The sequence below is a fragment of the Amblyomma maculatum genome, chromosome 10 (assembly GCF_055883805.1).
Source record: "Amblyomma maculatum isolate TAMU_Amacu chromosome 10, ASM5588380v1, whole genome shotgun sequence".
NCBI lineage: Eukaryota > Metazoa > Arthropoda > Arachnida > Ixodida > Ixodidae > Amblyomma > Amblyomma maculatum.
This window is the reverse complement of record NC_139353.1, coordinates 67,157,007-67,301,185: the sequence shown is the minus strand read 5'-3', so window position 1 is coordinate 67,301,185 and position 144,179 is coordinate 67,157,007. Positions and strand designations below refer to the sequence as shown.

At 43.8% G+C, this 144,179-nt stretch overlaps 1 protein-coding gene and 1 pseudogene across 1 annotated transcript; both read right to left on the bottom strand.

The window, feature by feature from the left end:
- Nucleotides 1-42,638: 42,638 nt before the first annotated feature.
- On the bottom strand, nt 42,639-97,061 carry LOC146176728 (uncharacterized; annotated as a pseudogene).
- Nucleotides 44,808-52,256, bottom strand: LOC146176729 (uncharacterized). Its single transcript, XM_084582938.1, has 5 exons — nt 51,946-52,256; nt 51,773-51,873; nt 50,551-50,629; nt 46,917-47,135; nt 44,808-44,932 (listed from the first exon to the last, which is right to left on the bottom strand). The coding sequence occupies exons 1-4, from the start codon at nt 52,136-52,138 to the stop codon at nt 46,984-46,986; spliced, it is 525 nt and encodes a 174-aa protein (XP_084439064.1). The 5' UTR covers nt 52,139-52,256; the 3' UTR covers nt 44,808-44,932; nt 46,917-46,983.
- Nucleotides 97,062-144,179: the final 47,118 nt, after the last annotated feature.

The window sequence follows — 144,179 nt, the reverse complement described above, 5'->3', positions numbered from 1 at the left end:
AAAGCTGCAGCAAGTCATCCGCCAACAAGTTGCGGAAGCACTCCCCACGCTTCCTGAAGCTCCTTCTGTTGCTCCTTTGACATACGTCGAAGCACCAGTCCAGTATAGTCAACCTGCTGTTCCAGCCCCTTTGACCTACGCGGCTGTGGCTGCGCGGCCACCGCCTGAGCCGTCACAACCCATGCAGTCTGTTCTACGCCCTGCACCGCTTCCTCAAACGGCCTCGCTTCATCCGCCCACTGCGCGCTATTACAACCCTTGGCGTACTTCGGACAATCGTCCTATTTGCTACTACTGTGGTTTCGCTGGACATGTGGCCCGCCGATGTCATCGTCGCATGGCCGAGCCTGCGTCTTCTGATTACTCGCCACCGCTGCTTCGTTCTGCCCACTCTCCGCCTGCGTATGCCCCAGAACAGCGTTCATATACAACGCGTCGTTCTCCTTCTCCGCGTCGCCGGTCACTGTCACCAATGCGCCGGCGACCACCACCTGCTGACGAGGGAAACTAAGCTCCGCGGTTCCTGAGGCAAGAACTGCGTACTCTGCGAAAAGCTCAAGGCCTCATATTCCGCCCACGAACATTATAATGATTTCTATCGATGGTCTGTCCGTATATGCGCTGGTCGATACGGGTGCTGCTGTGGCAGTGATTCATGAGCAACTCTGCCGACGATTACGAAAAGTTACGACGTCATTTAACGGTTTGTCGCTCCGCACTGCCAGTGAAGAGAGAATTGCACCTTTAGCAGCATGTACAGCGCGTGTCGTCATTGAAGGTATTTTGTACAGTGTCGAGTTCGTAGTTTTGTCATCTTGTTCTCACGACGTGATCCTCGGATGGGACTTCTTGTCTAAAAATAACGCCGTGATCGATTGCGCCCGAGCTGAAGTAGAATTTTCTGCACTGTGCGACGCACTGCCCGACGACAACCGTTCAGTGTGTCCTCAAAAGCTCACCATCGCTGAAGATGTCGACATAGCACCAGAGGCTTGTGCCCTTGTGCCTCTTTCGTGTCCTGCCGCGTCAGACGTTAGTGTTTTATTTACACCGTCTGCATCCTTCATCCACCGCAAGCACCTGCCGCTGCCATCTGCTGTTCTCGATGTTCACGGTGGCTTCACGAAGCTACTCATCTACAATCCGTCCCCACGCCCGATTACTCTGCTACGTGGGGAATCTCCCGGTTCCATTCAACCAGCCCACCTTCTCTCTGACCTGGATGCCTCTGAGACCTACCGCAGTAACTACATTGATGCTCTGCAGTCCGATCCGACGCCTGATACGTTGCCAGACGACTTCTTCCGAACCGCCATCGATGAAGCTCTTCCTTCCACCTACCGGACTCAGCTCGTGGCCCTTTTACAGACATTTCGCTTTGCTTTCGACGCCGCCCACACACCTCTCGGCCGCACTTCCACAGTCGCGCATTACATTCAGACCGGCTCTAACTCGCCTTTTCGACAGCGCCCCTATCGTGTGTCAGCGGCAGAGCGTCGCGTGATCAATGAACAAGTTGAGGACATGCTACAACGTGGTGTAATTCGTCCATCACAAAGCCCCTGGTCTTCACCAGTGGTGCTAGTGAAAAAGAAAGATGGCTCGTTTCGCTTTTGTATTGATTACCGGCGCCTCAACAAAATTACCCACAAGGACAATTACCCCCTTCCGCGTATAGACGACGCTCTTGATTGCATCCAAGGTGCCGAGTACTTTTCATCTCTTGATTTACGTTCAGGTTACTGGCAAGTACCAATGGCCGCCTGTGACAGAGAGAAGACCGCATTTGTGACGCCGGATGGCCTCTATGAATTTAATGTGATGCCCTTCGGTTTGTGCAATGCGCCCGCCACATTCGAGAGGATGATGGATAACATCTTGCGGAAGTTCAAGTGGCACATCTGCCTCTGCTACTTGGACGACATTGTTGTCTTTTCCGCCGACTTCGCTACGCACCTAGAGCGCTTGCGGCAAGTTTTGGTTTGCCTTACTGACGCCGGCCTGCAACTGAATCTCAAGAAGTGTCACTTCGGTGCCAGGGAGTTGACTATTTTGGGGCACATCGTCTCTAAGGAAGGTGTTCGTCCTGATCCGGCCAAGCTGCGCGCAGTGGCGGAGTTTCCTAAGCCGGTTTCTCTCAAGCAACTTCGAAGCTTCATAGGTCTATGCTCCTATTTTCGGCGCTTCGTGCAGAATTTTGCTTCGGTAATTGCACCCCTGACGAAACTACTCGGAGGAAACAGTGACTTAACTGCGTGGTCGGTCGAGTGCGACGAAGCGTTCAACGCATTGCGCCGTGTTTTGACTTCGCCACCAATCCTTCGCCACTACGACCCGACAGCACCCACCGAGGTCCATACTGATGCGAGTGGCGTTGGCCTCGGAGCTGTCTTGGCACAACGGAAAAACGGTTTTCACGAATACGTCGTCGCGTACGCGAGTCGTATCCTCTCTAAAGCTGAACGCAACTACTCAGTTACAGAAAAGGAGTGTTTGGCAATTGTGTGGGCATTAACAAAATTCCGACCCTACCTTTACGGTCGCCAGTTTGACGTCGTCACGGACCACCACGCGTTATGTTGGCTGTCCTCTCTTAAAGACCCGTCCGGCCGCCTCGCACGATGGGCTCTCCGCCTACAGGAATTTGACATCCACGTTATATATCGCTCTGGCCGTAAACACATGGACGCCGATGCACTATCTCGTTCTCCCGTTTCCAACGAACCTGATTGCTCTACGGCGGCTGATCCCGTCCTCTCCTCTCTAACCATCGCTGACATGCCCGCGGAGCAGCGAAAAGACCCGTGGCTCGCATCTCTTATCGAGATCGTGTCCACTTCTCCTAACGCTGCTGCGCCTTCTCGGGCTTTACGCCGTAAAGCACCACACTTTGCCCTACGAGACGGTCTTCTCTACCGCCGCAATTATATGACTGATGGTCGACGGTGGCTTCTCGTCATTCCCCGCCATTTACGACATGAAATTTGCACCTCTTTCCATGCCGACCCTCAGTGTGCCCATCCTGGTGTAGTGAAGACGTTTCAAAGGATCTCTCAACGCTACTATTGGCGCGGCATGTACGGGTATATTCGCAAATACGTCCGCTCCTGCATCGCCTGTCAACGCCGAAAGTCATCCACACCTCGTGCTTCTGGCCCCTTACAACCACTTCCATGCCCGGCCCGCCCTTTTGACCGCATTGGCGTTGACCTTTACGGGCCACTTCCCTGCACGGTTTCTGGGAACCGGTGGATTATCGTCGGCATCGACCACCTCACCCGGTATGCCGAGACCGCCGCTTTACCCGCCGCTACTGCCCGTGAAGTTGCCCTGTTCTTGCTACATCATTTTGTTCTTCGCCACGGCGCGCCGCGAGAGCTGCTGAGTGACCGAGGACGCGTCTTCCTTTCCAACGTCGTTGAATCTCTACTAGCCGAATGTCGCATCATACACCGGACCACAACAGCCTACCACCCTCAAACAAACGGGTTGACTGAGCGCTTCAATCGCACTCTCGGAAATATGCTGACTATGTATGTTGCCACCGATCAGACTAACTGGGACGCTGTCCTTCCTTTTGTGACATACGCTTATAACACCGCCACGCAGTCAACTACTGGATTTAGCCCTTTCTTCCTCCTTTATGGGCGTGAGGCGTCGTCCACGATGGACACTATTTTACCATATCGTCCCGACTCCTCCGAGTGTACTCTCCTTTCAGACGTTGCCAAACATGCGGAGGAATGTCGCCAGTTGGCCCGGTGTTTTACATCGGAATCTCAAGGCCGCAAAAAGCATCACCGCGACAAAGATCAGACGCCACACGTTTTTCCTGCAGGATCCCTTGTTTGGCTTTGGGTTCCCGGCACCCCACCGGGATTGTCATCAAAATTTCGAACCGAGTATCACGGCCCCTACCGCATTGTCCGTCAAACCTCCCCTGTGAATTACATCGTGGAGCCACTCACTACCTCTTCGGACATGCGTCATCGCGGCCGCGAAACTGTGCACGTGAGCCGCCTCAAAACCTACTACGATCCGCTCCTCTTGCCCTCACCATAGGTCGCCAGGATGGCTCCTCCTCGCTCCGGGGGAAATTGTAGTGAACTACACGAGGATATACGAAGACGAGGATTAAGTAGGTGAGAATATCACGAAGACGAGGATAAGGACGACGAAGTGCCGCTGCGCTGCTCGTGCTCGCTTGTGGAGACTGAGACTGGCTGTGTTCTTGTGTGGTTCGCCGTGAAACTTCGACAGGGCTATTATCCCTGTTAAAGCACAGTAAAAACCCCCTTTCAATATATATATATATATATATATATATATATATATATATATATATATATATATATATATAATTCTATATTATTTTTATAGTTATGATCATGTATGACTGCTGAACAACTCTGTACCACCCCCCCCCCCTTATGTAATGTCCCGAACGGGAGCTTTAAGGGTTAATAAATGATGATGATGATATGATTTATTGCATAATGGGACTTGCAAGGCTTTCGCGTTAAAATGCAAAATCAACCTGCTCTCAACATTTGAAAACCCGATAAAAGGAGGTAAGAAAACGAAGACCTCAATATTAGCATTTTCGCTTTCTTTGCCAGCTAGCTCTGAAAAATCTTTGGGGAAGATTAATTTTTTACTGCATTTATGCTTATGCTGTGGTGCAATTTTGAGCATTGTCTAGTTTCGAAAAGAGCATGGTACACATAGTTATACTTTGAGCGCATTTGAAGGATGCCGGCAATTCAAACCTTTGACATAATATTCGCATGCTTTCTTCTGGGGCCAAAATAGGAAATCTGTATATTACGGTTGCTTCGCAGGCATACTGTAACTGTAACTGACACATATTTTACTTTCATAATAAGCCTAGAGGACCAAATTTTTTTCTCTTTGTCAAAAATACATTTATTTGGTATGTACACTTAAATATATTAGTATATTGGGAAAAAGAGCTGTATAAAAATAAAGCATATCTAGTATATTTAAAGAAATGTTAGGTTGACTTATAGTGTATTTAGAACATAATCTTATTATTAAGGTAAAGGGCTAAAATAAAATCAAACTAGCATAGAATTATTACAATATACTTGAAATAAATATGTGCCTGCTTTGAATCAATGTTGTCAGCATTTTTTATGCGCTGTATTCAACCTTAGTAATAAAATGACTACATAAAACATACGGCGTTATATGCATCATTGTGACAAGAAAGATGAAGCAGGGGTGATAACCAGCTTAGGGAAGAAAAAAAACAAAATGCGAAAAAAGGTACGATTTGTTCAAAAAAGCTTTTTGTTTCTATTCATAACTACTGGTCCTAAAAGATATTCGTTCTCTCGTATGCGATGACCTCAAAAGTACTGATGCGCCATGTAACAATGCCACAACACCCAATAAAGGAACAAAGTGTGATACATCGCTGTCAAGCAATGGTCCCACTGACAAATTTTACAAATGGCACTGCTAGTTAGGGTTCATCATTGCATGGGCCAAGTAGTTGTACTGCCTATATTTGGGGAACAGTGACTACCCAGGCCAGCTCTAAGGCATGAAGTTGCAAAGTAATTTACAAGATTTATTGCCTTCTGCTTCTTAGACAATTATCCCTTACACTCAATAGCAAAACCATGCTGTCCCTACCTGGAGTGCGGATCCCCGCCCTGGATGAACCTAAAAAAAGTCATGCATTCTCCTTTTTGCATCAGCCATTTCCTCGCGGGTAGGCAATTCCCAGAAGTGACTGTGAATGGCGGAGCGCCTGCTTTCTTGAGGGTAGAAAACACATGCGCCTCTCCGCGTGCCCACTGGACAGCCCCTGAAATTATGGTCTACATGGCCTACACAAAACATCTGGAATGTAGTAGAGGTCACCCGTTGTGTCTCATACATCCGCGTAGGTCTACGAACCACGCCCGTGGGAGCGAAATTCCAATGAGCCACTTTTACTTCTGCTGTTTTATAAAGGAGTTGGTAGTAGGCCTGAAATCTATCATTACACAGTATGCTGACAAATGTGTCCTGTATCGTCCAATAAAAGGACCGTGGTACGTGTTTTGAAGAACGACTATAAAACTATCTATATCGGGTGCCACCGGTGGCAGGAGACGGAATACCAGAAAATGTTATGTGCAGTTCAGAAACCAAACCCCCCCAGTTAATATAACATAAATGACACTGCATTAAATATCGCAGAACAGGTCAGACATCTTGGAGTTAGCTTTCTGGAATTCTTTACTGGTCCTATCATGTTAACATTATTAACGCGACAGTGTACAGTCTTCTTATTCTTTTTTTTTTTTACGTTTTCTGGATTTTACTTATTCTTTTAAAGCTAAATTGTACCTCATTAGCGCGACACCGATTCTAGGATACGCATACGTAACATGGGATCCACGCTCAAAAAGCTTTTCAGATGAAATATACGGGCGCAGAACCTTGCTGCACACTTCGTAACAGTAAATTATCGTCACATTGTCAGACAGTGTGATATACGCGAAGGGATGGGCTTGAAAATTGTCTTCATGGAGAAAACTCCCAAGGCTGAAAGGTTTTCAAAATATACTTTAAAATGAAACCAGTATTGACCAGGCACTAAATTAGGGAGCTGCATTACGTGTCATCTACGAATCTAGGAGAAACTGCGGGAATAAAATTGGAGCTTGTTGCCGTAGTAATGTGTTTGGGTTTTAATGTCTTATAACGCGAATAACGATTGGAATGAGTCTCTTGTGAACTGATGACTGAATCAGTGAGCCCTGAAAATTGAATTCAGGGTTTTATTAATTTATTGTTAATTTATCGATTTCTGATTTTATTCTAGTCTGCAGTTCTTACGTCTGTTATTGTAAAAAATCACCCTGGCTTGTTTCTTTCAAAAATTCCTGTACACTCTATCAGTTTGTTTTTCCTCTATTTGGGGTTTTCTTCCTTGCAAGTTGTTCGATTTATTGATGTATTTCCTCCTGCCACCCCCCCCCCCCCAATAATGTTCTCCAGGCAATTTAGATATACCGAACAATTAAGTAAACATAAATAAATGTAGGAGAGCGGCTTAGGGCATTTTAATCACTGGCCACACGTTTGTTGTGTGAAGTGTTAAGGATAGGGAAATTGCTGAGCACTGCTTTTTTTTTTCAAGGGCCTCCTGGCACCTTTAGTGTCTGTTCTTTATATATTAGCTGCCAGCCCTTTATGGGCAAGGCTGTACTCAACCTCGTTACCAATAACACCTATGTGAGACGGGCATCGAACGGAAATGTAAAGAGAAGCATCTGCTGTGCCCGTTCAGCACAAATGATAAAGAGCTAACAGGCAAGGCATCGGTAGGGAAGATGAACTATAATTTTCAAAGGGCAGAGTTTGATGAATCCGTCAGACTAGAACAGCTTAAATCGGACAAGACCCTAGCTTTCGTGAAGCCGGCTGATTAGCAGCACCGTCTTTCATTCCGGAGGACACACTTCAGTAAAAGGTACTGACCATGCTGTGTTCAAAGGCCTTCCCGGTGAAGCATCCTCCAAACGCGACGGAGCATTTTTGTTTAGCGGCAAGACTGCTACCGCATCACTGCGAAACACGTAACGGAGGCATTCCCGATAGTGTGCGGAAAGCAGAGCTCTTGACAAACGTGGAAAAAACATCGTTCACAGTTCCGTATTAACTGACCGAAGACAACTATAGGGCGGATGTCCATAAGACGAAAATTAATGTGATCAGGACATTTTTCGGCAAATTTTTTTTTCATGCCTCTTCGATCATTAGCGCTTTCGGTTAACCCTACATTTTTTTCTTGCCCCTTGCAAGCATAATTATCAAGAGCTTACTGCATGCAGCAGTGATATGAAGGCTCCCATGTCTTCCTACGGAAATATTTGTAGTGCAATAAAATGGGGGAGGGGGGCATGTAGAATCCTGCATGAAAGTTATACTTCACTTCGGCGCTATTCTAGTGAATATCTCTGGCAAATAACATGTGTAATTCTAAAATAAGTAAGCTAAAAAGGGTTTTTATATTTTTTGTTTATTGTCACTATCAACATATATTCTTCTGAAAGCCATTTCTCTATATTTGTATATTATACATATTGGAAAATTTCGATATTCATACGCATAAATGAGAAGGGTTAGGGTGGTTATATATTTTTTGTTTTTCCAGCTACAGCGTTTCTGCCTTTCCTAAATGCAATTTTAGTCAAAACTCATGATGGCTGAGTGGCTTGTTACCAAGTTTTTAGGCTAAATATTGTGCTTTCAAAAAGGATTCTTGGGCTGTCAAATTTATACGAGATCAATGGCTGAATTGAGCATCTTTAATATAGCATAAGAAAAGTGTTTCCAGCTTTAAAATCATTTGGCCTAGAACATCTAAACTTTTGTAGCCTTTTATGAGGCTTTTTAAACATTTTATATGTTACATAATTATTAATTAGTGTGTTGAAAATCCAACATTTTAGATGCTATCTTTTTGTGTTTGCAGAGTGTTTTCCAATACTCGACACTAAGTGTTTGCCTTGACAAAAATATATTATGAAACCATATCCTATTACCATCAATTCTATTCATTTTATGCATTTTCACGTACCATAACTTCTGTGACAAAAAAGGGGCTGTCTGAGATTTATCAACAGCTTCCATTTTTCACGTGATGACGAAAGAGTGAAGGAAAATGACTTGCACTCAGAAATTTATGAAAGAAATTCATGTTAATAAATGAAATGCAAACAAAATAAAAAGAATGTAAGTGAATGCATACTGTTTAAAAAAAATATTCATTCATAAAACCGGCAATTATTCAAAGAAAAAAATAGCAGCTTTTCTGTACGCTGCTTGCGCATTCATCATGGAAAGACGGCGGTTATATTGCGATCACAATTCACAGTGATTGCATACAGTGAACAAAATTTGCACCAGAAACATCCTGAACTAATAAATAAAAACAGAAAAGTTAAAAGTACAATAACTCTACTTGAAAACATCAATGATGTTGTTAGCGAAACTATTGACAACATTGAAATTGCCTTAGCCTTATTTCTAGATATGTCCAGGGCCTTTAATTTTTCATAAGTATGCTGTGATAGAGTCTATCACAGCATACTTATGAAAAATCACGAATCAGTGGGGTTTGGAGGAGTATTTGCCCGCTTATTTAAATATTACTTTATAGACAGATATCAAAGAGTACGGATTGGAAACACAACAAGCGAGCCAATTGCAGTTAAATATGGAGTGCCCCAAGGCTCCACTACAGGTCTACTTCTTACTCCTGCCCGATCGTTTCTATACCGAATCAGACATTACCACGCACGCCCAAATTGTTCCGAACACTAAGCAAACTTAAAATATTGCATGGTTTCATGCCCTGTCGCAATTCAATCATCTCATGTTCCACGCCCTCCTCGTGGCGTGCTTGGATAGCATCTGATCAGCTAAAAGATCAGTTGGCCTCGGTGAGCTTGGCCCAGGACATTATTGACGCTTAGTAATGTGTTAAATAAAGTTGTTTTCTCCTCCCCCTCCTCTTCATGATTTACACAAACGACAAGTTCGGTCTCAGTATCATCGTGCTTGTGTCAGTATGCACATGACACAATATTAGTGTTTACAGAAAAAGCTCATGTACATGCCTAATCAAAAATACAATCTGGCCTAATTATTTTCGTTTCCTCAATGGCTAGAAACTGTATTTTTTATACAACAGCATAAAACCAAAGTTTGTGCATTAGAAGTCCACATAGGCAAGTTATTCTCGGCTGCAATCTCTTCCTTCATAGCAAATGCACAGAAAACTGCTCATGCCCGCCACTTGAGTATATATTATGAATTAAATACTTAGGATTGCTGGGTTGTACGGATGGGACGAGGTGAAGGGTGAGGATTTTATTATTGCAGACAAGAAAGCGTGATCTGTAAAGTTACGCAGGCGTGACATAAATACTCTCAATGTTAACTGCTGTAGCATTGTGAAGAAAATTGAGTATTTAGAAGCGTTGCTGGCCTGTCTCGATCCTGATCCAGTTGTAATAAACGGAAACATTTCTGACTGAAGCAGTTTTTGACGGTGAGTTCGTGCCAAAAAACTAGAAAACAATTAGGAAAGATTGTGACCGAAGAGGAGGGTGTGTAGCAGTTCTTTATAAATCCTCTTTGCACGTTATAGCAATGCCTAACGTAACTGGTATGTAAAACATATTTTGGAAATTTTACATAAATAAAGTTGCCACCTTCTGGGAGTAGTTTATAGGCCTCCGAAAGCATCTGTCATTGCAATAGAACTGTTGGATGAATATATGCATCGTCACGTAAGTTATGCGGATAGAGTCATTCTGGTAGGGGATGTCAACTTTCCCAGTCTGGACTAGAACAACGTTTTAATATCAGTTGCCAAGAGTGTCGAGAATGAAATTGTTAGATATTGTGTTTAATTATGTGTTTTTACTAGTTGTCAAAAAAGCAACCACAATTGAAAATGGTTCCGAGTCAATTCTTGATCTGTGTTTTGTAAGTGGTAGTGTTAGGACAAAGTTTTATGCAGCGTCATCTCAGGCATTTCAGATCACAAAGCAGTAGTCTTGAAGTTACAGGGCATTACTTTGGGGCTGCCAAATCAAGTCAAGGCGTTTCTTAATTTTTTTAAAGCAGATGACGAGTCCGCTACTGATGTGCTCAGTTTTAATTATGATTCCTTCAAAAACACCCTTGTACAGTGAATGACATATGGCTCTTCCTTAAAGGCCTAGTTCACAAATGTATAGAACGTTTTTTCCTAATAATAGCTAAAAAAGCTAACCTTTGAAGCCAATCGATAAGCCGGGAAATGATACACTTGCAACGAAAGTTAAAAGGCATAAAGAAAAGAGTAAGAACGACAAACACCTGTGGTTCCAAATAAACGATCGCGCACATAGCGGAGGAATTGAGGAACAAGATGGCATATGAAAAAGAAAGCTATGTATTACAACACTGCCATTTTGTTTTTGAACGTCCCTGGATAATGTTTTGAGGCTGGTGAGCCAAAATTCTAGTTCAACTGACGGATGTGTAGCCGATGGGGACTGTTTGCAGGATGATCAACAGAAATTTACTGCTTTTAATAACAATTTCAAAGACGTTTTCACGAAAGATGACAGCCGTCTTCCGTGTTTTGAAGCTTCCGTTCCTCTCATTCCCTATGTGGTGATAAATGAAAATGGTATCTTCAACCTGCCTTTGTACGTTGAAATAAAAAAATCTCCGGGGCCTCACAATATGCCAAACGTTTTCTTGAAGCGTTATGCATAGTGGTGTGCCAAATATTTGCATGTTCTCTACACTGGCTCTCCCTAAATGAAGCTTTGCTGCCTGATGACTGGCGGCATGCAAGAATCACGCCATTTCTAAATCTGGTGGAAAACGCTCAATACGAACTTCCGTCCAAATTCGCTAACCTCTACAGCCTGTAAAATATTGTAGCATATCACTCATAAACAAATAACTTTTTATTGAGGAGCATACACTACTACTTAACATCCAGCATGACGTTAGGCGGGGGTTTTCAACCGGTACACAATTTGTCGAAATAGTCCTGATTGCGCAGCAGCTATAAACAAGGGTAAACAAACAGACCTTATTTTCGTGGATTCCTTAAGGAATTCGATTAGGTATGACACAATAACTTGCTCTATAGATTTGGTTACGTTTTGCAAAATGACAAATTATTCGCCGGGATAGGGGGTTATTTCACTAGCCGTCGTCGACTTCTAGCACTAACCTCGGCTTGTTCAGATAAGGTGCACGTTGTTTCTGGCGTCCCCCAGGGATCGGGTCTTGGTCCTACATCATTTTGGTTTTTATGAAATATATTTTTCATCATACTTTGGTTGGTGTCAGGCTGTATTCTGACGATTGTGTGCTGTTTAAATCAATTTCTTCTGTTGACGATAAAGCTGGCTGAATAGTGACTTGCAAAAAGTAGTAGCATGGTGTAAAGAATGGAAAATATAACATCGATAAAGTAGTCTTCATAGAATATCATTAAAGAGGAATCCTTTATTGTACAACTACAATACTGACAACGCTGTTTTCTCAGACACAAGCGAATGCAAATACCTCGGCCTCTGGATTAATAACACACTCTAATGGAACAAACATGTCGATATTGTCACAGCTAACTGCCTCCGAAAACTATTCTCCCTAAGATGCTCTCTAGAATTTGTTACAACGGCTTCTTTTTTCCGGTCTATAATGCGATCCTTCGCCCAACATTAGAATATACGATGTCATATGGGATCTTTTTATGAAAAAAAATATTAATGAACTGGAAAAAGTCCAAAAGTGAGTACTGAGATTTATTTACTGCTTTTGTCATCGAGGTCCTCACGTGAAGTGGTTTGCCGTTTATAGCAGAAAGGAACAAAATATGCAGCATAAAAGTTTTCTTCGAGGTTGTAAAGGGACACTGTAACATTGACACGTCGCGCATCCTCACTTTTTTGGCTGGTTACGCGACGCGACAACGCCAGTCTGTGATTATAACACAATTTTGAAGGAGGACCGGATCAGTGCGGTGGGATGCATACGTGGGCCACCGCACCTTCTCGACTATGTGGATGGTGGTGATGAGGCGCAGCACGGTGACTGGGATTGCGTAGTCAGCTGCTCTTCTGTCTGGGGATTCATCAGTCCTTCCATCTGGTTTGATTTCTCCGGCATGGGCGCTGAAATCATTGGGAATACACCGCCGCGGCCTTACACGTTCCTTCCCATGTAGTGACAAAGACATTGCAATCTCAATCTGCACTACGGAAGAGCAGCATAGAGCCTATGTCTGAAACATGCTTCGAAGCATACGAGGCGAGAATGGTGGCTCCTGCATTTGTTCTTCTGTAGATAAAACAACAAATATAAAGGGAAGGTTTGTTAGCCACAATTGCCAGATATAAAACTTGAAGCTGATTAGAAGACAAGGCCTCTTGTATGCTCTGAGCATCTGGACAAGACAAACAGGGAAAGAAGCCCAATTTTTAACCAATTCCTTAAAATTCTATACCGATGTAACAAGGAAGGTAGCAACCTTTTGCTTCATTTACATGCATCCAGGAACCTATATGAAAAAAAAGCTCACTTCTGCTGAAGGCCTTCTACCCGCAGACGATCCATTCCTGCAGCCAACCTTCATCGTATTTGTTAAGAACTTGGAAACTATACCCTGGCTGCTAGCGAATTTGTTGCTTCAGTCGAGGGTCTGTTCTGAAAGCGAATTCTCCAGTATGCTCGTTCAAATAATTGTTGCCTGAAGGGCTTGTCCTTACTGGAGACTTATAAAATGTTATATAACATGGCTGGAAACTTCACAATGCTAAAACTGCCACCTTTCTGATTAAATGGTCATGATAGCCCCTGGGGCGATAATGGCCTTCAATACAATAGGCTCAAAATGCTTTTTCCCAGGACGACAGAATTGGAGCACTTGTGCGACGTCACATTTCTCCAGACTATTATAAGAAAACCAGAAAAAGGGCAGAGGAGAAGCGCCACGTAATCGTCATAACAGCATTATGATAATTGAGAACGTACAGCCAAGAATCGCTGCTCTTCGTAGTAGGAACCCAAGTAGCACACATAACGTGGCCCACCTGAGGCCCGTATGGGCAAGTTGGGCTTGGGCAGCCACAATAACACCCATGCGGGCCCCTTTAGGGATCAAGCGGGCAAGCCCAATTTGGGCTTGCCCCTGCTTTTTCCATCTGGGCGTAGGAAGGGCTAACTGAGTACATATTCCCACATCTGGCCCTCAAGGGTCCCGCTCGGGGAATTTTAGGGCTGATTCAAAGAAAATTTGGGCTTTGTGTAGAAAAAGCCTGGGCTAATCTAATTGAGGCTGCCCACTCAAAAGCGCAATAGGCCCCGCATGAGCCCTGACGGGTATGCCCGCGCATTGCCTACATGGGACCCTTGAGGGGTTCTCGAGGGAAGGTCAAACGGAAATGTAGGCTTCACGCAGAAAATTTCCAGGCAGCCCCAAATGTGGCTGCAAACCAAAAACCTAGATAATTTCCGCAATGGGGCTGCCCAACAAAAACCTAGATAATTTCCGCATGACCTAGAGCGGCGCAAGAAAGTGCTCCTTCCCGCTTCAGCCCGCATTGGTCTCTTGCGGGGCACTTTAGGGCACAACTGAAGCATATGTGGGCCTAAAGCGAATAGTAAACGGGCTAGCCCAAATGGGGTTGCCCACTCAAAAACTGAATAGGTCCCACGTGGTTTGCATCCGGGCTGAAAAGCGGGCATGCCTCCGCGCCGTCCACATGGTTATTTTTGGGTTAAATGCGGGCAAACGCAACATATATTCGTACTCTATGCGATAAAAATAAGATAAGCCCAATTGGGGCGGCCCATGAAGGGCCGCAGTGGGCCCCAAATTGGCCGTAGGCGGGCTTACCGCTCTGAAACGTCTTTACACTATATTTTAGGCACCCTTTTTTATGTAATTCATCTTAAACCGACCGCTAATTGCATCTTCTGAATTTTTCACATGATCATTTTATGCATATCTATGCCATGAATAAAGGCTATCTAATTTTACTCTAAAATCTACGTTAATTATGCAGTATTCGCAGAAAATATACAGCAGTACCTGTTCCGCTTTACGAGTATGCACTGAACTACCTCAAAACTTTTTCCGAAGCCATTATTATTCTACATACACCACCGAAATAAATATTCCGACCAACATCTGGGGGGAGATGTGGTCCAGCCCACAGAATTGTAGTGAATTGGGAATAAATTTATCTTATTTTACTGAGTGTCCAATACAAGGTAAAGGAATTGTGCTTGGTGTTTCACACTTGATGATTAATGGAACTTGGGCAGCACCGAAAATACCAGATTCAACCCTGAGGTCAGCACGTGGGCGAGCCCGAAACGGAATGGCCTCCGCAAAGCGCGCGCCGGTACAATTCAGGTATTAATAGGTATAATCGACATACAAATTAAAACCTTGACCAATGGGGCGGCACTGCCTTCATAAACGTAGGACCCAATAATGATTCTGGTATTCTGCCCATATGCAGCTATCTGGGCTGAATGCGGGGAGCCTTATTTGGGCTGCCCACACAGATACAGTTTGGGACCAATCACGGCAAAATTGGGCAGCCCACGCGGGCCTCTTCTGGGTACGTATTGCAAATCCCGCATGGGGCCCGTATGGGCTGCCCCCACGGTCCCAACGCGGGCCCCAATGAAATAGCCCATTTTTGCTACCTGGGAAGTTGCAAAAAAAATATTCACCAGATAGCAGTCTGCATTGGAAGCAAATGATGGCTATTCAGTGCTCGAGCAGAATCAAAGAGTAGTTGCTGGATAACATTCTAGGTTACTTATAAGTAAAGGCATGGGATGTTACGAATTGAAAACAGGCTGTTGAAACTTCGTTGATATGAAGTCTCTAGAATTGAGAGGTATTACTAGGTGGATGTTTTCGTAAGATTTGCTGTCGGAATAGCTGGTGCAGTACTTCAAACATCTTATAGTTGCGCGAACAAAGACACACACAACACGGTACAGGACGAGCACTCGTCCTGTACCCTGTCTTGCGTGTGTCTTTGTTCGCGCAATCATAAGACGTCTGAAATCTAGGTGGATGTCTTGTACTGATCACGCTCACTCAACGGTTGTATTCTACCTAGGCCCGAGCAGAAATGTTTAATTTTACTAGAATAATTTCAAGCAGTAATCCACGGCAACATTTTCTTGCCCCAGGAATTTCCAGGGTCCTGACTTTTCTCGCAAGCAGTAGTGAGAAAATGGTGTGGCCTAGCCTCTAAAAACCGCTATGTACAAAACAATATTTTGAGGCAGAAGGACGCAACAGCAAACTCACCTATAAATTTCAGATAAGCCGAAGCAGCAGCTACCGACTAGCCACAGCTCATCAACACTTCGTCTTTTTCCCACAACTCGATGACCAATGATGATTACGCTCAGGTGAAGATGTTCACTCACAGTGCTTACAATATTTACCTAAACTGCAAAGCATTTATTAACGTTGAAGCACCGTGTACATGCGCAATCAATATTCTTGTTTTTTTTTTTTTACGAGTGAAGAATATGAACGTATACAAGACTAAATTTAAATTCTACTTTTTTGTGTGCTCCTAAGAATACATCTATGGACCGAAAAATGGTAAGGGTGACATTAAGAGATAGGAAGCGTGCAGAGTGGGTCAGAGAAATAACTCCAGTTAGTGACCTTCTAGTGGAAATCAAGAAGTAGAAATGGGCATAAGCAGGACATGTAGTGCGAAGAGAGGATAACCGATGGTTGCTTAGGGTAACAAATTGGATTTCAAGAGAAGGAAAGCGTAGCAGGGGGCGGCAGAAAGTTAGGTGGGTGGATGAGGTTAAGAGGTTCGCGGGGGTCAAGTGGATGCAGCTAGCCCAGAACCGGGTGGAGAGATATGGGAGAGGCCTTCGGCCTGCAGTGTGCATAGTCAGGCTGATGATGATGATGATGAAGAGTATGGCCTGTTAAAGTTCCAGTGCTTGTTTTATTTTTGCAACAACACATGTCAATACGCAAAGTATAGAACTGTTCTTTTTTTATTGAGTGAATTAAAGGCTTCCATCAGTTACATTCGCACTTTATAGCTTGCTTCCAGGCGCGTAAAATGCGTAAAGGCTGCGCGTAAAGGCTGTACCGCTATTTCTGAAGCTTTCTCGCGACAGGCAGCGACTGCTCGCTTTGCCCCGCTGAAACATCAATTTCATGATATGTTGCAGGACATCTTTTAGAAAGCTGCTCTAAACGTTAGCACCTCTGCTGAAGTGCCATGTAAATGCGCCTGTTCTTTTTTCTCCTTTCACTTTTTCGGCTCACGTTGTGCGCTGACGTTCAAATATTATTAAATGTGCACTTTCGATAAAGTTTTACTGCCTAATTTTCTCACTTCAGTGTCTAAAACGAACGTTTGTCTGCCTATTTTGACAAATAAAGGGAGGACGAAGAATAGTAGGCACCAAGAAGGAGACTTTGATGAGGAAGTCTTGATAGCATACACCTTTCAGGCACTCGCAGATCATGACCAGCAGCTTAACGGTATCGCACTAGAGGCGAATTCGCCACCTAGCGGCATAGCGGCGAACCTTACTCAGTGTGGATGCGCGTTTTTGTCGCGTGCTAGCCAGCAGTGATTTACGTGCGCGCGTGCGGCATGTACAAGAGTGCTTTAATTGTTTGTTTTGCGGTTCCTGTGCGCTCTTGCTTACCTATCAGCCTCATGCAAAAGGATTATGAACAGGTTGTTACTCCTCATTTCATTAAAAAAGTTTCTTGTCCATATCGAGTATGTAACGCTAGAAAGGTCATCATCAATGGCAGTCTTCGGCGCTTGAGATTCTTTGACAAGCCATGTCTCAAACGAAGTGCTGCTGTCGTTGTAGCCGTGTCAAAGCAAAACAGGTTGCTACCGTAAATACAGCTTAATTAATGAAACGCTCAAAAATCGCTTCTGTTTGGAATATCGCAACTACTCAAACATGTGACCGCAGACTTTTGCATAGCGAAATTCAGTTTGAACAAGCCACCTTGTGGCTTCTGTATCCACAATAGAGTTGTCTGAGTACTTTTGTTTTTGGCTATTAATTTCTGTCGCGGTGTCAAAGTGGTAGGCGCTCGACTACTGTTTTTGAGAACGGGGGTTCGATCCCGGCCGTTCCGAAAGGCGCTCATCGGCTGTGGGATTTGACTGCACGTTAAACAATCCCACGTGGTCAACACCACCGAGGCCCACCCCTACATCCTCCGTCACATAGACGGAGTCGCATGGCGCCATAAACTCATATATGCATTTCTTTTTTTTCTGTTGAAGGTTTCTGCGCATCTGTAGCAATGGTGATGAGCACATTTCGCATTAGCGAAATGCTTCAACGTTTGAGAAACAAATCTTGCCAGCACCTATTACACTAAACATTACAAAATACACATAGGTGAATGCACAATGGTAGCCTATTAGAATCATTAAAACCCTTTTTCGTCTGTGCTGTCTTTCGAGCAAACTGGTTATTTCTGACAAGAAGAGTAAAATAGCTTCTTACGGGCTTAACCATCGGTGCTGCTCCACAATAACTACAATAATAAAGAAATATTCAGCCTTCAAAATGTTTTTCCAGAACATGAAAGCGACCAAGCACCGTTTTCACGATGTCTTTGCAGCTACAGATTCGTAGCTTGCACTTTACCCTTTCTGAACATACTTGCTATTAGTCATAAATTTTGTCAAGTGTGTAAAACTCCTGTCACATGGTGAAATTTATTGTGATTGAAAAAAAAATTGTTATACTACTAATTTATACTTCTCTCGGTTTAAGGAAATCATTTATAGTCATTTCACAGTGCAATGCCAGATTATCTGCCGCAAGAAGCATCCGCCCTGTTGTGAGCTCGGCAAACTGAATCCACACACCGCTCTACACGTGAGCAGTCAGCTGTCCTGTGCGGAGAGGTTCCCTGCACAGTGTCGGCGTAATCTCATTTTTGGGGAATACTTGTGCGTTGTTTAGCCAGAGGTGATGTCTACTCAGTCTACGGCAACAAACCGAGCAGTACGTTGTCAGTGCTCAGCTAACCTGCTTAATCCTGGAGTCGAGCACGATATAATAGACCAGGCTACCTTGATTCTTTTTAAAGTACTGCAGGTGAGAGCAACAACCATGTATTTCCGTGGGCTTGACACTCAATGTGCCTGTTTCACTCGTATAAGACATGCACTCTGTTGAAAAGGCGATATTGTTCAGGCCCAAGTATCAGGCCAGTGAGTGGCGTACAACGGAAAAAAGCGTGCAAAGCGGTGCCAGTAAATCAAAAAGACGGGTGGTTGCGTGCGTTGTTTTGCTAAAATCTACGTATCTTGTTTTGTTTTTTTTGTTTTTGTTTGCTGCATTAGCGAAATCCAAGGTTTATTTTTCTTCAATATTGGAACGCTATGCAGATATTGGAAGGCGCTGCAGATGAAGTTATGTGATGTTAGGAAGATAGTGAGAGACCGGAAAGCGTGGCGTGACATGGTCCATAGGGTCACGAAGAGTAGGACACGACTGAACGACTGAACTGAATGCATTGCTTAAGGCACGTTTTCCTGGTCAACAAACCCGCCTTACACTCGTAAACATACATAGGCGGCGCACGTGTCTGCGAGCGCCGCCGGCTGCAGATGCCGATCCCCACTGTCGGAGCGAAGATGGAGCCACCTCTAGGTCGATCACGAGGCGAATACAACAGTTGCATATTAAGTGTACGTACATATAGGTTATGTATACTTACGCAAAAAACGGGACACAAAAAGGCACATAAACGACATGTACGTACATGTCGTTTATGTGCCTTTTTGTGTCCCGTTTTTTGCGCAAGTATACATAACCTTTCAAAGATGAACCAACTCGCCCAAACAAGAGTATTACTTGTACATATAGGGCGTGGAGGCTAACAAAGAGGGTTCTACTTAAGTTGAGGGCAACGCAGAGGGCTGTGGAACGCAAAATGGCAGGGGTAACATTAAGGAATAGGAAACGTGCAGATTGGGATAGAGAAATGACTCAAGTTACTGATACTCTAGTGGAAATCGGGAAGAAGAAATGGGCATGGGTCGGACATATAGTGCGAAGAGAGGATAACCGATGGTCGCCTAGGGTAACAGAGTGGATGCCAAGGGAAGGAAATCGTAGTAGGGGGCGGTAGGAGGTTTGGTTGGCGGGTGATGTTAAGTAGTTCGAGTGGGTCAGTGGATGCAGCTAGCACAGGACCGAACGATTGGAAGGATATGGGAAATGCCTTCGCCCTTCAGAGGGTATTGTCAGGCCGATGATTATGATGACCTTTTTGTGGGACTCAACGTCCCAGATCAACTCTGGCTGTGGGAGACTGTATTAGAGGGCTCCGGAAAGTTCGACAACCAGATACTCTTTAAAGGGCGCTAACATCGCACAGAGCACAGACACCTTGCAGGCACCTTCCTTCTCGCCTCGAGCGAAGCATACACCTTTCTAAGTTCCCATTTATATGAATATATAAAGATTGAATCTATTTTTGTATTACAATCAGAGCAGTTTCTCCTCGGATCTCTAAGCGGTCTGAGCGATAAAAATAAAATCTCAACATTTCAAAATAGTTTTTTGCCTGTGATACGCACATAGCGCAGTTTTTCTCTTAAACGATTGTTTAGGCAAAAATTTTATTGTTCACGTGTGACAATTTGCCTCTGTTCACAGTGCTTCCGATAGTAAGAGTTACAGGTACTACAGATTATGAAAACAAAACATTTAAAGCAATGATCAGATTGCAAAGAATAATAATAATAACAATAATAATAATGATATCTTTCATAAACTTTGTTTCCTTTTTTCAACCATCTCGCATAAGCGTCGATTCGCTTGAATACAGTGTGGCCAGAAAGGCGGCAAGAATTGAAAATTTGTTGTTCATGCCGTGGTTGCACAGGTGCGTAATCACAATTTAATTTTAATTGTCTATTTACTCATTTTGATAACTTTCACTCTAGTTACAAAGTTGTCTTCATGTATTCTTGTGAATTTTATTTTATAACGTTGTTATTGCTTCATTTCTTCAACATCGTCTAGCGTCCTTATGCTGACAACGAGAATAATTTACATACTAGTGCGCTCATCTGGGACAAGTAAGGAGGATTGTTCGGTTCACGACACCGTCATGATGTTTTCTGAAGTGTCAGTTCATGGAGACTCTTCTGGCTACATGCCTCTGGACATGAAGTGATGACGCTGATGCCACCGAATAGGCAAAAGATGTGTTCGCTGTAAAATCTGGCCGCTACCTCTCTGGTAATACTAGAATGCGCTGACGCACAATCTTGTATATGTGGCAGCATAAAGGATGTATGTATAAGGTGCGCGCATAGTACGATATTCTTGACATTTCACAAATATGTTAGCGGAGCTAGTATAGGGACACGTCAGGTTGCATTTTGGCAATATTAATCAATGTTTTGCAGGCTGGACTGGCTGACGGGCAAAATTATTCAGATGTAGAAAAGGGGATTCGCTTTGAATGTTTTCGCACAAAGAAATCCTAAGCTATGGGTGCATTCCAGGGTATCGGATTAAATTCAATCATGGTATGCAGCCATAAATAACGAAATGAGCATAGATTTCGTCTACTGCCTGGTTTGTTTCAAATCAGAGGGGTAAAAATCAAGCTCTTCCGCGGCAACAGGTAGCCACAACCACAGCAAGTGCGTCAGATGCATAAATGTGACTGGTTCAGCATATACCCTTTCTTGAGTAGTGAAAATTTTGGATTCCATATTTTGCAGTATTTGTTTAACAGCCACAACAGCCGCTTCTAATTCAAGTTGAAATTTTATTTCAGCAGAGATAGTTCATGTACATCTGTTAGCATTTAGAATATTGACATGAACATGGACATGGACTTGAACCTCAGGTTGGTATTCAATTTGAGTCATGATTCTGAGCGTATAGTGGGTCGGCGAGTAATCGCGATTTGTCCTGAAAATAGTAACAGTGATATTATTCAAGCATGTTTCCTTCCAACACGGAAGGAGCAGCAAGCTGCGCTTACTAGGATTGTTGGTATTACATTGAAATTTGTTTCCGCACATGGTTTTAAAAGTGAAGAGCAATAAACACTTAATTCGTTACAAAACCTCTAATAGACAAGAATATGAAGGGGCACATGTCTACTAAGTAAACTTACTGTGCTGATTACAGCCACATGAAGACGCAGAAAGTCCATGCCCAAAATAAGGTCTTTGCAACAGTCAGGGGGAATAATGAAGCTGCCAACAACCACCAAGTTTCATATTGCTATCCGGCCAGTGCACTTCCCTGTCGGTGCCAGTAGCTGACCCCCAGCACTTCTAATTACTGGCCCAGTCTATGCGGCTTTTCTTTGCGCAGCGTATCAGCCAGTGTTTGGCTAATAATTGAAAAATCCGCCCTGGTATCCACCAGAGCATGTACCTTCAGCCAGGCAATAGAGACGGCGAGGTCAGCACTAACAACTTTATCTGGTTTGCTCGTCTCTTTTGGCATTTTGCGGCGGGAGTGTGGCAAAGTCGGCGCTGTCAGCTTCATCGCCGGGGCTGCTGATCTGGTGCGGCATTTTAGGCGGTAGTGCGGCAAGGTCAATGCTGACATCGGCGTCGGAAGCCCGGGTTGTCGGCAGTTGCGGTGGTGATGAGGGTTTTGACACTTTTCGACTGGTTGCAACATCCCCTCGCGAGGTCGCGGCTGTTAGCTTACCCGGCGAGGGTTGGGGGACCGCTGTCCGCTAACGTCAGCAATGCTACGACTCATCGGCGAAGAATAACGCTGTGCTGATGGGGAGGAGCGGCGGCGGAAGCCCGGAGATTTCGTTTCCCTGCAGGCTGGAGGGTCGTCGTCAATTTGGGCTTAGTCAGCGTTGAAGTGGTGGCGAGCAGAAACAGACGGAAAGGCCTGCCTTCTTCGCGGTAGCGTCAGTACCGATACACCTGGCCAGGTTGTCCGCAGTAGAAACAGAGTGGTCGGCGGTCATAACTGAGCCACCTGTCAGTTCGGAGTGGTTGACAGCGCCTGGAAGGCGCCCACTGAAGGTCCTGGAAAAATCGCGTCTCCTGACGGCTCGATGAGCTCGACGGGGCGTGGTCTGGAGGCGGGCGACGAAGGACTGCGGCATAGCTCTCGTGTTACGGCTGGTGGTAAGGTGCAGGAACGTCGGCCGTGATGCTGACCGGTTGTGGAGCGTGGTATGGTTCCGAAATGGCCGCCGCGTTGTCGACGTGGTGAGACTGGTTGCATGGTGCAGACGGTGATAAGGCATACCGAGTTTCATTCTTGACAGATTCCACGAGGGCCTCTGATGACTGAGCCTTCGTAGCCGTAATTCGCTACAGCTCGTCAAAGACAATTTCTCTAATGAGGTCTCGAAGAGTGGTCTTATCGGTTGCATTCAGCGCCGCCGCAGTCGTCGGAGCAAAGTTAACGGGTCGGCTGTACTGGCGGCATCGGTCTTGGAGGACTCGCCCTATATCCGTAGCGTCCTTAACGAACTCCCAGTTTTAGGTGGGTTGTGTACCAAGCCAGCAAACACCTTTTCTTTGACACCATGCATGAGATGCCGTAGCTCCTTGGCTTACTCATATCAGGGTCGGCACGGCGAAAAAGGTGAGCCATGTCTTCCGCAAACATAGCCACGCTCTCATTCGGCTTCTGGACGCGCACTTCATGCAGGCGCAGCGCTTTGTCTCGCCGGTCTGTTCTCGTATAAGTGTCTACCAGCTGGCGGCGGAAGTCATTCCATGTAGATAAGCTGGCCTCGTGGTTTTCAAGCCACGTTCTAGCTATATCCTGAAGGGCAAAATAAACACTGCAAAGCTTATGATCTGCGCTCCACTGATTGATCTTGGCCACTCGCTCAAACAGGTCGAGCCAGTCCTCCAAATCTTCAAACGCTTCCCCGCGAAAGCACTCTGGCATCTTGGTATTCTGAAGTCACCGGCGTAGGGTTGGGATGTGCCATGGCTTGGGAGATCTGAGGAACATGCATTTGAACAGTCGTTCGGCAGATGACTGTACTCCGGCGATCGGCCTAGATGGAGGCGGCTAGCGCAATGAACAGGCATGTCGATATCTGTGATCCTCTGTGAACTGCCGGAAGGAGTCATGCATACCCAGCGTGCTCGACCAATGTCACGTTTCGATAGAACGCCAAGGAGGGCCTAAAGATAGACGGTTTGAATGGTCGCCCACAACGAGTCTTGTGTTCAAGCTTCTTTCTCTTCCAGGCTCACGCTTGTCGTCCCAGATGTCAACTTCGTCGTCGTCTTCTATGCGTCAATATTGTATACGCTGCATGTTGTAGCTAATGTGAACTTCACTAAGCAGGAAACGCTGTGTCCTCCTTTTCTAGTGAAACCAATTAAGGCCTGTTAGAAAAAGAGGCCAGTGTCCCATTGTTTGCTTTGTCTAAATATTATGATCAGTAAGCACGCATATGATAGCTCTATTTTTTCTTCAGGAAAAAGTGTCAGTGCAGAAAGTGATAGCCTTGAAGCAGCTAATAAGGTTTTTGCAGCTAGCAAACGTTGGCGAACGCCATTTCGAGCTGGACCTAAATCCGCACCTACTTGTACATTTGCGTACATAAAAAACGTCCTATGTTGCAGAAAGGACCCCTTTTAAATCCCGAAATGCCTATCTGAGAAGAAGCAGTGTTTTTTTTTTTTTGTTTTCAAGCTCTCTCTCGGGGCATCGCCTTTTCTGCTGTACAGACAGGTCTCCCATGTTTTAAACAATGATGAACATCTGACAAGCTACCTATTTGCTGAGCCTCTCGTAGCACTCAATACGTGATGCTTCCCTGCCACCACCGCCTCAAGTCCTCTATTGACGATGCCGACTATCGGGCGTATGCTTCAGACCCCTTTGAGCATTTGACCTGAACCTCGTCTCCTGAGCCCTTCGACTCCGACCGCCATCTGTCTTTTGACGACGCTGTCCATTTTTGTTTCGGCGCTGTGTTTCTCCCGTGAAGCGTAGTCCTTGAACGCTTCAGGAAAACTAGAGATCGCAGTTCCGAAGGCAAGAACTACGTTTTGTCGAACCGTTTAGGAGTTCGTTCTCGCTGACGACTTTGATGGAGTTTCTTGGATGGCTGCTAGTTGCTGTCCTTTACGGCCCCACTTGGTTTTGTGGTGTTTAACGTCCCAAAGTGACTAAGGCTATGAGAGACGCCGTAGTGGAGGACTCCGGAAATTTCGACCACCTGGGGTTCTTTAATGAGCACTGACATCGCACAGCCCACGGACGCCACTCCGTTTCACCTCCATCGAAACGCAACCGCCGAGGTCGGGTTCGAACCCGGGTACGCCGGCCCAGTAGTCGGGCGTCTTGCAACTGCCCCACCCCGGCGGGGCTCTACGGCCCCACTTCTGCTATATCCGTTTTGGCAGAGAACTATTACTGCCAGGTGCGCATATTGACAATGTCACTTTATGGTTTCTCGCTTCCTGCTCCGTGTCCACAGCTTACTGAGGCTGTGCTAGCCTGTAATTCCATAGTGCATATAAAGGGTGCCCTACACCATTGATTTTTTCATCTTTCCTTGTGCCCTATCAAGACTGCATCTAAGCTGGTACTTCTTTCCATCAGGTCGTGCTCTTTCTCTTCAGTGACATTTTTCCCAACGCCATAGTACGTACGCCGTCCACAAACACTTCAGTTCGGTTCTTCAACATTGAAACGGGCAGAGGAAGAGGTAGGGTTGAATCATTTGCGACCTCAACTCTGTCGATCTCTGTGACTACTTTACCGGAAGTGGCGACCGTCTTCGGGGAGAATGGGAGTGTCGCAGGTGTTGAGATGGTTGTATCCGGCTGCCGTCAGAGGCTTGATGATTCGTTTCAGCTCAGCGCTGTTTTGTCCTCCTGTCGGCTAGTTGTTGCTGTGTGCTCATTGAGGCCACGTGGTCTTCTATAAAGATCATCATTGTGAGCAGGAAACCTTGTACGAGAGTGCACCCAGTGTCAGCAATACTGGTGGTACGGACGGCGATTGCGGCAAAAACGCAAAGTGGGGCCCATCATTCCACAAGCATAACCCACCTGGTCACGTTCACGCGAAGAATAAGGCTCATCACCACTTGGGTTAAATGCTTCATCCAGAATCGACGAGGAGGACGATAGTCCTCGCTGTTGTAGGCGTTTATATTGAAAGATTGAAAGATTGGGCGATGAGCAGCAGAGCATGGGATGACCCAAGGATATGTAACATAGGGTCGATAGCAGGCATAAGATGGACTATTGCCTGCCGAGGAAGTACCACTGTAGACGTGTTTGATGTGGCCCCCAATTTTTGATGTCTCCTAAGCTTTTCGCGGACGATCTGTCGAATTGTATTTGCCATGCTCGTAGCTTCAGGCACATCTACACAGGTGACAATTGTGACATTTGGCAACCGACCAAACTTTGGGATAATACAGAGCCGCTTCAAACTTTCAAATGGGCGGCAGTGTCGTGTTTCGGTGTTATTCAAATCGTCCTTCCAGATGAGAAAGTTGTGCATGCCTTGCGCTATTTCTTTGAGGAGGTGGTCCACTTTGTCTTCCTCAGTCATAGGAGAATTAACTATTCTGCACAACTTGAGGACTTCTATATCAGTTGTGCAGGTCTAGCCCGGCACTTGCGCTCGCTGAGCCACAGTCTGTTCTGCGCTTGTTTTCTAGCATCGGCATCACCAAATCCCGCTTTAATTCCTTCCTTAAAGTGACCCCGGGGGGTAAGGTATGTTTTATGATTGTCTTTATTTTTCTTTCCTTTTGAATGCCTCAACATAATATATGTCAAGCCATGCTAGCGCCGTTTCCTCAAGAAAGATTAGCAAATTCACCAGCTTGGCCTTCGCAACCGAGCAGTTGTATTTGATCACACAATTGTAGTGGGTGAGTCAGTCATCCACGTCTTCCCCAGGCTTGCCGTAAATGTGCCGGGGTTCCCGATAAAGCTGTGGGGTAGTCGGTTGAGCTGCTGGCATTGGCTGCGTTTGAATGTCTGCTTGTGTCATTGCCGTCAGTAGGGGGGTAGCCCAGCTATTCCTCTGCTTCGTCCGTGTAGGAGGGGTTCCGTGATGATCGACTCAGCAAGCTCCACCATAGTTGTTACGTGACTTATTTGCAGGTTTATGTCTGGATGTTAGCATACCACAGCGGATAGACTCAGTTTCCTCTTTCTCTTCTGCCTCTTCTCTTTTGCCTCTCCTCTTCTTCCTCCAATACAGTACCAAGGGAAGTGCGTGACAGTCGATGACAGTATTATTACACTCTACTAATCTTCATATTTGCTGCAATTCCGGCTAATCGTTTTCCGAACGGACGTCATGGTTGATGTAAAATTACACGCTGATGAAAACTGGTGTGTATTCAAAGGCAGTATAGCCATAGCTGTTTAGGATGTTTGTAGTGACACAGGTCTTCAGTGTTCGAATATTTAATTGAATCCCCAAAGTTTGAAGATTTGTAGGAGACAACTTACATACTGACTCCACCCAATAGAAGCCATATGGCTACAAGAGAATGCTATATAGCTTTTTCAGAAACTGTAGTTGAAAGCGACAACACCAGCAAGGCAGTGTTCCTGAATTCGAACCCTGGATCAGGACGAATTTTCTTTCACTGGAATGTTTCGGAAAACGCTGTATAGATTTCCTTTGTACCGTATGACTGCGCTTGGGTAAAATACGTCAGTAAATACTCTCTTATATGTCTTCAGAACATATGTGCATATCCTTTATTACATGGACAAAAGTACGCGTAAGTAATTTCTCCAATCAAGTAATACACTGCATTCATTGTGTATACCTCTTGAATTTGTGGCGAATGTTGAGCAATCACTTATTTTGATTAACCCCCTGCTATAGGAGGGTGGCATATGTTGACGGTATTTGCAATTAGTGGAAGTTTAGCGCCTTGGAAAAAAAGAGACTCCTTCTAGTCACTCATTCACAATCTTGAAAAGATGGTGTCATTAAAGTAGATATTATTAACGGAATGAAACCTAATCAACATCCTTAATTAGAGGCACCTTAAAGACAGGAGAAGCCCCATTTATTTCCAAATTCCAGTAAAAAGCTTCACCTTAGCCAGGAGAAAAGGCTCCAAATGATTCGAATGGTCCCTGCAAGCAATATATTTCTAGTAACCTTAACCTTAAAGTGAATGATACGTGAACCTTTTACTGTTTCTTTATAACATGTTTTTCCAAAACTAGACTCGTATATAAGTGTACAAGTGTATTGTAGAACATCACATGACTGGATTGCCATTTCCTGCATCAACAACATACCCAGATATGCTTTGTGATGGCAAATTGCTTCTTTCAAGCATCCTGCTAATCATTTTGCCTCCTACTTCTACTCTGTCCAAAACTGATATGCCGAAAATACTCTAAAACGCATTGATGTTAAATGTCATAAACTTACGGCTGAAGAAGTGCGTTAATTTAATCACGCCACATGATTCGTCCTCGCTCATGTACACCAACTTCTCGTAGACGGTTGTAACAGCACCTGATTCTAAAGAGCATAAGACGAAAAAGAAGCAAGTTTGTTTCGCGGTCAGTAACAAGCATTCCTTTCAAAACTATTGCCTCAAACTTACTGCTTCCCTAAGAATAATATTAATACTTACGTTGTCATACACGTATACGTACAGGCGATGGCTAACAACTGACTTGAATGTGAATGGAACGCTAAAGTGTTTGACTGGATTGCAACTTGTGAGCCAGCGGTAGTACGCGTCCTCCCTTTAACAACTCCTTCTATTAGTAGCTCTTTTTTCTTCTTTCTAGATGCAATACCGAGTCGCCCACTTTGGTGTACATCCCTCACATTTATTTGGAATATATTTTATCGTAAGTTTGAAGTGGTGCAAAATTGCTTTTTCACTTGTTAATTTGCCTAACTGCTCATCTGCATTCATTCGGCATTCACTGGGCAAGATTTGCGCGTTTTTTGTGCATTTCGGGTATGGTAGTATACAGGAATCAACAGTGAAGCCTTGCGTAAGTTAAAACTATGTTTTGTTTTCTTTTCAATCTGTGGTTCGCATATACCGGTTGTCCCAGCTACTTGAACCAAAGGTTAAAAACGAAAATATGTGTGGTGGGCAACGGAAACCATTTGCAAACAACTGCCAGCCACCTTGCGCTGAACAGACAATTTTTGCTTTGAAATTGCTTAAATAGCTTATTATGTATATGTTTTTTCTTTACTAAGTAATAAATGGTATTCTACAAATTCTTATTTATTTGTGTCGAATAATATAGGGCATCTGTCACAGCGGCACTGTTTTATCCAAACGATTGTTTGTTTATTTCATACCAGGTTCAAAATATTAGTGTTTTACAACCAGCTGCGCAGGAAAAACGTCTTTACCCTGCTCGATTTTTTAAATAATGCAGGACTCCTAGACGCGAAATACGAAATATTTTAACCTCAATGCCAATTCAGAGCGAAGAAGACCAGCCTATATGTTGCAGCAAGTACTCTTTCTCATAATTACTTTGCTGATGCTGAAATCGTCAATGCATGTACAGAAAGTGAAACAACTTTTTCACATTTTTTTCACTTAGCTTTAAATATTTCTTCTATGGAGCTAATACTGCATGACTAATGGAAACACAATAAATGCAAATCACTTGCAAATCACACCACACCAATTTGCGGCCCATTTAATGCGAATAATTACGGGGATAACAGAATAAATGTACACCTTACCAAAGAAATATTAAGAAGTGAAGATCCAGTAGGTGTGGTGCAGGCGAACGGGAAGGAGAAAGCAAGGATGCCTACCGCTAAAATTATTCTCAGTGCCATAATAAGCGGCTTAAGAAAAGCTTTGGTGTCTGTCCGGGAAACTCGATAGCTGCTCTTTTATACCTTTTCAACCAAATGAATAACCTTCCTATTGGGAGAATACTGCGTCATCCAATGAAAAATCTGGAATTTTTGTTCTCATAATGATATTCAGCTGATTTATGTTATCTTTATGTGTAGATAATGCCAGTTCGAAGTGGGAAGATTACAGGAGTGGCTGATGTACATAACTGGAATACCACCAGGCACACAATCGAAGAAAATAGAAGGAAAATCTCGCATCATTGCAGTCACAAACAAAAAAGTACAATGATACAATAGCAAGATCAACATTGCTCATTGATAGCACTGTTCTCTCAGCATGAAAGAAGCCAACAGTCGGCGAGGCCAAAGAAAGCATTGCAGATTGTACTTGGTCTTTATTAAATTATTACTTGGATAATCACAGAAATTAGTAATGTAAACTGTCTAGGGGAAAGAAAATTAAAAACAACGTGCCGATGGTGGGAACCGAACCAATGACCTCCAAATATCGCGTCCGGTGCTCTTCCAACCGAGCTACATCGGCCGCTGTCCCCTCTGCTACTTTCTCAAGTATTAATGTTATCTGTATACGAAACTTGAGTGTTCACCAGCGCCACCCTCAACCATAGTGGCGGACGTGGAACGTCCTGTGTTACCGCCAGCGTCACATAGAACGTGATCAAGAGCGAGGGAGAAAGCTATGCTAGAACCCTCTTACGCAACCTATGACTTCAAGACTGCCAGAACCGAGACCCCCGTAAGCTACAAGCAGATAAATGAAGGGGAAATGAGGGGGCTCGTTATAATACATGAAGGAAAGAGGCCAACAGTCGGCGAGGCCAAGGAAAGCATTGGGGATTGTACTTTATGTCGTTTTTTTAATTATTACCTGGATAATCACAAAAATTAGTAATGTAGACTCTTTAGGGGAAAGATAAATAAACACAAAGTAGAAGAAAAAACAACGTGCCGATGGTGGGGACCGAACCAATAACCTCCGAATATCGCGTCCGGTGCTCTTCCAAATGAGCTACATCGGCCGCTGTCCCCCCTGCTACTTTCTTAGGTATTAATGTTATCTGTATACGAACCTTGAGAGTGTTCACCAGCGCCACCCTCAACGATAGCGGCGGGCGTGAAACGTCCTGTGTTACCGCCAGCGTCCATAGAAGGTGATCAAGAGCGAGGGCGAAAGCTGTGCTAGAACCCTCTTACGCTACCTATGGCTACAAGACTGCTAAAACCGAGACCCCCATAAGCTGCAAGGAGATAAATGAAGGGGAAATGAGGGTGCTGGTTATAATAGATGAAGGAAAGTAGCCAACAGTCGGCGAGGCCAAGGAAAGCATCGGGGATTACACTTTGTCTTTTTTTTTAATTATTACTTGGGTAATCACAGAAATTCGTAATGTGAACTGTTTAGGGGAAAGAGCACGTGCCGATGGTGGGAACCGAACCCACGACATCACGCTGTTTTTCTTCTACTTTGTGTATAATTATCTTTGCCCACCATTTTCAAGAAATACAGGAAATTTAGCTCTCGCTTAGAGATTGGTGGGATCCGACTCTGCGTGGGAAAGGAAGTCAGTGAGAGAAAGGAGCAATGAATGTGCTTTCACACTGCAACACATTTCAAGCGAGTGAAGCGGATTCGGCTAGATTCATCCGCTTTTGACGCCGACGAGAGCGTAAAGTGGCGCGGCGAAGGCGATTGGTCCGCGAACGGTTTTTCTGCCTTCGCCGCCGGAGCGACGATGAGCCGTTAAACGTCACGTCAGGACGAAGTCCAATATGACGGCAAGCATGGCAGCGGAGCAGGCCGACGCTTGTTCTGTGGACGTGCTGCATGGTGCCATAACGGAGCACCCAATCTGTAGGAAAAAATTGGCAAAGTGGAGTGAGTGGTACGTAGAATTGCTCTTGTATCTTACATTGCGCCGATGCTCTCGAGAACGTTATCGTATCCCGTGACAGTACGTTTCGCGGTGTTATCGCACTTTGCTAGTTTTATCTTTTACCTGCGGACTTCGCGCGATCGTGTACAACGCATGTGTTTCGTAATTCGTAACCAGCGCATTCATGTTCATTTCGCTCATGCCGCTTTTTGAGAACTGTTTCTTTTGAGTGCCAGTGTTGTATGCTTCACGTATACAGCCTGAAACGGGACGGAAGGTTGTTTTCGGGCCGCTGCTTTTACCCTATGTAAGCGGATCTCGTGAGTTCGTGTACGACACATATATCACGTACTGCGCAACTAGACTGTTGAACAGTTCGCTCAGGCCGATGTTTGCACCTGCCGCATCGATGTGCAGCTAGCGCGAGCAGGGCCTGTACGTACTTCTGTTACTTTGCTCGTGCCGCCGTGGTCTCCTAATCTATCAATATTCGGCTCTTACGAATATGTTGCAGTGTATAGGCCAGACCGAGACAAGCTCCAGGGCGGACCATAAGCGGGATGCAAATTTAGAGATTTCTTTCGTGTGGCCAAAGACTAATCCCTAATTGCTCACCTCTTACAATAGTGAGCTTCAGATATCGTGGATGTAAAAATTAATTATTGGAGCGTTCGTTCTGTTCCGGAGCGCTGTGTAGTACAAAATAAACAAATAACAGCGACAAAGCTGAAATGACTAAACGAAAATGTGAAAATAAAATAAGCAAACGTCAATTCATATTTGCCGTGCTTGATAACCAGTCTTTTTTGTCTGTAGGGGCCATCTGACAGAAAAAAATTCAGAATTCGATAGACAAGTTTTTCAAAATTAGAAACCAGATTCGGTCTAGTATTAGAATTAGAGTAGGAGCTGAATTCAGACTTTGAACAGGAAACACTTTCAACAAATGAAGGCCATAATAGAGTATGGGCCGAGAGAAGCAATGTAAGTTGAATACTTCCTTAGTATGCATTAGTGTGCGTTCTCGGGACCCCCATTCCGGTATTGCAGTATAAACTATAATATACAAATTGAGGTGGACTATAAATACAATATATTGCTGTGTTTCTTATATGTGAATGCATATTATATTTTGCAGGCTGTTGAAGCATTCATTTCACCCTGCCTCAAGAGTAAGCTTTAAAACAGTGCGCAACTTTTCATTCTTCACAGGCTGTAACCTCATTGCCTATGATCCATACCTAGAAACCCTGTTTAAAGGATTCATATGTGGATTCAGCTAAAATGATTAAGATCCTGTTTAAATCATTGTATTGATTATTTATTGATTGGAAATGGATCTGAGAACAAGTCAGATGCAACCACTCAAGTCGCCATTCGAGAGCCCGCACTGCCACGAACATTTGATTCGTCCTTTGAACAGGTGGGCAGTCTACTGCACAGCAGCTACAATTGAAAGGTAACCATCTGAGATTATAAGTTGGGCAATTGCGGTCATTGAGTGTTAGTGCATGCCATCTGCCCAAATCATTGCAGCCAACTTTAAAGTAGACCATAAGAGCTCAGTTTTGATGTAAAATATGAATGCTACAAAATGAACCCGGTCGTTCACCTCTCTTGTAATGCATGCTTACTCAACATAAACTGTGGCTACGCTGCTTGCTTCTCAAGTGAATTTACTTCGCTCTCCACAAGCATTTCATTTCCCAAAGGCCAAGGCCAAAGAAAAGCGGTGCTCCCGATGAAGGCACAAACGTTGCAAATAAATGTTTTTACATGGTAAATGAGCGTGAAAAGCATGTTTTAAATTCTAACTCATCAGAAGCAGTCCTACATGCTGCGATTTCTACTGTCTGTCTACAGCACTTACAGGCAGTTCAGAACGAGAGCCAGCGAGCTCATGAATAAAAGCTGGAACCAAGCGATACAGTATATCGTACATGCATGACCCTAGCTGAGTAGCTAGGAATGCTTCCATCGAAAGAAGAGTTTACACAATCTCTTAAATACAAAATGTAATGTACAACATGCTGCAACATATGCGCACAAAGGGAATCCTACAAATTGATGACATTATCATGCAGCTTTTTATTCACTGACAGGAAATACCGAAGGCATATACAAATTGCATATATCATGCCAAATGTTTTCGGTTTCTTCTTGTGTACAAGACAGCAGGCAAGTTTTCAGGATATCAACTGTGAAGTACAAAGTACACTGTACGAACAAAGCAAAAATCGAGGTTGCTAATGTCTACACATGGCTGCCACTTACCATAATCTTCTGGGAACTCGATCGCATCTCATGAAGTACACGCGCATCTTGAACCTGGTAGCATGTGCAAGCCGAAAAGGAGAAGACATAGAGCATTAAAACGAAATAGCTCACTATCTCCAGATCACCCAACTCACAGCTTTGACTGCTAGTTATAAGCGTACTGTGATGTAAGCCGTAATTCAGTTTACATAAGCTTATTTGCCAACAGCGTGATTACTTGGTTAGTGGAAACCTAACGCAAGAAGAAGAGTTATCCCTCCATTTCCATCTTTCTCCTGCCTCCAGGTTCCCTCTATGAGCTGTCCTCGCCAATCATGGTGGTCTGTGGTAACAGGGGGGCAGTAAACTGCATGGAATTCTGGTTTCTCAGACGTCAGGAAGTTGTTTAGTGATATAAAATAGTAGAACGTCAGCTTTGGTGAGTGGGTTATGCATTTTTTTATAAAATAAAGCAAAGACACGGGGCGAAGAAGAAGACGCGCCGCGTGTGTTGTTTACATCTTCTTCGTCCTGTGTCTTCGCGCTGGTTTATAACAAAATGATGTACAGGATGTGATGATGGGACTCATCTCTTCCTTTGCCTTGAATGGCTGACGTAAGATGCGCCATGATTGTGCTAGAATTCAAAATGCGTTCTCTACGACACGCCTAGCTTTACCCAATCTGTAGTTAAACATCCGTTTTGCATGTACCTGAGAGATCGTGTACGTGTTTCTGCAACTCGCAACTCATCTGGCCCTAAGTACTAAAAGGAAGGAAGGAAACCTGCTTAACAAGAAATAAACTATTAGTTTGATAAAAAAGCAAATGCAATTTAATCATACGTTAGTTTTTGTATAATCAGTGTTCAGTGTATATTGTTTTCGTCTGTAATAATCGTGATGTTTAATTGCAATCAGAAGACTGAAGCAGATACTGCTGTTTCATTACAATCAATGCCCGTATAGTGGTTCGGTTGGCTGAAGTAAAAGATCTATAAGCCTTTGACAAGATAGCTCATTTTACATGCATAACTTTCGCTGCTGAACCTTAAACAGCTTGTATGAAATGTTGCTAAATGCGGTGTGATACGAATTAATCTCAGTTATAACAGATGGACTTATTGAAGGATACAACCAGTTGAGTTACTTACTCGGCCTTGCGTTCGGCCTCATGAGAAAGGTTTTCAGAACTAAGACCTCATCTCCCACAAAGAAAGGCTTTCTGTCAATATCATCCAAAGGTGCGTCATCTTGGATGTCTACCCGGCCTACAGCTACATTTTTGAAAAATGTGCTCCGGCTGTAATTCCCACTGCCAGACTCCCATTGTGGCCCACCTCCACAGAGAAGAAACTAAATGAGCAAAAAAAATTAATATCTAACTTCTGGTTAATATTAGCCGGCAGAACACACAAGCTGCACAAAGCTCCTATACTTGCATACATATTTCACCTCAATTATCCTTATACATGGGTAGCTCTGTCGTAAGTACTTTACACAAGAATATTCAATCGCATTAGCATTACAATTAACAATCCAATGACTAAGAATACGACTAACCATAGAAGAAAATAAGCTTGCGCTACTTAGAAAATCAAAATTTAATAGTTTTCAGAGCATGAAAAAATTATAACAACCAGTGAATAAAGCGAATATACACGAATACGTGTAGAGAGTATCGCTGATGGCCAGCATAAACGTTCTGAACGCATTTTTCTAATTGCGGGCATGTGTTGTCGAGTTACCTGGGCACAATATTGACGTGTTTGCAATCTAAATATATATGTCTTATGGAGTGAGGCATCTGCCACACTTCTTTAAATTTTTTTGGCGATTAGATTTTGTGCAGAATAAGGCACATATCTGCTATTCTTTACATTTTATTTATTTTGCTTAAAACAAGCATGTCAAATAACTACAATCAAGGCATTCCATTAATTATTAGCAGTCTTTTTGTGGTTGTATATGGTAATGAAGATTTAGGTAACGAAAACAGTTTTTGACAGTTTTGTATTCTGTATATTTTCACTTCTTTTTTACGGCCCTTGCACAGAACATTCTTTCTCAAATATTTTTATTAACCGTGTCAATTATCATGCTGTATAAAACATGCGCAAGAAATCAAGGAAAGACTTACTCGCAACCATTGATTGGAAGAAGATGGTCTAACAGCATAAATTGGGCAGATGACCTCCAAGATGGCCTGGCAAACTTCCTCAACAAGCTTGCACGTTATTGACCTACGGTCAGGAAATTAAAAGCCTGGGATCAGAAGGCTGAACCAGTTTCAAAAAATCTGAAATAAGGAGATGAAGTGCAACGTAATACTTAAAGGGGCTATACAAAATTACAAATGTCATCTGTGGGTGAGCCTCCTAAACAGAATGAATTGCTGTGAGCATAAACACTGTTTTTGCCTTAGAAAATTCCAGGTGCTGTATTATTTATATTTAAGAGGTACAGATTTTAAAAATTCGCACCCAATTGCTAACGCGTAAGGTGAATAGTTTTGAAATTATTCGAGAGACCGCCGACGCCCAATAACATACCCTCAATGCAAATTTAATTGCTGAAAAACCGAAGTACAAAACCCTTTATTCCTACAAAGCCATTACGCTACCACTGGGCTGGGATATCATAACCGTAGACAACTGAGCTCCCGAAATAAAAGAGCTCACAGGCGGACAGGCATATGGAGAAAAAAAAAAAACATTAAACGATGCAAAATTGGTTTCTAATATAAGCACTTCATAAAATATGTACTCGTTACTATAACTGCCGTCTCCAAAGTGACATTAACTATGTCGACACTCTCACCAAAATGGACAATCGAAATCAGTCGGTAGCTTGATTCGCTTTTGGGTGTAAATCCCATAAACCAACTCAAAATAAATAATGAAACTTACAATACAGAAATTTTCATCTTATCTGATAATCTGCGCCCGGTGTTAACCTGCAAACGTCACCTTTTAAAATCTCGTGTCTTTTTTCCGGATACAATGCCGAAGGAGCTCTACAAGGGTGTCGAAGTGCTCGGTGACATGCGCAGTAGATATTGAGAGTGGAACACACCAGTGAGCTGATAGTGCTTAGCATATTGAAGTCACTACGAAGTCGACAGGACCTTACTCTCTATAATACTCCACGTCCCGGTCGCGAAGCGGAGGCAAGAGGTTGTAGCCTCGTGCCAACCGCGCGTGTCCTTCAAATATGAGTGCACCTACAACCGCCTCCACCGCGAACCTGATTTTTTTATATCCAACAAATGTTATTCCTTCATGAAGCACTGCCCTCCACAACTTGTCTTAATAGCGCTTACATGAGGCTAGACGCCTAGAGGCGATAATTTGCACCTGCTGCACCAATGGTTGCTAGTTAAACACAAAGTCTACTTTTATTTCTTGCTAGTTAGTAACACCACTGGATGAAGTTACGAGAGCGATGGTCGGCGTGCTTCTTGTAATGCGTTATTCGGTTAATGTTCACGATATTTAAAGTGACGTCGCCCGCTGTATAAACTTGCATATATAGATGAGAGCTGATTGAATGAAAAAAAACTCCACGATGCTTCTGAATATCATATAGTACACGCAGAATACAAGCCGCTATCAGCACGGCTCCATTGAATAGCAGGTGTTTCAGGGAAGCTGATCGGTAATTTTTTAAAATAGGGTTCTTGAGCTAAAGAGAAGCTATTTGTGGAATTGTAATTGCAGTACTGGCGCACGTCCAAAAACTGGCGTATCATGTTAACTAGAAACGTTTTTAATTAATTTCCGATAGTTCACTTTGTAACTATTGCCGATAGGCTCCTGCAATTAGAGATTTGTAGCCGACCGTTTGTAATCACCTTTTCCGCTTTTAAATTTCCAAAAATGTGAATCTGTCGCTACGAGTAAAGGTATTCTGAGTCATTGCAGCGCGTGCAATCAAAACCACGTGGTCGATGCTGGCATAAAGCCACACCCACAAGCAATCGTCACCAAAGGCGGCAGTCACGGGCTTACTGTGTCCCGCCTAGCACTGCCCAGCTGTCTCCTGCTGTCTTGCTTTCAAAGCGAAGCTGAGTCATTGGCTGCCGCACTTGGCGAACTAGTATATTGGCTTGAATGCACATATTGCGGCGTGGACTATTTACAGTGCTGAACTGTTTGCACCTTGCGATTTTTTTTAAATCTTTTTATAAGTGTTATCTTGCCCATTCTAACATACCAAAAGCATATGAACTGGCATCACTGATCTTTTTGCTAGGATAGCACCGGCAGGTCAAGTTCTTGTCATCCCGGCAGATGTAAAATTAAGTTCGGCGCGTACTGTTCTTACTTTTTTTTTTCATGTTTGCCGAGCAGGTAATTTTAAGGCAAGAAATGCGCGCTAAAAGGTTGTTGTCTTTGTGCTGTCATTTAAACGCAGAACATTATCTGCACATTTCTTTTTTTGTTTTAAATTCACGTGACGTTCCTTTTTTTTTTTTTTGCCGTGTAGCAACTTGATGTTTTGATGATACCTTTTGCTGAAATTTTTCTCTTGCTCCACCTGTCCTTCGTTGCCTCTTCTCTTTTTTCCCGTTTATTCTTTGTATTTTTATTAGTTTTTCTTAGGCATTGAAATGTGTTACAGCCTCCGTCACGATTTCTAAGCAGCTATGCTGTTCACACCAATAACATGAGTATGTAAGGACACGAGTAGGGTTAATTTGTATTACATTACAAGTAACAAGCCAGTGGTTGGTTGGTTGGTTTGTGGGGTTTAACGTCCCAAAGCAACTCAGGCTATGAGAGACGCCGTAGTGGAGGACTCCGGAAATTTCGACCACCTGGGGTTCTTTAACGTGCACTGACATCGCACAGCACACGGGCGCCTTGCTTTTCGCCTCCATCGAAAAGCGGCCGCCGAGGCCGGGATTTGATCCCGCGTCCTTGGTAACAGTAGTCGAGCGCCGTAACCACTGCGCCACCCCGGCGGGGTAACAAGCCAGTGACTCACTCGTGTACAACAAAACAACGTCGCGAAGTAGGCGTCGCGAACAACGCGACGCCTACGCTCTTTGCAGCTTCAATTTCTTTTCATCGCGATTTCAATTGGATGTTTGGGTAAAGACCTTAGACGCGTTCTAGAATGCACCACAGAAATATCTAGCGCATTTCTTCTACCACCGAAGTACAAGCGCGATGAAAACCGATAAGAATAACAAAAGCACCTAGGCTCTGATTTGTACGCATTTCTTTCCATGGTCCCTGTACTAGAACATTACATCGCCTGCTCGAAAAGCTGTCCTTCCATGGTAGTGCACCGCAAAAAAAAATGAAAAAACGATCTTTAGTCGCGGACAGAGCGCTCAGTCATGTCGTGCGGAATACTTCGCAAGGCCAGGTAATTTTATGCTTCAGTCAACAAGGTTAGAGGGATGCATCGTATAAACCTTATACCTCACGTATCCCCTGAGAAAATGTCCTGGATTTATTCAGTCCGGTGACCTCAAAGGTCAAGCAGGCGGTCCCCAGCGTCAAATTCACTATCTGGGAAGGTCTTGTCCTAAACGTCCACAGCACGAAAGATTGAGTGTGAGAAGTCTCGTCATGCTGAAACCAAATCAACTTCAGCGCGTTAAGCGGAAGTTCATAGGTGAAGTTCATGAACACAACAATCGGAATACGCTCTGTGTAGTTCCTGCTGGTGAGGGTCCCGGCAATAAAGTAGCGGCCTACAACGCGACCTTGAAACACATATAATACATTTGCGGACCACCGAACCTGATGCTTTGTCCTCGTACTCAATATGGGTTGGCGACCGACCAATAATCTGTGTTCTGCAGATTTACCGTGGAATCTCTGAAGAAGTGTGCCTCATCTGTCCACATCACATTGTTCAAAAATTCAGGGCTCTCCTCGCCTTTCCTTAGGAACCAGTTACAGAAATCAAGCCAGCGCTGAAAATCAGACCTTCACACTCCTTGCTGCAGGGATATTTTGAACGAATATACGTTCTGCTTTTTAGAACTCTCCAAGCATAGACGAAACTTCGTCCCAAATGCATCGACAATTTATCTCGAGCTGTCCTGTGGATTGGCGTTCATGTAGGCCAAAACGCTAGTGTCAAAATCTTCGCTTAAAACTGAGCAACGTCTCCGACGTTGACGGTGCAGCAACCCTGTTCTGGCAAGCCTACTAAAGACTCTTGTGAAAGCACAGCGAGGGGACACACGGCAATCAGAATGCCCATCATCGTAGAATAGTGGCGCTAAAGTGGTAATTTTCTGTGCCTATACGTGCATGGTAACAATGTCAACCATTTCAGTGGTCGAAAAGTAGCATTCAAAAGGTGCGGCAATGTCAGGGCCCAAATGGCGCGAAGACAGTCTATTTGCAAGATGCCCACTCCAAGACATTTCATAAGCTGTCCGCGCTGCTTTCACTCTTTGTTTTATTTCTGAATACTTTGTCCCGCTTGATTGTGCGTTGCATGTGATGTCGGCATTTCTATTGGCTATCACTGTGGCCATGCATCAGCAAAGCATGTGCTCGCCGTGGGGTCCGTCGAAGCGCCTTATCACTTTTCATCGCCGCAACATAGAGAAAAAATCAATAAGAGAGGACTTTCAAAATCACTTTAATTTTCAAAAGAAATTGAATATTTCCTGGCGCGAATTTTAAATTGCTTACGCGCTGCCCAGTGGATTCTAGTGCATCTAATGTGCGTGAAAGCAACCGGCACACACCTCTCGTTTAAGTTTCATTGCCGCAAATTTCTAATTGCTTTTGGGGTTTTTTCTATAGCCTGAGGTGGACAGAAAGTGTAATAAATCCCTTGTGCGATTTAGTTGTCCCGAAATTTATTTGAATGTATGTTGCACAGAAAAGTGTACTTGGTCAAATATTTAGAGGAATCCCCAAGGTGGAGTAGATTTGTAATAAGGAAGTAATTACTCATGGCATCCACCCAAGCGCAGTCATATGGCTACAAAGGAAAGCTATACAGCTTTCTCAGAAACTTCGTAGTTAAAGAAAAATTCGTCCTGATCTGGGAATCGAACCCGGCACCACCGCCTTTCCGGGGCAGTCGCTCTACCGACTGAGCTAACCAGGACGGTCAGCAGAGCAGATGGTAGGGCGAGAGCGAATTGATCTATAACCCGAAGTGGGAATGGTGTTGGTCAAATATTTAGGGGAATCCCCCAAGGTGGAGTAGATTTGTAATAAGGGAGTAATTACTCATTGCATCCACCCAAGCGCAGCCATACGGCTACAAAGGAAGGCTATACAGCTTTCTCAGAAACTTCGTAGTTAAAGAAAAATTCGTCCTGATCCGGGAATCGAACCCGGCAAGTGTACTTATAATAGGCAGCCATGGATTCATAAATCAATAAAAGTTATTTCTCTCTGGCGCGATTGTATTCTGCTTGGAGCAAGTAGTAATTCAGCATGCAACAATTTTTTACAGACGGAGTATGGAGGAACCTTTTTAATTCAGGCAGGATAAAAAATGAGCACAAAATCTGGGCACTCACCAAGCATGGCAGAGAAAGGCTCGATAGAAAGGCATCTGCCTTTCCTAAGATAAGCAAATATGAATAGATATAACAGAGAGAACACAGGGAGGAGGACAAAGAGTGAATACATCGCTAGTTTTCGCAAAACGTAAGAAAAGGTGGACGTTCTAGAAAGTACCCCTATGATTTCCAGCTGGAACAGCGATTGAAAAAAAAAACAGTGCTACAATGTCAGCGGCCCATTTCCCTAATTTATGCACCACATTGTCACATGCTTTGAGTATTGTGTGGCCTGTGAATCATCGTAAGCAGTCTTAATATCATGAAGAGAAAGGAGCTAGTCTTCACTACTCCGAAATGCCAGCAACCTAAGAAATGCTACAAGAGCGGTACTTTACAGTTAAGAAGAAAGCTCTTTGGGTTTTTTAGTTCTAAAAAAATCTACCCGTAGTGCGTTCTCTTTCATTAGAAATGACTAATGACAAGAAATAACCAAAAGTGCCCATCATTGGCTGTAATTTTGATGATTATTACAAACATTTTGACGACGGGTGTGACAAGAGTTATGAAGTCTACGCAAATGTCAATCATGAGAAGAGTGCCAAGATGAACCGTGCGCGCTCAAAATTGCGATGCTTGCCCCCTTGTGTATGTTTCATTTGAAACATTCCAGCATAAGATGTGCTCTTACTATCAATATGTTACTTGAGCTAACGCGCAAGTAGCGATCGACCGACCTTCATTAAATACCCAAGGTTGTCCCGTCAGTGGTTCAGATTACAAAAACGATACAAGACCATCATTGTTATTTGATTTCAGGGACATGCAGATCATTTCAGTAAATTTCACAGCAGTATTCTTTCTCTTCGTGGAATTTATCTACTTTTGTGCGAAGCAGTTTCTAACTTTAAATCTTGTTAAGTTGTACACCAGAAACCGAAGACTGAAACCTAAGGTTACCTAAGTTTCACTTCACGCAACTTGCGCACATGCCAGTTCAAATCAACTCACCAAAACATTCACACAAACCTTTTGTGACACTCAGCAGGGCAGAACTGAAAATTGAAAATTTCCAACTCGCAACAAGTGGTGATAAAAAAATCACTAACTTTTGGAGGATATACATGGGGCTCAACTATTAGAAAAAAACTGCAATTCAAGCACCTTTACATAAGCAAAAGCGTTTTCGGTGGCACAGTCTGATTACCAAACAGATTATTAGGCACCTACTACGCTTTGAGAACAATGAAGTATTGGTAGGAACTGCACAGAGTCTGAATATCGTCTCTCAGTTACTGTGGACAACAGCAGATGTTTTTACTTCCCAAAAACATTTTGATCACAAAGCCGCTAACCGAATATGCTGCCGAGTTGTCATTTATCTGTGAGTGAACATTTTACACCAAGTTCAGAAAGGTCGTCCAACGAGGGAAATTTATCAGCCTTTGCGGCTGACGCCCGCCATGATGCTTAATGACTCATTTCAAAGAAGGTTTCTTCGAAGGAAGTCAGTCAGCTATGTATCCCCTTTCTTGACTGTATGTTGAAGCTTTTAGTTTCTTTTCGTACTAGAGCTATTCAGACAACCAAAAGCTTGTCCATGCGGTCACAAAAATGCGCCGTAGCCATGGCTAAAGCAAGGAGCTCATTTGTATACATCAATTCCATGATTGTAATAAAGACCGACGCACTAAGAGCCTCTACTGTTCTATTGACCTTCATATCTGCGAAAGGCTTCTTACAAATATAGCCCTCAGTAAATTTTGAAGCCAACCGCTATCGCAGCTCTTGTGTAGGTTCATAAAGGCTGACAATCTGTAACCAGTCAACAACGTCGTCTCCAATGCGCAGCTTGTGCGCTTGAACATTTGCGTGTTGTTTTAACCAAATATGGTATGTCAAAGACAAAGTACAACCTCTTACCATTAAATCAAAAATGCTTTGCAATAACAATGCGCAGCTTGTTAGCCAGGCTGACATTCTAAGTGTCCTGGTCACAAATTATAGCTTTCACTGTAATGTCGATTCTTCAAAGCTTCAAAATAATCGAAACCAGCAAATTGTGCATGAGAGTCGATGGTGCTGACGTGCGCCCTGAAGTAAAAGCTACCGGTTGGATCCAACTACTTGACCCTTACAAAAATGTGTAATGTGTTGGTTTAGAATCTCTTTACAGTTTTCTCATTAGAATGTATTGTATTCCTTTTAACTCTGTATGCACTACGTTAAATGAGTTTTAATAACCATTTGGCCACCGCATTCTAACACAACCACAAAAGATGTACTGCTATAGAAATACAATAGTGAATGTCTTTTGCAACTCTTTAGAGAGATTCAATAGATGCTCTTTTAGTTTCCCCCAATAGAGATTATAAAGTAATTAATGATTTTCTATAATTACTGCCTAATGAGTTCCAATAACTATTTGGCCACTGCATTCTTACTGAAACACAGAAGACGTGTTTCTATAGAAATACAATAGTGAGGGTCTTTTGCAGCTCTTTAAAGATATCCAATAGATTCTCTTTTAGTTTCACTCAATAGAGACTATAAAATAAATAATGGTTTTCTATAATTACTGCCTAATGAGTTTCAATAACTATTTGGCCACCGCATTCTTACTGAAACACAAAAGATATATTCTGTAGAAACACAATAGTGAGGGTGTTTTGCAACTCCCTAAAAAATCCAATAGATTCTCTTTTCGTTTCCCTCAATAAAGACTATAAAATAATTATTGATTTTCTATAATTACTGCGTAATGAGTTCCAATAATTATTTGGCTATCGCATTCTTACTGAAACACAGAAGACGTGTTACTATAGAAATACAATAGTGAGGGTCTTTTGCAACTCTTTAAAGAGATGCAATAGATTCTCTTTTAGTTTCCTTCACTAGAGATTATAAAGTAATTATTGATTTTCTATAATTACTGTCTAATGAGTTCTAATAGCTATTTGGTCACCGCATTCTTGTAGAAACCCATAATATGTACTGCTATAGAAATACAATAGTGAGTGTCTTTAGCACCACCTTAAAGAGATCCAGTAGAACCTCATTTAGTTTTCCTCATTAGAGCAATTATCGAATTTCTATAAATATTTTCTAATGAGTTCCAATAACTATGGCCACCACATTCTTATAAAAACACAAAAGACCAGCTCCTACAGAAATACAATAGTGAATGTCTTTCGCAAATCTTTAAAAACATCCAATAGATGTTCGTTTCATTTTTCTTCAATAAAACATATAGAGTGATTATTGACTTGCTATAATTACAGTGTATTGAGTTCCAATAACTCTTGCCACCGCATTCTTACAGGAACGCAAAAGAGGTACTGCTATAAAAATACAGGAGCGAGCATCTTTTGCGATTTTAAGATTCATTAGAATCTTACTGTTTTCCTCATTAGAACTTAGATTAACTACTGACGTTCTATAATCACTGCTTAATTAGTTCCAATAACTAAGTGACCACTACATTCTTACAGAGCAGAAAACAGTATTGCTATAGAGCTACTGCAATGAGTGTCTTCAATAATTCCTTCAACAATTACTACCTAATAAGCTCAAATAACTAATTGCTTATTGCAGAACATTGTTCCAACTCTTTAGATTGACCCAGTAGGCCTTTCTCATAGAGCCTGCAGTGGAGCTATTGAACAAGTTTCAATTGTGCATGTTAGTGAATGTGATCTGTGCTGCAAAACATGCAAAGACATACAAAAGTTGTTCATGCAACCTTACTTTATTGCTTTATTTGCATGCTAGCAATGTTGGGAGATGGGCATTCGGGTAGTGGGCCAGCCTCTATTTCACCTCTCGAGAGAGAAAGAGGATCGGGTCCGCGTTTGACTCTTGAATTGTGTAGCCTGCAAAAATTAACACACACATAGATATCAGATATTTGACACAGTATAAATGAACTTCACACATTTCACTGCCTCTATGATGTATGTGCATGCTGATAATAATTCTAAATATAGATTGCCAGCAGAAAGCTTCAACTAGATTCATAACTGTCGTGCAGTTTGTTTGCAGCAAGAAGTCCACTGTTAAGGCTTCTCTTATTTAGATGCAATGCTAATCACAAGATAAAATTATAAGCACTAAGATTTTGATGCCTTCAATTGGTTTATTAAGTTTATTGCATCATAAATTATCAAGTGGACCTGTAATGTATGCAACACTTGCTGTCACTCACAGTGCACCCCACAATGATTGGTCCTTTCGCTCTTTCTCTTTAATATCGCCAGGCTCAAACTTCCACAACATTTAGCGTAGGTCACATAGCTCCATCGCATCCTCTATGCGGATGGCATTACCTTGTGGACCGCAGAGGGCAGTGATGCCCAAATCAAGGAGAGACTCCAGCGTGCAAGTGATATTGTAATGAATTATGCGGACCCCGGGGGCTGCTGCTCTCCGGCTAAGTCTGAATTTATCATATTCCGCAAAACCAGATTTCTTGCGCTACCACCACCTGCCATCGAACTTATAATATTCGTGGAGTTCCTATTCCTCGAGCACCCAAACTTAAAATCCTGAGCTTAACCTTACAAGAAAACGGCTCCGATGGGGACGCAGTTCAAATGCTTCAAGGAATCTCGCAGTAAATTATGCGACTCATCTGTTGCATTAGTAACCGCCACTCCGGCTTGAGAGAAAAGAATACTCTCCGCTTAGTACAGGCCTTTGTGATCAGTCGCATAGCCTATATATGCCCTTACTTACATGCCCTATATGCCCTTACTTACAGCTGAAGAAGAGAAAGCGGAGGCCGTAATAAGAAAATGCGTCAAACAAGCAGTTGGGCTTCTCATTCACACAGCAACCGAGAGAGTCTTATGTCTCGGCGTTCATAACATGCTAAGTGAGATTATTGAAGCAGTCACCATCTCGCAATACGAACGGCTATAGGGCACATCACCTGGCAGATATACATCAACTTCCAGGCAGGTGAATTTTGCTTTTCCCTATGCAGTGTAAAGGAGTTATCTTGCCTCATAAGTATCAGCACAAAATACTAGGAGAGATAGGAAGGTAGCGAAAAATCTGCAGAAATGAGCTATCTCACAGGTACATGTACCTGCAGTGAAAATTGAATTCGAAGGCAGTCCACACCTGAAAAGATAATCTCATATCATGCACCCTGTGTAGATTGAAAACCTTATTCAAAACAGCTTTTTAGACATAATTGCTGAGATAATTTCTCCCCGAGATTGGACGACGATTGACAAGCGCTACTACCAACTGTTTATTAGCGTGTGTACACACCCTAATAAACATTTGGTAGTAGCGTTTGTCAATCGTCGTGTGTGTTTACTTTCCTTTTGTCCCCGTCCAAGTTTTTGCGCTAATTTCTTTTTAAATATGCCGAACCAACTAGCCCGACCACGCGCAATAATCAAATTCTTTATGTTTATTTACTTTTACGATATCTTTATAGCTTATTATTTTAGTTCCATGTTTAGCAGAGAAAAGGTACCTGTTTTTGGCATTTTTTTCCAAGATTTCCAATCAGCACTTTATACTGGAGCAAATATTTAAAAAGTTCAATGGTTTGTTCTAACTACTAACTCCCTTAGCAAAATCAAAATACAGAATATTAGACCAGACCACTATCTACAACACTGAGCTTGTTTCATCTGTGTAGGACACTGGGAACAGTAAGGCTTTCAATCCTATGCAGATCAAAAATATTAAGATCAGCCAACATACGACCATGTTTAAGCTCAGTTATGTGAAATACAAATAGCTAACTGTTCAATTGCAAATGCACACAAGTATAAGGCATGGAAGAAAAACTTAATAAATGCAGAAGTTGGTAATTTCGGTGACAAAGAAATGACTTACCAATGATGGCACCAACTTTCTTCTGGCCCAAGCCTCCCTCACCACAGCGTCAGGATAGGCATTTGATTTACGCCCAAAGAGAGACTTGCCGCGGAGCTCCTCCGGTGTAAAAAGCTACCGCAAAAGCCCTCTCGCAGATTTGGCTGGGGCTCCTGGGCAGCTGCCACGCAGCCTGGCCAAAGCCATCTCCTCTACTTTCACGCCGCCCCCAATGTCCACCTGGGAATGAAAATTTAACTTGAAGTTTTGAAAAGGCAACCTGCAAAATATAAGCGGAATCGCTATTTACAAATAAGAGCATTATATGAAACCTTCATTTTGTTTTGAACAAATAAGGGAAAAATAAAGCTTTATAGTGGGCGTTCATGTGATAACGCAAGTGCAATTCTGTAAGCACGTAGCTTCAGGCCAGAGGTAGCAATCAGCAGGTTAGGTGTGTCACGCTGCCTTTGCTGCTTCAAGTACAACAATATGGTGGCAACTCTGATATTACTGAATAGTTCCTGTTCTTGTAGTGGCCTTTATCTCCCTTATGAGATCAACCACTTCGCAGCCGAATGGACTTCAATGGCATGAGGTCAAATGGATAGCCTTGATTTCAGCCAAGTTCACAGAGGCATTTAGTCATTCCATTATACTGTGTAAGAGCCTCATACAGCTAAGTGTTAAACTAACTTCAAACCACCAATCTCGCTTGCAGCTGCAGGCAGGGCTTTTGAAGGCACTTTACCAGAGAAAATACAGCATAATTGAGCTTTTCTGAAAACTTCGAAGTTTTAAGAACAAAAGGCAAATAATCCTGGATCACACGGTTTAGGCATCATTCGACTTTTGCTTAGCTCCAATTTACCTCTTCCCATCCACCATCTCTGCTTACTCCTGTCCGGCCTTTTGGCAGCTGTTAGCAGTGACAAGCATATATATCGCTAAGTCATTCTGGATGTCGGTATTCTTACCTGGATGTATTCCAGAATAGTATAGGAATATTTATATTTCCTTTTGGGACAAATTCACAAGCCCCAGCTCCATTGCCTGCATTTTAAATGTGTCTGCTCTCTGCTGCGCACTCCCGATCACGTTTTCCAGATTTTTTGCATCTACGAATAAAACTTCCAGTACAATATCAGCTTCCAGATGCCACTGACTGGAAATATGTTCCACATTTTCCAATGATATTTTACCAATAGTATTTTGGCACAACGTTTGCTTTAGGTCGATTGCCCACTTCTTGTCTCACCTGCCAGCTATAACCACCATTGTTGATGCTGAAATAATCCTACGTTATACACCTGGCATACAGTTTTGTTACAAATATAATACACCTTTACTTTCACGCAGAAACGTAAACTGCTGCAGTGACGCCGCCTGCGCTGGATGACTAAATTCAGTGGGAACAGTAGAAAACAGAATTAAGGACCTTCGAAAACTTCTGAAGCAAGCTACATGCTCTAGCGGCATCCACTATGAGACCAATTTATTGAAAACAGGTTGCTTGAATATGTGCAGTATATAAAAAAACAGTAATAATGGCAAGAAACCAGGAAGGGAACCGTGAAGAGAAAGAGAGAGGACAGGAAACAAAGACCCTGATTGATCTTGATGTGTGCCACATCACTGTGGGTTTTCCCCATATCTGCTCCTGCATGTCTTCCGCTGTTCTGTCTGAGGGGCACTGCTAGTCGCCATTCAGCTCGCCTTTTGAGACATAAAGCAGCTGGCCTTTTTTGCAAAAAAAAATTAAACGGTGTATCAAAATTTAAGGACCTTCAAAGGTCTTGAAACATTAAATCGAGGGTATGCAATGATTTGAAGGGCATTTCTGAACCCTGCTCAACATTTTTTACAGCTGTTGGAGTTTCCCGAGCATAAATGTTTGTAACCTGTTATATAGACAAGGCTGCTGCCAATACTTTGCATGCATAGATAAGTTGCATTTCAAAACATAAATTATAAAAGGAGGGTTTAAAACAATACATAACTGCTAATGCTAGCATAGGAGGGACACACTTAACTACTTCTAGTCGGAAACAGTTCAAGTGTTAGCCTCAGTGCCTGTATACGTGGCGCTCTTCACGTCAGTGCTACACAGTCGAAGATTCTTTGGAGCTGATAGCCTAATAATATTAGCATTTAATCAAGAACAGAATATTGTCGCAATGAAATGGTGTAATATTTCCACAATACTTTCGGCGGCAAATAAAACTGACATAAGTTCTTGGTAAGGGCCACCTCACACTCACAGCTATGGTTCACATGTGGTATGTATTTTCGGACTATCATTCAAACCACAATCATGATCCATGGAAATCTTTTTCTATGCCCACACGACTACCTTAGTTCTTATTTTTAGAAACTTGGGGTGGAAAGGGCCGTATATCTTGATTTTATAGCGATTAAAGTGTCCAGATATTGTTTCAGTTCAGGCAGTGCCATTTGTTTAAAACGTCCGACATGTTCCTTTACTAAAGGAACTAACTCAGCGGGTCTGTGCTCTTTGCACTAATTGGGTGCATAATAGGTTCTGACTCTGATCCAGGAAATCTGACCAAAAGAATGTTTTGTTGCATCGGCTGTGCCTCATCGAAAACCTTGCTTTTATATTTCTTCTCTCATTTCTTGAAGGAACAAAGAAGAAACTCGCTGCAATGCGCAGTAGACTGCAATATGTGTTGATGAGCACAATGTATTGGCGGAAGTCTCAGGTTGTGCTTCAGCATATGAGAACAACTGTCAAAAATTTTTAAGCGCAACAGAGACAACACACAGACAAGAAGGACAGGACTGGCACGGACACAACTCTGCAGTGCTGCCCAAACTTTCATTCGCTTGGAACCCTATTATAAAAGAGTGGATTTATAACCCGCCAAAAAGTAACAAATGTAACCAATAAAGTTTGATTTGATTTAAAATTGGAAGAAGCTGAAGCTTCACCTTAAGTGTAGAGGCAATAGTGCCTTTAACATCGCCTTTGCATTCCGCTCATCTTTAAAAACACGTTTTCAACTATTGTTTTTTTTTTTTTAATTTTAGAGCCATTAATCCAAAACACAAGTTAGTAAGTCATAAGGATCACATGCCCTCTCTGCGGGCCCCTCTAATCACAGGACGGACCGAAACGCGAAGCGCTCTCGCAATTCGGCGTGACGTGGCCCTACGTCAGTGATTTCCGCTGCTTCGCTTCAGTCCGCGAGCAGCGAGCGATTCGTGCTCGCCGCGAACGGGCGCACCGCGGATCAGGGGTCACGTGGTCGATCGCTCCCCGATTCGGTCCATCGTGTGAATACACCGTATTAAAACACGCTTGGCACTGAGAACCCCTGGGGTCCTATGAGTTGTGTGTGTCCTTTGTATTGTCTGGATTTGGAATCAAAACACAAATTTATTTTCTTAATTACTATTTCCTGAAGTACCTCCATTAGAGCAACCTCCTCACTAATTTCGGCTTCATTTGAACCCTCCCCAAATCGCTGTTTACAATGTGGTTGTAGCGTTATGACCTTGTCAATCAATTCTGCCGAACGAGCTGTATACGTTATTGCGTGAGTTATCAAGCTTGCTATGCTACCAGGATGAACTGAAACTATAGATCATTAAATATCACACCCCTTAACAGCACCACGAAGATATGACGTGCCATGAACATCCTCCAGTTCTTCAATTCTGAGCTTCAAAGCCCAAATTTCTTCTCTGGACGTCTCGCACTGGGAACATGACTTTGGATGCAAAATATGAAACCAAGAAAAAAGGCAGCACTAATAAATACAAGAAACAGCAAGAACACGTGTAATAAGACACAACACTTAATTACGGCTCAGCTTAACCTAATACCGCACAGGACATCGTATGCATCAAATACAAGGAAAAACACAAATAAGCTGGAAATGCTAATGTATCAGCTTACAAACTGCTTGCTGCGTTACAATTTCTCGAGACATAATCCATGACTGGTAAGTGATGGGAAGAATTAGTGGTCTAAATTTTAAGAACGCCTTTAAAAAATGGTGCCTCTCCTTCCTAGAATTTAGTTTTACAAAGTATATACCCTGTCAAGACTTGACAAGGATAGGGATGCCTTCGTACCTACAAATACAAGGTTCAAGAAAAAAAAAAAGACGACCATTTTACTAACACCTAATACTCCAATATGAAAGGGAGCAATCCCATCGTACGCCTAAGCAAATCGTTCGTTTATGTGTGGACATAATTTGAAATTCCTATCTGTATGCTGTTGGTAAAGAGAAAATTGCTGTTATCAAAGCATGCAGACTATTCTTGGTTTAATGCGGATGGTGCTTTTCCGTTCATATCGCTGCTACATAGTACGTCTGTGAGCATAGATGAATGTGGCGGTTGGCGCTTGTAGTACAGGCTGTTACAAATGTGCACTCACTGCAAAGAAAAACTTGACCAAATCCAAAGGTTCAACGCAGAAGCACAACATGCACTTACGTTTCACAGCGGTAGTTTAGATTACCCTGCTTTTTAACAATTATAGATGTGTGTTGGTCGTCTTGCTAGAAAAAGCAAACTAACATACGAGGGAATGTTTGACACTTTGATAAAAAATATTTTATTGTAATTGCCATACGCAAGCTGCAGATCTGCGCGAAATGCAACAGAAAAAAACACGCTCGTGGTGTCGGTCCGTGCGCATTCCAAACAAATATCATACTACGCCTTTCACTCGAAGTAGCATATTTACATGTCCGCCACACCGCAATATTACACCGTACAACCAAATCAAGTACGCCTTAACTATTCCCTAGCTCATACCTTCTCACTGCTACGCTCGATTCGATGACATCCACTGACATGTTTCATTTACTGAGTACAAAACAGCGCTACGTGTCACTAACCTGGTCATTAGCACTGCGCGGTGTTGAGCTCTGTTGTGGCTCCTCTATGTCTCCTTCAGAAGCCAGCTGGGCACGTCTGCGCTCTAGTATGCGAGGCTTGCCTGGAACAAAATATTCACGGCAAGGAGAATGACTCTGTAACCGCATTGATGGGGAAAATCGCCACTACTTACCGATGTCAATTATTTTAGCAGATGCTGCCTCCTCGCCTTCCTTCCAGTTCAACAACTGGACAGTGCCACGCAGTTCATTAATGCCGCCTGGTTCCGTCAAGAGACGGAAACCGACGGCCGCATCCTTCATTGCGCGGATAGGGTAGACGTCCCATTTCTGCTCGTCCATCCACTTCAAGAAGACGTGATCCATACTGCTTTCTGTTGGAAGCCTATAGAAGCACTGCAGCAGGCAACCAGCAAGACGCCCCAACCAAACTCTGAGCAACGGCCAAGAGCGAACTGGCTTGGATTAGAGGACGCAGCCCGCACCCCCTTCGTTCCCATGGTTGCACCAATGCGCATCAAGTCTCAAAAGCAACATACACAGAAGAAAATGGCACCTGTACGGCGCCGACTGGCCGGACGCGCATCGGCAGAGGCAGACTGTGGATGTCGGGTTACAATGGATGTGTGCGCGCGGTGATATTCGATTCGCGCGCGCCGGCTACCAAGCGGCCGCTTTCCAGGCGGGGGTGGCCTCGAGAAACGAAGAAAAAAGCTAACACACACTGTCTGAAGTTCACTGAACTTTCAGATGCGGTATTCGGTCTCCCGCACAGAGTGTACGGCACGAGGTAGCTCCTCAATGTGCACCTGTGAACATGGGTATTTCTTCTTTATAGTCACAGGACATTGTTTTTTCAGAAGCTCAAGCGACTAAAATGCCGTACATGAGAAAATATAACCGCTACTTATTGGACCCGAAATGTGAAGTACCGCTCAGGTCAAAGTATCGCTTTAAAAAAGCGCGCAGTTCTGCCAGCGGATGCCTCCCCAAGAACGCTGTCGAGTAGGCCCTGGAGAAAGGCGATGTCACAGGTTACTCTTTCTGTGCTGCCAGTAGCGCATCAGATGCAGATAAAACGACAGCACGAACACCTCCAGAGAAGTCAAGCAACGAACAAGCGCCGCAAGGGCGCATAATAGCAGCGATGAACCAATCCGAACCAATCCCCCCCCCCCACCCTCCCCTGCCGCATCTCCCCGCTCCCTACCCTTAGCACACGCCAGTTCAAAATCACAATCTAATCTCAACTGCCAAAATCATAGATAAAAACGGCACCTGTACGGCACCGGCTCGACCGGGTACACACATATCCAAAGGCTGACGGCTGGCGTCGCATGACCGCAGCGATCGAGCCATACGATGCGCGCGACCAAAGAGCACATGGCCGCTGTCTAGTGGAAGTCGACGCCGAGAGAGAAAAAAAAAGAAAATCGATAATATATTAAATAGCGCGCCAAGACATGTCGGCGGTGGGCACTGATCACTTTGCTGTAACCTTGCTTCAGTGGTTGCGGCCTACAGAGAACCCACAGCGCGTCTTCTCGAACGGCCGACGTCGTATACATGCTTCTGAACTCAATCGGTGAGGTCAGAGATAAAAATAAAAAATAAAACCATGTGCACTGCGCTATTTACTTTTTTTTTTTTTTTTTTTGCGGGAAAATACTGTCGTCGCCTTGTTCAATTTTCATTGCCGTGCAGGGAAAACGCTCCCCCCCCTTCCCCCCTCTATTTTTCGGTAGCTCGGCGGGTGAGAGGGGTTAGGGGGAGGGCGCTAGCTTTCTCGTTATTGTACGGCATTTGAATTTGAGTTAAAGCAGTAAATTGCCAATGGTGAATTCGAACCACATACAAGACTAGTGCGCACTGATTTTCGAAGTAAACTGTATCGTTTTTTTTTTTCGCACAAAAATCAAAAATAATTTATTTGAGTACTTTGGCAAATATTTTTGTCTACTCTTTGGGTTCTGGTTGTGTTCCAACAGGATCAACCACTTTATCATGGATCACCACTGACCAAGGCGGAGAGCATTCTACTTGTCATGGACCATAGCCTGAGGCAATGTACATCAAAGGAGGCACTGAGAATGTGCTGAAGCTAGTAGAGGCACATCTTCCACAAGAAACAGACTTTCTCTCAACAAAGTACAGTTTTTTCAAGAGCTTCTCCATGAGCGACAGCAAAACAAAACACTTTTATTGCAGTGCATGCAGTTCATACATAGGTGCACTTGATAAAAATGCAATCAGGGTAATATGTTCACGCTGCAAGAAAGAGCATTGTGAAGAGAACTTAAATGCAGAGTCTTGCTATTTCTACACCCTCGATTTTGAATCCCAAATTAAGGATATCCTTGAAGAAAAGGGCAGTTGCCTTAAAATCCATGCCCAGATATATGATGTTAGTGATATCAATCAAAGTGGTGCTTACCACAAACTGCCACTGCAGCCTGGTGACCTCACTGTCACATTTAACACAGATGGTGTACTACTGTACGAGAGTTCCGGTTTCGGGATGCGGCCACTCCTTCTTCAAGAGAATGAACTCGATTATAATGAGAAGATGCAAAGGCTGCTACTGGCTGGACTCTGGTTTGGCTCCAGAAAACCAGCGATGAACACATTTCTATTACCTTTTGTCCAGAAAATGAACAGCCTTTCAAGTGAAGGCGTCACTTGGAAAGACTGTACGGGCAAAGAAAGAACATCAAAGGTGTTTTCCAGGACCGTACACTGTTGACAGTGTGGCAAGGTGCGAGGTCATGTGTATGACGCAGTTTAATGGGGAGCATGGATGTGCGTGTTGCGAAGAACCAGGAGAAGTTGTCAACAAAGCTAGAGGCCACTGCCGTGTTTACCCCATGCGCGCATGTGCTCCAAGCGTTAGGACACACGAGTCCTTTCTTAAGCATGCAAACAAAGCCAAAACACAGCCAAAGCAAATCCGCTGTGGTATAAAAGGGCTTAGCATTCTAACTATGCTTGCTTTTTCAGCTTCAATTCCAACTTTGGGGTTCATTATATGCATGTCGGTTGCTCTGGCTTCGTTGAAACAACAACAATGCTGTGGCTTGAATCAGAAAAATGCAGATGATTTTGTGTTCGTCAGTGCATTGAGGAGCTAAGTGCTAAGCTTATTAGCATAACTCCTACGTGGGAGCAGTCTCGCTTGCCACGGCCTCTGTCAGAAGTGAGGCGGTGGAAATCTTCAGAATGGAGAAACTGGCTGTTATTTTACTCTCCAGTACTCTTGTCTGGCTATCTTCCATCAAAAAGCTATTACAACTGGCTGAATTTTGTTGAAATAACGCACTGCATGTTGGCTCCTTCAGTTGCAATGGAGACTATGGGGGCCTTGAGGACAAAAATGAAGAAGTGCCTAAAAGAATATGAAATATTGTATGGCATCTGCTTATTCATCTCACTGACAGCATACAGCAATGGGGTCCTTGTAGGGATGTTCCCTGTATCCATTTCAATCCATGAATAGTAAGCTTGGAAAGTTTGTTTGCGGGACCAGGTATGCTGAAATTCAAATCATTGATAAGTTCTGCCTTTTGTCAGCACTGCCTAAACTTTGGCAGCACGTGTCTGTGAATCAAAAAGAAACTGGTATAAGTAATCAATTTTGGACTCTTATAAAGGGCTATAGCTTGAGAAAGAGCTATACCAAAGTTGGCGCAATAGTGCTTTATGACAGAGGGACGTCATGTAGTGGGGCGATTCATTTCAAAACGATGAGTGTAGGGCATTTCTGTTTTTGCACTGCCGGCCTTGACAGATCTAGAAGATGCAACTCTTTTGTTCAGTCTGGGCCGACGTTTGGACGCATTCTTGATATTAAGGTTATATGCGGCTGCACAGCAAAGGATTGTGCTTGCGACCACCACGCAGCAAACATCGGTGTTAAAATTGAGGTGTTCATAGTAAGGCAGGGCCTACTGACCAGTGTCGACGATGCTAATAGCTTCACACTTGTGCAGGCAGAACCTACAGGTCTATTTACAATGGTGTCTGCAACATCCATGAGGAAGTGCATGACCGTTAAGTGTAATGGAGAAACTTATCACGCTCTTTGTCAGAAACGATGGTTCTGGAGGCTTCGTGAATTAATTTTCCAGTGTTGAACAAGCACGGCATGAAATTTTGTTCCTTGAAAGTATATTCACTATCTGAAATCTCACTTTCAATCACCCAAATTCCGATGCAGCCAAAGAAGCACGACAACCGTTGGAGCTATATGCATAGATCATAGGGACCCAATCATGTAATTTCAGCTTTTGAAAGAGCCTGGCGTATGCATTACAGTTAAGTTTTTTTCACGCCTCATGTGGCCTAAACCGCAGCTTCCACATCCCGGCTGTTATCATTTGCTGTACACTCAATCCAAAAGAGCACAAAGAAATATTATAATACCTTATGTAGCTATTGTAGGATAATACACCTAGCGATCCATGTTTGTAAAGCAGATGTTCTCAAACTGGGCTCCACGGGCTGTTTTTGTGGGTTCCGCGAGCTGCTATGGACTGCCCCCGGCGGCCCCTTCCATTCCGCACTGTCCCATTTCTTAAGGTGAGACTATAGGCACGGTGCCTGGTTATTGGTGCCTGGTTATAAGGTATATCTTGCACCGTGGTTGAAACATTTTAGAGCGATAGAATTATCTAGTAGCCGTGTCGCGCCGTCAGCGAAGGCACCGTCTGCGGCACAGACATGGCATATCTCGCCAAGTGGCTGTACGCAGCTTGCTTGTTGATTTATGACTGGAACATCGAGGGCGACGGCCCACCCGGCGCCCTCAGCCGCTCGCGCGCGTGGCGACTGAAGACATAGGCCATACAACCAAAGTTGCCAAGACTGAAAAGCGTGCGTGTCTGTCTCATGGGAAGCTTTTTCGGGCGTTTAAATGGAATTAGTACAGCGGGCCGATGTTTCGTTGCTGGCGAGCCCATTTTCACTGAAAAATTGAGCTATCTGCCGAAGCAGAAAAATACGTCTGTGCCGCGTGCCGCAACGCTGCTAGAGCAGGCAGCGGCAGATAGCCACACAAAGTGGACCGGGCCGCCACGTGTTATTGTGCGCAGCCCAGCCGGTCGACCCTTGTCCAAGCGCGTGGATGGATATCAGGTTGGCCTTGTGAATAGTTTTCTGCGTTATTCTCAATTTTGAGGCCTCGGCGTGATTTTATTTAAAAGTAGACATTCACTAGTTGATTGCGAAACTCACGAAAACAAAAAATGCTTAAAAATAACTGAGAGAGTGTAAAGAAGAATAAACTTGGGTGAGGTCATGGCCAAGCAACATCGCCTAATTGTTACGGGGCCCCAGGGGTTCCTTGTCACATGTTGACGGGTCTTGGGTTTGCTTGCAGCTACAATGTTTAACACCCGGTATATTATGTCCTTACAAACAGGGAAACAGGCAGTCAAAGCAAAAGCATGGTATCTCATTAGTACTGGGATTGCCTTCATGTCATGGTATATAGATTGTCATAAAACTGTAAAATGATCATAACTATATATTTGACGCTTTATGTATCAGTTATGTCACATATCGCTGACTAAAATTACCAGTTGATGTGCAGAGGTAGGAAGGGGCGCGGGGCGAAATGAATTGTAAAGACGGGAAAAGTGCCACTGACTGGCAAGTGTGATCTTCTCGTATAAATAATTATTCTGTTGTGAGGAGTGCTTGAAAACACATGCCTTAGTTTGTGCCGAAGACTATACGCCGTTTTAACGTTGGACCGGGCCTGTGTACGTGCGTGTACCCTGGGAACATCAGCATTAACCCGATACTATACCGATACCGATCGGGAACCTCAGAGCTAGACGACACCCGTCGGCGGCCGCGCCGCCGCATCGCCTCTTTTTATGTATGGCATACAGTTCACTCTCCTTTCCCAAGCGCAGACCGCTGGCAGTATCTCGCCGGCAGTCTTTTGTCTTTTGCTTTGTTCTTTTATCTCCTGTTCCTTTCTCGCTCCTCGGACGAGTCAAACATCCCCCTCCCACTTTTAGAATGTCGAGAGGACATGTTGCTCTGTGGAATGGCAAGTCCGATAGAAGGAGGGCAACTTTAGCTAGGCCAGGCGCTTTAAAGGGGGAATTGAGAGTAAATGTACCCGATCGGTGCTCATACGGTTCTTACCTTTTTTTCTCTGAAAAAGGCAAAGTCATTGTTAAAATGAGAAAGCAACTGAAAGCGTTAGAAAAAAAAACAAGCTTGGAGATGTCCACCGTCTGCCAGCTCTAAAAGGCTGTTTCGCGCTTAATATTTTCCGTTGGTACGGCATCAATGCGCGTTGGTAACTTTGCATTCATGATGCGGAAGTCAATTTGCATCTTTTGGAAGAAAGGAGAAAAGTTAAATGTAGAGAATGCTTAGTAAAAGGCTTTCACCTATGCATGTGGCACGTGAAAGGTTCTGCTTGTGATCTAACTACAACGAGTGAAATTGAGAGTTTTGAGGAAAGGGCTCGGTTATAGGTGAGCCGCGCCACGCCTCCGCACCGGGTGCGAGTGACTCTAGCGACGCCACTGCTCCAGCGTGCAGCATTTCTGTGGCCAGTGGACTTTTTTTTTTTTTTTGTCTTCTCGTTTCGTTACCTGCACGTCATTCCCTCCGCTCATGTGCATATAGCCTTTTGTGAGGAAGCAGATATACAGTGGCCGACCAGTGCGCGATGAGGCACCAATGGGTCGTTTGAGCTTTGAGTGCTCAGAAGAGGCGCCTGGCCAAGCTGGAGTTTCCACGTAGCGTTTGACCCCTCATCGACAGCTTTCTTGTTTTTTTTTTAAAGAACATCAGCTATTGTTCCCGTGGCATACGTTGGTCCCGCATGCCTGTGTGCGGAAAATAATTGTATACCGGTAAAGCAGAGCTGCGGAATGAAATGACGTCAATGCTGTTCGTATAAGTTTGCTTGGTAATTGATGAGCCGATATCCTTTCTCCATTTTTGGTTGGCTGACGGAAATTTTATTTTCCTTTTCCTGAACATTGATTGCTGGGAAGAGTTGGCTAATTTCTGATTGCTTGCCGTTCCCACCAAGGGCGGATACAGAGGCCTGTGGGGGAACCAGGACTAAATTCGTCTGATCAACGGGTCAGTCATTTAAATAGTTTTCTCCCGGCTTGTGTCTTCTTGTTTTATTTATGTGTAAATAATCTGTCGTGCCACCAAGTAATGTGAATGCTTGCGAGTGCGAATCTTCAATTTATCAAGATCAAGAATATTGATCAAGTGTTTCCTCACCTGGCCACCTGAAGGGTAAACTCAACTACCCCTAAGAAATTTTTATTCCTTTTAGGATAAACGTAAGTAAGGTGTGCTAACACATTCCTCGTTTGCATGGTGGATTTCGCGTGCACGCTCCTCGTTGTTTTTCCACCGCCATTTTGATCGCTTTTAAACGCCGTGTTGGCTGTGTATACTGTTCCTTTTACCGATTTTATTTTGGTTTTTGTCCCTGCCTTTCACACCGTCGATTTTATCGCCTTTAATCTTTCGATCTTTTTTATTTTACTTTTTGGAGGTGAATAACTGCCTTCTCAGATCGCAGGGCCTCACCTTGGCTCCACCCCTTTATGCATGTTTACATACATGTATGCTATGTTGCGAAAGAGAATTTCACTTGTTGGCGCCTGCATCTGTACTTTCTTTTGTGTGTTTTTGTGTAGTTCTTATCGCTGTTCTTTATATGAATGCAACACCAACTAGCCCGGCACTTCGCAGTTGTGAAGTTCAATACAAGTGTTTCATTAGGAATTCTCATCGAGGCAATTTTATAAAATTCGGGTTCACTGCGAACCGAGTACATAAAATGGAAGCACAAAACAACTTATATACAGTTACCTCATTAAAGATTTCATTCAAACCGCTCTATAGACTCTGTTTTTACTAAAACAAAGAAAGCCCATATAGTAAAAAAACAAAACGCTTTCGATACATTTGACTAATTAAAACATTTTAGCGAGCCAATTCTATAAAATTTGGATTTACCAGAAATAGAGCGAGTTTATGTAACGAAAGCTGAAAACAAGTTCTGCACAAAGCAGACAACAAATAATTCTATTGAAACGTGTTTATAGATTTTGTTTCGGCTTACAACGGAGCGAGTTCGTATAATAAAAGCCCAAAACAAATTCAATACAGTTGACTCATAAGGAACATTTACTAAGCCAATGCTATAGAATTTGGATTGACTACAAACAGAGCGAGTTTATATAATAAAAGCTCGATACAGCTTCTATGCAAAAAAGTCATTAAAGTGTTTTATTGAGACATTTCTATAGGTTTCGTTTTGACCTGGAACAGAGTGAGCTCATATAGTTCAAGCACAAAATAAGTTCAATATAGCTGACTCATTAGGAACTCTTCCTAAGTTAATGCTATGGAATTTGAATTGACTACAAACAGAGCGAGTTTATATAATAAAAGCTCAAAAGAGCTTCTATGCAAAAAAGTCATTAAAGTGTTTTATTGAAACCTTTCTATAGGTTTCGTTTTGATTAGAAACAGAGCGAGTTCATATAGCTGAAGCACAATACAAGTTCAATATAGCTGACTCATTCAAAAGTTTTACCGAGCAAATTCTATAGAATTTGGGCTGGCTGTGGTTAGAACAAGTTTACAAAGAAAAAATACAAGACAAGTTCTATACAATTAACTCATTAGGAAGTCTTATTAAGTCAATTCTATTTAATTTATTTTTGGTGCATATAGATGTGAACTTTATAGCTCAAACTCATTTAAAAATAAATAGCCTCCTTAATGAGCCGGATCAATAGACAGCGAGTCTTTATGGAGATCCTTTAGACTCATTAGGCACCATATAAGAGCTCAAAAGGAATTTGACATGCATTTTTGTAAGGGGAAACACCCGCAACAAGCACCACCAAAGTCCTATCAGCGATGGTTAAAGTGCAGTTAACAAAATGGTCAGTTAAACAGTGAGCAACATCATGTGTTTCATCATAGCACAATTTTTTTTCAGTGCTATCTTATCAAACATCAGACAACACACTTTCTCACGTTATTTCCAAGTTTTAACACTTGCTCCTATTGAAGAAATAATTCCAGGCATGATCCCTAGTATTATCTTAACACTGGCGATCCAGCTTCCTAATTAACGCTAGGTGTGCAAAGTAAAATATGGAACCTGAAATTAGTACTCACGAGGGTCACGAAAGTTTAGGTGCCGAGCAAATTTCTTGAGCCACAAAGGGAACCGCTAGCCCTTACGTTTTGGTCTCAAGGGAACATCTGCGGAGAGCAGGCTGAAAATACTGTCACGTAGTGGTGACAAGCCCAGTAGCCACAAATGAAGACACTGGCGTTTTGCTTGAATGAAACTATTTATTGGGTTGATTTGCGCCCGCAAAAGAACTAAGAGAATCGGCGGTGGCGATAACAACAAACGTGCTCATCAGTCGTCGAACTAAGTTTCACGCGTCCTTGCTCGATTTAAAGGATGCCAAGAAAGATCGGGATAAAACCGCAAATGACGACTAGCACAACCTAAAACATTGCAGAAATATACGCGAGTGGCCGGAATATTCGAGAAACATCTCGGTGCATCTTGCGTGACAAAGAAACTGATAAAGCTGCGTCGCGCGACAAAGAGCATGATCAAACAAAGAACAGAGAGTCTATACGTGTGCCAGAATCAGACTGGTAAAGCAGCTTGGCGGCTGTCGATAAAAAAAAAACAAATACAGATCTTAAATTTTAGTAGCATTTCGTTTCTCTTAGACATCGACCCGATGCTTAAAAAATAAACACAACAAAGTAAACAAACCACTAAATAATAAAATAACTTTACCGCGCGCATAATGCTTGAAGCGCACAACATGGACGACTTCTGGGCACTCCCGGTGCCTTTGGTGTGTGGTCGGGCAGTCGGGGATGACCTCGTAGTCGAGCTTTCTGATGCGTCGATGGATTCTGTATGGTCAAAAGTACTATGCATGGCAAGAGCTTTTCACTCAGTCCGCGGTGGTGTATCGGCGTCCAAAACCACACTTGATCTCCCGGCTTGCACTCTGTGTCATGTCGTCTCAAGTTGTAGCGCCGAGCATCGGTGTGTTGCTCTTCTTTGATGCGCAGCCGGGCGAGTCACCGGGGCGGGCTTCCTCAGCACGCTGCAGGTAAAAAGGTGACATCGGGGTTGTCTTCTGTCACGTGCGGAAGCATCGCGTCGGGCATCGTCGTGGGTTCCCTGCCGAACACAAGCTTGGATGGCGTCACTCTGGTTGTCTCCTGGATGGCCGTGTTATACGCGAAGACCACGTATGGCAGTACCCCGCCCTAGGTCTTGTGTTCGGCGTCGACGTGCATAGCAAGCATGTCGGCAATAGTTTTATTCAGACTCTCTGTAAGGCCTTTGACTGTGGGCGGTAGGCGGTAGTCCTCCGGTGGTTTTTCTGGCTGTACTTCCAGGTGGCTTGAGTGCACTTCCGGGACGCCATCTCAGAGGAGAATTTAGTCGACGACAAACATGGTTACTTTCACTGCGGAACCGTTAGGCAGAGCTTTTGTGTCGGAGCAACGGGTCATGTAATAGGTGGCTACGATGATCCACTTGTCTTCCGTCGATGAAGCCGGAAAGCGTCCGAAGAAGTCCATTCCTATTTGTTCAAAGGCCTTAGTTGGGAATGGTATTGGATTCAGTAGACTAGCAGGTCTCGTCGGAGTTGTTTCCGTCGCTGGTCTTCACTGCATGTTTAGACGTAATGGGAAACAACGGCAGCTAACCGTGGCCTTTAATACTCCTCCCAGATTCGGTGCAACGTGCATGCAAGGCCGAAGTGCCCTGCAATTGGCTCATCATGACACGCCTGTAGAAAGTCCTCTGTGTTGTTTATAGGCGCAACAAGAAGGCATGCGGTCCTGTTAGATATAAAGGCCTTCACAAGGCCATTATTTTTTACCGAGAAGGACAACAGCTGACGCTTGAACATAGCGTGAGGGGAAGCGGTGTTTCCTTCTAAGGAACAGGCTTGCGCTTTTAGATCAGGTTCTGATCCCTGATGTTTTACGAAACTGCTGGCGCTAGCTTACCAATCCTAAAAAAGCTTCTTTTCTTCTCTTTCGGCGGCGCATCGAGGGTGCTCGTGACAAGCTGTTAGAATCCAAGTGCTTCCGACCGGACTTGTAGACGGCTGTCATGTCGAATTTTTGAAGACTTAGGCTCCACAGGGCAAGGGGAGGAGTCTTTCAAATTTACCAGCCAATAGAGCTCGTAGTGATCGCTTACCACCTTAAATGATTGGCCGTATAAGTACGGTCGGAACTTTGAAGTTGCCCAGTTGATCACGAGGCACTCTTTCTCGGTTGTCGAGTAATTCGCTTTGGCTTTCGTTAGCGAACGGCTGGCGTATGCTATCACTCTTTCTTGTCCTTCAGTTCTCTCAAGCAGGCCAACGCTGCTTGTGTCGGTGTGTATTTCTGTCTCGGCGTTTTCGTCGAAGTGCCCGAGGACCGGAATACTGAGTAAGTGGCTTTTAAGATTATTGAAAGCTTTCGCTTGCGGCGCCCCTAACTTAAAAGGCATATCACATGAGCCTTTGTGAATTGCGTCTGACAAATCGGCAGCAGTAGGAGCACAGCCCAAGGAATCTGCGCACGGCTTTCTTGTCGGAAGGCTGCGGAAACGGCGCGGTCGCAGAAGTTGTGTACAGGTCTGGGCGAACGCTATCCTTGCGCACGATATGGGCCAGGAATAACAGTTGCTCGTTGGCAAAGTGGCAGTTTTCTGATTTTAATGTCAGTCCTCTTAACTTGACTGCATCCAGCACTGTCCGTAGCCGTTTCAGGTAGTCTTCAAAGTCTGACGAGAAGACATCGACGTCATCCAAACATACAAAACAAATCTGCTACTTCATTTCAGCCAAGACAATGTCCATTACTCGTTCGAACATGGCTCCGCACGCTGCCTATATCTCAATATTTGTTCTCCGTTCCATGTCGCTCTGCTCTCCCGTAAACATTATTAGAGCCCGTTTTGTTAGCCTTTATGCTTAAGCAACAAAGGTGAGCACAGAAAAGCTGCAACTATTATGTAGTTACCTTTGAGCGATACCGGAAAGCTGCTAGTCATGATCTGTAATTGCCAAATGCGCTTCATCTCATTCTTATTCTCTTTGTCATTTCCCTTTCCTGATTCGAATCTCCGGTTACTATTCGTCCTAAGTAGATATATTCGCCTACGATGTCCAGTGCGTCATTACCTGTTTTAAACTGCTGCTCTTCTGCAACCCTTCTTTATACATAATCATGTTATCTTCTAAGTGAAACAATGTTACTGACAGTGTCTTTAGTATTTTGTTTTTGTAGTGAGAAAATTTTCATTCGCGAACTTGCTCCTACTCCATCAGCCATTTCATCTGCCTGCTACTACCTGCATGGAATGTGTCTGCGATATTTTAACCCAGCTGTCTCACTCCCAACAAATCCTCTGAAGGCGTCTTCAAACCCGAACGCTTCTCACCCCTCAACGCCTATACTACTATCGACCCGTTTCCCCTGAGTGCACTCTCTGTGGAGAGTTGCACGCCACCTTGGATCACATTCTTTTCCGCTGCCCTGCCGATCCTCCCCCGCAGGGACAGCCCGCCATCGGATCATGGGAGGAATGGGAGGCCCTGCTTACGTCGCAGGACCTGGACATCCAACTTCGCTGTGTGTACCGGGGTGCCAGTGCCATGACCCTACGTGACCTGGACACATGCGCGTAATGTGAGGGCCGTGCGGTGGCCCTGGGCCCTTGAAGGGTCCAAACTCGCTCGTGAAATAAAGTTTTGTCCTCCTCCTCCTCCTCCTCTGCGATATTTTAACCCTTCAATGCCTAAAACGCGGAAGTGGGAGTGAACACTGGAGGTTTTTATTAACATCCAACTCTTCCAAGTAAATGAGCGCCAGAAGGTTAGAAGTTCCTCTAATTTGACCATGCCATCTAGTCCGGTATGACACACGACACGTCGACAAACACGCTATCATGTCACCTGCAAACTGTCATGATTTCGAGGTTGCGAGGCCTCAAATAGCCATTACAAGGATGCCAGTTTCTGTAGCCTGTCAACTAATAACCTGCAATCGGCGGGCTCATGAAACTGAGAAGGATACTCAAAGAGTTGACATTAATGCCACCCGACAATGTTGTTCGATCTCAAGGTAATAATTTCTAGCATCGATGGCTCGGAAGAGGTGCTCCCATATTAAGGCAAACCTTGACTCCATCGGGAATCAAACCTCCATTTTCGGATCTTCGGCCGAGCGCTTTATCACTGTGCCATGTCCCGATTTTTTTTTTCTTTATTGCCTAGCTTTGTCAAACGACATAACACGAAACTAAACTGCGATCAAAACATGAAAAACAGACACACAAGGTAATGTACATGATTGAATGTCATGCTCAGCCTGTGTTAGAATTGCCTCGTCAATTGAAAACTCCCGCAGCGATAACAAAGGCTCTACCCTTGAGAGCTATTCGAGAGGTTTTGGAGCCACTTTTTGAATGGCAACAAACCGCTTCATACTCTCTTGAAAATAAATTAGAACAGGTCTGGAATCCCAGTCGAAGTGATAGCCTGCCCTCCTGGAGAGTCATATAAAGTGGAGGCCAATAAGCATAATTACGTCAAATGGAACCTCATCCTCATTCTCTATGCTTAAATATCAAATGCCGGATAGTGAAACGCTCTTCATAAGAACGCTTGTCAACCATACGTGGATGATAGCGGGATTCCGCGAGTGACAGATACTGCGGCTTTCCTTTACTGTGAACGAATTATAGAACGCCGGTCAACTGCGATGCGTTCAATGAAATGGTGGTTGTGTTCGACACGGAGTGCGCGATGTACTGCCATGACCGGTCATGACGTTACCAGGCGATTCATGCATACACGAAGCTGACCCCGCTGGGCGTCCAATCCAGGCGGCCATGCGGCGCCTTTCATTTTCCGCTTGCTTGAAAGCCGCACTACCCAGCAAACAGAAGCAGACCCAGATGTCTACGAGGCGTTTGTACAGCAGGCATCAATGGCGTTTCAAAATGATTTTTTGGATAGTAAAGGCGCAGTATATGTTGCAATTATCCGCAGACTGATGGATTGATTTACAGGAAGAAAAAAATGCGGTAACTGTCTCACTTGTTTTCTGTGGACACCGCAATCACGCCGTAAGGGAAGGGAGGAAGGTGGGAGTGAAAGTGGAAAGAGAGAAAGAGGAGCCAAAGTGGAAAGCTGCGGATTAATTTCGACCACCTGAGGATCTTTATCGTGCGCTGACATCGCACACCACACGGACGCCTCTTCGTTTCGCTCTCCGCAGACAACACACACCGGGCTGGAGGAGTATCACCGGAGCAAGGCAAACAACAAGACCTGACTAACTATAGCGAAATAACAATGCCCTAAAGACTGAGCAGGAGGGTCCTACCACCACCCGACAGCACGTTAGGCAAAGAGGAAGCAGTAGCATGGAGAAAGCTGCAGACAATTACATAGCCAAACCCAGTTCTTGTCAACCATATATGGCCAGAAATACGATCAGACCTATGTGCATTATGTAAGGAAAGGCGATCTGTATATCACATAATATGGGAATGTGCAAAGTCATCCGGCAGGGCTAAAAATATAACTAAAGACACCGGGGAGACCCTTCTGCGAAGCTCAGACCAAAGAGCCCAAAGAGAAATTGTTCGACTGGCCGAATATGCCGCCGCAGTCCAAGAACTACCGTACTGCAACTAAGGCCACTGTCGCACCTTCCGGGTCTAACCCCCGAAGAGCGGGATAGTTACTCTGTTGAACGAATAAAAGTTCTCTCTCTCTCACGGATGTACCGCTCTGTAAAAGAAGAAAGGCAGGTGGGAGTGAAAGAAGTGAGGCAGATAGAAGTGCCGTAGTGGAGGGCTACGATCCACAGCGCTATAATGGCTTTCGCCTCATTGCACTCTAAAAGTCCCCCTAGAATGTTTTTTCATATAGCATATTCTGTCATGGCCGAACAAAGTTTACTTATCTATTTATTTTATTTATGCATACGGAGGTCTTTGTTCAAGACCTTAGCAGGGTGGGTGCATACACAAAAGTAGCCACACAGAAAGGTGGAGCAAGATTGCTGAATTATTTGAGGGGCGCTTCAAATCATCTTAATTGCTTTTGCGTGACTCCGTCATTAGTAAGGTTTTCCCAGTCAACTATGGTGCAAGGAAGGCTTTTTTGTAACTCTTCAAGTTAGAGGTGTTATATTTTCGTGGAGTTCTCTCGTTTGGTAGCCTGTTGAGAAGGTGAAAATACCAGATGTGTCAATATTGCATTGACCTGTTGTTAAGTGAAAGTACTTCAACCTGCAAATGCGATGCTCCTAACCTGTTCACAGGAAACCACATTATGGGTGCAGTTATGTAATTGAGCAGCGACCATATGTGTTTAAAATAAATTTTGCTGCTTTCCATCGGATGCGTTCTAATTTGTCGGTGTTCGATGCGGAGAACGGGTCCCAAATTATGACGGCATATTCAAGCGTTCGGAGGACTATGCGAAAGATCATATGGTTTGCGTAGCTGATTTTAAAGATTGCCTAATGATAAAAAAAAAAACTGTTTACGAAGGGCGCTAGCTTTCACAGTGTCATGTGTTTGTATATGATAAGTTAATCGTAATCCAGAGACCGAGATATCTGTAATGCGTTACTTCTGATAGAGTGATGATTGTAGCGCGTTACGAGAACAAAAGGGGACTTTTCCTATAGGTGATTCGCACGGATTCTGTCTTTTCATAGTTAATTGTATTTCGCTACTCTTCATATCTATATATGAGTTTTGAAAACACGTTATTTAATATAATTTGCTTCTGGACAATGTCTATAGTATTTTAGAGCGCAGTCACCTGCATACAACCTAACGTGAACAGAAATACTATCAACAATGTATTTTATGAAGAGTAACAACCGAAGAAGACAGTAGATCCCCTAGAGAACATCCAGGGTCAACTGGTAGGGTATCTGAAAATTCTTTCCTGATTGAAAAGAATTGATGCCGATTTCATAATAAAGCCGAGATCCACGAAAGTAGCTTCTTATTTTTATTAAGGACTCTGATTTGCGAACTAATTTATCATGTGACACCTTAACAAAAGCCATCAGAAATTCATAAAAATTGCGTCTGTGTGTTTCCCACCACATATTGTCTTGGAAAAGTAATGTATAGTTTAAACTAACTGGGTGATTGTAGAGTTGTGCTGTGCTCCTGAAACGACATTGTGTTTCTCAAGAAAAACGTCTAAATGTTTGTGAATTCTTTGTTCGCGAAAATTATAGGATGATGAAGTTAATAAAACGGCCGGTGATTTTGACCGCGTGACTTTGCACCTTTTTTGTGTGGGTCGGTTTGATTCGGGCAGTTTGCTGCTCGTTGGATATTGATACTCCATTCAGAGATTTATTATAAGGACAAACAAATATTTAGTGTCGCATTCCGAGTAGCGCTTCAAAAAGTGATAGGTATGTCATCAGGTTCAGAAGATTTTTTACTTGACGTTCAAGTAAGAGGTTGCAAACACCAGCGTCAATAATCACCAAATCATGCATTAGAGGCAAGGACATGTAAAATTATGGAAGCTAGTCATTATCTTGGGCAAAAACAGTTTTAAAATCGACATTGAATGCCGAAAAAAACGCACTATCATTCCGCGCATCCTCACCATTCTCCTGAAAACAGGTTGAGACCGACAATTTGGAGTTACAAGTCGACCGAATTTATCGTGAGACGTTTGAATGAGCGACGGAAGTAGTGTATTACAATATTTACCTTATCATCATCAGTTTTAGGTTTTAGTTGCTGGGTTACATTTTCTATTAGAGCTTTCAAATTGTGGGAACTATAATGTTTTGACCTCTTTTTCAGTCTTTTAGGCTGCCGCTGTAACGTAACGTTTCCCGAGTATTCCAATAAAAACAATGTGTATGTTACCAATAGTTAGTACAAACTGTTGGATGCATTCAAAACAATATTTTTGAGCATGAGCCATATGCTGCTGATATTACGATTTGACATTCAGAATGTGTCGAAGTTTAACGCCAGTAGATCAATTATTGATGCATATTCAGCACAGGAAAATTTCGGCCATACCTGGAAGTTATTAAAAACACTGTACTCTAAACAACCGTTTAAAGGCAACAGGACTGGTTCGTAGCAGAGGTAGCACACAAAACATTACATGTGATATCATCTCTTATCAATCCACTGCTAATGATTAGGTCAAGAATCGATTTTGAATGCCCCTGGATTCTTACGAAATAGATTACAACTTGTAACAAGTAAAACGTAAAAGCAATACTAACATTTTATTTTCAATAACACAGAAGGAAGATGATGAAATTTAGGCCAAGTTAATGTTCGTAAATTAAAATCTCCTGCTTGTATTAATCTATATGCTTGTTTTAGATGCGGTTGCCGATACGCTTTTAGATTACTTTGACCACCAGCAGAGTTAGGAGGCCCATATATAGCACCTAAAATACATCTAACCTCGTTAATATAAAGTTTGCAAAATATAGGCTCTCTCCATCCCAAATAACAGGCATTCAAAAAATTTTTACAGATAATTCTGTAAATGACAGTTACTCCCCCCCAACCCTTTCTATGGTGATCCTTTCCAAATGAAAACTGTAATTTACTGGTACAAACTTGTTCTCGTAGATGTCAGCACCTAACCATGTTTCGGTCAGGACAGCGATGTAAACGATTTTAAATAAAACGCAACCACGGTCGCTAAGGATGTCCACAGGACTATCTTGACGCAGCACAACGCGACGCGATCAAGAATGTAGGAGGTGGCATCACGAACACCAACCACACGCATGACTACTTTCTCCGCGCACCGAATGAGGTGTCCCAAAACCACTATAAACCAGGAATTATCTGCGGTCGAGGATGCAGTCTCGTTAAGGTCGTACACGCTTTCGAAGGCGCGAACTTGGCAAGGTAAGGTCATAAAAGGCCGGCAGAGGAGCCTTGTTTGGTTTGTCACTGCTTACTTGCTGTGGAGGAGCAAATAATGTTACGGATCAAGTTGTACATGCCTCTACAAGTGCACTCGCACGTGTTCAACCAAGCAAAAAGTGCGCTTTGGGAGTCGGCTTGATGATGGGCACAAATATCCGATCGGATAAGATGAGGGATGAAAAAAACCATTTGCGCGGACACTTGCTCTAGCTTCTTCCATGAAGAAGAGTGTTGCAGTTCGTAAATGAGAAGCTTGACGACGAAGGGTTCGAGGCAACGAAGACAGAGGGCCCTATAATGACGCCCAGAAGCGATCAGATTCAGGGATCCTTGCGGCGTGATATCCAAATCCATGCCAGCATGGATTTGGATATCAACAAAGGTGGCGCAGTAGATGACCGCTGCGAACGCGACAAGGCCTCAACGTGGGAGTGTTTCCGGCTCGAGCGGTAAATCAGGTCACTGTCGAATTCGTTAAAGGCCCTAGCGTGCCGAGGCGTCTATAAGGGTCTTGACGTGTAGCTCAACTGTGGTGTTGTGCCTAATGATGACGATGGAGCGGCTGCCATATAGCAATGAGCTGAAGTTTCTTAACGCCCACAGGGTGCAACGAGATTCGCTTTCCGCGGCGGTGTAATTACATTGAACTTTGGGTAAAACATGCATTCCGTAAACAACACTTTATTCGCAAACATCGGGCTTGCGTAGAGAGAGGAAAACGCCGAACCGGATACCGCTGGCGCCTCTGCTCAGCTCATTATGGGTGGATGGGTCTTATAGGCAAAGAATTATGAGGGCAGAAGCGCTCACCTTAATTACCGTCAAGTGTAAATATTTCTTATCTTCATAGGGCTGTGTTCGAAAAACCGTTAACATTGCAATTTCTTTGTTACGGCTGTAATTTTTCAAGGTGCTGTGTAGTCAATCATCTCTGCTTTCTTTGAAAAGCTAAACATCGGATATACCGGTGACATAGCTGAATATTACAGCTACAACACGAGCCAATAAAATATGCAGAGAGGGCGGTGGGGTTGTCCCTCAAGTGCCCATATGAGACCGTTTATAGAATAGCAGTAAATAACGATTTGTTTCTCAGGCCTTTTTATTTTCCTAAATAAATTTTCGTTTTTGGCGTCTAAGTTGCTGGGGTTTTCAAGTAAAGGCATGCGTCTTGTACGCAATCTTATAACTGCAAATTGGTTTCCCATTGCTGTTCAGAAGCAGCGGCACATTATACTTTTTGAAGTTGTAGAACATTAACAAAATAAATTTTAAAAATTTAAATATTAAGCGACAGCATACATTTTACAAAAAAGCGCGCTTGATGAAGAGTAACTAATGATCAAGATTTCCAGAATGACGCGTATTCTTTAGGTTTAATGTTCCACGCAACATCTACCAAAGAAATGCCTAGAAGACTTGTAGACTTACTACATTAAGGTTAGCTGACAACGTAAATTCTTGTCAGTGGTTTTTTCTTTATAATGGTACAAAATAGAGCGTCTGAAGCAATATCTAAGTGCCTCTGGGTGTACTTTTGCTTCAGCATGATGCAAAATGTACCATATTCGAACATATACAAATTTAGGTCCTCCACTAATGTGCGATGGTGAAAGGAAACATGTAAACTGCAGGAAATTGATTTTAAGGCCACACGTTATTGTTCGAAGTTTACGCATTCTAGAATCTTGTGTGCCAAATATTGTCACTCTATTAGCCATTACATTCCAAGCCCGAAAACCGTTTATCTAATCTCTCTCCTGCGTTAGTTCAATGTAAAAAGAATTTTTGGTAACCGTATCTGAAAAGATGTAGAAAATTGTGCACCATTAGAGGGAACATACTAAACGGCACACTCTTAGCAACTGACAAAATAGAAGCTTCATTCACGCTTGCACTTGTACTTAATTCACTTAATGCGTTGGCGGGTGGATGTATATGTCACTAATATCCTTCAAGGTGGAAGGATGTATTCTTCAAATTGGAAATGCTGCCTTCACGTCTGTGTAAGCCTGCCTGACTGGACAACAAAACGTCGGGAAACGAAAGCTCTCGCCGTGTGTATCATGGAGGTAATGTGCCTCTGACATTACGCACTTGCGTGAAACAGCAACATGCACGTTTCTTATTTTATAATGCTTTACTGGTGACCAGCGAAGCGATTGTTAACGCAACAATCGACATATGGCGCAGCCTATTCAAGTAATTGTGAAAGCAGCACAAAAATTCTCTCGCGCTGTCGATAGCATGACTGCACATTTCGGCACGCTTACAATTTATTTTTCACAAACGTTTGCAAGAATTACAGTGTGCGGAATGCAGGGTTCATTGTTCATAATTAAGCAAGAGAAAGTACACCTAGGATGCCACCATACGTAGTGGAGCCAGCAGAGGTTAACCTACAATGGACATCAGTTCAGTTCAGTTCAGTCGTGTCCGACTCTTCGTGATCCTATAAACCACGTCACACCACGCTTTCCGGTCTCTCACTATCTTCCTAACATCACATAACTTCATCTGCAGCGCCACACAGGAATAACATCACAGGAATCAATAAATGAAAACGAAAAAAGCTGAAAAGCAAAGATATTTTATGCCACGCATACACAAGAGAAAAAATGTGAAAAAAGAAGGGTTCAATAAGATATATAATTTCATTAAAACACAATAATATAACTGAGATGTATTCTTTCAAAACGCATGGCAATCATATATAGATAAGGGAGTCAGGAGAAATGTTGGTAAAAACGAAGGAGTGATAAGCTCCGTTTCTGTCAACTCGCATTAACCTGAGATAAACGTAAACTTTACACATTTCCCCAGCCCTCGCAGAGACGCCAGCAATACTGAGCGGCGTTCTCAAAGTCCACACCGGGAAAACTAATTCCAGCGGTCTCCGGAGGCAGGGCCGCTGCTGTCGGAAACATTGTAGATCCTGCGCCGCCGATACACCGATACGCTGACTTCTCACAGGGGCAGGGTAGCGATAGCATCCGACGCGCTACTTCTGATTTTTGCGTGACACTTGACGGAACTGACACGATCGCTCTACTTGACACCGGTGCAGACTATTCAGTGATGAGGCATGCCCTCGCCCAGGAATTGAGCAAAGTTGTGACACCATGGTTGGGCCCCAGCATTCGTACGGCTGGAGGTCACCTCATTAGCCCGGCCGGAAGGTGCACAGCTCGAATTGGCATCCGCGGTTTCGTCTACGTCGGAGAATTCGTTGTCTTGCGCGAATGTTCGAGAGATTTGATATTGGGGCTCGACTTTCTGCAGGCAAACGGTGCTGTGATCGACCTACAAGAGGTACGAGTCACATTCTCGACTAAACGGGCAGTGGCACGCCTCGACACCCGCGATCCCTGTAGCCATGCTCTGCGCATTGTGGAGGATGATGTCATGGTGCCATCACGGTGCAGTGTCGTAATGCGCGTGCAGAGTGACCTATTTCATGATTTTGAGGGCATGGCAGAGGGTCATATTCCGCTGCTGCTGGTGAAGGGTCTCATTGTTGCCCGAGGTCTCGTTCACCTACGGGATGGCTGCACTACCGTCCTACTCACCAACTTTTCGAACGAATTTCAGCACCTCGTCAAAGGCACGGTGATCTCCTTCCTCCAAGACGTCGCGGAGTGTCCACATTTGTGCACCGTGGAAGAAGCCCTTCAAGATGACACTGGACCTCGCCATGTTCTGCCACCTGTCAAAATAAACACCGAGTTATCACCGGCTCACAAGGATCTTCTTTCGGCCGTCTTGGCAGATTTTGCAGACTGCTTCGCAACGTCTTCCAAAGTGGGCCGAACTCCGGTCGCCAAGCACCGTATAATAACAGACGCAAGACCACGCGCCCCGTACGCCAACGCCCATACCGCGTTTCTCCAACGGAACGAGCAGCGATTCAGAGACAGTACACCGAAATGCTTTCCGACGATGTCATTCAGCCGTCTACAAGCCCGTGGGCTTCGCCGGTTGTTCTCGTAAGACAGAAGGACAATACTCTGCGGTTCTGTGTCGATTACAGAAAACCTAATCTCGTCACTAAAAAGGACGTTTACCCACTTCCCCGCATAGACGACGCATTCGATCGACTGCGAGATGCACGATACTTCTCGTCGCTAGACCTAAAAAGTGGGTACTGGCAAATTGAAGTGGATGAGAGAGACCGGGAGAAGACGGCTTTCGTGACACCCGATGGCTGGTATGAGTTTAAGGTGCTACCGTTCGGCCTATGTTCGGCACAGGCCACGTTCCAACTCATGATACACACCGTTCTGTCCGGTTTGAAGTGGCAGTCGTGGCTGGTTTACCTGGACGATGTCGTCATATTTTCGACCACCTTCGACCAACACCTAGAAAGGTGACGCCTTGTGTTAAAAGCTCTCCGAGACGCCAATCTGACAATCAAAGCGGAGAAATGTCACTTCGGCTTTGAGGAACTTCGCTTCCTTGGTCACGTGGTCAGCGCAAAAGGTGTTCGCCTGGACCCTGAAAAGACAGCTGCCGTTTCTGGTTTTCCGCACCCTACTGACAAGAAAGCGGTTCGACGGTTCTTAGGTTTGTGCCCCTATTACACACGCTTTGTACGAGATTTTTCGCACATCGCAGAACCGCTAACCACACTGACTCGAGATGACACGCCGTTCCTATGGGGAAGTGAACAAGAGGCCGCTTTCCTTGAGCTTCGCAGCCGCCTACAGAATCCTCCGATACTAGGCCATTTTGACGAAAACGCCGCAACTGACGTTCACACTGATGCCAGCAACGTTGGGGTTGGTGCAGTACTAATTCAGTGGCAAGACGGTGCATAACGGGTCATCGCTTACGCGAGCCGAACACTTACCCGCTCCGAAACTATTCAACAACTGAGAAAGAATGCCTGGCAGTAATATGGGCCCTCACCAAGTTCCGACCATACCTCTACGGCCGAGCCTTCCGCGTTATAAGCAACCACCATTCATTGTGCTAGCTCGCGAGCCTCAGAGACCCCTCAGGACGATTGGCTAGATGGAGCCTTAGATTATGACGTAACAGTCGTATACAAATCAGGACGGAAACATCAGGATTCTGACTGTCTGTCGCTCTCGCCCATCGCCATATGTCCAGAAGAAACGGCCGATAATTTTTCCTTTCTGGGGGCTATTAGTGCAACCCAAATGGCGCAGCTGCAGAGAATGGACCCAGAGTTAGCGTCACTCGTCGACTATCTGCAGGGCGTCGACGCCCGTATTCCCCGTTGTTTGTCATCGTGGGCTTCAAACGTTCACTCTGAGTGGTAACGTGCTCTACAAGCGAAATTTCGCTAACAGTGAAGAGATGTTTCTCCTTGTTGTGTCCTCCGAGTTGCGCCGAGAGATATTGAGTGCCTGTCATGATGAACCCACCGCCGGTCACCTGGGGGTGAGCCGTACACTTCAACGAATTCGTCAAAATTATTATTGGCCCAGGTTACTCCCATCGGTGTATGCTTATGCACACTCATGTCGTGACTGCCAACGTCGCAAGTCTCCGCCATTGAAACCCGCTGGATTTATTCAGCCTATTGCTCCGCCGAAGACCCTTTTCCATCAAATGGGCATGGATCTTCTCGGTCCTTTTCCGAAGTCCTCGTCTGGCAACCGTTGGGTAGTCGTCGCTACAGACTACCTAACACGATACGCAGAGACCGCGTCCCTTGTTAAAGGTACTGCAGCCGAAGTTGCTCACTTTTTCGTTCACACTATTGTCCTACGTTATGGCGCCCCCGCCGTGGTAATCACTGACCGTGGAACAGCTTTTACGGCTCGCCTAATCCGGATGGTCATGACTCTGACTCACACTAGCTATCGACGTGCGACGGCTTATCACCCTCAGACCAACGGGCTGGTGGAACGCCTCAATCGCAACCTCACCGACATGATTTCTATATATGTGGACGCAGAACATCGCACCTGGGATGCGATTTTGCCCTATATAACTTTCGCGTACAATACCGCCACTCAAGAGATGACGCGACCGACCCCGTTCCAACTTGTCTTCGGTCGCCAAGTGAGCACGCCGTTGGATTCCATGATGCCAGTTAGTCCTTCTTGCGGCTCTGACGCCGAACTTGACGCCGACATCTTTGTTCAGCGTGCTGAGGAAGCGCGGCAACTAGCACGCCTCAGAATCCACCGACAACAGGCGAATGACGCTGCTCGGTATAACCTTAGCCGAAGAATCGTCACTTACGAACCGGGCGACCTCGTCTGGGTTTGGACACCTGTTCGTCATCGCGGCCTAACTGAAACATTACTGCGCCTATACTTCGGCCCTTACGAGATTGTTCGCCGTATCAGTGAAGTCGCCTACGCGGTTGTTCCCGTAGCTTCAGCTCCATCCCGAAGGCCACAGCGTCCTGAAGTCGTGCACGTGGTTCGGCTGAAGCCCTATCATGACCGTACATGACTGAACGCCGCTGGGTCCTTGTGACACTTTAGTGCACCCTTTCGCTGACGTCTTCCTAGTAGCACCTCGTCGCATCGAGTCGATGCTATAGAGGAGGGGGGCAGTGATACAAACTATAGTCGACGATGAAGCGGAGGCAATCAGTGGCTAGTTGACGTAGACGATGAATTGGTTGCTAGTTGGCGTAGACGACGAAGTTGGATGTCTGGAACCGCGCTCAGACCGCTGCTCGGACCGCTCTCGGACTTCGGCACGGCAGTCTTCTAGTCTCAGGGCGCTGCCTGAACGTTTGGCTCAATACCCGTTACAATATTAGGAAGTGGAGCACTAAACATGTCTTGTTTGCCCAAGTGACGGCGTTAAAGTCAGCTTCAGTTCTTACAGTTAATTACGATACAGCTGCTGGCATACAACATCCCCTAAGGAAAACGGTAGGGTAACAATACAAATTATGTTTTCATCCACTGGCTTTCTGAGAGCAAAAACAAGCGACGCAGACCTTGAACCTAATAGGCCGCATTGCTCCCAAAACTGGCAGCGCTGGCTCCTATGTAGCACATTTGTTGTGAGCAATTCTACACCCGGTCAGCATTTCTCACACCGTTCAAGAACTTAATCAGGGCTCAGAGGGATCACGTGAAAGGTGTCATTCAACAGGTTATTATGAATATCACTTGCCTTCCCCGCATCACACCATTTAACGTTCTTTAAGAGAATTCCCAGCTCAACACACTAAATAAGCTGCAGCAGCAGCAACATGAATCTCCTAACTTTACATCCAGCCCGTCGCACTCACCCCGATCACGTGCTTATGCTTCATCGGACGCCAAACAGTCGCTGCCATCACCAGTTGTGCCGGCAGGGAGCTTTCTAAAGCTGAGGTACAAAACACAGAATATTCTTTGTCGACCAACCGCGCATAATGAAGCGTCGTCCCGAAACAAGAGGATCCTGGAACGAGAAAGCCACCTTTCCCACGTTACATTACATTACATGTGTTGATGCCGACATGTAAGGCTGCGAAGCTGCAACTGCCGTCGTCTATCCCTGAAAACCCAGGGTTCAATTCGAGGAACATTGTCATTCTGTGCAGAGCTGGTCGCTGTCCAAAAAATGCTTAGTTTTGTAGGCGTCATTACATTGACTGCTATGGCCCACATTGCCTACAGTACTGACGCGCTTTAGGACAGCATGCCTACTCCAGCCAGTCAGTTGCCGCCCATACATATGCCACAGAAAACGTTGTCTGGTTGCTCTCATGTCGCAAACTATTCGAGTGGAGTGAGTCCGTGTGGCCTACTAAATTCTCACAGAACTGCAGATTCAGCAAGCCGCCTTGGAGTCATCCTCATTATTGCCTGAGTTCCTCATCATGGGTAATGCTACATCATTCTAGCAAGGAAAGAACATCTTCCATGTCCGCACACATGCTATTATCTTTCCTTGTGCCGCAATGCTCCCCATGGTCATATCAGTGCGGAGGAGTTCGCACTGCGGAAGATCGAGGTGGAGGTTGCCCTTAAGCTTGCCGTCACGAGGACATGGCCTCGATTTAACCCTTTATTGCACGACACAGGTGTCCTGTCTACCATTCTGAAAGCACAGAGGCCGATATGTACCACACTTGGGAGGGAAGGGGGGTCCCTGGCGCTAAATCCAACAAGGCTTCGGCAGCTGGCAGCAGCGCGTCTCCTGCCGAACAGCCCACCCTTATATATTGTTTCGACTCACAGGCTTCATCGCTGCTTCCTCCTTAACATAATTCGACCGGATAATCTATTCTCATTTATTCAACAACCACCGTTTTTCATTTGTCGTCAAACGTCGTCTGGTTGCTCTCATTTCGCAAACTATTCGAGTGGAGTGAGTCCCGTGGAGCCTACTAAATTCTCACAGAACTTCAGATTCAGCAAGCCGCCTTGGAGCCCATCCTAATTATTGCCTGAGTTAATGCCGGATAATCTATTCTCATTTATTCAACAACACCCGTTTTTTTCTTTCTTGTCTACCTTACACATTGAGCCAGTAGCAGACGTTATTATAATGCTGTCAGCAAGCCCGATATTTAATTAGGAGAACAGCAAACTTGATTCAGGTTGCTAGTATTTTTCTCAACAGTACAGTAAGAGCAATTTACTATTTTTAAAAGAAATATTTGAGCGTATCTCTTCAAGCGTATAAATTATGCGAGATATTGAGATTTCAGATACATGAATGAGATCCCAATCTACGCGGACTAGAGTCTTTAATTGCCATTAGCGATGAGCGATTAGTTGATGCCTGGAGGAGATACTTATAAGTGTTGCATCAATGGTTGCTTGTCATGCACACAGTTTATTCAAGTGTTCGGAGTGCCGCATCAGATTTGACAAACCCAAGTCCTGTTTAATCCCTTCATTCTAAAACACATGTACGTGACATTCACCGATAGGTATAAATTCTACGGGCAGCAGGCTACAATGTGATCTGCGCAAGGAAAAAAGCCTGAATTATTTTTTAGAAAAAACAAATTTTAAATCAACCTTCTGGAGAGGGCTCTGACGCGGCCCAGCACACCTGAGACCTGAAGGCCAGTGTGCCCTGTTCTACTGAGCTCCGGCAGCGGCAAGGCCAATGATGTCCCGTAATAGGGACTTTCTTCCGGCGCTATCCAAAAGTCATTTCTGTGCAATAATAAATGTTTTGTCTTGGTCGTCAGTTGAACTTTGAGTGTGATGAAAGGCGTGATTTTACGTAAACATTTATGCTGTTCTTGTTTACTAAATTAAAGTTATATTTGTCTGCGAAAAAAATATGCGTGGATTGATGTAAGTTTATTGAGACGACCAGGAATTCTTCGATGCTTCTAGATAACCTGGAAAATGAGAATCACATGGGCTCTAAACGAAACCCCTTGCCTAAGTGTACAGCATGCAGGTTTTAACTTGACCTCACGTCCCAAATATTTTATGTGCGGCAGAGACAGGTGCGCCGGGCAATAGACGACCTTCACCTTGGCACTTTTATGTTCTTTGTGGGGAGAAAAGGTAATTTTAGTCTCCCTGTGTCACGGGCTGTTCTGATACCTAGTCGTTTACGCAAGGGAATGTATAGAGAGAAGCTGAAGTACTCAACTATCTTCACGCAGGCCAGAACAATAAATGTCACTAGTGGAAGGTCCACCAGCTCTCTCATTACTTCATTTGTTCTTCGTTTAGTCTGTGACTGAGGGGCGAAAGCAATGAAATGCCTGTAACTGTTGCTAATGTGTGAATGCTGAGCAAGGCATTCATTTTCTCCGTGTTGTATATATCTTGAATGTTCTCAGTGCATATACTCTTCGCAAGAAATTTCAGACTCGCAGCAGCAAGCGACTGTGGTTTTCTGTTTATCTAAGAATTCTACTAAGCTAATTATTGCTTGATGCTCAAGCGTTACGTTTTTGATGCACGAACATTACGCTCTCTACTTCGTTTTAAAACCTCATTCATTTATCTTCTCTTCAGCAGCGCGGTTCGCAAACATACCAAAATCAAAAGCAAAACGCAATATCAGGAATATATTTTGCAAGCATTTGAAATGCCAGTGAAGATGATCCCTGATGAGCAGGGCCCTATATTGCTGGTGAATAGAGCTCATTCACAGGACGCGCCTCGCACGAATATTCAATCGGTTCGTTCAAATGGTGCAACACCACGTGAATATTTTCGCTTCTACAGAAACGATCGCCATTTATGCATAAGGTCCCTGTAGGAAGTTAACAAGAGCCCGAATATCAAACTTCTTTGAAGGACACTTAAATATCTTTACGTGCGATAATTCGAAAGAAATATTGGTCGCATACGGTTGTTTCGTGGCCTGCTGCAGCCCCTGTTGACGCTCACATTTTTGCGTGGGGCTTTGCTCTAACTCTAGCTCAGCGGTATTGTGAGTTTCAAACACTAACGGCTTTTTAGGGCAACAAGGAGTTCATTTCCTTAGCTTGAAACATCGAAGCAACATGGCCGCTCTGTTCGCTAAAGGAAGCAGGTATTTGAGCTTTTCGTAGCATAACAAATGCATTGCCAAGAAAATATATGCCCTGACTCTTATCTCGGCTGGCTCAAGCGCTGAAAAGGAATGAATGCTGAGGTTCCACAAAAAAAAAATGTTTTGCTGCCAATTAACATGATTACAAATTGCTTTGACTGTTTCCTCTGTGGAGTGCTTGTTATGTTACTTTTGATATTTTTATTGCGTGTGCTTTCTCATTAGATTTTGCCACAATGTCTCTCTACTCCGGGCTTCCTTTCGAACGGGCTACACAGATATTTACCCCTCGAATCGCGTTGCAGTCGAAGCCATAGAGGTTAAGAACATTCCTTCCCTATTTGTGACAGGACAGAATTGCCTCTCGCACGTCAGCATTAGCGCCTTATTTCCTGCTCACCACAAGCGCCGCTACTTCGCCTGCACCGCAAGTGAGGATATACTTGAATTGCTAGAGTACGACTAAAATATCAAACAATATATAAATTCGGTATTTACTTCAACAACTTCGGACGGTCACAAACGTGTATACTTCAAGTAGACCTTTGTTTTTGTTCTATTTGAAAGTTTGCTAGATGTGGAGTCTTGTTCAGGTCTCTAGAAGCATTCGTGACACCTCTCGACTGTAGTCTTCATCCTGATTTCCTCATCCTCTTGCAATCGTGAGGCGGTGTGGCTAGGTGAGGCCCACTTTTTCAACGTGTGCATAATTAATGTTCAGTTGCCCAACCAACATTCTGCTAGGTGAGTTGAAACCCACCTCTGAAGGACGCGACACGCGCTCTATTGTGGTACTGGTCGGAGTCGTTTCAGCCGGCCATTTTCTGCTTTCGACAGCTGAATCTACACTAGCTGGTAACATTATTCGTCACCATAAATAAAACACAACTCCATGCAATTATTCTTTCGCTTTTGTCCTCGCCCAACCAACTGGGCTGCCTTCAACCTAACTTTCGAGAAATGTATGCGTTACGCTTTAGGCAGACACGTAAGGAAGCAGGATACCTAATGTACGTCGGAGATCGCACCTACGTCTTGAAACCCTGCGTTCAATTACACGGCTTGCAATCATCATATCTATCGGCACCGGTTATTTTCGACTGATCCGCCAAATTGGTATCGAGTGTTGGAGTCAGAGGCACCATGTCAGCTGTGATTATTCTCAGGCTGAGGACATGCCAGAAACCAACCAACACAGTTTTTCTCCATTTCGCACATCTCATCGCTTTTTTGGAAACCTCTTTTCCCTATATTGTCATTCGTCACAACGGCCCTTATTTTTGTGTTCCCCAGTGCAGAGAAGCAGGCCAGGTAATAAACTTCGCGGCAAAATTGCTACCTATTCACGGAATAAACTCCTCTCTCCACCTGGGTTTGAATTTCTTCAGCACACATCCTGTTGGCTTCACAGGAAAGTAGTCTCACAGTATCTCAGTATCTACCTGGTAGGAAAGTAATTTGCTAAGTGGACGTCAGTTAACAACTTTGAATATATTGCCGCACATGGGATGTATTGTCGGTATCTGCATTATTGCATACTTGGATAAACGCAAACTGCAACCAATCGAATCTTCAGCACCCGTCTTAAGCCTCTTTCTTATCCATAGGGTTTGCGGCTTGCTGTGAAAGCACACATCAGCCCCAACATGTGACATCGTGATAATTTGCGTATCTAAGGAAGCAAATGTTTAAAAAAATTAGGAATCTTTGTATGTAAATGAGTTTAGATCTGTATTACATTCTGACTGTGCTTATAAAACTATGGACCCATGCACAACAAAGATATATGCCAAAAATGTATTGTAAACATGTAGAACATCCTTCGCAACGGTACAGTATATTGAAAAAATGTATTGCGCGGAAGTGATGCTCCTTTTGGGCTGAGAGCAAACGGCAGCATGGTTTGCACATAAAGAGTATTAAACAAACCATCGGAACAATTTTTATTATGTAAAGAAGTCTATATGAAGAAAACATACAATATTGATACCTTGCAATCCTAACAGAAAATACTGCTGATTTTTTTCTTTGATGTACATTTTAAATCGAAACAGCAGGTTGAACTAGTAAACGTGCAATCTCTAGTAATCTGTTTTTTATACACAATTTACAGGCATATTTTTTCTATGGCACAGACCAGGCAGCGTCACTTGGCGGCTTAGGAGACGTAAGCCCGTTGCGTTTCCTGCCGCATAAAAATTTGAATCATCTTTGCCTTTTATGTCCCACATAGGGTAGTGCAGATTGTTACATCTGGTTACGCCATATATTCAAGAATACGTACCGAAGAATTAGGCACAAGAAAGTAACACTCCAACATATCTGTGTGTTCACGCTGCTATAATATGTCATGTCACCTTTTATGCGAAAATGTTTTTCGTTAGTAAAAATGTACTGTAAAAGTAACAGGGTATATTCTAAGAAAAATATGTGCCAAAAATGGTGATAGGTAAGCTCCTGTATCCTGTGGTACTTTTGTCGCTACGTTAGGATCCACTTCAACCTGATCATAGTTTGAAATAGGGATTTCAGTTGCTTATAGATCACAATCTCGAATGAACTTTTGCTAGTGTGACAAGCACTTTCCGTTTCTTCCAATTCTGCCCAAGAATGCGGGATCGTCATGAGGCCTTTGCGGACACATTTCGGTGGAGGCGAAAAGCTAGGCGCTCGTATGCTGTGCGATGTCGGCGCACATTAAAGAGCCCCAAGCGCTCCAAATTTCAAGATTCGTCCACTATGGCGTCTCCATAGCCTGAGTCACCTTGGCACTCAGGCAAAACCAAACCAAACACTACTAGCCCATTTGTCAGATGGTACAGTTCATATCATTTTATGGTAAAGCATTACGCATTAGTGCATCGCAATAGGCATTTAGAGCCCATTTTATTCCCTTCTCTTTTCTCTTTAGCCGTTTTTGCAATCTCCCCAATTATCTTTTCTAAGCAGACTGGCACTGCACCAAATTATAAACGACTGCTAAATGTTCTGCGTTTCATTAAAAATGAAAGCACATAATTTTAAACTTTATCTCTGACTTTGTGTCCAAGTTTTGCAATTTTTTCTAAATTAAGCTGCGTTTCCGAAAATGTATTGCGTTGCTATACATCTGGAAAATTTATCCATTTCGTTTACCGTTCAAAAAATCACAGTGCTTTATCACAGCATTTCAAGCTTCGACAGTAGCGGAATTTTATTCGTGTTTCAAACATAGGAAAACCCCAAAAGGGTATTAAAAGTTGCAATAAGTAGCGGTACAAGGCAGTAATTGTCAGTAGCCAGCGCAAATGCCGGGGCCAAATGATGTGGCTGCTCTTGAGGACTAGGAAGCAAGGAAAACGGCCGCAACACCTCTTCACGAATAAATGTTTTAGGTTTCTGCTGCAACGATGAGTTGTCTGCTGCAGGTGCCAGTCAGGAGAGCGATTCAACCTGTGCTTGGGGCTAATGCGTCAACACTATCTGCTTGCGCAGCTCCTCGAAGCTCTAGCAGAGCGTGAAGACTTCTTAGACGGGTTAAGCAAGTCGCATGCTGACATCTGGAAGGCATCATGGTCACAACCCTTCAAGATGTGTTTGATCTTTGCGGCCTCTGGCCCTTTGGCGTCCACACGTTTGTATAGGTCGACGACTTCTTCGATATAGCTTGTAAAGCTTTCGCCAACCTGCTGCAACCGTTCACGCAAGCGCTGCTCGGCGCGCAATTTCCCGACAGCCGGGCGACCAAAAACTTCTGCCAGCGTCATTTTAAATGCAGCCCACGAAAGGATGTCGCTTTCATGGTTACGGTACCCCAAGTTTGCCAGGGCGGTGAGATAAAATATGGCACTGTTCAATTTAGTCTCGTCATTGCTTTTATTGTAGACGCTCATCCGTTCTTAAGAAGTGAGCCAGTATTAAACATCGTCCTCATCAGAGTCGGCGCAGACGACAATTGGACCCGGCTGCATGCCTTGATGTTGGACGCCGTCTGGCATAACAGAGCTCCAGGACCGACGTTTCTAAGCCGCGACTCGACGAGATGTAGGATGGGAGTTTATTAGAGGTACTGGGAGGCGATCTAGGAGCCCGTCTGGAACAGTCCACGTACGAGTAGGTCCTGAGCACACGCCGATAGCGATGGTACTGGCTGGAGCTTCTATTTCCCCTTCGAACATACATCTTCCTCTTTAGAATACTACTAAATACGTCATGTGCATTTACCTTTGTACATCTTGAAATTTGTTTTTATTTTAAACACGTTTTCCTTTTGCACCACTCTCCCTCGTGATTGCCATGTGCCATGAACAGTGAAAAAATGACATTAAAATAGCGAAGAAATATTTCTGCGATGCTTGATAACAATGCTTTCATACCCAATGACATAGCTCTGAACTCTTTAGGAAGCCTGTGCAATGCACTGCTATATTGTTCCCGGAACTGAGAAAAACATAATGTCGCTTTTAAACCTGGTTCACAAAAAAAGCACCTCCATGTCTTATACTCTTGCTCTCCTCTGTATGATACGTAAAGTACATGATAAATACCAGCTATTATAATAAGAAATCATGGTGGACCGGTCTATATAAAAAGAAACGAAAGTTGGAAATCTCGGAGAAATCATTTGGCGCTGGTTGGTGAAGGAGGTACAATTTCGCACTGTAAATTTTAGTGGAAAGGTATGACTGCCTCGGTGTAACAGCAGTTTGTATACTTCGCTCTCCCGACATATTTGACGTAAACCGCTCGCCGTACCTTCCGTAACCATTAGTGCTATGAACCTTCCATGTTTACAGAATACTTTTTAGCATTATCGAACTTAGCAAACAATTTATTACCTGCGTATTTCAAAGTCCTGCCATATGGCTTCGCGGGGAGGCGTATTACAGAGTTCTGAGGAACATTGTACAATTGTGTTAGGATGCTCTTTTGGATTAAGACCATAAAACAATTAACATATTGGGAATTCCCCTAAACGATTCGGGTTAGAAGAAAAAAAGGCATCTCGCACTGCATGCTGAGCATGCTGTGCATAGGTAGCTGGCTATTAGGCAGCAGTTCTATGCGATCAACGTTCGATATTTTCTGCAAAGTTTGAAGTTCCAGGCGTAGTGCAGCAGTCGTAATATTAAAAAATGTGCTGAATTTAGGATTGTTGATTTGATCCGTAAATTTACCCCTGCACCTAAGAGCAGAGTCGTTCGCCAGCAGCCAGTTACGTGTTCGTTTCAATTCGCCACCGAAATAGAATGATTAGCCTTTCTGTTTATTTTACCACGTTGTTTGAGGACACAAACATGAAACTGCATGCCGCATCACGAGGTGGCAGAACAATTGAGTGGAAATATTGAAGACTGCCAGTATGACGCACAAAATTTTTTCTTAGTTTCTTGTTCTCCGGTAAGAAGACAATTATAGATATCAAAACCAGTTCTGGCATCACCTTGAAAAATAAACGCGTTTATCCTCTGCTGATTTTTACTTCTTGGTGTTATTTATAGACCTGATAAATTTCTTACAGAAATAAAGGAAAAGTGATTACTTCCGTGCAAACTAATATCAAATATGCTTATCTGCAAAAAAAAAACAATACATACACTAAAATTGTGTTTTTTATTAGCGCAAACAATTTTCTAAACAATACACTCGAAAGATAATTCCAATTCTTGGAGCCGAAAACGTTTCTTCAAGAGAACATACAAGCGTGGTTTAAAATAAACGCCAGAAAAATCGATAAAACAAAGAAAATCAATACAATGCGCAACTCCTACTTCTAACATAATCTAACTGGTGCAGGCCATAATCAATACACATCTCTTAAATGTCACTCGTTTTGAAGCCAGTGGTGCAACGCACGACTGCTTCAGCTAGACTTTTAATATTCAATGTCTCGTCTATAACTGTGGTGTCTCGCACATAAGCTTTGCTTTTTAGATTTGTATGAGCGTGTCTACAGAGAGAGAAGGCTGCAAAGTAAATTACAGATTCGATCACACTTGTCTGGAGCGCTCGGACAGTCCCCATCAGAGCAGAAAAAGTGAAATAATTTCGAAGTTTTTGCATTTGGCGAAAATTTGTCCCGGAGATATTCATAACTGTCTACTCGCCTCGCCGCGGCGCAGGGATTATCATCTAAATCCTGTGGACGCTTTAGAATTTCGCTACCGTTTTTCCGCATGAGAATGGGTGAGCGCTGTAAACAACGGTGATCGATTCGGTATTAGTTGCCAATTAGGCTTTAGATGTGAAATGCTTAAAAATCACTAAGACGGCCTATCGCTTCACGGAGCGTTAAGATCTTGGAGAGGGAAGGGAGGAAAGTATCTTCGTCCAGACACGTAGACACTTCTTTGTTCACTTGCTGAGTGCCAGCATGGTACACCACATTAAATTACCCCCGCCGCAAAAACAGTCTCCGTGCGGTCTAGGTAAATGAAGCAGGGCGTGAATAATACGGCTTGAGTCGTGTCACGTGCACAATGTCTGAAGCTCGTGGTGCTGAAGACGTCGGGTTCAAAGGTTCGATTTCGTATGCCACGTCGGTGACTCGACGCAAGATAAGGTAGGGGCCCGTGTAGCGCGGTAGAAGTTTTTCGCACAAGCCCACCCGGCGTGATGGGAACCAGAGCCGAACGAGAGAGCCTGGAGCGTAGTGCACAACGCGATAGCAGCTGTTATAAGGGGATTTCAGGGAGCCTTGGGCGGCAAAGAGCCTGTCGCGTGCAATGGGGCGAGCATCATCAGCGCGGCATATGGCATGACGAGCGTAAGTAGTAGTGGCGGCGTCAGTAGTGGGTAGCGATGTATCAAAGGGAGTAATGGGTGTCGGCGAAAGAGCAGGTAAAAGGGAGAGTAGCCAGCGGTATCATGACGAGAAGAGTTATAGGCAAATGTTACAAAGGGTAGATTAATGTCCCAATCCCGATGGTCGCCGGAGACACAGATTGCTAACATATCTGTGAACATACTGTTGAGGCGTTCTGGGAGGGCGGTGGTAAATTTGTGGCGTACGTTGCACACACGGAGTAGCTTGTCAGCCACTCTGGAGAGGAAGCAGCGACCACGATCCGTGAATAGTTTACGAGGGGCACCATGTTGTAGTATCACGTCGTGGAGGAGGAAATCAACGACGTCAGCAGCTTACCTAGTCGGGATCGCGCGTGTAATGGCGTAACGCGTAGCAATATGAATAAATAAACGTCATGGTAAATGTTTTCATGGCACCCGAGGCCTCTGATGCAGAGAGACTAGACTGTTGCATATAATGATCAGCTAGATCTCAAGCAGAATGAATCTATTTAGGAGCAAATGCGTGAATGAGGTGGAGCCTAAAACGATGCAGATTGAAAAACCAGTGGCGCGCAGTGGTACGTAAAGCAAAGGGGTCGCACCTATTTCGGAACTGACCGTGCCAGGGCTGAAGGTGTTTATGATTTTGTCCAAAGGCAAAGCAATTTCGCTACCAGTCCGTCCGAGCACTTTCGTGATTTACTGAGCTCTTTCCATGCTCAGCTCGTCGCCTTGAAGCATCCAGGCGCAATAGCGATCAAAGACCCCTGTTTCGCTCTGCATCGCTCTGTCCAGCCTGCATCGCTCTGCATCGCTCTGACCCCTGCATCGCTCTGTCCAGCCTGGGGGCGGTCTTGTCTAAGTCTTGTTTTCATAATATGCGAATTAGCTTTAATGAACAATTGTCTAGGCTAGCGAATGCAGGATTTCCTGTTCACGTCATATTAAGAGTTTGTGACAAAATAATCTCAAAAGTAAAACAGTCGTGCGCGGGCTCACAGGAGCAGGAAGGGGCTGGACAGAGGGATACAAAAAGATTTGTGGCCCTGCCATACGTGCATGGTCTTTCACACAATTTGAAAAATGTAGCCAGAAGGTTTAATGTTAGTGTGGTTTTCTCGGCACCAAATAAACTGTCAAAAATATGTAGCATTGTTAAGAATAAAGCAGCGAAAAAAGTCCGGGAAAGAAACAGGTGTCGGGTGAAGCATAACTTTTCCTATGTTCCATGCAAAGTAGGAGTGATATATAAGATTCCGTTATCTTGTGATAAAGTGTATGTGGGTCAAACAGACAGATGTATCAATGTTCGATTACGAGAGCACGAGAGATCATTAGAGATTGGTAGAGGATCTAATCTGGTTGTACATTGTAAGAGTTGTGACGGCTGCCAACCTTATCTAACACATACAGTTATTTTGGATTCCCATCCGGCACAGATTAACCGGGAAATCATTGAGGCCAGGCATATCATTCGATTGGGTGCAAATTGCGTTAGTGAACCGTCAATCGCTTTGACAGATAATGAGATTGAGTTTCTTGAACATGGTGTGTGTGGGGGGTTGTCATGATTCTCTTGTTTAATGTGCGGTTTGGTGCTGCTTGGCTGGATTATATATCTGTGTTTTTTTCAATAAACTTCAGTTGTGAGTCAGCGCTTGTCCTGCCCGTTCTTCTCCCCCGTGCACGTCTTTTGCGCTGTTTTTCTATCATGACCCCTGTTTCCGCGGATTGGTATTTAAAGTTTGAACTCCTAAGGGTACACTTTTTTTATGAATGAGAGTAATGTTAGCGCTTTTCTTTGATTCTGAGGCCGCCGTTGTCATCATTCATTGCGTACACAACGCAGTTAGTTTTCCTAGCACGATATCCCCACTGTCCTTCAAGTCTATAGACATCTGATCATTAGCAAGTTCGTCTCCCATTTCATGCTTCTAATACATTATTAACCTAGTCCATCGTTAATGATTGAACGTCGGATTGCTCTTCGTAACTGGCTATTGTGTTCACTGCGTACTTCATTACTGTCTTCAATTCTTATGCGAGTATATAGTTCCGTAAAGCACACATCGGTTACTTTTATTATCACGTCACTATTAGCAATGTAATTGTCTGTTTTGTCCCTCTGAGCACACATGTGATGCTTGCCTGTCAAATGTTCTCTTCATCGCTTCGAGGCTACAACTATCTTTAGATCCTCTTAGAGTATCTCATACTCTTTTCTTGATGTTGGACCTTTTACGCCTGTTAATTACTTTTCATAAATCTTTCAGATCTATCCGGCCTATCATGTTTCATATGTCTGCTGAGATAATTCACCAGTGCCTTCGCTAGCTACTCTACCGCCTACGTCCGTGCACTTGCTGGCGATACCACACCGTTAATTGCCCCCCTCACTTCATTTGTATAACAAGATAGCCGAACTGTTCAATATATTCTGTTTTCTGCCAAGCAAGCTGTGTTGCAGCTCATCCAAACTATCTCCTCCAGAACCCTTGCCAGCAGTCATCGCCGTTCACTATAAATCAGTGGATGGGTCTTATTTCATGCGGAAAGAGCAATTGATAAAATAAAATATCTCTGTGCGCATCTTCATTCATTCATCTGAAGTCGTTCATTTCGACATGTCGCATAATTTTGAGATGAGCAATAATATACTTTTAGAGGAAATAGTAACTTGGCTGTTTTTACTGCTTTCATGCAAAATGTGAGCATCTTATCAAGTTTGCCATTGTCCATACGAAATTTCTAGTTCGGTGATAACATTGTTATTGGTCTATGGCCAAGGAACGGACATACGAAGGACCTAGATGGCTAAGACTGTATAGGCGCTAGTCTGACAGAAGCAACGCCGTTCTACAAACAGCCTAAAAGCTGCTTATGCTATTGCGAGCGATACTATTTCTCCTTGTTTTCTGCGGAACGTTATAAGGTTGATATAGCAGCAATATTGAAAGAGCATAGGCACACTTCCGCACACATAACTAAAGGATGTTGGAGGAGATGCAGCTTATATATTCTATATTTATATAGCATCGCTTCTTAATGGCAGCAGACATCTCCATGTCAAGCTTTATGACGAGGAACATTTGGTGTAATTTAGTCTAGGATAGGGATCGATTGAGGAAATACTTCTATTGGCGGTGATATGTCGGTAAGCTCCAGTGTTAACACTTATTTCCAAAACCAAATATTCCTGCCATTTTAGACACATCAGATTTCGCGAAGAAAATCCGATTGTAGATCTTTAACAGGCGTCACTTGAACGCTGCATATATCGTTTTGGCAAAATAACAGTCTGCATTTTGACAACTTCAGCGCTATTCTTTAACAGGCGTCACTTGAACGCTGCATATATCGTTTTGGCAAAATAACAGTCTGCATTTTGACAACTTCAGCGCTATTCACACTGTAGAACTTATATTGCTTAACATCCCTGTTTATGCTGGCGAAAGTGCGTATTATAAATTTTTCATGCTGAAGCTCTGCTCAATGCATCTAACTACTAGAGTGTTTGAGATTTCTTCACCTTTCTCAGAAGACAAAGACATGCAAATAATTTTTGTGTGCATATTTATACCGCAAAAGACGCTTTAAGAGCTCTAAATTTGCATTTCAGGCTACCCACATGCATTTTCCAAGTACACATTTTTCATCCAGTAGACACTGTTAGCCCCCCTCCCCCGCCCTCGGAGTGGCGCAGTGGTGAGAGCGCTTGCCTATTCTGCCCAAGAATGAGGGATCGAAATTAGGCCTTTGCAGAAACTTTTCGGTGGAGACGAAAAGCTAGGCGTTTGAGTGCTGTGCGATGTCAGTGCACAATAAAGAACCCCAAGTGCTCAAAATTTCCAGATCACTCAACTATGACATATTTCATAGCCTGAGTCACTTTGGGACTAAGGAAAAAACCAAACAAATTTACTCGTCCTTTTGTCTGATTGTATACTTCATCATTTTGTTTTTGTAGCTTACCCTTCAATTCTGCACAATAGGCATTTTATACGCCAATTTTTTCCTTCCATTTTCTCTATAGCCATTTATGGAATGGTCTATTCAGTCTTTTATCTCCCTGATTTTCTTTCCTAAGCAGAGTTGTACTACACCATATTCTAAACGACACATAAATTTTCTGCAATTCATAAAACATTAAATGCACATAATTTCGCACCTTATCTCTGACTCTCTTTCAAGCTTTCTTGCAATTTTTTCTAAATTAAGTTGCATTTCCGAAAATGTATTGCGTTGCTTTGTATGCTTAAAATATATCTATTTCGTGCACTGTTAAAAATCACAGCTCTTTTTCACTGAATATAAAGCTTGGGCAGCAGAGGCATTCTATTATTTTTCAAACTTAGGAAAACTGCAAAAGGATGTTGAAAGTTGCAATACGTTTGCTGTACAAGGCAGTAATGGTCAGTAACAAAAGCCAAGAGCGACAATATAGCGTGGTTAACGTTTCAATTCCTTGTTTCACGAAATACCCGCCTAGATAAAGTGAAGTAGATTTTATGGCAGGTCTATAGATGCTACGTATAAAAAATCTGAACGCCTCTGAAAGTGTGGTTGCTTATGTAGGGGCACAAAGTACAACCGAACAGAATATAGTTAATAGACCTTCCTCTGCTTTTGTGTTAGCAATTTGAAAAGGAAAATACTGAAATTTTTATTCAGCTCTAGTAATGTCGCAGATGATTCTGCTTTGCCTTTCTAATCATTCCTTTATAAGGTATGCATTGGTTGAAAGTAACTTTACCTCGGTGCTCATCATTACTAGAAAAGAAAATATTTTCTCATTTAGCTGTGATTTCTGGAAATATACACATATTCACATCTTCCGCAAGGAAAGGGATTTATTAGATTGGTAAAAAAAAGATACTAAAGCTTTGATTCCTGGGTTCATCGTTCCTTGTGGGCAGCATGAAAAATAATGCGCACGACAGGGGGCAAGTCCGTCTCGACCCACCTTCACAATTCAGTCCATGGTTTCAACATAGCTCTTACTGACCAGTTGTTATGACAATGCTTTTATCATTTTTTGAACGCAAGCTGTAGTGTCGCTTGCACCACTCGCAAAAGACACGTGCAGGGATGTTGTTGTATAACACAGCTGTCACAAAAATATCAAAAACTACTCCTGCTCTGGCACTGGTTACTAAAAGCGTCCTAACAAATAACTTTTATTGTCATGCCGCATAGCTGTACCATATGTTAGCCCACGATGAACAAAGATATTGTCACGTAGGGATGACAAGGCCCTTCACACCAAAAGACAACACAGGCTTGAAGGTACTGAAAAAAACTCTTTATTGGGCTGACTTGCGCCCGCAAAAGAACTAAGAAACTCGGCGACGGCGATGGCAACAAACGTGCTCGTCGATCGTCGAACAAAGAATGCCCACCACACTCGACAACGCTCAATTTAAAGGCTGCACAGAACAATCTAGATAATGTCGCAAACAGCTACCAGCACGGGCTGGAACATTGTGGAAAGACACCCAAGTGGCCGGAACCTTCGAGACAGATCTCGGTGCGTCTTGCGCTACAACGGAACTGATAAAGGTGCGACTGGCGACCATCGAACATTAACAAACAAAGAATACAGAACCGATATGCGATCCAGAATCAGAGTGATAAGGCCATATGCCGGCGGCTGTTAAAAAACAACAAATACAGTTTTGAAGGTTTCAGGGCATAACATCGCCCCTTAAAAAAAAAAAAAAAACATCGCCTCGATGTTCCAAAACAAAACAACTTAAACATAAACAATGCAAAGTTTAAGCACCACAGATTCTTTAACGCACGTAATATGGCTTCAGTCCTACAACATGTACAATTACTGGGCATGCGCGTCGCGGTTGTGATGCTGACATTCCTTCGGGAATGATTTGATAGTCCAGTGGTCCGACGCGGCGAAGGATTTTGTACGGCCCAAAGTATCGACCCAACAACTTTTCACTTCGTCCACGACGGCGAATTGGCGTCCAAACCCACACTTGGTCTAATGGATTGTACTCTGCGTGACGTCTTCGTAAGTTGCATCGTCGGCTGTCGGTGCGCTCTTGGTCTTTAATACGCAGCCTTGCGAGTCGTCGTGCTCCCTCTGCACGCTGCAGGTAGGCGGCGACGTCAAGGTTCTCTTCGATGATTACGTGCGGCAGCATTGAGTCGAACATCGTCATGGGCTCCCAGCCGTACACAAGCTCTAGCGGGGACGCTCTGGCAGTCTCCTGAACTGCCGTGTTATACGCGAAGATCACGCACGGCAAGATGTCGTTCTAGGTCTTGTGTTAACGTCGACGTACTTGGAGATCATGTCAGCGATCGTTTTGTTCAGGCGCTCCGTAAGGCCATTGGTCTGCTTCGGTGTAACGGGTAGGGTAGTCAGTGGCCACGAAGATCCACTTGTTACACATAGTCGAAGACGGAAAGGGGGCGAGGAGAGCCATCCCAATTTGTTGAAAGGGCAAGATAGTGGGCGGAATCGGGTTTACTATTCCTGCTGGGCTGATCGGCGGCGTCTTGCGTCGTTGGCACTCACGACACGTCTTCACGTAGTGGGCAACTTCGGCAGGCAGTCGCGGCCTGTAGTACTGCTCCTGGACACGACGGAACGTGCGCGCAAATTCGAGATGGCCTGCTGTGGGCTCATCTTGCAACGCCTGCAGAATTTCCTGCCGGAAGTTTTTCGGCTCTACAAGAAGCTGCGCGGTCCTGCTGGGTACGAATTTCTTCACGAGGAGGTCATTGCTTAACGCGAACGATGACAAATGTCGCCTGATCACACCAGGAGGGAAGCGGTCTTTCCTTCTAAGTAATCGGCTCGCGCTTTCAGCTGAGGGTCTAATTGTTGCTGTTCTGTGGAACTGCTGGCGCTTACCGGTCAGAAAAAGGCGTCGTCGTCATCGTCCTTTGGGGGAGAGTCGACGGGAGCGCGGCATAAGCAGTCTGCATTGAAATGCTTCCGGCTCGACTTATAGACAACAGTCATGTCAAATTCTTGAAGTCGTAGGTTTCATCTGTCCAGGTGGCCGGAGGGACCTTTCAATTTAGCCAGCCACCAGAGCGCGTGATGATTGCTTACCACCTTTAATGGTCGGCCGTATAGGTATAGACGAAACTTAGAAGTGCCCCAGATGATCGGAAGGCACTCCTTTGCAGTCGTCGAGTGATTGACCTCGGCTTTTGTGAGGGACCTGCTAGCGTACGCGATTACTTTCTCCTGTCCGGCACTCTTCTGAACGAGAACGGCTCCTAGGCCCACACTGCTCTTGGTGTGAATTTCGATCTCGGCGTTTTCATCACAGTGGCTAAGAACAGGAGGGCACTGCAGGCGGAGGTAATTTCGTTGAAGGCTTGTCCTTTGCAACGCTTCCCATTTAAAAGGTACGCTAGCCTTTGTAATCTACGGCAACTGTTCGGCGATGAGCGAAACGTTTCTGGCAAAACGTCGATAAAAAGCGCACAGCCCGAGCAATCGGCGCACAGCTGTCTTGTCGGCAGGCGGTTGAGAATTGTGCGATTGCATTTGTTTTCTCTGGGTCTAGGCGAATACCATCCTAGCTAACGATGTGACCTTGGAACCGCAGTTCTTCGAAAGCGAAGTAGCACTTCTCTGCTTTTAGCGTTAGTCCCAATGACTTGATGGCTTCCAGCTCTGTCTGTAGCCGTTTTAGGTAGTCTTTAATGCTTGACGAGAAGACAAGAACGGCGTCCAAATATACAAAGCAAATTTGCCACTTCAAGCCTGCCAGGACTGTGTCCATTACTCATTGAAATGTGGCTGGTGCGGAGCAGAGGCCAAATGGCATCACTTTGAACTCAAAAAGGCCGTCCGCTGTGATGAATGCGGTCTTCTCGCAATCTTTCTTCGACGTAAATTTGCCAATATCCACTATTCAGGTCCATCGATGAGAAGTACCTTGCATTGCAGAGCCGGTCGAGAGTGTCGCGATGCGGTGAAGCGGGTAGACATCCTTCTTAGTTATGCTATTCAAACGGCGGTAATCAGCGCAGAAGCGAAGTGTGCCGTCTTTTGCCTTCACCAAAACGACTGGTGCCGCCCAGAGGCTGTTAGATGGCTGGATTACGTCATCACGCAGCATTTCCTCAACTTGATTGCGTATGGCCTCTCGTTCTCGTGACGATACACGATAGGGGCTTTGGCGCACAGGTCGGGCATGTTCGTCCGTTATAATGTGGTGCTTGGCCTGTGGTGTTTGTCGTACCTTCGAACATGACGAGAAGCACTCCCTGTAGCTTCGAAGAAGACTGGGAATCTGGTCTTTCCTGCTGTGGGTCAATGCCGGGTTGATGTCAAATGTGGGCTGGCGGAATTGGTCCGATGCGTCTTCCAGGAATTGGTCATGGAGCGCGAATATATCTTTGAGGTCTACTAATTCGTCGAGAAAACTGACCGTCGTGTCACTGTTGAGATGCCGGTATTCTTCGGCGAAGTTTGTTACCAGCACCTGAGCTTGACCTTTCCGGAATATCGCGATGCCGACTCCTCGTTCCAAGAGCAACTGGACATTTCCTCTGAAGATGTATTTAGCGGTTTCGATGTTTGCGCTACCTACGCAAACTGTGACGCTTGATCGGGGCGGTACGGTTAATTCTCCATCGAGGACGTTTTGAGCGATGCGTTGCGTCGGAGTCGTCGTAGCAGGTATGGATTTGTCTGCAGAGGACATGATGAGCTTGGATCGCAGGTTGATGATATCCCTATGTTCATTTAAGAAGTCCACGCCTAAAATAACGTCGCGGGAGCACTGCTGCAAGACCACAAAGCTGGTGGGGTAAGTACGCTCGTTTACAGTTATTCTTGCAGTACATCGGCCCGACAGAGTTATCAGGTTGCCACCTGCAGTGCGAATCAGTGGGCCATCCCAAGCGGTCATAACTTTCCTGAGCTTGGAGGCTAACGTTTCACTGATGACTGAACAGTCAGCTGCGGTGTCTACTAGGGCAGTGACTCTACGACCGTCGACATCAACTTCAAGCTCACTAGATCGCGTCCTGGCATTGCACGTGGGCCTTGGTGTTCAATCTCGGCTCCGTCGTTTCTTATTGTCATGGCCGGTGCATACCGTTGTTACTGGCGGCGTTGTTGGCTTGCACTCTAGTCTTGTTGTCGTCGATGTCGTCGTGCAGAGCGGCGAAAATGGCTGCGTCATCGTTAGTGGTCGTCGGCGGCAGAGGATGTGCGTCTTTTCGCCATTGAACAACCTCACCTCCAAAGGTTGCTGTATTTAGATTCCCCTGTGCGGGCTTGGGGACCTTCCGCGCAGACTTTCATCGTAGTAACGGCATGGCGACGCAAAGCGGGCCCTGTATGACGATCAAAATCTGAACCGACGTCTTGGTGGGCAATCTCACCGGTATGTAGATAGTTGTCAATTTTTTGCAGTCGTTCCCCTGGGCGTGGTCGTAGAGTGTAGACGGCACATCCGCGGAGACCGATTCGTCGGTACGGGCAGTGCCGCAGAATGGGGCCGGCCTCACCGCAGTGAAAGCATAATGGCCAATTGTTTGCAGTCCTCCAGGCGTGGCACTTCCTGGAGCTTGGGGGTCTTTGGTAGGCTTCGCGGGCGGGGGCCAAGGTGTGGCTTTCAACAACAGGATGGTAGCGGCGAGGGCTCGGAATGTCATCACGTCGGGGCGCAGGCCGATGTGATGCAGCAGCTGTTGCCTCTTGTGCTGGAACAGTCCCAGCCGTCTCTGGAGAAACGCCGAGCGCCTGCTTGACTTTTTCACGGACGACGCTCGCTAGCGTTGCCACCTGGGGTTGTCGCGATGATGGCAGTAATTGGCGGAGCTCCCCTCGCATGATCTCCCGGATGAGGTCTCGAAGCTTCTCTCCGCATTGCATGGTAGTGGGGTAGTGGCTTGAGTAGTCCGGCTGAAGTGGTTGCTCGTAGTGGTGCATCAGGGTGTCCATCGTTTTCTCGATGGTCGATGGTTTCTGTTCAAACTCGTCCACAGTTTTGGGCCGGTTCCGCACAAGTCCTACAAAAAGCGACTTTTAACGCCTAGCATTAACAATTTCACTCTCTCACCTTCCGTCATGTTAGGGTAGAAGCGGCGAAACAGGCACTTCATCTCCTCTACGTATGCCACGACGGGCTCGTTTGGGAGTTGAAGTCTTGCTTGGAGGATGGCCTGAGCTCTTTCCTTTCGGACAGAACTGACAAAGGCCATCAAAACTCTGCTTTGAATATCTTCCAATCCTTTAGAGAAGTCTCATGATTTTCGAACCAACGTCGGGCATCTCCTTGAAGAAGAAAGTAGACTTGCCTGAGTTGCGTAGCGTCGATCCAGCCGTTGAATTCTGCCACACGGTTGAAATGTACATTGAGTCTTACGCATCTTCGTCCGGTCGTCCATGGAAGCAGGTGTGCTCACGGCGTTGGCAGAAAACAACCGATGCTATCGGTTGGGCCATCGTCGGCGTCAATGCCTCCCGATAACGAATGGCGTCCGGCAGCAGACCGTGTTCAGGTTCGAGCCGTTGAAGCCGGCGACTGGTGCAGTGGCCTTTTGTCTGGTCCTCCAGGATAGGATCACAGGCAGCAACTCCACCAGACGTCACGTAGTGGTGAGAAGGCCATTGACACCAAAAGAAAACACTGGCGAGATGGTACTGAAAAAAACGCTTTATTGGGCTGTCTTTTGCCCGCAAAAGAACTAAGCAACTCGGTTGCGGCGATAGCAACAAACGTGCTAGTCGATCGTCGAACAAAGAGTGCCCGTCGCACTCGTCAACGCTCAATTTAAAGGCTGCTCAAAACAATCTAGATAACGTTGCAAACTGCTACCAGCACAAGCTGAAACCTTCTAGAAATACACACGCGTGTCTGGAATCTGTGAGACAGATCTCGGTGCATCTTGCGCTACAACGGAACTGATAAAGGTGCGGCTAGCGACACCGAGCTTTAACAATCAAACAATGCAGAACTGATACGCGATCCAGAATCAGAGTGATAAGGCCGTATGCCGCGGCTGTTAAAAAACAACAAATACATTTTTGTAGGTTTCGCGGCAATATGAACTTCAAAAATATACGATCAATAGCCATAACAGGTTGAGGACCGTTGTCATAATAGAAAAGTCAGTGCTTTTAATGGTATACAGAATGTTCTGCCGGAAAGTTTCTTTCCTTGTTATATGTAGTTGCAATTGGAAAGTCCTTGTAATGACTAAAATAAAGACCAGATGCGGAGCTTTTGCTGCGAATTCCGTCTGTCTGGAAGTGTGAAGTCGGAAAAGACACGTGGTAGAGCGGTTGAAACATCGGCAAAACGAGTCGCTTTCGACACCTGATTGCTTGCATCTCGGTTCTCGGCAAGCTCGGTTTTGTAGTCCCAGTTGGGTGTACAAACAGCAAATAATTTGTCAGCTGTACAAGGAAAGGAAATCTCTCTTCTGAAGCAAATAGCGGCACCGTGACAGAACCACATTTTATACGACAAAAGTAAATAATGTTAGAAGAATAACCGCAAATATTACGGTGTCAGCTGCGAAAAACCTTACCAAAGGATCAGCCACACTGATAACATTGTTCCTGTAAAATACGAACGAAGGCAACACATGATAACCCAAGAAAACAAATAATTATTCTTTTCTCTTGAACGTCAGCAAGAAAGGAAATGTACTTATTGAAGTAGCTGATTAGAAAGTAGAAAACAACTCCTATGACCTGACTTGGGCATGGGATCTCATCCTAACCTCAGAAACTTTTCTCGTCCTCACTTAACCTTAGCTTTAATTAATGTTAGAAAATTTTCTCAGACGACCGCATTTCAGTTTTTCAAGCAATACTAACATCCTCTCAAATCATCACCTTACACTGATATTTTGATATTATGAGGTGAATTTCGGGTCGTCGAACTCGAAACGGAGAAGTTTAGAATTCGTAAAAGACGGTTGTTTGGGGTATGCTAAGTTTATTGTTTGAAAACTTCTCAATCATTGACAGATGCGTAAAGCAGTAACATCATACACCACAAAGGCAGATGCGTAATGCAGTAACATCGTACACCGCAAGGGAGCCTTACTTTTCGTCTGCTTTGAAAAGTGGCCGCGACGTCCTGGATTCGATCCTGAATCAGATCTGTATCCAAAAAAAGCTTAGTTAAATTACGTCTCTCATCATCATCATCATCATCATCATAAGCCTGACATAACCACTGCAGGGCGAAGGCCTCTCATGTTCCTGCAACTAACCCACTCCTGTGCTAGCTGTATCAGCTTCACCTCTGCAAACGCCATAACCTCCTCCGCCCACCTAACTTTCTGGCGCCCCCAAGCTACGTTTTCCTTCCCTTGAAATCCATTTTGTTACCCTAAGCGACCATCGGTTATCGTTTCATCGCACTACCTGTCTTCCCTATTCAAATTTCTTCTTCTTGATTTGCACTAGAATATCAGTGACTTTAATTATTTCTCTGACCCACTCCGGACGTTTCCTATCTCTTAACGTTATCCCTACCATTTTTCTATCCATAGCCTTCTGCGGTGTCCTATTCTCAAGTAGAACCCTCTTTGTTAGCCTCCATGTTTCAGCCCCGTTGGTAAGTACAGATAAGATGTAACTGTTGTTTACTTTCCTGTTGAGCGATACCGGCAAGTTGCTAATCATAATCTTGGAGTGCTTGCCCAATGCGGTCCGTCCCAATCTTATTCTCCTTGTTATTTTCTATTCATGGTCCGGATCTACGGTTACTACCTGTCCTAAGTAGACAATTCGTCTAATACTTTCAGTGCTCCGGTACCTAACGGAAACTGCTGTTCTTTCCTTAGGCTAGTGAATATAACCTTAGCCTTCTGCATATTGATTTTCAAGCCCTTCTTTCTACTTTTCCTCTCTAGGTCGCCAAGCATTCTTTGCAGTTCACGTACAGCTCAACGACATCCTGATTTTGCAATGGCAGCATCAACGCCGATGTTTCTACTGAGTCAAATGTTTTTTTTTGTGTGTGTAATCGATGAATGCTATATATAAGGCTTGTTATATTCAGAGCATTTTTCTATCACCTGGTTGATAGATTTGATATGATCAATAGTAGAGTATCTTTTCCGAAAACCTGCTTGATTTTTTGCTTGTTTGCAGTCTAAAACTGTCCTGATTCTATTAGCGATTCCCTTGGTAAATACCTTATACGTAACAGAGAGTAAGCTGATTGGTTTGTAAATTTTCAAGTCCTTAGCGTCCTCTTTCTTAAGAATTAAGATAATGTTTGCGTTCTCTTATGGTTCCGGTACCATAGGTGACACCAGGCACTGCGTATACAGGGTGGCCAGTTTTTCTAGCACGATATCCCCCCCCCCCCTTCCCCCGTCCTTTAACAAATCTATAGTTACCTGATCCTCTCCAGCTGATTTCCTCGTTTTCACAGTTTCTAACGCTTTCTTAACTTCGTCCTTCGTCACTGGCGCAACGTCTGACAGCATTTTCCTGCCGTCAATGTCATTGTTGACCTGACTTCTTTGGCTACTGTAGAGATCAGTATATAGAACTATTCGGCTACTTTCACTATCTTGTCCATGTTCGTGTTAGCATTGCCCACCTTGTCCATCAGCGCAAACATCTCAGTTTTGACTATGCCCCATTTCTTCTTCATCGCTTTAACGCTTCCCCCGTTCTTCACAGCATGCTCAATGTTCTCCATGTTATACTTCCCTATATAGGCCAATTTGCAATTATTGATTAGCTTTGATATATCTGCCAATTCTATCTTTTCTGTTGGATTAGATGCTTTTTTACTCGGGCGTTTCTTAATCAAATCGTTCGTCTCCTTAGACAGCTTATGGGTATCCTCTCTAACTATACTACCGCCTACTTCTATAGCACATCCAGTAGTGATATCTCTGAAATTATTGTTCATTGCTTCTAGTCTATTATTGTCATCTTTACTTATGGCTAAATATCTATTCTGTAGTGAGATGACTCTTCTGCTTCCTCATCACTGTTATTTCTTTGATAACTTTTTTTTTACTAATCTGTTTTGTTCTCTTTTCAGATTTAGACTAATTCGAGACCTTACCTTCCTATGGTCACTGCATCGCACCTTCCCGACTACCTCTACGTCCTGCATAATGGTGGGGTTAGAACACTTGTGAAATTAGTCTCCCCGTAAGAACTAACCAATTATAGCAGTAAAATAAAACTGCTCATTACGAAAACAATGGTGGTCGTGTTCAAGGTAGTTCGGTGAAGTTGAACCAAAGGTAAATAAAATTACACGGGTTCAATTCTGCTGAACCGAGTTTGGAGCAAAAGCTTTGGCGACGGGCACCCGAGTGTTGCATCAAACACAACCAGCCTTCTGTCTACCGCATAAAACTTCACCGGCGTTTTAGGTGTTTTTATTTAGGTATGGAGGACACTTAAGCTCTGAATTTAAGGGTATGACGCGATAGCGTAGGCTACCAGACCGCATATAAAGCCCCGCTTTAACCAAGCTTTATGAAAGTGCATTAGTGGCCTATATTGGTAACGTGTCTTGGGTCCTAGCAGGCTGATTCCGACTTAACGATCCCATGTGAAATGAGAGACCAGGTTGGCAGCTTCTACCATGGTGCCACGCCGACGGCTTGAAAGCCTAGAGTAGTGTAGCCTACGCTATAAAAATGATGTCTACAATTACCGGTTGCAGACTAGTACGCTTTGTTTACCGTTACATGGCGAGCGGAGGTGAGCGAGCGTCATTTTCATATCATACGCTTAGACAATGACGACCTTTGCTGTTATTTAGCTATGGTTAAACGTGGATAGAAGCGGAAGCGTTTGCCTGCTACATTATTCCCCTATAACGCACTGCCAGTGTGGGGCGCTACAATATTGGGGACACTTAAGCTCACCCTTTAAGCGTATAACGAAGATCGAAGTTACCAGCTCACATATGATGCTCTACTTTAACCAAGTTGTATAAATGTGCCTGCGTGCCCTTGGGGTAACGTGAATGTAGATGGGTCTGGCAGGTTGAACCTGATGTCATCGTGCAAAGTGAAAACAGCCACCGGAGTCGGCAGCTGCTAACCGTGGCATAGCGGAAGTGACGTCAAATGTCATGGGAGGCTAACGTCACCCTCCCATATTGATGTAGAGGTCCGAATTGGTACTATTCTCGGCGCCCACCGACACTGACGATGAAGGCTCGATTTGGAGTCGTAGTGACGCTTCGGCTTCAAAATTATTTTCACAGCACTGCATTACTCCGACGCTAGATAGCAATGCAATGGCTTGAAAGTTAAACATGCAGATGAGCAGCGCAATAAACAAGGATACAAGAGCACACTCTAAACAGGAATAGGTCTGTTTTCAGTGTTTTCTTGTGTATTTCTTTCTCGCGCAGCTCCTCTTCATTATGCCTCACTGACTGGCCCACGCGAAGGTGTTATTCGAAGGGAAAATAAAAGTATGGCTGTAGGATATTTATTTTTCATGCGGTAATTTGAAACCCTTGCGTTACAGACAATATTACCCACAATTTAGTTTTGTTGACGCTTGCCATAGCTGACGCTTGAGGAAGCCGGCTGCACCCCTCCCGATTTATTAAGGCTTCTTCAGCGTTAACCCAAACGTAGATGCAGCATATGCGCAAGCCAAAAATCAGAACGAACAGATAATCACCTTGTAGAAATTCTCTCAAAGGCAGACAAATATTGTTGTTGTTTCGAATTCAGAAAGTTCTATGATTGCGCAGTAGTGATGCGCCATCGATATAGTCTTGCAACTGAACTCTAGCAACTCGTTTTAGGGTGCAGAACGCTCAAATTTCAAGTGCGCAAGGATTATTTTGATGTTAACGAGTGGGTAAAGGTGCGAAAAAATGAACACTTCGTTTGTTGATGTTCTCGTCACAATCAGTGTTTTAAATACGACATAAGTTTCAGTACAGCTGTGATGGATTTTCGCCAACTTTGGTTAGTCCGCACGAAGTGTAACCAAATCGTATAAGGATAGGTGAATTAGTGTGTGCTCTTAAATGTGCGTTCAATGGGTCATTAATGGCAGCGCACTGGTAAGGTAATCCACGCGTCGTTACATAACTGTCTACAGGCGAAAGGCTTTAATGGTTCCTGCTGTTGAGGACGAAACCTATCCCGTTTTTGCGGTGGCTCTGATTAGACTATGCAGGATGGCGTGTAACCTTTCTACTTTGTGTAACCACTATCTTGGTAAAGAAGGGAGCACGCATAAGAAGTCGTGTCAGAAAGAAGCACTTCTTTTATTCGATGGTTTTCCCGCCCGAGGAATAAACACAGGAGGGTTACAAATGTTTTTCTCCGTAGGAACTCCAGGCGCCATATCTTTTCCCAAGTCTTTCACACTGGGTAGCCGCGCGCTAAGTTCGGCAGTCACGTGCAAACGTTTCCCCATCTTCAGGGGCTCAGTAGATGGAGAGCTCGACTGCTTAACCAAAATACGCCGAATTGAATCGCAGGTGTGGTGGCCGCTCTTCCATGGACGCAAGAATTAGTGGGACACTTCAACTCCACCTTTAGGGTTTGACGTGATAGTTCTTCACACACACTTAAGTAGTATCTCAGCTTTTAAACTTTTTTTAAAATATTTGTGTTGATGTCCTGGCTTGCGATGTCAGAGATATGCTCAAACACACCGTATTAATATTTGATGCGCTCCTGTGTGCTTTAAGCGGAACGCGCGGTTTGAGTTCGAGGCAACGCCGGGGGACTCAGTCCTTAACTACGCAATAGCATGTCATCGTACGCCGGCGGCTGTGCTTCGATGGAGAAGAAACGGAAAGGCTTCCGAGTGCTGTGTAATGTCATCATCATCATCAGCCTGACTATGCACACTGAAGGACGAAGGCCTCTTCCATATTTCTCCACTTAACCTGGTTCCGTGCTAGCTGCATCCACTTGACCCCTGCGAACGTAATCTCATCCGCCCACCAAACTTTCTGCCGCCCCCTGCTACGCTTTCCTTCCCTTGGAATCCAATTTGTTACCCTCAGCGACCATCGGTTATCCTCTCTTCGCACTACATGTCCTGCCCATGTCTATTTCTTTGCTTAATTTTCACTAGAATGTCGGTAACTTGACTTATTTCCCTGACCAACTCTGCACGCTTCCTATATCTTAATGTTTCTCCTATCATTTTTCGTTCCACAGCCCTCTGGGTTGTCCTCAACTTAAGAACTCTCTTGGTCAGCCTCCACGTTTCAGCCCCATAGGCGAGTACAGGCAAGATGCAACTGTTGTATACTTTCCTCTTGAGCGATACCGGTAAGCTGCTAGTCATAATCTGCGAGTGATTGCCAAATGCGCTCTATCCAAATCTTATACTTCTTGTTATTTCCTTTTGATGGTCCGGATCTGTGGTTACTACCTGTCCTAAGTAGACATATTCGCCTACTACTTCCAGTACTTCGCTACCTAATCTAAACTGCTGTTCCTTCCCAAGGCTGTTGAACATTACCTTAGTCTTCGGCATATTGATTTTCAAGCCTACCTCTCTACTTTTCCTGTATACGTCATCAACCATTAATTGCAGCTCATCCTCCGAGTTGCTTAGCAAGGCAATGTCATCAGCAAATCGCATATTACTGAGATATTATCCATCTACCCTTATCCCTAACTGCTTCCATTCCAAGTCTCTCAATACTTCCTCTAAGCAAGCTGTGAATATTACTGGGGAGAATGTGTCGCCTTGCTTAACACCTTTCTTTAGGGGAATTTTGTTACTTTCTTTATGAAGAACTATGGTTGCTGTGCAGCTACTATATATATCTTCCAGCACTTTCCCATACGGCTCCTCTACCCCCTGATTTCGTAATGCCTGCATCACCGCCGTTGTTTCAACTGAGTCAAATGCTTTTTCGTAATCGATGAATGTTATGTATAAATGCTGGTTATATTCCGAGAATTTTTCTATCACCTGATTGATGGTATAGATATGATCGATAGTAGAGTACCGCTTCCGAAACCCTGCTTAATCTTTTGCTTGATTGCTGTCTAAGGTTGTCCTGATTCTATTAGCGATTACCTTAGTAAATACCTTATACGTAGCAGACAGTAAGCTGATTGGTCTGTTATTTTTAAGACCCATAAAGTCTCCTTTCGTATGAATGAGGATAATGTTTGCATTCTTCCATGGTTCCGGTAGCTTCGATGACACCAGGAACTGCGTATACAGGGTGGTCAGTTTCTTTAGCACGATATCCTCCCCGTCCTTCAGCAAATCTGTAGTTATCTGATCCTCTCCAGCTGATTTTCCCCTTTTCGTAGTTTCTAGTGCTTTCTTGACCTTGTCCTTCGTCACTGGTGGAACGTCTGACTGTTTTTCCCTACCGCCCATCTCACTACAGTGCAGGTCAGTGAAGGTTGAATAACCACAAGTTTTGCAAATTTTCGATGCCCTCCACTACGCCATCTCTCATAATCTTGAGCTGCTTTGGCACGTTAAAACGACACAAGCCAGACCAGTTGTAAGCATTTCAAGGTGCCTATGATGTTCTCCGCTAATAACAATATACGTAGGAGATAAAGCTAGTTGTCTGAACTAATACATGGCTAGGTTTATATTTGTGTGTGATATTGCAGTGAAATTAATCAACGGCTGTTTATTCTTTTCATAGTATGTATAAACTTTGTCCTCGACTGCTCCTTTATTATAAACGCTAGTTTACTATAGTTCATAATTTTTAATGAAGAGTGGTATGAGTTATTATAATAGATATAAACAGTTTACCTTTACTACTTTCTAACGCACGAGGCATTGGAATGCAGCATTTCAGTGCTGCAAACATTATACGGTAAATATAAGGTGCATTGCACTCATACGTGACAAGCTGGGCATTGAAGATAATCTTTTTTCGTGGTATGACATATAGAACGAGAGGAAAGTAATTAACAGAGAAAAACGTTACCCCAAGCATGACCGCGCTAAATATTGGCGAAAGAGTACACAATATTAATACCCGGAGCATTGTGCACAAAACTGTACCGCTAGAATGTCTTCACACATCTTACAACGCGGATAAAGCTATCATTCTGTAAACATGGCTGAACAGAACAGTAGACGGTGATCTTATTGTCACCCCATTTGTATATAAAGTTTATTTATTCTTTTAATATAAAGATCAAAAGAGATCGTATAGTTCTCTCACTCTAAAGACCTTATCTGAAATAATTATTTTGCAGGCATTGATGAGTACTGGATATCTCTGTTTAAGCATCACTCTATTCAAAATGTTCTTTTTTATGATTTTTCCGCTATACAGGTCGCAAGACTGCACCCTTGGATTTGTACTTCAACTTAAAATACGCCCTAACAAATTCCACTCTAAGCAACTTATTGCAGCCGTAAATTTTAATCTGCTGGATGTTGAACTGATTTACTTAAAATTGGGCCTCGTTTCTGAGAGCTCTTCTGGCACCAATTTAGTAGTAATAATAAACATAGGTTCACAGGCAGGGAAAAGCGCAGTATCTGTCACACTTGTTGCCACGGAGACCTGAACCGTGCCGTAAGGGAAGGAAGGAAGACGGGAGCGAAAGCGGAAAGAGAGAAAGGGGAGCCGTAGTGGAGGGCTATGAAGTAATTTCGACCCCATGGGGATCTTCTACGTGCGCTGACATCACACAGCACACGGACGCCTCTTCGTTTCGCCAACATTGAAACGCAGCCATCGCAGTGGAGATCTGCGTTTCGATGGAGGTCAGATCACGTTTTAAAGCATTTTACTAAAAGTTTGTTAGCCAGGGTAGCGCAGCGGTTATGGCGCTCCGCTACTGTGCCCAAGTATGCGGGTTCGCATCCAGGCTCCGGCGTCCACGTTTCTGTGGAGGTGAAGGTGGCAAAATATCCTGTACTCATCCCCTGCTAATCCTGACTCGCTTTGCAACGTTAAACCACAAAAACCACATGTCACCGTACCAATTCGTCACTGTACCAACTCGCCCAGATGTTTCTTCTATCACAAATAGAAACTAACCAAATATGCTCCAGTTACGCTGAAACCAAAGCGTGTTTTTGTTTTTTATGCTTAGATGTTTATCTTTGTTTTCCTCGTTCTAAAATTGGCTACAATGTATCAGCTGATTCTGGGATGTAATATCGCACATACTTTCCATCACTTGTCTTCATGGTACTGGAACTATTCACTCCCCTCAGCTAAACTTCTAGTAGATTACACTCCTGCCGATTATGTAAAAAGCCTAGATTACCTGAATTCTGACAAAAAAAAAAATAAGCTAATAATAACATCGAATCTGTAGTGAGCAACTTAAGAAATTGCGTATTTTTGTGTATACAGTTCATGCCCTAAAAGGTAAAAGGAACTGCTAAATGTAATCCATGTATGGGTTAGGATAAAGTATATTTAAGAAGAAAACCGAGCGCGGTGGACACAAGATTACAATATCACGGGAATTTGCATAGATTTGTCCGCCCTTTCATTCCTCGTTAAGTCAGGCAAATTGTTTTATCGTTGGGCAGCTTTTATGAGCCCGTTCGGCTGTTGATCCACCTCGCCGTTAATGGGGTAACCACGCGAAAGAGAGTCATGAATTACGAAGTCGCTATCCAAATTAAATTTGTCACAAGGGAAAGAAGAGCGTCTTGCTTTGCAACCCAGCTCGTGGCTCTTCCTTCTCTTCTTCTCAGCTCGTGAGGAATATAACGTGGGCGTTGTGACTGTACATATGGACATACAAGCATCTGTACTATTGCTTTCCTCATTATAAAGAAGGAACTAAAACAGCTACGCTACACTTTTCAAAGAGGCAGCATCGTAGCCCCATGTTTTGAAAGTTTGACACTCTCTTTAATATATGAACTCAGCCCAATCTCTCTCTCAGCCCATCTCTGAAAATTCTGTAAATCTCTGTGAAGGAAAGAAATGCATTCTGTAAACGCCCACATTTCATTTTTTTCTATATATTGAAGCAAAATAAGAAGGGATAGTTTTATAATTTTACGTGTAGTTACGAACCGCCTTTTATATTTTCTCACGGGCTAAATCAAATTTCTAAGAATAGGAAGAACAGCCACGTGCGAGCCGCCGAAAGTTTGGGGCTGTTCTTTCTCTTATTCTGAGAAGTTCACTTTTGATGGTGACTGCCTCGCGTTTCGTGACTGTTTCTATCGGAAACACCGACAGGACCAACGAAGCGCTCAACTATCGAACAGGTGAATGAAAAGGGCGCTGTAATAAAGGTGTTTGGCTGATTGCACTGAGGAAGGTCAGAAACATTTCGTTAGTCATCACAACCAGTACCCTTGTCTGTTGTGTACTTCGCTTAACGTTTTAAATGTATTATATCTTCTTTTATTCATGCCTCACATTTAGCTGTCCATTTTACTCTGTTGGGCATGAAGTGGTGAAGACAAAAAAGCCCAATTTTTTAAACTTACTCAGTAAAGTTTTAATATCACTATCAAAATCCTTGAGGGGAGCATCCAGTTATTGCAATATTATTACGTTATCGGCACGAGTGTATTTTTTGAAGGATTTAGCTCAGGGGTGTTATTAGATCGCGTGCATGGAGAGAAAAATTGACGGAGGTATTTTTTGATCTGATATTCTGGAATCAACTGAAACATTGTAGTCGTTTTACGAACGAGACTGAAGAAAAGGTCCAGAATTTGACATGAAAAAATTATTACTTCTTGTCGGTTTCTGTAAAATTTGGAGTATAATGTGTTAAAACATACTGTCGAAGAGTATGCAGGAAGAGCCGTCCGAAACATAGCCCGATTACATGCAATACGATTATGAGGGCGCTTAACATCTACGGTCACAAACAGTTTCTCAGTGTCGAATTTCTCCATATCTGTTTTAAGTAAAAAAAAAAACAGTTGTCGAATCTTGCCACCGGTGCACTGCAAAGATACAAAATCATGTCCGAACAGGAAGGTTTTTAAATATGGAGTTTCAATCGGTGGAATTTTCTGCGAAATAGTTACTTCATTATCGGTATTCAAAATGACAGCTATGTCCCGCCCTTCGTCTCTTCATCCTAGGGCAAAAGGTTTATATACAGGATGAATCAGAGGATGTTTTCCTGTACTGCTACCCATCTCACCAAAATGTCAACTATATGCGAGTGTAAGACAGAAGAACAAATTCTAGCTGAGCAGCTTTGTTGACGATGCTATAGGCGTTAATAATGAGTAGTCGATATCCTGCGTCATGGGAAAGGAACAGAGCCTACTTCTTATTAATTCCCATTGTCCTAATATTATTTTTTGAGCACTACCATGATGCACTCCAATGCCTCAGCAGAAAGGAAGGACCAACGGTTACCTAGTGATACGAAGTTGTAGCATGACAAATCATTCTTTATTGAAATATGTGAGAGAACTGGTGTTCATGAAGATTTCGCAATAGACAGGCAAAACTGCTACATCCGAGATCAATAGAATGAATACACTTTGACTACTTTTTCTGCAATATCACACACATCTTTAAAGGCAATATATTTGTGAGTTGAGCCAATGGACTTTTTCTCCTACATGTACTCGAACTGTCAAGAGGACCTCCACATGCGTCTTCAAATGCGTAAAGGGTTCGGCCTGACTCGTGGTGGATAGCGTCCAAAAAGTAGTCAGTCTATGTGAAATACTGTAGTTGTGGGCTCCTAAGATCTCCACAGCCAAGGTTTGACGTACCTGACCTTTCAAAGCACTCATGTGGCTTGCTTTTTCCATCCATCGAAAAGCGGCCGCCGCATCCGTGGTTTAATCCTGCCGCACCCGTGATCTAACCAACCCCAAGCCCTGCCTCACCAATTTAACCTTTACGCTGCCTTCACTCGTACAGGCATTTTGAAACGCAAACGAATTAAAAAACGCAGTTTCCTTTGCGCCCCACGTCACTCACGCGTCAGCACCGAATCTACTCACTTTACGCTACGGCTGTCAACGAGACATTTATGGTGTCGTTTGGAACCAAATCTTCTTTATTTCTTAGAGCCGTGTAATGCGATAAGTGGCCGTCATTATGGCCTGTCAGTTATCCCAAAATGTGCTACTTCTTTGACCTCCTCGCCAGCGAACATGTTAGTGTTACCGAAACGACACGAAGCGAGCCCCGTCAATGTGAGTGTGTCCCACTCCTTTGTCATGCACGTAACTGGCTAATCTAACTTCAACGCAGCGGTCGTTGGACCATTTCGCCTGTCACTAGAGCGGGTTTTGTTGGTGCTGTTCACCATGCTGCACTGCTCGAATATCTACCTCACTACCGACGTTCGTATCAATACTATGTAAACACAAGAATACATGGCGACCGGGTGGCTGACACTTGGCAATGCACGACACCTCACCGCGTGCTCCACTGATCTTTACTGGCCCCTCCTAAGATTCAGCTGAGTGTTACTAACTCTTGCATTAATCAGACACAAAATAAGGAAGGTATGTACTGCCAGGAGAGAGTTATCGCATATACACACGACAATTTTAAACAACCAGCTTCTGGCGGCTTCATCACGCTCCCCGCCTAGCTTCTACAATGCACCCTAGAGCCTTTCAATGCCACAAAAACAAAGTTTCAATTTAACCGTCGTAACCAATAATCCCTTATCGCGCGTGCATTCATTGTCCTGCCCATTCAAAAAACAAATAAACAAATACAAATAATACTGCATGCCATGTACGTCGAAGTCCTGTGATTAGTTCACACTTCTATGTACATACTTACACAGCGTGAATACCTCTGTGCCGACAAGTGTCTTTGTACAATGTGTAAGAAACAAATATCTGGGATTGGAAAGCTGCGACTTGACAATGTACACAGTCGTTCACTTCTACCTATAACACCTTCACGACTTTCAATGCGCAATTGCGTCCGACCCATCCACACAATAAAGCTAAGTGGCAGGCCATGCGATGTACCACCTCAGAGTCACTCTGGTTGTACCGGTTTGCTTCGGTATGCGCCTGCATCTGAAGCAATATTGCGTTAAAAGCAATCGTGCTATAGTTAGAAATTAATGACCTTGTCCGTCACGTTACCGCATGCCCACCAGTACTTTGCAGGTACTAGCTAGATAACTGATCCTGACTTACACTGCCCAATGTATAGTTAATAAATTCGGAATTAGTTTTGGTAGAAAAGGAATCATTTTGACGCTGTAGAATCCCAAAAGAAAACCTCGTGAGGTACTAGAATTTGATCTTATATGTACTCTCATATAGTCTTGCTTTTGGTAATAGCGACACATCAGGCCCTCTTAACGACACTATGCTGAGGCGTGTTTTCTGTCACATCGAAAGCAGTACGAACTACGATGCGTATTAATAGCGTTGTTTAGTTGTCGTCTTAAGACGTCGGTGCGTGTTTAAAGCAGCTCAGCAGATTTCGTTGCTTTTCTCGCAGTTCCGCTAGTTTCGGAATCAGTGACTCGGGTAGAAAAGCCAAATAGAAGGCATTTTAGTACGGAATGGATTTCGCTGACAAGACGCTGTTGCAGATTCAGATCCCTGATGCTGCTTTCAGGCAACAATATATAATAACATTATATAACATGGAAGCAATTATTTATTACCTGGTAAAAACCGATTTCAAAACTTATGAAGCCAATCTGGGGCTCGGCACGCAGAAAATATCTGTATAAAAGAGAATAATTGTAATTTTTAGCCAGAACTCCTCTTTGGTGACAAACGCGTTGTTTAACACGTTCTACTCGTGTGTATTATTTGAGCAATATACGGAAACGCAATTCTATCAACATATCGGGTTCATCAGAAGCTGTTCCTGTGAATGCGCGAGGCCATCGCGTGAAAACGCCTATGCCACGAAGGCAAAAATAGAATGTGCTTGGGGGAACTTGGCCACTCAAACAAATTTGTGCAACAAGATCGCAAGCGTTGCCTCGTAGGTATTCTGAAGCAATAGATCGAAGATAGCGTTCTCCCATGGTCAAGGTCAGTTGTTGGGTGAGTTGGTGACGATGTTCTATATAGGGGGGTTCTCACATGCGAGAAGACAGCAGCGCTCGCGTCGCGATGTGATTTGAGATTTATTAACCACTATTAAAGACATGGTGGAGTTTACAATGGGCCAAGTGGCGCGAATTCCCACGCATGTGCACGCATGTTAAGAATGGTTCGAGTCACGCGGCGCGCGAAAGTCAGGCTATAACAGAAATGACTCCTATAATTTTATCAGAGAATCAGTAAATTATTGGTCAATGTGTATTTTGTACTTTTCGAAATTTGTACGCAATAAAGTCATGTGTTCTAAATCGAAGAGTTTGTCCTTAGATGCCTTTGATATAACAGATGTGCATGAATTACTGGAACCGCGGATTTGGGGGAGGTTGCTAAAATCATGTAGGAAAGCACAACTGTAAGCCTGGAATGTTTTCGGAGGCAGGCTACAAAGTGAAATATATTAGTCATCACGATCTCACGTTTTATTTGCCTAACTTAAGTGGTGGCTGATTAGTTAGAAACCTGGATTTAAACCGTGGTTTTACGCTGGTTTGAACCCAGCCTAGGCGATGAATTTTAGCATGAGTGAAACGCTGGATTTTTCATAGAGGGCCCAATATCTTTTCGGTCTAGAGATCACTACGTATGCAATATCATCGCTAAACCTCCCCTGCGGCGAGTCACATTCGGCAGGTCATTTGGGAAAATGAACCATACATTCCGATTGATATTTTACGTTATTAGAAAATATCGGAATTCTTTGATGATTGTCGTGTATCTATTTGCCTTTTAATTTAGGGTATCTCTTTGTGTGATAAACAGTTATGAAATAGAAGATAGGCTTCACACTATGTTTTCCTTTGATGGAACATTTATTAGAAACTGTTCACAATGGCAAATCAAGAAAATGCGCTTTATGCAGTCATCAGGGTTTTTTCAAACCTTCATGCTTGCGCAGTAGATATAGGCGGTTCCGGGCAGTCGTTACTATAAAGTGTACCAAGTCGGACATGCAAACCCAACATGTAATTTCTGCAGCCTTCTTTAGGGGCTTGACTGACAGACGAGTTTCGTACCCGAAGGTCATAATAACTATTTTTCGCTGCAAGAATGAGAAGAGGAAAAATAAATTTAGTTGTATGTAAACGTTTTCTGCATGCACGAGCGCCGGATTAGAGAACATGTAGCAAGGAAACAGTAAAGATTGTACTTTACAGAGACAAAATCACAGGTGTTTTGTTTTCCGAGCTTTCTATTCCAAACACGCGGACATAAAACATTGTGCTAACAGTCGCTCACTCACGAATGAATGCAACTAAAATTAATTTCACAGCAGCACTTTAAAAGACTGTTTAAAATTTATCCGTCTGAATGCCCATATATTGTGATCACCTATTATGTCAGTGTAATTCAAAGGCACATCTTATTCTAAATATTAGCAGTTTTTTCTGAACGTTAACAGCTTACCCTTCGCTAATATTCCCATTGATTGCGTATATATACCCAGATGTCGTTTGGGAACGGCCCACAGATGTAGATATAAATCGTATATAGCCTTCCAAAAGAAACCACTGCGATATATTCTCAATTATATGAAAACCTGTTTATATCACCAATTTATTCAGGTGAGCGCACCTTCAGACGCTTAAATTCTTCCTATAGCTTCACCATTTAAAAATGTTGCATAGCATCATATGTGTTGCACATTACACGTAAAACAACACACCACGCCTGACACGATACGAACACGACACTACAATCGTGGCGCCAAGGTGCCGACCAAAAGATTACTAGTCTTCGTTCCTCTAAATCCTTATAAGAATGAAATCGGCTTCCATATGCAATTGTATGCTTGTCCAATCAAATACCTTTCTTATCTGTTTTCGCATATTCTTTAAACGCGTAATTTACTTTCAACGCTCAGTTCGTGGTTACTTTCTGCCAGGAAACAAAGTGCATTTTGGCTCGTTCTGCGATCGCGTCTTCTGTGTGTATTTCTACCCGTTACATCATACCAGCTTTATACAACGTATGCCTGTACCACTCCTGCCTTGTCCACCAAAAGCCGGCTGGCAGTATTGAATAACTAAAAAAAATAATAAACGCAACATTTGCACATTTATCAGCACATCGTGGGCAGCCTACAGCGTTCACGAATTTTTTGCAACTCTTATGCAGCTCCTAATTGTTACACGCATTAGAAAATTCTCGTTGGCGACAGAACATGAGACATTTTCACGTTGCATTATTTTTATAAGTCACTGCGAAACCTTATGCAAGATGCAGTAGCTGCTCTACGCTTCAGGCTAAGAGGTCTCTATTCATGCCTGGTATTCGCAGGGTAAATCATTGCATACACATATTACATACAAAAACACACGCAAACACAATCCTAAGGTTCCGTCACTTAAGTTTTGAAGAGAGATATGGTGGCACAGTGCTAGCAGTATTAGTGAATCGAGAGTCTATTGCTAACTAGAAGACAGTCTGATGAATGTCAGATAAATAATCTTTTAAAATTTTTAAGGATTAGAAACTACTGATTAACGTCTGCGCTTCGGCTTCGCCCATAGCGTCAAAACACACACTTTCAAAGAAACTGCGCTGTGAGCATCAGTCATAGCATCGTCAATCGAAGGAGTGAATTCTTCGTCATTTGTTTTGCGCCTCTGCCGCGGCGCCTAATGTTGCTTGATGCTCAAGCTCACAGTAGAGATTTACTAGAAGAGTAAATCCTTTTAAAGCAAGCGCCTGAATTTTCATTCTTATTTATTATGTACACTGCTAGCCATATGTCAGTATGAACGTTGCTATGAACTAAATTGTGTGCACTCCCAGAGTAGTGAAAGCTTTAGTGGCTCTTAAAAAAGAGCCCTAGTGTGCCGTGATTTTTCTTTTTACACACTTAAGTAAATATTGATTTGACTTTTTGCGTGCAGTCTTCAGGGACAAAGCATCAGTGTATAAACTGATGATGTTAAAAACAGCTGATTAAGGGTTTTGCATCTAGGAGATGTGTTTGCGTGTTCGCGCGACGTTGTGAACACTGGATAAACTGCCTATTTGCTACGCCTGTGTCAGCAATGGACACGTAGTGATTCCCTACCGCAGCCGCGTCACGTAACTTGTTGACGCTGTCATCCAGGCGTACGCTTATGGCAATATTTAGCCTCTAACTCGAACCCTGTTTACTAAACATTTTGATAACGAACACAATTGGTCTGTTCGTCGCCACTGCTCATCTGTGCTTCGGAGCTCGATGTTTCCCGTCCAGCGCCAGCGAAACCACCGCACGAAAAGTCGCGATTGCAGCTTCAGAGGCCTAAATTGTGTTTTTAGTGAACAGGTTCAACACGACTTTTCTCTGACGATTGCGATAAGGCTAAAGCGGAGGGAACCGGGGCTCTTAAATTTTTCCACAACAGCGCCGCTGCATTCTTGTTCATATAAATGTCATCATCAAACACGCAAAAAAGACGCTCCTTTATAATTCTCGCTTGGTACCGCAAGATCGTAGCTCATTAAGCCTGTGGCAGCCTGTCCTGCTGTAGTCGCACTAAAGAGCGCTCTGAGCCACAGCATCTCACGACGGGCTATTATCAACTGCACTCGTGGGCAAGTCGCGCTCTTTTTGTTTAGTGAAACTGCGCCCACCTAAAGCTCTATTACGTAAACGAGACTGTGTCTGACGACCATCAGGCGCCAGCAACATTCGCAGTTCTCCTGTTTTTGCTGCGACAATATTTCCGACGGGTTTCTCATCTTCCCGTCGTCCGTGGATTATACACCGCCACGTTCTGCCCCTGTCAGTTTGCTGGGCTAACTGAGAAACTGGCTGCGGCGCGATGGGCATCATCGATCCCTCCATGTGTCTGTTGTCGTTTCTTGTGTAGACCAGGTCTTGGAATCATCCAGCATTTCGTCTCCATACTCGACTGCGACAAATGTAATGATGAGCATTGCCGCATACTGATAGGTACGCTTAATACTTCTGCTGATCAATAACTCCTTCGACATCGTTGCACCAACACTGAACACAGTTCATGCCGACGCAATAGACACAGCTTTTCCCTATGCTTGACAAGTATTTTTGCCCATTTGAATTTTAAAAGCATAGACTTGATCGCACATAGTTTGTTCCCTACCGTTTTGACACCGGCACCTACTCTCTTATGTGACAACGACCATATCGTATCTCTGGGACGAAATTTTATGTAATCCATACACAGGAGGCCGAAACTTCGCAGTTCCGCATCATGAAACCATCATGATGCTCCTCTCTCTCGCCCTTGGCCATAAATGACGAGTATATTTGCTTTTATTTAAACTTTTATGATGTCATTCTTCAGCAATGACGTCTATCCCTTGCTCCTTTTTACAGAGCCTTTGACGTTTTGAAGGCGCCGGATTTTGCTCATCTTAAAACCACCGCTCGCGGTACTGGCATGTCGCACTCGACGACACTTACTTTGCCAATATTAATTTTTTAGCGGCCGTGCGACTATATTGATTCAACGTAACGACATTCTGAATTGTCACTGAACCTGCTGCTTTTATTGCTTGATTGAAACCACGTTGCGGGTGATCAAGAAACCTGGTAGTAGTATTTGACAACATTGTTGGTTTTCGTCGGATTTCTGGACGCATATCGTTAGGCCTAAAGATGTGTTGGTATGTCCTATTGCTGCGGAACTCCAAATGAATTTGATGAAATGTATCTTTACCTCCCGCTAATTGATAATTTTGTGTCGTTTAGTTTCTAAAGGTGATAGTGATGTTTAGGAAATCTTACTAAGCCCAGCATGGCGCGATTGTACTCGTTCACGGAGTTCAAAATAAGGGAGGTGATATCCGGGCTATAAACAGCGCAAGTATTCCTACGCCACAGCTGTCAATAACCATTGCTTGAGCATCGTCGTGGTCATTTTTATCAACCGTCAGTATTTAAGCATCCATTAAAGCTAAATCTATTGCCTTTGATACAAACAGCATAAACAAGCTTAGTGATATCTATAAATAGAGGCCGGGAGGCAGCGTAGTGTAGAAAATTCAGAAATATTTGTAATTCAGACTTCGGATATATCACTACGCACCAAAAAGGGGAAGTTTTACCGATAACGCGGTCAACGCGTTTCCGAAGGGACATAATGTAAGTCGCGATTAATGTAAACTATGCCCTTATACAAAGTGGCGTGTCTTTTAAGTCTTACTACTACAGCTCCTGGCGATGTTTGTGGAGGCAGAGGTCTGCAGTGTTTACGCGTATATAGTGCTAATTTTTGATGAAATGTACACTTAAGTGGGTTGCTTCATTTTACTGGTAGGAATCATTCAATTTTTTTTTATTACATATGCTGCCACCTGGAGTGCAGAATGCTGAGTAGTCAGCCAAGGAGGTTTGTCAGGCTGATATAGGAGGGTGGCTTATGTTGGTGGTTTTTATGATTAAGGACCGCGATGTGAACTGAACGAAAAATACCTCGTTTTGTGCTCACACTTCTGCTATGGTACAACGTACCCCTTATAATGAAGAATAAAAATGAATTATAAACGTGCCTTAAGCCCCTTGCTGCGAATTTAATACACCTAAATATTCTTTCTACGGCTAGCCATTGCAATATTGAATTCGCTTCTCAGTTACACTGTAAATGCAACGTCTGTTGAAATATTCACCGACAAAATTTAGCGGTTATTCCAGATACGAAATAGTTTTGCAGTGTTTTGCTTTTATTGGCATGTCTTTTATTGCTGGGGATGTTTTTTGTGAAGGTTGTATTTGAGTTTCTCTGACTTTTTGAATTTGGCTGTGTTCACTTTCTTTGCGCTGGCATCTACGTAAGCCCACTCCTGTATGGGCCTATACTAGCATACTGGTTGACTAAATAAATAAAAGAATGGTTAACAAAAGCTGTTATTTTTTGTGAAATAATTGAGGAGTGTGCCTCATACTTAGTGTCCACCGTGGTCCACCGTATTGCCCCATTGCTAAACTAAATCGAGATGCAGCTATATTTTTTGTAAGATTTTCGGACTCGATAAAGAAAACAACTTATATATAGCATGGTGTTTCATTTATTGTGGCAATGTACTAATCTTATGAAAAGGATTAGCTACATATTGTATGTATAAAAAGGGATTGAAAATAGAAGTAAGAGTGTAAAACGTGGACACATTTTCGCACTGAGCGGCGCCATAAGGAAAGCCTTAAAGGCGTATGTTAATCCACCCCATGGGTCGAAGACAGCTACGTGCAATTTTATTCGTAAAGATCGCGTGACGCATGTTTATTGCTTCTTCTCTTCATATACAATATGTTTACCTGGGCTCAACTTGATTGATTGTCCACTAATTCATTATGGACGATATTGTATATCAAGATTACAATTTTCTCTAGGAAAAACACTTCCACAATGCTTTACTATGGCAACAGTTTCTCTTCCACGCATTGTGCAATACGTTTACCCCTCTTTCCTGCACTTTTACTTTCACCAACAATCACAATATGTAATAATTGTTCTAAAGAACATATTAATAATAAAAGGCCAACTTATGACTGAAGAAGTCAATCACGTAAATCACGCCACACGATTGATCTTCACTCACGTAAACCAATTTCTCATAGGTCGTTGAAGGAGAATCTGATTTGAGGAAGCGTAAGAAGAAATAAGATTTCATGTTTCCATTGACTAACTCATATCCACCCATTTCAGATATTTTTAAATATTTATATTCATAGGCTTAAAATACGTACAAATTATATTTTTATTGCTTACCGGATGTTTTTCAAACAATAATTACAGGCATATTTCTTGCATTGAAAACGCGACAAACACCACATTGCTATTAGATGAAACTTAAAACAACAAAACAACGCTACAAAGAGGAAGTGCTGGGAAAAATACAGAGGTGCAGGTGCCGACATACAAGTGACTTAAATCTTTAAGGAACGGTTAAACTGTGTTTTTTTTTTTACTAAATAACCGCATCTACATCAGCGCTTGTACGTGTATTTCCTTCTCTCAGAAATTCTGTTAGTAGCACAAATCTGCCTTTTCTGTATTCACTACCATCTAGTCCACAATGCTATGTGGCTACCGGACGTATTTAAAGATTTATATCACAACTGAATCGCTGCGAGGAGCTTTCCTATTAGCAGAGTACACAAATTACATAGCTTTATTTCACAAGAATTTCACTCCGCATTTGGCTGTTTCATGTAGATTTCGTGCTTGTGAATGTAGAGAATTCAGCAATAGACCCTTATATAATTTATAACGACGTTGTGTTGCCACTGTAATACACACTCGCTTATCAGCAAATTTGCACTGGAAACGTGTTAATGTGCTTCTTTTGAAGTCGTAAGTTTCCTTTCGGGGATGACTCGAAAGAACGGTCCGGTTAAGTTTGTCCTTTCAGACTTGTCGCAACGAATGTAATAAAATATCATAAAAATTTTGTTGTGTGCAGAGGCATACAGAGGCAGTAGAGCAGCATCTTTACTTTGCTAAGTTTTAAACACCTCCACGTCAGGAAAGCCAGGGACAATGGCAGGACCGTTATGGACGAAACTGTCAGTGTTACACACTCTAGTCAGGAGAGGCATTCGTAAGAAATAGTGCATCGGCGTGTCGGCACCCGCTCTTGTATACCACACTGAAATTGTACTCCTGAAGACGGAGGGCCCAGCGCGCGAGTTGACCGCATGGATCTCGAACATTGACGAGCAAGCAGGGTGGGTACTGGTCTGACATAATCGGGAAGGGGCGACCATACACGTACAGTGGGAACGTCTGCACAGCAAAGACACGGAAAGGCATTTTTGTTCCCTGACTATATAGTTGCGCTCGAGCTTGCTGAGGTAACGGATCGCAAAAGCTATAACGTGCTCCTGGTCATCTCTGCGCCGAATCAGTTTGAGGGCAACACCTCTAATGTCCGAATGTCTCTAATGAATGTCCGAATTGAGGACGGGTGGGGTTGAAACACCGGCGAGCAGATTTTGAGGTCAATAGAAACTTCAGCTGGCGGACAGAGGCATAGCACCCAGCAGTCCATTCAAATGAAGCTCATTTGTGAAAATGGCGCATCAGCTTGTAGGCCATCTTGGTAAGGAGGCCCAAAACTGCTGCCCTCTTTGACTGTCCATGGAGCTTGAAATGACTCTACAGCGGCCGCTTTTTGAAGGGCTGGTCTCATTCCCTCCTCGTGAAAGGATGGCTGTGCCCCAGCCCTTGACGCTTGAAAAAAACGGCACTTCTTGTAATTCAAGAAAAATTCGGAGTTATGCAAATTGTCTAATACGTGCTCTAAGCAGTCGTTATGCTTGCTCGTCGAACGTTTTACCACAAACGACATCATCAGTGTGATATAACCTATATATCCCATTTCATGCAGCGCAATACCGTGCCCATAAATCTCTCAAACATCGGGGACGCTTTGCAAATTCCAAACAGCATCACAATAAATTCAAATAGCCAATGCGTCGGTAAAAGCGTCGTTTTTTCGTTCTCTGCCTTATGCACCGGAATTTGTCAGTAACCTAATTCCAGATCAGCGTACGAAAAACAAGAAGCGCCAGAGAAGCGTCGTCAATAAGAGGCAAAAGCGTTGTTGTGCCGGTGGGGTTATCACACAGTAGCCCACCGTCAACAGGTTTGTGCCAGTGGATCCCGCAACTGCCACCAATGTTGTGCCGGTGGGGTTATCACACAGTAGCCCACCGTCAACAGGGTTGTGCCAAGGAGTTGGTAACGCAGCGCTCGTCACCCGTTTCGTGAACGAGGGCTGTCAGCTCCCTGGGCGGTAGCGATGAATTCAAATCGGCGTTGGTGAGATGAAGAAAAGGCTTTATACACTATTTACAGGTGTTTAAACAACGAGTTCGGCTCTGGGGCCGAAAGCTAACATAGCCGTACGCGACTGTTCTCGCGCAGCGACGGCCGGGGAGATTCCGCCGCGTCCGCACTGTCAGGGGGCGAACTGCTCCCGATGGACGCTCGTGACGATCTCACACTCCGAGTCTCGAACGAAAGCACTTGAGACTCCGTCGCCGAGAACCGTTGAAGCTCAAAATGGTCCAATCCGACGGCAGCATTTTCGCAGGACCAATGGGAGAGCTCGCTGCGCTCTCGCTTCAAATATGCCGCGGGGCGAGAAGGGGTTCACCGTCAGGGCCACGGCGCGCCGTGCTGTCTGGACGTTCAGCTCATGTTGAAACATGTCGCTTCTCTCCCTTTGGTACGGCTCGCCTCCAGTGCACTGGTGCTTTGCAGAGAAGTATCCAGAGTTTCTGAAGGAGGCGTTCGCCGAAGAAGTTTGGCGTCCGGCTGAATTTCTAGGCGGCTTTGGCCAGGCACAACAGCGTATACTTCCTTTTTGGTGATGTCATTTACCCGTGGAAGTCGACGCGAAAATCGCCACTTACCGTCTTTCTCTCGGACAAGAATCACGGCAGCAGCACAAGGACTAGACGACGCCTGAATGGCCTTCTTCTCAAGCATATTTGTGACTTACTCGTTTATTACTTTGCGCTATGACGGGGACGCACGACAAAGATTTTGGCGAATCGGGCCAGACGAACCGGTATCGATATTGGGGTGGGTACGAGACTTGGAAATAGATGGTGGTCCACGGGGCTAGGAGCAGCTGAGTACTGCTGCAGCATGCCTACAGGTGAGCGGGGTTGAGTGGTGCTCAGCGTTTTGTTGATGATGCCCAGAATTGTGCGCTCGGTTTTGTATGCTGGAAAGGGTTAAACTGGGGAAGCCCCGACCGACGCCACTCCTAGAGGCGCATCTCATTCCCTTTAAGGAAGTTTTAAGCCACTTGATAAAATGGCAGGTTGAGAGGATGAATTAACTGTTCACAACCAGCAGCTGCTAATAAACACAGATACGAGAGTCTGGCACTAAAACATTGCATTTTATTCAAGTATAATGTGCTTGTTACACTAGCGCTGAAGCCTTTAACCTTTGCCAGTAGTAGCAAACACCCGAACACACACTGGAGACCATGATAACATTGTTTCTGCCTCACACGCACTTTCCATAAGCCTGGGCACAAGATTACGCTCAAAATAAACATCTCCACTTGTGCAGTCGACAGTCGCACCGCACAGCCTTAAAAGGTCTATTCCTGAAAGGACGTCATGGGTCCAGTTAGAGAGAATGATGAATTCCGCTTCATAAACTAATATACCAAGTTCAATTTCAAGATTACACACTACAAGAGGACACAACGCCTCGCACTCCCACCACAAAATGTTGAGGCATTGTCACATGTGAACTTCGTTTCGCGTCTCGCGCAGGGATTTAAGTGCCATACTAATTATCGCAACATTTGCATGGTATCAGCGAGAGCTAATGTAGATATGCCATTAACGACCATATGAACTCTGTTCTTGACCATTGAGACGGGAGGAGGAATATCAGAACAGATCAAAGTTGCAGCAGCCTCCCCTCCATCGATCGCGCTGTTTAGTTTTTCAGACTAGGTGATGGAGGACCGGCGACGACGTGACGGAGAAAGCCGCGTGCGAAGAACGAGAAGAGGAGTGACACTCCAATTCGACGCCGTTGAAATACGAAGGGTGATGTGCCTAAGTTCTGTTCGATAAGTCGATTACGTAGTCATTGAAGATGTGCCTTGGTAAGTCGGTCGCACTGAGAATGTCGACGGCGGTGTCAGAATCTTGCTATATTACCTGGATTCTCACAGCGTAAGCAAACCAATGGCGGACGATCAACAGTCCCCGTCTGGCGTTCTTCGTCGGAGCGATCAAATGTCCGGCTCTCACGGCAATCATCGGCACTGGGACCCATTGAAATGCGTCACGCGGTTCATTCTGGACGTGAACTGGCGCTGGCCGCTCATAGTGTTGGCATTGATGCGACATCGGAGTGTTGTGTGGTCGAGGACAGTGAGCATGTGCTGCGTACTGAAGTCCGCCGCGTGGAGCGAAGAAGACTCTCCCCATCGTTGCATAGCAGCGAAACTGTGATCTCAAGATTGTGCATGGGAGCAGGACAATTCCTCTCGAACAATTTCTCTCGAACCCTATGGTCACTTTGGATTTAGACCTAAGGTTCACTTCGACATCTGATACTTCTGGGTAGGAGCTATATGTGTGTATTTATGATTTCTTTTCATCATATGCTCGCCGTAAATGGAATACTCATTGGAGTTACGTTGGTGTAACTATTTTTTTATTTGGCTCGTAGTCCTTAATGACGGCTGCAAAGCCCGCAAAATCGTTGGTAAAAACAACATATTTATTTCAAAAACTAAGCTGTCAAAAACGCTATCCTCCTTCCGCGGAAACAAAACCTGAACTGCATTGAAAACTAGCCTCTTCGGAGGACGGCGCACCGAACTACTTGGCGGAATCAGGTATTTTCAGATGCTCTGCTCTCATAGCTATGCTTTTAAAATGAAGAAAAGTTGTCGCGGAGTTACTAGACTGCATAAAAACATTCCCACCTTAACTCAAATTCCTTCCGGAAAAAGTGACAGTATGCATAAAACACAGGCATTGAGGAATGCGATACTTACCTTGTACTGTTACAAGTGCTTTATCCTGTTCTTTGAGCAAAAATTGTCCATGCATACGTCTAGTGGACCTTTGGGAGGAAGATTAAGGAATGAATTGAGAATGAAGAAACTCTAACTGGAGGGTTTAGCTTTACCATTGTTTTTTGTCCGGGGAATAGGACCTGCTGAAGTAATAGTCAGTCCTCGAGATATTTTTTCTTACATCCACCAAACACAGCTTGGTAACTGGTGAAGTTGTTTTTACCGTCCAATGTATTTCGTCCGACCCTAGAAACTGAAATAAAAAAAGGAACAAAAAATGAAGTAACCTAACAAGTGGTTTCATGACATGAATCGAAGTGCCCTATTTTGCTCATTTCTAATATCCAAGTCAATGGTAAATGAAACAATATGGTACACTTCACCTCTTCCGTTAGTCAGAGTGTCTTATTTACAAGAAGAGGAACAATGCACGCAGACAATGAAGAAATTATTTACTCATTTTTCGACATTTTAATACATTTACAGGAATATTAGTGCGGCCCGCTCCAAACGTTGGGCAGTTCCACCACATCTCATCAGCCCAATTTTGCAGCCCTTCTGGCCTTCTTGGATGGAGTACTGTTTTCAATACGCATTATTTTGTTAGTAAAGATTTCGGTGGTGATATAGTTAGCTCTCATGGTAGGAGCTATTGGCCACAAAACTGCCCTGCAGAGGATCTTACACACCCTTACATCATTAGCTAGATGTTCTTTGGGTTAGCCCTTTTTTGCCCTGCCAGTGTGGAACCAGCGCTGTCTCTCTCTCTCTCTTCTCTTTGCCAGCTGCTAATCATGGAAGGTGAAATGTGGCTTCCTCATGCATCAGCTCTGGAAGGTTCTAGGTTTCCGCATCATTAAGCCATGTGTCATTATTTAATATATGAATGGGCTTCTATAATAACATATAAAAATTAAAGAAAAGGTAAATGTAGTACTTATTCTTCTCCAGTCGTATGTATATTAATCTGTAGGTGATGCTGTCTCAGCATTCTAGCAGCATGAAATACTCCAGCGTCATCATCGCTACGGTACCTAATACGCATGACCAAAGTATCCGTCGGGTCCTGCAGAACCAGAGGAATTTGCAATCTGTTGCATGTGAAAACGATGCCAAGCCTGACAGAAGCCACGTCATGCAAACTTAACAGCATATTTGCACGAAATATAGCATAGTTAGAACATTTCTCGTAACTTGAACTTCGAACCCAGGATTTTTATATAAAGTCTGTTAAGCGCTGTTGGATGCAATCCCATATGGACTGCCTCCGGCCTCAGTGGCGCTATTGGAGCAGTTTGAAATTAATGATAATTTGATAACAAAACCCAGATCAGTTATGGATTTTTGCAGTTCGCATTACGGTCAAACGTGTTTTATAACTAATAGAAGGAGTAAGAAAATGAGACAACGTTTTGTGTAAAGTGATCGCGCGTGTGATTCCAGCTTTAAGAAAATTAGCGTGATACGAAAAGAGAACATTTGATTGCTCTTGAGCGCTACTATTTTGCGTGGCTGCGTTAAGCATTATAAACCAACGAATCCTGCGAGGCCACCCATTATTGTTTCGAAAGCATTCAAATGCGCATTATCATAGACCAAGAGCGTTGTGCGATGTTTCTGCTGTCGCTCTTGTGGATTAAGCTGCTTGGTTAGGTGCCAATCACGTGGTATCGCGCTGGTAATTCACACTCTGTACTATATAACTGCCCTAACGGACGAGTCTGCCCGAATGACATTTCTAGATGTTCAGGGAATGGGGTAAAAGTCTGTGAGTTACCAATGACTGAGCATAACCCTTAGTAAGTTTGACTATAAAAAAGTACCCATGCGAATTCGAAATAATTGGGTTCTAACCCTAGTATTTGGGAGAGTTGCCGAGCGTCTTAACCATGGAGCCACCACCTGTGCCTTCATATGCTATAACCTGGTTTAAGAAAGGTCAGCCCTCCACGCCCACCACTCCCCCGCCGCAAGCAAAATGTTCAAACCTTGGCCTCTGCGATCAAGCGCTTCATTGTATATGGACTGATTGCGAGACTAAGGTTTGATCACTGCCGCTTGAGTGCAGGCTGCCAAAATTGTGCCACATGTAAAACTGAAATTGCAATTTCACCAGGCCAAAAGCTACACAAAATGTCTACACTGTTTGGTAAAACAATCCAAGGCTACATGCCTTCATGACAAAGAAGAGGATCATTATTCGGTTCAAAGAGCGCCTTGTGAGAAAATCAATCAGCGAGGTAAGTATTGAGTAGGAAACAATTTTTATAAATTGTTAAAACCGGTCGAGTCAAAGAACCCCATGGGATTGGAGTAGAATGCCTTTAACAAAGATAAACCGATCCAATTGTTTGCTATTTTGCAAGTTTTTTTTAAAATGACGCTAAAAAAGGCAACGCGTGTGTTATGGTTATAGAAACAAACGGATCGCTTTCTGAGTGTTGAATAGCTAGATTAACGAAACGTCCTGAAAAAGTAACAACGTTCAAGAAAATGAGTCAATCTTTACTTAATTGTCCAGTAGGTCAAGTGCAAAGATAGTTATAGCACCAGCACAGATATCAAGCGTGTTTTTATTTGCAACTGGCAAATGTATCGCGCCTCTTACACCGTAGACAGACGCTAGTATTCACATAATATGAACATTTAATAATAACTTCATCAATTTGGTTCATTGAGAATCCTTACGGGATGGATTTTAAACTAATTGCAGAAATATATCATCAATGTTTATTCTTGTTTTCACGCCGAGAACATGATTTCAGCCATGCATTATGTTTCTGAGGCGATGATTTGTGATTTCGCTAGAACTGTTGGAATTATTGAGGTGAGGTCGACTTGGTAGATATAAACCTCAGCTGGTGTGGTTAAGTGTGAGTAAGGTCATAAAAGTTTGTTTCAGGTTGAGGTGAGTCGGAAGTTTTTGAAGCGAAACCGCATTTTTTATCACCCTACATTGCAGTCAGGGTGTCGAACTCGAACCGGAGCCTCACCGAAAACCGGAACCAAACCCGAATTTTAGCCCGGAACCAAAAACGAACCAAAGCCGATTTTTTTCTGCCATTTTGGAACTGAACACGAACCGGAACAAATCGAAGGAATCGTTCCGGACCGGTTCGCTGTACGGTTCCGGCCTACTTTTTCTGGCAATTTACCTTCATTGTTTTTTCTTTTACCTGTGCTTGTAAAGCGCTCACCTCGTTTATTTCCTAAGCGACACTGCACACCTCAAACATCCCAACTGTTGAAAAATCATCTATTGTAGAAACATGACAAAAAAAAAGGAAATAGATTTCCACGTGCATATCGTCAAGCTCTGGTGTCTGGCTACCGTTTCATCGCGAACAAGTTTGGCCGCTGCACTGCACAATAGCAGCGCTCATGGAGAAAATTTTCGCATTCAAAAGCCTTCCTAGGCAGTAAAATAGCAGCCATAATTTGTAAGCTGAGTTACATATTTAGATGAATAAATATGTAGTGATGCACAGCTCAAAAAAGAAAGGCAGAATCTTAAAAAAAAAAGTCCCGCAAATCATTTTATTTTACTGTCGTTCGATGACGTCGAAATAAGTCACATATGGCGTGAACAGTAGCCCCATGTTATGCGACGCCAGCAGATGCAATTTGCTTGACCGAGATATCAGAATTATAAGCGGACCCTGATGAGAGAATGCCGCCTTGTGTAGCAATTACCTGTTAGTCCTTGAGTTGTATCTGAAGTAACTTAGCACAAATATCAATCTATAAGTCGATTTCCCTTTTGTTTTATCTTCCTTTTGTCCCTAGCGATGACCGCTTCTTTAAATCACAGTAGCATTTAATCTATGCCACGATTGAGGCTCCCATGTTCAAATGTGCAGTGTGGGTGGAGCAAGGAAGTCAGCGGAATTACTGGTAGGGGTAATAATTAACAAGCTATATTTGGTGCGCTATCGTTTCCACCCGTAAAACCACGGTGTCGAAAAAAATAATTAGTTTCATCGCTCTATCCGCCATAACTGATGCGAATACCTAAGAGAGTTTAGAAAGTGGTATTTAAAGCTAGAAGTGCACTATTGAGAGAAAACGTAATTAATTAGTAACCTGGAAAAGTTTGGCGCAGTGACGAGGGAGGTCTGGACAAAACCCATGGAAAGCTGGGAAAGGAACAAGGTCAAGTGAATTGACCAGGCCTGTGACTAGGCCTTAAAAAACACAGAAAAGAAAAGCAATAGTGCAACCAGTGAACTATTATCTGAGACCCTCGATACGACTTCACGTGGACCAGCGAGGAAAGGTGCCGAGAAAAACAGAATTTGATCGCTGCCACATGGAAGCGGCATCGTAGGATCGCCGGCGGCGCTGGAATACCGCTACAGTCGGCAGCATAATGTCACCCTAAGTGCTTACACGCAAAGAATGAGCTTCAAGAGTTTCTTATGGAAAGAGATGGCTGCCTGCCGAGATTTTGAGACAGCTGCAGTTATCTCAAAATTGATGAAGTACTGAGGCTGCTCTACGCATTTGAAACGTTGTCCAGAATGAGCAAAGCCTCAACTGTTATGCAGTTTAGGGAGGAAGAGAAGTTGCGGGGCCCAGAACTGTAATCAATACCTACTACAGTAGTTGTTCTGTGCTGTGCCATCTACATAAGTCAGCGCTGAGAGAGTATTTTCTAGACTAAATTACAGGGTGTCTCAGGAAAGTAACGCAATTTTATCGGTAGAAGACGCATCATCCAAGATATTGTTACAAATGTTAAAAATTGTTGTGCGTAGTGTTCTTTGGCATCTGCACATTTTTACCAGCGACTCTGCCATAGACTGTACGCATCGTGGAAGGCGTCGACAAGAGCGTTGTTTAGAGCGTTTGCCAATGCAGTTTAGATCCCTTGGGTGTCCCAAAATGGACTCCTTTCAGGGCGCTCTTGATCCTTGGGAATAGGAAGAAGTCTGGCAGAGTCAGGTCAGGAGGGGCCTGGGCATCGTCGCCAGAAACTCCCTTACTCGCAGAGAATGTGGCTGGAAACGTTATCGTGGTGCAACTCCCAAGTATCGGCGATCTCCTTTTCCGCTCGAAGGACCCCTTTTCTCAATCTCTCGAACACATCCACCTGGCAGACCGCGTTGATTACCTGTCCTTGGGATGCTAATAAGTTGTCAATTATACCCTTGAAGTAAAAAAAAAACCATTTGCATTGTTTTAATTTCGACTGGCTCATCGTTGCCGTCGTGGGGTTCTGAGATTTGCAATCCGGAACTTTGGCGGTTCGCGGTGCTATGAGAATTGGAATTAGGCGCTATGAGAACAGGACAAAGCAGATTTCCCATAGACTTGCTGAATCATTTGATAGGTCTCGGCAAGGCTCTCATTCAGTCCATCACAGAACTTGATTGCGTACCGTTTTCTACGAGCGGATGTCATCACACGTCGTGACAAGAGCACTATCAGTAGGTACACGGAAACTGCGATTAAGATGCTCCTATAGCTCAGAGCAGTCTGCGCTAGGCAGTGATAAAACTTTGACAATCCCTCTCGCCTAGACCAACCAATACAAGCGCGGTGGGGTCGACGACAGTGCCTGAAAAAAATATTTGCATTACTTTCCGGACACACCCTATATATATACTGTCATTTCATCGAACTCGGATGACTAAAAAATCCTTGACACTGTCCTCTTCCCTCGATATTTCTAGGCTGGCAAATAATAAAATATTTGCGTCAGCCATGATGTCATGTCATGCTTGTTTAAAAGAACTGAACAAGGATAAATGGGGTGCGCCTCAGTTCGCAGATGAGCCAACCTTTCGACAAGTAGAGTTGTCTTCATCTGGGCATACAAGTCAACTTTTCGAAAGGTTGGCTTATCTGCGAACTGAGGCGTACCCCATTTACCCTTGTTCAATTCTTCTTCATACCATGCAAACCACCTTCTTCCTTTTTGTTCTACCCAGACGAAGACAAGTCCACTTGTCGAAAGGTTGGCTCATCTGCGAACTGAGGCGTACCCCATTTACCCTTGTTCAGTTCTTTTTCATACTGTTTAAATTGCGTGACTTAACATAACAGTATGGCCACAAAATAGTTCTAGAAGAAGGTATATAGCGCTCTATACAGGCAACCAATACGCACAACAAGACGGTGGTTGGATCGCGTCGCGGCCACAAGAGCTAGACACGTAATTTTAATATAGTTCCTTGGCACATAAGATACTGAGTCTAACTCCAATACGTTTCGGGGGGGACTTTTTTCAGCGCCTTTCAGAACACAATACGCGGGTGCATTGGCGTTTCACATTCATAGGAATACCAAATGCAAAGGCGTCCGCGTTCTCTGCGGTGTATATAACGTTGCACATGGTATATACATCGTTAGCCTTGGTGTGTGCTTGGCTCGACGTTGACCTGATTTCAAAGTCATTTAATGAGAGCCAAGTGAAACATTGTTCTACATGTAGTAGTAGAGGGTTCGCTCTAAACTAAAATTCATCTGAAATTTTATTACCTGAAAAGCACCGCTGGAAACTTTTTTTTCATTTGAGTTTCGAAGAGTGACAGATTTAGCCGGTTATGTGCGAAGGAAAATGATTATTTTCCACTATCGAGCTCTGATTGTCGGTCGCTCATTATAAGCGTTTTGCTGGGGTCTGCACAAGCAATTGCAGCCCATCACATCTAACGGCAAACACAACAGACGGGCTGCTATATGAATTTTTTCATTCTTATATATTTGAACAAGAAAGATAATTTAGTAATAAAAAATGTGGAGTAAAAAAATACACCTGAAGTTTTTGTTTTCTTTTGAACCCGTTTGAACCGGTTCGGGCAGGGTCGATTCTGGCAGGGTCGAGCCGGTTCGAACCGAAACGGAATGTTTCTCCGGAGCCGTAACTGAACCCGAACCCGAACCAAACCCCAAAAATTCCGGTTCGACGCCCTGATTTCAATAAACTGCAGCAACGAGAGCATTTTTCTTTCACACTGATGTACAAAAAAATAAGAAAGCTTCGTTTTCATTTCTTGGTTTGAATATGTTTTGCCGTGTTCGAGGCGGCCCTGTTAAAGATTTGTAGAACGCAGAACCAGCAGGCGTCCAAAATTACTGGAAGCGCCGATTTTTCAACCTCTATAGCAACTGGCTTCCCCCCCTGCATGCGCCGCCAGGCAGACGAACTTCTGAGTTTGCCGCAAACATGTACCATTAACACTTTCTCCTAATTATATCATTAAAGTTCCGAAGGCGACTACACATACATTAAGTGAGTTAAATGTTCAGGTATTTTCGCATTTGTCCTAATATTTCTTCTTTGCGCATAATTCTAAGAAAGTATGGGAAACACTCTGGGTGAAATTGCTTTGAAAGGTTTTCAATAATTACAGTGATTGCTATGCGCGTAAATAAAGGGATAATAGAGAAAACATGCATCTTACCTTGAAAATATCTAGCTTAGGAGATTTAACATGTGCAGTGCTGGTGAACGGAAATGCGACAAGAAAGGCTGCAACTAAAAATATGCTCAGTGCCATGATAAGCCCTTCAGAGAAACCCTTGGCTCATATTTGGCCAGCCACATCGATCCTCTTTTATACTTCCAGCACCCAGTGAATAATATCTACGTTTGCTGAACAGCCTGTCAACCAACAACAAAAGAACAGATTTCTTCATAAACGTAACCGTCTTCGACGTATTAAAGGTATTGTGTGTAGCATTTTTATAGTTTGTAATTTCCTGTTATTCGTGCTGGATATATGCTGGAACTTCGTGGTGGGAGAATCACCATTATTTGTTAAGATAGTTTTGACATATGTATGAGATAAGCATAAGTATTTTTCATACTTTTGTGGCAGCTGCATAAGACAAACGACACCACTGTTGCTATCATCAGCCCGTTTTGGAATCGAAAATAGCAGCTTGTCGTCAAATACAAATAAATAATTTGCCATAGGAATGCAGCAAGGAGCAGCGCGTGAAAAAGGAGACGAAATTAGAAACTTCGAAGTTGAATTGCCTTTTGCCCGTTTCCATCTGTTGTTTGCTGCGCTTGGCGCAGGCAATGCAGCAAGTATTCATAATCCTTTCTTGCTGTCATTACGTTTTCCAAGGTGTGTCACAGTGCCTTAATCTAAAAAAACCAAGAGATCTTTCATTTATAATACTCATAGATAAATCTTAATTCTTCCTCTATGCTAGTAATACCGGAGTGCAAAGTTACTTTGTAACCAATCCACGTAATAAAAAAAGTATGCTCGTAAAGGTGAATAAAATAACGTGAGGCTCCTACAGAGCTATAATTTCCATTTACTAACACTCATCATTCGGAGGTTATATTTCTATCTGTAATCTGATAACGAGTGCTATGTAACCTTCAGCAGCAAACGTGCTTTTACAGTTGTTCAGAGCGTATATAACTCATACATGTACCCGGTGAAGAAGAAACGTGCTTGACATTTTCCAGACTCGTGTTTGTCGAAACTATGCATTGAAAATTAAACAGATGACGTTAGGTTGCTTAGCGTGGATTTCTCAGCAGTACTGCCTTTTACTGCAAACCTAATCCAAATTTCAATATATATTTCATCAGTCCTCAATAATGTTATTGTTTCTCTACTCTCCTAGATTTGACGGCAGTGGAACGCCATTGCATTATGCGTTTAGGTTTAGAGAAGCCCAATAAAGAATCGCAAACAATACTTTAAGCAGAAAGACTACAAAATGCTGTAAAGAGAGAGAAAGAAAGAAAATTCTTTACTAAAATGCTGACAATTTACTCGGGTCTTTATAAATTGAATAAGGTTAAGAAAATCGCAGGGGTCAAGTGGATGCAGCTACCAGAGAACCGGGTTATTTGGAGAAATATGGGAGAGGCCTTCGCCCTGCAGCGGTTATAGTCAGGCCGATGATGATGATTATAAATTGGTGGAATAATTTTCAGCGTGGGAAAGAGAATTAGCGAGGGAAAGACGGAAGGAGAGAGGCTAAAATGGTGAAATGAATTAAAAGAGAGAAAATGAAAGGGGGTTATATTTGCTTGATCTGGTACATCGGCGCATAATGATATAAAACGAAACTATTATGTGCGCAATCCAACAAAATGGACAACGTGTATTTCAAGAGTAATGCATGATGGTAGCATGAAATACAAATTGAAATACAAAATTAGTACGACGGTGTATCGCTGGATAGTATGCGTTAAGTAAATCAAATAGCTTGTAAAAAGTCGCTATTACTTGCGAACGCTATTATGCTGAATGAGTGTAATTGTGTTAGAATGGCGGCCTATGGTTCAACGCCGCTTGTGAGCGTGCGGTTTTGCCATCCATGAAACAGAAAAAGGCTCTAGTATAGGAATGATCTCGGCAGAGAAGCGGCACGGAAGTGTTTTCAACTATGATGTGTTCCTTCCGCAGTCACTTTAAACTTAGTGCGGGGTCTAGCATAGAAGATAAACCGCCATCAGTAGTTCCCACCGAAGGCACTCAGAGTATTTTCTCTATACCTGAGTTGCTTACCGCAATAGATGAGACTAAGCGAAAAACATCACCTAGTCTTGGTGCCATTACATACGAGGTGCTCATTTACCTTAAAATTTTCCTAGTCCCTCCAACAAAGTTAGAAAAGTATGGCCAGACTGCAGTGAACTCAGAAATTCAAATTGTTCATGTGATCCCCATTACAAAAGTAACGACGATACCGACGGAACTTTTCAACTCGCAGTATATTTCATGAATATTAGAAGTGTGTATTCTGGCAGAGAAAATGTTAGCCACGCGAATGTCGTTGTGGTTGTGGGGCCAAAGTTTCTACCACCCCACAGAAATTAACTTCCTTCAATCAGTATGTACTAAAGATTGGTCGGCTACCTTCTTGTCAGAAGTTATGTCCTCGTTGCGCAACCACAACGTACGTACGTTTCTTCATTGTATGTCTAATTGGCGCACGATAGCATAAGTTATGCTCCATTTTTGGCCTCCACAGAGGTGCTGCATTCTCTTCTGGAGTACGAAATTTCATACAATCCTTTCTTGAAGGTAGATTTACAATACGCCTAGGTGAGGGATACACCGATTTCTTTGTCCCTGTTCAAAGTGCACCCCAGGGTTCTGCTCTGTCATCAAATTTGTTTATTATGGCTGTCCCTCAATTTGAATGATATTTACAAATGTACATGTGGTTACCTTCTTACTGTATGCTGATGATATTGTTACGAAGCGGCAAGCCGATGAAGACAGGAGACAGACCATGACCGATGACGATGGTAGATGACGTTTAATGAATGTTCGCGGACCTCTGCCCGCGCCACTGCCCGCTTCTTCTTCCTTGTCGTCCGTAACAATATTATGGTGTGACTGTTGGCCCAAGTGGACATGACTGGTTGGCCCAAGTGGCAGAGTTAAAGTCAGCTTCATCTCTTATAGTCGATTACGATACAACTGCTGGCATACAGCATCCCGGAAGAAAAACGGTAGGTTAACAATAAAAATTATGTTTTCATCCACTGGCTTTCTGAGAGTAAAAACAAGCGACGCAGACCCTGAACCTCATAAGCCGCATAGATCTCAAAACTGGCAGCGCTAGCTCCTATGTAGCACATTTGGTGTGAGCAATTCTACACCCGCTCAGCATTTCTTAACCACCGTTCAAGAACCTAATTAGGGCTCAAAGGGATCGCGTGGAAGGTGTCATTCAACAGGTTAATATGAATATCACTTGCCTTCACCGTATCACCCTATTTACCGTTCTTTAAGAGAATGCCCGGCTCAAGACACTAAATTGGCTACAGCAGCAGCCACGTGAAGATCTTAGCTTTACATCTAGCCCGTCGCACTCACCCCGATCACGTGCTTAGGCTTCATCGGACGCCATATAGTCGCTGCCATCACCAGTTGTGCCGCCGTGGAGCTTTGTAAAACTGAGGTACAAAACACCGAGTAATCTTCATCGACCAACCTCGTCTAATGAAACGTCGTCCATAAACAAGAGAATCCTGGAACGAACAAGCCACCTTTCCCACGTTACATTACATTACATGTGTTGATGCCGACATGTAAGGCAGCGAAGCAGCAAATGACGTCGACTGTCCCTGAAAACCCAGGGTTCAATTCGAGGAACATTTTCAGTCCGTGCAGAGCTGGTCGCTGTCGAAAAAAAAATGCTTAGTTTTGTAGGCGCTTTTACATTGATTCTTAAGGCCCACAATGCCAACAGCACTGACGCGCCTTACGTAGCATGCCCATTCCAGCCAGTCAGTTGCAGCCCAGACATATGCCACAGAATACGTCGTCTGGTTGCTGTCATGTCGCAAACTACTCGAGTGGAGTGAGTCCCGTGCGGCGTACTAATTTCTCACACAACTGCAGATTCAGCAAGCCGCCTTGGAGCCCATCCTGATTAATGACAGAGTTCCTTATCATGGATAATGCTACATCATTCTAGCAATGAAAAAACATCTTCGATGCCCTCAAACGTGCTCTTTTCTTTCTTTGTGCGGCAATGCTCCCCGTGGTGTTATCGATGCAGAGGAGTTCGCACTGCGTAGGATCCCGGACGATGTTGCCCTTACTTTTGCCATCACTAGGACATGGCCTCAGCTTCAGCACTTATTGCACCACACTAAGTGTCCTGTGTGCCATTCTGAAAGCACAGAGGCCGATATCTACCACTTGTGGTGGGTGTCGCGGGCGCTGAATCCAACAAGAATTCGGCAGCAGGTTGCAGCGCGTCTCCTGCCGAAAAGCCCACCCTTATATATCGCCTCGACTCACAGGCTTCATCGCCGTTTCCTGCTTAACGCGATTCGACAGGACAATCTATTCTCATTTATGCAACAACCCCGCTTTGTTTTCCTTTCCTGTCTACCTTACACATTGAGCCATTAGCAGACGTTATTATAATGCTGTCAGCAAGCCCGATATTCAATTTGGAGAATGGCAAACTTGATTGAGAATGCTAGCATTTTCCACAACAGTACCATAAGAACAATTTACTATTTCTTTAGAGAAATTGTTTATCGCATCTTTTCAAGCGTACCATTTATGCGACATATTGAGATTTCAGATGCATGAATGAGATGCCAATCCCCGTGGACTAGAGTCTTTGCCTGGAGGAGATGCTTATAAGTCTTGCATCAATGGTTGCTTGTCATGCACACAGTTTATTCAAGTGTTCTGATAACAAGTCAAATCCGAGGACTGCCGCATTACACATCAGAAAACAGTCTTTTTTTAATCCCTTCATAATAAAACACATGTACCTGACATTCACCGATAAGTATAAATTCTACGTGCAGCAGGCTAATCTATACCACATGATCTTTGCAAGAAAAGAAGCATAAATTACAATTCATAAAGGGCTATGACACGGCCCAGCACACCTGAGCCTTGAAGACCCAGTGGGCCTTGGTCTGCTGAGCTCCGGCAGCGGCAAGTGCAATGATGTCCCGTAATAGGGACGTCCTTCCAGCGCCACAAACAAAAGTCATTTCTGTGCAATAATAAATTTTTTGTCTTGGTCGTCACTAGTTGAACTTTGAGTGTGATGAAAGGCGTGATTTTAAATAAACAAATATGCTGTTCTTGTTTACTAATTCTACGTTATATTTGCCTGCTAAAAAAATTTGCGTGGATCGATGTAAGTTTATTGAGACGGCCAGCAATTCCTCGATGCATCTAGACAGCCTTAAAAACGAGAATCACATGGGCGCTAAACGAAAACCCTAGCAAAATGTACAGCATGCAGGGTTTAACTTTATCTCACATATCGAATATTTTTATTAGCGGCAGAGACAGATACGTCGGGAAATAGACGACCTTTACCTTTGCACCTTTATGTTCTCTAAGGGGTTGAAAGGGTAATTTTAGTCTACCGGTTTCAGGGGCTGTTCTGATTCCTAGTCGTTTTATCAAGGCAATGTATAGAGAGAGGCTGAAGCGCTTAACTTTCTTCACGCAGGCCAGAACACTAATTATGACTAGTGGAAGGTCCGCCAGCTCTCTCACACCTTCGTACGTTCTTCGTTTACTCTGCGGCTAAGGGGCGAAAAAAATGATCTCTCTGTAACTGTTGCTAATGTCGGAATGCTGATGAAGACATTCATTTTCTACATGCTATCGTGAATGTTCTGAGCGCATATACACTTCGCAAGAGATTTCAGACTCGCGGCAACAAGCGGCTGTGCTTGTGTGCTTATCTAAGAATTGTACAAAGTAAATTATTGCTTCATGCTTCAGCGTTAGTTTTTTGATGCACGAACATTACGCTCTCTCCTTCGTTATAAAACCTCTTACATTTAACATATGTTCTCTTCAGCAGTGCTGTTCGCAAACACACCAAAATCAAATAAACAAAAACAAATGTACAACGCAATATCAGGAAAATATTTTCAAAGCATTTGAAATGCCAGTGAAGATGATTACTCATGAGCAGAGCCCTATATTGCTGATGAGTAGCACTTGTCCACAGGACGTGCCTCCCACGAATATTCAATAGGTTCTTTCACATGGCGCAACCTCGTGAATATTCTCGCTTCTACAGTTAAGATCGCCGTTTATGCATAAGGTCCCTGTTGGAAGTTAACAACAGCCAGAACATACAACTTTTGAGAAGGACACCTAAATATCTTTACGTGCGATAATTCGAAAGAAATATTGATTGCATATGGTTGTTTTGTGGCTTGCTGCAGCCTATACGTTCAAGCTAACATTAGCGCGTAGAGTTTTGCTCTAACTCTATATTTCAGCTGAATTGTGTGTTTTAAACACTACCTGCGTTTTAGGGCAAGGAATTCTTTTACTTAGCTTGAAACATCCAAACAACATGGCCACTCCGTTCGCTAAAGAAAGCAGGTATCTGAGCTTTTCATAGCATAACGATGGCATTCCCAAGGAAGTATGTGCCGTAACTAATCTAGGCTGGCTCAAGCGCGGAAAAGAAATGAATGCTGACATTCTACCAAGGAAAAAATGTTTTGCTGTCAGTTAACATGATTACAAAATCGTTTCAACTGTTTCCTCTGTGGAGTGCTTGTTGTGTCACTTTTGTGATTTATATTGCGTGTGTTTTCTCATGGGATTTTGCCACATTGTATTTGCACTCCTGGCTTCATCTTTGAACGGGCTACACCGATATTTGCTACTCGGATCATGTTGCAGTCGAAGCCATAGCGATTTAGAACATTCCATCCCTATTTGTGACTGGGCAGTACTGCCTTTCGCAGGTCAGCATTAGCGCCTTCTTCCCTGCTTGAATGGCTAGAGCCATACTTGGACATACTTGAATGGCTAGAGCATGACTAAAATATCAAATATTGAATAAATTCGCTATTTAATTCAACACCTTCGGACGCTGACAAACGTGTCTATTTCAAGTAGACCTTTGTTTATCTTCTATTTGAAAGTTTGCGAGATTTGGAACGTAATATTCAGGTCTCTAGACGCATTCGTGATACCTCTCGACTTCAGTCTTAGTCCTGATTTCCTCATCTGCTTGCAACAGTGAGGCGGTTGTGGCTAGGTGAGGCCAACTTTTTCAGCGTATAATAAAGGGAATGTTCTGTTGCCCAACCAATATTCTGCTAGGTGGCTTGAAGCTTACCCCTGAATGACACGACACGGTCTCTACTGTGGTACTGGTCGGAGTCGTTTTAGCCGCCCCTTTTCTGCTTTCGACAGTTGAATCTACACTTGCTGGTAAAATTATACATCACCCTAAATACAGCGCAACTCCATGCTATGCTATACCTCCTCTGCCATTATTCTTCTGCTTTTGTCTTCGCCCAACCAACTGGGCTGCCTTCATCCTACCTTTCGAGAAAAGTACGCGTTAAGCTTTACATAGACACGCAAGGAAGTAGGATACCTAATGCACAAAGGAGATCGCACCTACGTCTTGAAACCCTGCGTTCAATTATAGAGCTTGCATATATGATATCTATCGGCATCGGTTATTTTCGACTTTGCCGCCAAAATTTTACCGAGTGTTGGAGTCAGAGGCACCATGTCAGCTGTGATCATTCTCAGGCTCAGAACATGCCAGAAACCAACCAACACTGTTTTTCTCCATTTCGCACATCTTCTCATCGACGGCCTCTATATTTGTGTCCCCAGTGCAGAGAAGCTGGCCAGGTAATAAACTTCACTGCAAAAGTGCTACCTATTCAAGGAATAAACTCCTCCATCCATCTGGGTTTGAATTTCTTCAGCACACATCATGTTGGCTTCACAGGAAGGTAGTCTCTCAGCATCAACCTGGTAGGACGGTCATTTGCTAAATGGACGTCAATTAACAACTATGGATATATTGCCGCACAAGGGATGTATTTGTCTGTTTCTGCATTATTGCAGACTTGGAGACACGCAAACGGCAACTAATCGACTCTCTAGCACCTGTCTTATCCCTCTTTCTTATCCATAGGGTTTGCGGCTTGCTGTGAAAGCACAGATCAACACCAACATGTGGCATCGGGATAATTTGCGTAAGTAAGGAAGCAAATGTTTAAGATATTTTGGAATCTTTGCATGTAAATGAGTTTAGATCTGTATTACAATCCGACTGTGCTAATAAAACTGTGAACTCGTGAGCAACAAATATATATACCAACTAATGTATTGTAAACGTGTAGAACATCCTTCACAACGGTACAGTATATTGGAACAATGTAATACGCGGACGTGAAGCTTGTTTTGGGCTGAGAGCAAACGGCAGCATGGTTTTCACAAAAGATTATTAAATAAACAATCGGGAACATTTTTAATATGTGAAGAAGTATATATGGAAAAAAACATAGAATATTGATGCTTTGCAATCTTTAAACAGCCGGCCAATACTGCTCCTTTTTTTCTTTTATGTACATTTTAAATCTAAACAGTAGGTTGAACTAGTAAAAATGCCTTCTCTAGTAATCTGTTTATTACAAAAAATTTACAGGCTTATTTTTTAAATGACGCAGGCCAGGAATCGTCACGAGGCAGCTTATTAGACGTAAGCCCCTTGCGTTTTCTGCCGCTAAAAATTTTTGATCATCTTTGCCTTTTAAGTCACGCAAAGGGCAGTGCAGATTGTTACGTCTGGTGACGCCATATATTAAAAAATACTTGCGCAAGGATAACGAGACAAAAGAAAGTAACACTCCTGCATATATATGTGTGTTCACGTTGCTATGATGTGTCATGTCACGTTTTGTGCCAATATTGTTTTCGATAGCAAAAATATAATGTAAATGTAATAGGGTACATTCTAAGAAAACTATTTACCCAAAAATAGTGATAGGTAAGCTCCTGTAACCTGTGGTACATTCGTCATTATGTTAGGATCCATTTCAACTTGATAATATTTTGAAATTATGGGTTTCAGTTGATTATAGAGCACAATCTCGAATAAACTTTATCTACATGACAAAAACTTTCCGTTTCTTCCTATGGGGTACCTTAGTCATAAAATGCAGTGAAAATCGCTTCTTTTATTTGCTCAGTACAATCTTTTAATAATATATTACCTATATCGCAGGTTTAGGAACACCATTTATTCAGCTTTTCTTGGACAGCTTCATCTGGATTGAACGTTTGGAATATGTGTCATTTATATGGCCATTCTAAGCAGTTTGGCCTTCTCTCTCGAATGTTAGTAGACACGTTGAGAAAATTCAAGACCTGTAGTGACTGTATAGGCGAAAATATAGAACTCTAATTCGTTCAAGAATATAAAACCAAATATCAGCTCCGCTGCAACAACTCGTATAAAACACACACTTTATGTGTAACAGAGCTGTACAGGGAGTATCATGCCGGAGAGTGCACTTGACATCAATTCAATGTGCGATGCTGCACCGCTTATGCAGTCTAGTGGCGCCAGAGGGGTTGAGGTCGAATTTTACACAGAAAGCGTTTCGTGTCTAATTAACAGCGTCAAAATGATTCTAAGCAGTATATTTGTCAACGAGTCTTCCGATCACCAGTGTGGTAATGATCTAACACGCCACATCAGGAATTGAATCATCCTTCTGACTATCTCCAGATGTACACGATAATGTGCCGCGTATTCATAAGGAGGCTGGAGGACTTGGAAATTTATGAACCAAGCAAAACCTTTTGGAAAGACAAGTCACAAGAATAACTGAACCGAAATTTGAAAATAAAAATAAAAGAAAATAACAGAAATAGCAGGAGAAAACAAAAAATACAATTGATGACGCGCACAGTGTCGCAAGAGCAGCAGCAGCAACACTTTTTCCATTTTTTTCAGTGCTGGCCATCGTCTGCTTCAAATTTTTTTCCATGATCTTTATTACCGGAAGCATTATTAACAGCACTAGCATTTGAACAAATACATGCCACCTAAGATCGGCGCAAATTCTGCCGATCGTCTGAAATAGCCTCATTCGCATCACTCGCTAAGATTGCCGAGCGTCTCAACACGCCCACTGTCCATCCTCCTGTCGAAAATATTTTATTCCCGGTGACTGTGAGACGTCGCCGCCAGAACGCAAGGCCGCAAAATGTTTTTGAAGAGAGTAAGTAATAACGCATTTACAGCGACCGCAATCACCCGATTATGTAGTGTTTCTCTAATTCCATTCCCTCGCAAAAGTTTTTCACTCTCCTGCCCGGTCGTCTAGCCTCCGCAATATAAATTCCCCTTCCTCCTCCGCTTTTGGCGGGAGATGGGGCGTGGAACTCCGTGTGCGCGAAAAAAATATATATACGGGCGAGGGAGCGCGCGCCGCTGGATTTAGTCTCGCCGTGGCGAGGGAAAAGCGCGCAGCGAGCGGTAGACACCCATCCTTCACCCTCGGCGAGACGGACTAATGGACGTCGTTTTCGACAAATACGTCGTAGCTGCGGCTCGACGGGCCAGCGCAGGGAACGGGAAAGCTTGGTTCCCGAAGCAGAGCATGAGAGAGCTTTGATTTGTATTTTCGTTGCTTTGTGGCACGCGTGTCACTGTAGCATTTTGCACAGACTATCTCCGGTACTTGATCGAAAAACTGGGCTCCTTCGCTTAAAAGTTCTTTCCCTGGACAGTGGCCCTTTAAATAAAATCAAACAGTTCCGCAAAATCACAGTTTAACGGAAACATGGATTTCTGTACCTATCCTAGGCACTGCACTTATTTCAACACTTGATTTTTTGTTTGCCACTAAAACCACCCTTGGCGCCCAGTGGATGATGTTCGTATTTCTATATAAAACTGCTTCAATCTTCATCAGTTCAGTTCAGTCGTTCAGTCGTGTCCGACTCTTCGTGACCCTATTGACCATATCACGCCACGCTTTCCGGTCTCTCACTGTCTTCCTAACATCACATAACTTCATCTGCAGTGCCTCGAGGATGCCATCTAACCATCGCGTTCGCTGCCTACCCCTTCTGCGACGACCCTCAACCTTTCCCAACATCAAATCTTTCTCCAACGACTCCTCTCTTCTCATCAGATGACCAAAGTAGCTGAGTTTTACCTTTAGAATTTGACCCTCCAATGAGCAGTCAGGGTTTATGGTCGACAATATTGACTGATTTGATCTTCTGGCAGTCCAAGGAACTCTCAAGAGTCTTCGCCAGCACCACAATTCAAACGCGTCAATTCTTCGGCGGTCAGCCTTTTTCACAGTCCAACTCTCGCATCCATACATCACAACTGGGAAGACCATAGCACGAGTTATACGGTTCTTGGTTGGCAGACTAATGTCTCTGCTCTTTACTAGGCGGTCAAGGCTAACCATTGCTCTCTTTCCCAGAAGCAGGCGTCTCCTAATTTCATGGCTGCAGTCTCCTTCCGAGGTAATCTTGGAGCCCAAGAAAAGAAAATCTGTCACAGCTTCCACTTCTTGTGCCTTGATGCTTCAGGACTTGATAGGGCAAGACGCCATGATCTTTCTCTTTTTAATGTTCAGTTCAAGCCCAAACTTCCCACTCTCTTCTTGTACGCGCATTAGAAGTCTCTTGAGTTCCGCTCCACTTTCTATCATTAAAGTGGTATCATGCGCATATCTAAGGTTGTTGATACATTTTCCAGCAATCTTCACTCCAGCTGAAGAGTCGTCCAGACCGGCTTTCCTCATGATGCACTCTGCATATAGGTTAAATAGGCAGGGCGACAGTATGCAGCCTTGCCTCACTCCTTTCTCAATCGGAAACCAATCAGTAAGACCATGCCCAGTTCTGACTGTGCCATCTTGCCCTTCATACAGGTTCCTGAGGAGACATATGAGGTGATTTGGAACTCCCATTTCTTGGGGAGCTTGCCACAATCTGCTGTGATCTACGCAGTCAAACGCTTTCGCATAATCAATAAAGCAGAAGTAGATGGGGTTCTGGAACTCTCTTGCTTTTTCCATGATCCAGCGAAGGTTGGCAACTTGGTCTCTAGTTCTTCTGCCCTTGCGAAACTCAGCTTGCACGTCCGGAAGTTCCCGATCCACATACTGCTGCAGCCTACCTTGGAGGATTTTCAACATCACCTTGCTAGCATGCGAAATAAGCGCGATTGTGCTGTAGTTGGAAAAATCTTTGGCACTGCCTTTCTTTGGAATGGGGATGTAAACTGACCTCCTCCAATCCTGTGGCCACTGCAGGGTTGTCCAAATTTTCTGACATAATGTATGCAGAATGTTAACAGCGTCATGGTTGAGGTTTTGAAGCAACTCAGCTGGAATGCCATCAATTCCGCTAGCTTTGTTCTTAGCAAGGCTGGCTAAGGCCCATTCAACTTCACTCTTCAGAATGCCCGGCTCGAGATCAGTGATCACAACAGTCTTATGTTGTGTTTGCACATTCGGGTCGTTCTTGTACAGTTCTTCTGTGTATTCCTGCCACCTCGTCTTTATCTCTGCGGCTTCATAAATTCATCTAAATATCGACTTAGAAATTGCGTGCAGCGACAAAAAACGACTCTCAACTATTTATTCTCGCTGTCTGCTACTGCCCCCTCCCTTATTCGTCACAAAGTTAGTCTTTTAGCAGCATAATTTTGTTATTGCAATTACACCCCAATTTTTCTCATCACCGCTGTATTCATTGGGACATTTCATGTTTCCATGTGCAATATTGTATGCTTATCCCCGGTGCCTGATTCCCTTTCTCACATACGGCAAATAATCTACTAACATGGACTCCCTTTTTTCCTGATGATGATTGGTCACAATCAGACGCGTAGCCACTGGGCGGGAATGGAAACAAGACAGGTTTCCATTCCCGCTCAGTGCTTCAAAGGCGGTATTTCCCTCGCCTTCGACAAACCGCTTTCTCAAAATCCCTGTGTCTCTCTTTTGGGGCTTTCTCTTTTCTCGTGCCTGTTGCGAATCCTCACCGTGCTGTAGCAGCTCTTAGTGGTACTCCCTCGCCCTTCTCCCCGTAAATTATGCTCTCTCCGTGGTTGCGCTTTGTTTTTGTGGTTGTTTTTTTTTTCGTTTTCACGCTTCTTCCTACGCGCCGAAGAGGAGCTGAACATTGGCCCAGGAACGTTTTGGTCTTTTTATTGCATCTCGTTGTTCTTCATACACCGCTCTACGCCGCCCTACGCATCTTGCGGACGCTGGTGAGCGACCGCGACCAAAAGGCATCGAAGCGGCGCCGATGGCGGCGGAGTGACCGTTTGTCTCCTGATGAGGCGCCGAAGCCCCCTCCCCGCCATCCCCTTTTTCGGGATGGAGACGGAGACGAGCTGCCCTTTCAGACCTTAATCCGCCTTAAAACAGAAACTGACCTTGCGGGCGCCGGTGAGCGACCGTGACCAAAGACACC

Bases quoted from the DNA above. Each gene is read 5' to 3' on its own strand.
- LOC146176729 (XM_084582938.1), bottom strand. From the start codon at position 52,138: ATGGATCACGTCTTCTTGAAGTGGATGGACGAGCAGAAATGGGACGTC. The intron at 51,874-51,945 runs GTAAGTAGTGGC...ATTTTGTTCCAG, and splicing joins TGCTAAAATAATTGACATCG to GCAAGCCTCGCATACTAGAG. The intron at 47,136-50,550 runs GCACGTCATATC...TTTCATTCCCAG, and splicing joins AGAACTGGAGGATGTTCATG to GTGGACATTGGGGGCGGCGT.